At 36.4% G+C, this 144,179-nt stretch overlaps 6 protein-coding genes across 20 annotated transcripts; 3 read left to right on the top strand and 3 right to left on the bottom strand.

Moving 5' to 3' along the window:
- Positions 1 to 346: 346 nt before the first annotated feature.
- LOC105033017 (uncharacterized) lies at positions 347 to 13,379 on the top strand. Of its 9 annotated transcripts, none has more exons than XR_012136211.1 (5): positions 347 to 1,964; positions 2,855 to 2,975; positions 11,833 to 12,537; positions 12,626 to 12,682; positions 12,954 to 13,379. XR_012136211.1 is itself a non-coding variant. In XM_010907643.4 (2 exons), exon 1 carries the CDS (start codon positions 458 to 460, stop codon positions 1,961 to 1,963), a length of 1,506 nt encoding a protein of 501 aa, XP_010905945.1. In that variant the 5' UTR covers positions 348 to 457; the 3' UTR covers position 1,964; positions 2,115 to 2,380. The 9 variants fall into 9 exon arrangements, 1 of the variants encoding a protein (XP_010905945.1); XR_012136208.1 differs by having other exon boundaries at positions 12,818 to 13,379; XR_012136209.1 differs by having other exon boundaries at positions 11,833 to 12,203; positions 12,341 to 13,379.
- Positions 13,380 to 60,870: 47,491 nt separating this feature from the next.
- On the top strand, positions 60,871 to 64,092 carry LOC105033015 (uncharacterized). 2 transcript variants are annotated; one of them, XM_010907642.4, is made up of 3 exons: positions 60,871 to 61,246; positions 61,588 to 61,816; positions 63,446 to 64,092. In XM_010907642.4, the coding sequence occupies exons 2-3, from the start codon at positions 61,703 to 61,705 to the stop codon at positions 63,875 to 63,877; spliced, it is 546 nt and encodes a 181-aa protein (XP_010905944.1). In that variant the 5' UTR covers positions 60,871 to 61,246; positions 61,588 to 61,702; the 3' UTR covers positions 63,878 to 64,092. The 2 variants fall into 2 exon arrangements, with proteins under 2 accessions (XP_010905944.1, XP_010905943.1); XM_010907641.4 differs by having other exon boundaries at positions 60,874 to 61,246; positions 61,662 to 61,816.
- Positions 64,093 to 70,039: 5,947 nt separating this feature from the next.
- Positions 70,040 to 72,655, bottom strand: LOC105033014 (pentatricopeptide repeat-containing protein At4g18520, chloroplastic). The gene has a single exon (XM_010907640.4). It carries the CDS (start codon positions 72,477 to 72,479, stop codon positions 70,629 to 70,631), a length of 1,851 nt encoding a protein of 616 aa, XP_010905942.1. The 5' UTR covers positions 72,480 to 72,655; the 3' UTR covers positions 70,040 to 70,628.
- An 11,247-nt stretch (positions 72,656 to 83,902) lies between these two features.
- Positions 83,903 to 96,680, top strand: LOC105033013 (uncharacterized). 6 transcript variants are annotated; one of them, XM_010907638.2, is made up of 8 exons: positions 83,903 to 84,272; positions 85,596 to 87,078; positions 87,798 to 87,853; positions 88,016 to 88,249; positions 88,792 to 89,083; positions 95,597 to 95,793; positions 95,995 to 96,194; positions 96,297 to 96,680. In XM_010907638.2, exons 2-7 carry the CDS (start codon positions 85,684 to 85,686, stop codon positions 96,146 to 96,148), a joined length of 2,328 nt encoding a protein of 775 aa, XP_010905940.1. In that variant the 5' UTR covers positions 83,903 to 84,272; positions 85,596 to 85,683; the 3' UTR covers positions 96,149 to 96,194; positions 96,297 to 96,680. The 6 variants fall into 6 exon arrangements, 5 of the variants coding, with proteins under 5 accessions (XP_010905940.1, XP_010905939.1, XP_019702063.1 ...); XM_010907637.4 differs by having other exon boundaries at positions 96,277 to 96,680; XR_012136355.1 differs by lacking the exons at positions 95,995 to 96,194; positions 96,297 to 96,680 and adding an exon at positions 91,823 to 91,956 and having other exon boundaries at positions 95,597 to 95,736.
- A 1,441-nt stretch (positions 96,681 to 98,121) lies between these two features.
- On the bottom strand, positions 98,122 to 100,813 carry LOC105033012 (pentatricopeptide repeat-containing protein At2g22070). The gene has a single exon (XM_010907633.4). It carries the CDS (start codon positions 100,670 to 100,672, stop codon positions 98,261 to 98,263), a length of 2,412 nt encoding a protein of 803 aa, XP_010905935.1. The 5' UTR covers positions 100,673 to 100,813; the 3' UTR covers positions 98,122 to 98,260.
- Positions 100,814 to 102,221: 1,408 nt separating this feature from the next.
- LOC105033011 (tRNA (carboxymethyluridine(34)-5-O)-methyltransferase) lies at positions 102,222 to 107,046 on the bottom strand. The gene is made up of 3 exons (XM_010907632.4): positions 106,926 to 107,046; positions 104,956 to 106,151; positions 102,222 to 102,610 (listed from the first exon to the last, which is right to left on the bottom strand). Exons 2-3 carry the CDS (start codon positions 106,119 to 106,121, stop codon positions 102,526 to 102,528), a joined length of 1,251 nt encoding a protein of 416 aa, XP_010905934.1. The 5' UTR covers positions 106,122 to 106,151; positions 106,926 to 107,046; the 3' UTR covers positions 102,222 to 102,525.
- Positions 107,047 to 144,179: the final 37,133 nt, after the last annotated feature.

Genomic DNA, 144,179 nt, shown 5'->3' with positions numbered 1-144,179 from the left:
GGTCCCATTGTATTAAATTGGGTTGGTTTGGATACACATATTTGGATATATATACGCCACTTGAATTGAATTGGATTGAAACGGTTTGAATTAATTTTTTAAAAAAATTAAATTAAAATCGGACTGAATTTTCCTTAGTTTCAAATTTTCTCAAATCAATATCAATTAATTAAAAGAATTGATATACACTGAACCAAAAAAAAAAAAAAAAATCGAGTTCGCGGTTCGGCCGTTCTCTTTTTTTTTTCACACTCCCTATGAATCAAAACAGTTCTTTCAGACCGGGCTTGGGCGTCATCATTGGCCTGGCCGCATGATTGCCGTAAAAAAGACAAACGCATGGTCAAGAGCCTCTCACTCTCATTTTATCAGACGCCCGGTGGCACACATTCTAAAACCCTAAAGCAAACCCTCTCCCGACAAGACGACGCCTCCGAAGCCTCGTCCCTCTCCCTCCATGGCCACCAAGAAGCGCAAGGTCGACCAAGAGGACGACCTCCTCTCCGCTCCCAACCACGACGTCGATCCCCAATCCCTCGATTCCTCCGCTGCCGCCGCCGCTGCCGCCGCCGGCGGTGGGCTGGCGGCACCGCCTCCGGATGCGGTGGAGGACGACGAGGCCGACGAAGAGGAGGAGGACGTCGGAAGGCTCCTGGAGCCCCTCTCGAAGGAGCAGCTGATCTCGCTCCTCCGCTCCGCCGCCGCCATGGACTCTGCCACCCTTGCCGAGATCCACCGACTCGCCGATCTGGACCCTGCCCACCGGAAGCTCTTCGTCCATGGCCTGGGGTGGGACACCACCTCCGACGGCCTCCGCGCCGCTTTCACCCGCTACGGTGAGATCGAGGACTGCCGCGTCGTCGTCGACAAGGCCACCGGCCGCTCTAAGGGCTACGGTTTCCTCCTCTTCCGCCACCGCCGCTCAGCCCGCCGTGCCCTCCTCCAACCCCAGAAGCTCATCGACAACCGCATGACCGCCTGCCAGCTCGCCTCTACCGGCCCCCCCGGCGCCAGCTCCCACCCCCCGCCATCCCATCACCACATCGCCTCCTCCAACCCTAACCCTAACCTTAACCCTAGCGTGGCCCTCCAGGACAACCTCCCGAGGAAGATCTACGTTGGGAACGTCCACTCCAACATCGACGGCGCCCGCCTCCATGCCTTCTTCTCCAAGTACGGGGAGATCGAGGAGGGCCCTATTGGCTTCGATCGCCAGACGGGGAAGCCCAAGGGATTCGCTCTCTTCGTCTATAAAACGGTGGAGGGTGCTCGGAGGGCCCTCGAGGAACCCAACAAGAACTTCGAGGGCCACCTGCTCTACTGCCAGAAGGCCACCGATAGCAAGACTAAGACAGCAGCTGGGGCGGCGGTGGCGGCCCCCCCGTCTAATACCGCCACTGCTCCGAATGTGCCATCGAGCATGAGTGGTTTCAATGCGTCTGGATATGGTGGCACCACGCCGGATATGGGTTTGGCGCAACAAGCTGCGCTTTTGGGGCAAGGGCTTCTGGGTGTCGGTGGGACACAAGCCTTTGGACAAGGGGTACCGCCAAATGCTGCAGCGCTCGCAATGCTTGCAGCAGCAGGGCAGAATCCTGGATCTTTCGCTATCAATCCTGCCGTGCTTGCATCACTGAACCCTGCTTTGGCCGCAGCATTGGGTGCCGGAGGCCAGCAGGCCGTGCCTCCTTCTGCAGCCTCTCAGACAGCACCAGTACAGAGTTTTGGAACGGCGAACATGGGGTACCAGAATGCTGGGTTTCAGGGGCCTCCAGGGTTTCAAGGGCCTCCAGGTTTTCAAGGTCCTCCAGGGTTTCAGGGTCCTCCGGGATTTCAAGCCAATCAGCCGGTGTCTCAACAGGGTGTTGGTGGAACTGGCGGTTCTTATCAGACGGGGCCTGTTGGACAGGGCCCGCTGCAAAGGCCATCAGTCGGGCACATGGGTGGATATGCACCGCATTAAGGCATGCAATCTTTGCAACTGTTTTTATACTGCTGAAAAGCTTTCTATATGTTTCTTTGATTATTTAGAAATGACCGTGATCTTTCCGCATTTGATTTTTTATCTTATGTTCTCAGTTTTTCTTGCTAATTGGAGTTTCCTCTGTTTTTAGTTCGAAATCGAGATCGCGATTATTCATGTGGTTTAAAGATCGGATGGCTTTTGAATCTGTGTTCGCGCTCGGGGTGTTGGAAAAGCCTTGTGATGCAGCAATTATTCAGAAAAGGAACTGCATTTTCGTTTAGTTTTGTCGTCTTTTATTAATGTATGGATTTTGACTTTAACCTATTAGTTGTGTTTTTTCTCCCTTCTCTGTAACTGACTCTGCTGGTTATCTGCAACCGATGATACTGTCTTTGCTAATAACTCTTTCTCTCATTGATGTCGTTTTGGATTTTTTGGTCTTCAGCAGATCGTTTTCATGAGAGCTTAATGGTTCATACCGTTTCTGTGATGTGGTGATGATACAATAATGCAATTGTTTTTGAATGGTGTTACATTTCTGAGTTATCAGTACCAGGATATCCATCTATTGGCTTTGATCATTGTGGTCATGAGAAAACCTTACCCATCTATTGGCTATGATCATTGTGGGCATGAGAAAACCTTGCTTTCTCCTAAAACAGGGCTATCTGAGGACCTCTTATTTGTATGTAAATGTGGTTAAACCCCTGTTTTTTCCACAACATAAATATAAGATGCATTGGGTATGGTTCTTTGGTTGTCCAAGCCATGACGTTATTTTTTCTGAAGAACCTGTTAATCAATCTCTGCTTTAGCCTTTAATTGTGCTCGCCCTATTGTCCACTTGTTTCTCATGTGGTGGTCTTTCACTTTGGCAACAATTAATAGGTTCAACTGTGCAGCATGGCATACATTCCATCGTTTGATCTCTGAACTTGTCCATTGATAGATGAGGTTCCATCAACACTATGTTATGCTGTAGACATACTCTCACTGCATCACTTTTGCTGTAAGTGAAGCCTCCTGGACTTTGTTACTTCTTTATGTATGTTTGCATAGCTGATTTTCATATTATATTTTAAGTGTTCATTTATCATTAGTAATCCTCTTCACATAAACGTGTTCTTAGCATGCCATCATCAGATCATATTTACTACATGTTAAGAAAAATGAGTCAAATAAAGATAATAGAATCATGAATAAGCAAGTCAAGTTTAATAGCACTATTCTCATGCACATGGATACTAATGTCTTAGATCTGCTTTCTTGACCTGCTTATGTTATGTTGATCATGCATAAATTGTCAACGATATTTGATATATTAATTTCCCGGATGATCTTAGGTGATTATATATTATTAGTATTAGTCTAAAGTTTTAGAGGGCTGACCATTTCATTGCAAGTGGATCAGCCAGGTGAAAAGGAAGCCCTCTATCAGTTTCAGAACAAAAGCCCGTAATTGTACAGTTTTGTGTTTTTTTTTAAAAATTAAAATTCAAGGTGTGAAGTGTCAAGAAACCTGTTTGTAACTCAGTATATCACCCCTTATGTTTGCCTTGCTGTTCTAGTGCATTTGAAGATTTTTCTTTACAGAAATCAGGCTGCTCCTTTCACGGAGCTACAAACCTTTTCGGTAATCCTCTTGTTTTGAAAATTGAGCAATTTCTTTTGTCTAGAAGAAAATTTCTCTCCATTCAATTGTCTATAGGTCAGCCATTATTATGTGAAAAATTGTTTTTAATATCTTAAATTCTGCATACATGCCACATCAGCGCTAACAGAGGCACTGTAGAATGACTGTTTTTGTGCGTCTTGTGTGGAAAAAACCATTTCATTGTTCCTATTTCTATGATTTATTGCCACTTCTGTCATGTCATTTTGGTACTCCCTTCTATTTTGCCACATTTTCAAGGCATTGAACTTTATATGATTGTCTCAAACTCCTGCAACTCCACTATCCTAGAATGTGATCTCTTGGGAGTCTCTAATTTTCATGATCCCCCCACTTTGGGGTTGAAGTTGGGGGTTTATATTAGGGGCATCCTATGGGACTAAGCCCAAGGATGAAGATGAACCAAATTGTGTATGTAAGTCCTACAACAGTAACTTCTGGCTGTTGATTGGTGCTCCATCTATTTTTTGCTTGATATTCAGTTTGTGTTTATTCATACAGTTTATTTTGATATTGAGATTGTTTTTATTCATGGGTTATAAAGATTAGATAAATTTAGAATGGTATTGGCACATGGGGTATTGAGAAAATATTCCAATTTGATAACTATTCAGAAATAGGACTTTTTCTTAAGTTTTATTCTCTTTTATAGTTGCATGGATTTTAAGATTTATCTTTAGTTGTTTTCTTCCCTTCTCTCAAACTATCATCACCATTTCCATGTGATGGACAAAGTTGTCTTTGCTTGGATTTTTTGGACTTTTGGTAATGATTTTCAATGAGCTTAAAGAATAGATCACCATTGTGATGCCAGAGCTCCTAGTCCTAGGATGCGTTGTGACATCACATGGATCACGAGTCTCGGCCACATAGATTGTGGGTCCCAGCAGTCACGGGTCCTATACGCATGGTTCTTGGGACACAACTAGTTTTGATGCTTAGTTATTTCTTGTCTCAATTAGGAAAATTCGATGTTAGTTTTGACTTTTGTGAACTTTTGTTTTTATTATGAAAGTTAGTAGTTAGGGTTTTTTGAGTTAGACTAGAACTTGGAATCCTACATCGAAAGGTTACGGGAAAGAGTCCTCTTGCCCACTTATAAATGCCCTCATTGGGGCTCCTTTTATAATCATACTAGAGATTTTTGCAAGTTATTGATTAGTGAGAATTCTCCTATGTGAATCATTTTTTCCTTTTTTCTATTCTCTCTCTCCTCTATTTTGGTGGATTCCTAGGGTTTGCGAGTGAGCATGTTAGAGTTGTATCCTTAGAGTGGCCTGCCAAGGTGGTGTTTTCGATCTTGGTAGAGAGTGGTCCACCTTTGCTCCTCTTCCAACTACCATCCACCCTGATGTCTACGTGCCTTAGTGGGGTTTCTACCTTGCCACATGCCAACATATCCTTCTTTGATTTTTTAGTCCTAGTTCAACACCTCCCTAGCATCAATTGGTATTCGAGTATAGTTCCAATATGTTGCCCCAGCACCACAATGTTGGGGAGTTTGTTTAACGTGAGCAAGATCTGCGAGACATCAAATTAGATGAATTGTGCAGCCAACTTGAACAAATTTGACAAGAAAATCAGCGCCTTCATCAATGGCAAGAGCAACATGAATGCCAACATTGCTAGGGTTCCAATCACTACTCTGATAGAGAGCATTTTGATGATGAAGGTAAGCATTCCAATGAAGAAGTGGAAGATTTTAATCCATTCTACAACAAAAAAGCATCTTCATCGAGTGAAGAAGATACTTAGCACTAACATGAACAAAGATTACATCCAACCATCATGACATTGCTATCAAAATAGACATCCTCGACTTTGAAAGATGCCTTGCAATTTGATTAGTTCGTTGATTGGCTCTACAATGTTGAATAAGTCTTCGAGCTTAATGAAATTTCTAACAATCAATGCGTGAAGTTAGTCGCAACCAATCTTAAGAAGTACACATCAATTTGGTGGGAAAAATTGAAGCAATGATATGAGCATGAAGGCAATATTGGAATGTGGGACAAGATGTGTTGTGATCTCACGCTTAAGTTCCTTCCTGAAGATTATAACCAAAACAAATTCTTTAAACTTCACAATCTTCGGCAATGTGATGTGATTATAGAAGAATACAGAATGGAATTTGAGCAACTCTTTATGTGATATTAAGGAGCCCACAGAGCAAATTATAGCATGATATCTTGGAGAATTGAAATATGAAATGGACCAAGTCATGCAATTTCAACCTTATCAGATGCTGAACGACGTGATACGATTGGCAACAGAGGTCGAGAAGTAGCATCTAAGAATAAGTAAATTCGTGCTTTCCAAAATATAAAGATAGAGTGTCTAGTCGGAGAGTTCCATGTTGAAGACGTGGGCACTCTAGAAACAACTCCTCCCAATTGTCTCAAAAGAAGGACAAGGGCGTCGTCAACAACCCAAGTTGTTCTGACAATGTCACATCCAACCATCATAACTATTTCAAGTGCCAAGGGTTTGCACATATTTGCAGCTGATTGCTTCAATAGAAAGTTTATCTTTTTGATGGAAGAAGAATCGTGCGCAGAAGAAGAGAAAGAAGATCAATCAATTAAATGGAACGAGGAAGGTTTGAGTGAGGAAGAGCTAGTGCATGCCAGTCAACTTGAGCCTTGGTGACCCATTGCAGCCTGAATATGACCAAGGTAGTTAATGAAGAAGATCCGTTGCACCACAACATCTTCCATACTAAGTGCACCTCGCATGGCAAGGTATGCAATGTCATTATAGATGGAGGCAGCTATAAGAACATTGTTGCACCGCTAATGGTCGATTAGCTGAAATTGCCTATCGAGATTGCTCATGTCCTTACAAGTTGCAGTGGCTACGGAAAGGCAATGAAGTAAAGGTTATAAAGCTTTGCTTGGTCCAATGCTCCATTGGAAAATGATATCAAGATGAGGCATGGTGTGGTGTTATTCCTACGGATACCTATCATATATTGTTAGGACATCCATAGCAATCTGATTGTAGAGGCTATTCATGATGGCTTCAAGAATACTTGTACCTTTGAGGAGGATGTTGTGAAGATCATCCTATTACTCTTGAAGATGTATCATCACCCCAAGCCCCCATCGAAGGCCAACATATTCGCCTCCAAGTCTAAACTCCTCAAGGCATGTAAGAAGTCTACTATTGTGTGTGCCTTGATTGTGCTAGAAGAAAATAAGGAGTCCACGAAGTTTCTTAGGGCAATCAAACCACTTCTCGAAGAGTTTGCTGATGTTGTGTTTGATGAGATCTTAGTCGGATTGCCTCCTACACACAACATTGAACACTACATCGACCTTGTACATGGTCCGATCATCCTCAATATGGCTACTTACCATGTGAGTCCCGAGGAACATGAAGAACTTTAGTGTCAATTGAAAGAGCTTATGGATAAAGGGCTAGTCAAGGAAAGCGTTAGTTTGTGTGCTGTGCCAGCATTGCTAGTACCTAAGAAGAATGGGTTATGGCGTATGTGCATCGATGGTCAAGTTGTTAATAAGATCACAATCAAGTGCTTGCTTTCATTCCTTTGACTTGATGATTTGCTCGATCAACTTTAGGGCTTCATTATTTTCTCTAAGATCAATCTTCGAAGTGGCTATCATTAGATTCAACTACGCCTAAGTGATGAGTGAAGACTGGCTTGAAGACCCAAGAGGGCCTGTATAGGTGGATGATCATGCTTCTTGGTCTTTCCAATACTTAGTATTTTTGTACTTCTCATGAATCAAGTCTTAAGGCTGTTCATTGGGACACTTGTCGTCATTTATTTTGATGATATCCTTGTCCATAAGAAGGGGAAGGAAGAGCACTTGATGCATCTTTGACAAGTGTTCCAGGCCTTAAGAGAGCAAAAGTTTTTTGCCAACTTGAAGAAGTGTCAATTCCTCATTGACAAGTTGGTATTCCTTAGATTTGTTGCATCAAACTAAGGTATTGAATTTATCTTAGCAAAGTCAACGCCATCATTAGCTGGCCCATGCTTAAGACATTGCATGAGGTGATAAGTTTTCATGGCATAGCTTATTTTTATTAGTTATTTACCAAGAATTTTAGTTTTATTGTTGTGCCAATGGTTGAGTACAAGAAGGGAGATCAGTTTTGGTGGATTGACAAAGCACAATGGAGCTTCGAAGAATTGAAGAAGAGGATTCCTAAAGCTTTGGTGTTAGCATTTCCAAATTTTGACAGTCTTCGAAGTTGATTATGATGCTTTTAGTGTTGGTATTGGTGCTGTCCTCAGCCAAGAAGGCCGCTCTATTGTTTTCTTCAGTGAGAAGTTGAATGGCGCCAAGTTCAAGCACTCAACTTATGCAAGAAATTGTATGTTACTATACATGATTTGGATCGTTGGAGTCATTATCTACTACACAAGGAGTTTATTCTTTACTGCGACCATGAGGCGTGCAAGCATCTCAATTTCGAACATAAACTTAGACACCACATGCTATTTGGAGCGAGTTCCTTCAACCTTTTCCTTCTCAAGAATAAATTAGATACCACAATCAAGTAGCGGATGCTTTGAGTTGATGATATGCACTTTTTTCCACTATGCAGCTAGGAGTTGTCGGATTTGAAGTTGTTAAAAAATTGTACGAGAAAGATCCAGATTTTGGGAAAGCTTGGAGGCTTAGTGCTGAGGGTCCATATTAGCAATTTCATCATCAAAAGAAATTTTTTTTAAATGGTAGACAGCTGTGCATACCTCAATATTCGTTTCGACAGGCTATTATCTTTGAAGCCCATATGGTGGACTTGCTGGACACTTCGGACGAGATAAGATGGTGACGCTTATCAAGGAAAATTTCTTCCAGCCAAGGATGGAAAGGGATGTAATGCGTCATAATTGAAAGGTGTCGAGTTTGCCACATTGCTAAACAAGGAGAATAGAATGTTGGACTCTACTTGCCACTACAGGTTGTGAGCATGGATTTTGTTATTGGCTTACCTAGGACTCAATATAAAAAGGATTTAGACATGGTTGTTGTTGATTGATGCTCCAAGATGGCTCGCTTTGTGCCTGCGAGAAGATGCATGATGTCTCTCACAGAAGACACATGACGCATGGCTCACTTTGTACGATTCTCTTTCTCCTCCCTTCCTATTTGGAGTAGGTGTTGATCCAAAGGTTGAGATAATATGAAGGTTCATCATTTCTTTCGAGGCATAGAATCTCTCTTAGACTTTTTAGGGCCTATTTGGGAAGTCCCATGCGGGAGAGGGGGGTTGGTGTGGGGGGGAGCGAGAAAGAGAGAGGGTATGGATTATAGGGCCCAAATTCCATCGGATCAAAAAAAGGCCTCTTAAGTGTTTGCTAGGATCAGGCCCATGACCCCAATGATTTCACTCCCCCTTCACCTGCTCTCTTCCTTCCTCCACCCCTTTGCACACTCTCACCTATGTTGCTAGATCTAATAGGATTTTGCCAAGCAAGCTCAAGTGATAGATTTATCATATTTGGTTTTCTTCTAATTTTCTTTCTTTCCCACATACTCAAATCATTGCATCCTTTAGTTTCATTGTTCTACATCCAATCAACATAAGTGCACTTTTGCCTTTGGTTTCTGATTCGATAACAGTTGTTTTCTTTTTCTTTTTTTTTTTTAATGCTTTATTTACGGCTGCATTTCCTTTAGCCTAGGATTCATTTTTATCTTGGTTACACCTTGTCATTTATATTTTCTATCCATAATTATCTGTTGAAATATTATATTTTCATAATTAACAATTTCTATTGCTTAGGTATTGGTTGTTTGATTAATATTTAACCGTAAGCACTTTAATTGTTGAGTTGATCTTACTGTAAGCACTAGAATTGTTTTTTGATTAATATTTAACTGTAAACACTTTAATTGTTGGGTTTATCTTACTGTCAATATGGGACTACATATTGTCAAATATTTAGTTGATGTCCAATTAAATTACAAAAAATGGGTGACTATCTGTGACCTAAATTTGCCATCCTGCTGGAACTCACCTGACATTACTGAGTTGGATTGGTTTGGGGTGACTGTCAGGTTAATTAAAATTTGCCCAAGTGTAATTAGGTTGGTTTGGGTTTACCATGCATACCCTTTGAGCCATTAAGGTTGGGTTGGGGGAATTGACTTACAGAAGACTTGGGGATTTGTTCAGGACACAAAAGTTCAAAATATGAAATGTAAGTCATGAATTAGAATTTAAAACTTCCTCAAACATGGCAGAAGCATGTGCTCTCGGTTGGCCTCCACCCCCCCTCCCTCTTGTTCAGGACACAAAAGTTCAAAATATGAGATGTAAGTCATGACTCATGAATTAGAATTTAAAATGTCATGAAACATGGCAGAAGCATGTGCTCTCGGTTGGCCTTCCCCTGCCGGGTTCAAACTGCAAACACTACCTCCCTTGATTCTCTGTCTTGTTATGCGATTACCCACTCTCCTCCCTCTTTCTGCCTCTCAAACCCTTGTTTATAAAAGCTCTCTCCTCTAGACCTCTCTCGTGTTCTTCCCCTTGGAACCTAGAACCCTCTTCCCACTGGTTTTCCTCTCCCTCTGTCTCATCTCTTCTACTGCTGATTGTGCCACCACCTCAACTAACTTCCCTCCCTATAACCAAATCTCATAGCAGTCTACTTTCAAGCTGCGGCCTTGTGCCTACCTCCCACCCATCAGTAACTCTGCATTGTCCTTTGATGGGGATTGCACCAAGGCAGCAGCTACAGGATCAACTATGGCTATGGTGGTACTGGCTGCGACAGTAGTAATGCTAATGCCATTCTATGATCTCTGACCTTATCCTATTTCATTTAATTTTAATTAATTTATGAGGTGATTGGTAGGGTGCATCTACATATGATATGAATGGGTTTGTTCTGTTCTATTTTTTTCAATTTGCTTGCTATTAGATTTGTGTTTGGGTCATGAGGTTTTTGACCTAAGCCATTTGTACCCTGCTTATAATCCGACTTCTGCAATAATAAATTATTCAAAACAAAAAGTAGGATTCTACTGTTCTAGAAACCTTAGGACGTATCACAACCTCCTCATACATCATATGTATCTGGTGCTAAACCTTGTTTATATGTTTGAACCTCTTAAGATCTAGAAAGTCAATTTAGGAGCTTGATAATGATCAGGTGGTCAGCACATGACTTTATCTGCTTTAACTTTTCTCTGTCGGACCAAAATTTGTTCTCCTTTTGATAATATTAGGAAATAGATAAGTACTTCAAAGATATTCTGACTTTGTTCATCATCCTATTTCTTATCAATCAATATAGTTTTCCCTAAGTTTTGTGTCATGAGATCAAAGCATGAAAGCTTCTTTTCAAGGGTAGGAATCCTCTATTCGGTCCACCAACTTGATATGAACCAGACACAAAATGGCATGCTTGAGTTGGACATAATCAGGTTTGAGGGCAGACAGTGTTGTTGCTGAAGTGCACCCTAGATTTTTTTACTGTCTTACCTGGGGCACTTGTCTTGTATGATATCCACATTGGCTTCTACTATTGAAGTCTTCTTGAATAAGGTTAGTAAAAAGAGCTACTTTTGCCACCAAAGGAATGGTATCTTTTCTTCAATGATCAAGGTTATCTGTGTCTCATTTTTTTGGTACTAGATTTCACATATAGATGCTTCCATATTTGGAACCAGCTTGAATATGGAAGAGGTGCTCCCACAGGGATCCTAAGAAAAATGGATCAGTCTAGCCAAGTTGTATCCACATGGAAGCTAATAAGCATGTGTTAAGTAATTTTCAGTTCTTGAGGGCATTATCTAGAATATCATGGGCACAGAAAAGGTGAGAGATGATGGTTCAAGGACAAGGGGCAGCTATCACCTTGGACCTGCTAGGTGCTCCTTGGAACATCAACATGCTACATTTTGTTCACATTCCCAGGGAGCTATCAATACTGACATTTATTCCAAGCCTTTGATCTGCAACCAAGGCCCATTCTCTATTTTTAAGCTTTTGCCCTGTTGATGTTGTTTGCTCTAATATTATAAGCTCATAAATACTTCCATGAAGTGATTCACATCATCACAGCAGAAACTATAATATGAGGAGTTATATTATAGCTTAAGTAATCAATTCGTTTCCCCCCACTCTTTGTAGAATGTTATCATTGTTGGTTGCTTTGAGCTGTTTTTGTGTATAGTAGTTACATGCTTCATGCTAATTTGTGCAGATATCTTAGTGCGACTATGAGCCCATGTTATTTATTGCAGTCATACCCTTACAAGGATAACAAACTGAGCTTCTGGCTATTAGAATTACCAGTGAAAGGAGGCAGTAGTTATTTGATGAAGGTGAAGTAATGACAGGGATGTTTCTGTTAGAAGTTAACTGTTGGTACGGGAAACTAAAAGGTGATGCCATGCAAAGAGTTAGCAAAATTCTAATCGGAATGTTTTGAGAACAATAGGTACATGGAGAAGGGGAAGACCGAAGAAGATTGGACATACGTAATAGGGTGGGATCGCACTCATGTCTTAAGGAACTTGGCATGAGACTTGCAGCTGCAGCAACCTTCTATTTTATGTTCTGCATCTTTTGCTAGTACTGTTCCCCTTCGCATGCTCATATTTGATCATGCTCTCATTTTTGGATTTCATTCAAGCTTTTTTACGTGCATATTGCTATTCGAAATTAATTCTTGTTGAATTATGACTATTCATCTCTTCTGTTTCAACTAGATTGTATATATGTGGTTGAGGGCCACTTTTATTCCAACGCGGACCGAGTGGAGGTCTCAGATGCGGCCGTTAAATATCGGAAATGAGGCAATCTTGAATTTTTGGAGAGACTGCTTGATGCTTCCAGGCCACAACGAGAAAAGTGGAAAAATAGGCAAAAAAAAAAAAAGCTGGACCATCTGAATGGTGATTCTGAGGTAGTATATATGGATGTTATTATAATTCCTATAATAAAAGAGAAAAAACTATAATAATTCCCAATACATTTTCTACCATGAATTCCAGTCTGTCAGGCGCTATGGGCGGCAACACCTCTGTCACACTTCCCAAAAGAATGACCTGGTAGGTCCTCTATTTCTTACATCACTAACTGATGGGCCTATCTTACATTGCACATCGGATGGTTTGAGTGATAAACATGTCGTTGAATCTGGTATCTTCTTCTTATCCTGTGTTATGGTTCGTATTTTTCAACAGGAAATGTCTTGTCGTACCCGTAGCATTCTCACATAATTTCAGCTGACAGTTCTTTCTTTCCTTACTGCTGTATATTGTAATCTTTGTCTAGCAGCCAATTGTGTTGCCACTGAGAAAGATGTCTGCTGAACTGCAGGCACGTGTATCATGATCCCTGTGCTTAACTACAACAGAATCAACCACTAAATTCCATTTGGCTGATAAATGTGATTCCGCGCTATTTTTTATTGTCTAATAAGAGAACTGAATTCAGCTACTCACTAATCATCAGAAAACATCACTGCGAAGAGAGAAACCAAGAGTATGCCACGTAGCATGTAACCAGGCAGGTTATACGCGCGGTTACAATTCTTGTTTTTGTTTTACAGATGGTGGTGCTCGGGACAACCAGGCAGCTTGTAAGCACCTTAATAAATTGTCTGTTTTCCATGCAATTTTACTTTGCATGGATAATGGTGCATATGGACACGTGGTTCTTGTCATTTATGCCACTGTTCATTCTTTTGTGGGCATGCTGCTATGATTAAATTTATGCTAATATTCATTGGGTTTCATATCATAAGGTCGTTTGTACTTGGTGTGGCTGTCCATTAATATGAGAAATCTAGCTTGGCTTACGTGGAATTTAGTTGAATCAAGTTTGAACCTAAATTATCGGCTTAAAACTTTACACAAATAGAATATTATAAGGTAATTTATTTAATATTTTCTATATTTTGTGTTTGATTAATACATTGTGTTAATTACTTGAATCAGTTACTTGATTTCAACTTCACTTGAGATTATCAACTTGATCAATTAGGATGGAGTTTGGTTTGGTCTAGAAGTAAGTTCAAATTAAGACTTTGATCAAATAATGAACAATTCAAGCTTGATCTTAGAATTTGGCTTGAACGAAATTTTAAGCTGAGCTTGATCAAATCTTGGTTTTGATGTTGGCCTCTATTATATACCTGGTCATTAATCTTTACACTACTAAAAGCACTCCCATTTAAATTTTAATATACCCTATCTACTTCGGCTGTTATTTGAGGGGAAAGATACAAGAAAAGGGCATCTCTCTAGGTTGTGGATACATTTCATTGAATTTTAATAAACTCAGAGTGGAAGATCATAACTATTCATAGTATCTTTCATGTGCCTTCCATGGGTCAAACTATATTTTATAAAATCACATGTGCTTGCATTGTATGAAAGGATGATTTGCTCTTATATAGGGAAAAAATAAGTGGACATTTGTTTCACTTGCATTGTGGTTACTGAAGTCTTGATTTTCGAAGATGCATCATCGAAGAATAAAAACTTGAACATCTAATGGCTAAGCAGTGGGGTGCAACCATGAGGGTAGGTCCAAGTTCACAATTTGCATTCTAGTCTAAAATAAAATGATTCTCTCTCTTCTAGTGTGTACCTCTGAGATAAAAGGCAATAGAAGTTTCATTTCTGTATTGGACCAACCAAATGATGTAATTTCAGCTCAATGCAACTCCATGGACTCAGCCATTACAGTATCCTGTATTACTAGAACAAGAGGACAGAGAACCTAAATATTTTTATTTTAAAATAGAAGTTTTGAAAAATCAGAATTCCTTTTGAGAAAGATGGGAATTAACTACATAAGAAGATTGTTCGCCCTAACATAGCTGTGGGGTGTCTACACTTGATTGGGGTTGGTCAAGTAGAGGTCAAGTACCAGGTTTGTGGGTTGGAGTAGCAGCTCTACTTTCTTAGCACTCCTTTTGTTCCTTGGATCCATTTCATTTTAAATCCTGTCGCCTTCGCAGCCACAACTTTGATTATACTGAAATGACAGCCTTGCCCTTGCTTTTGCTAGATCCTTTTGCCCTGCCATTGCTCCCGTAATATACTTTTCAACATTTACAGCATCGTCATAAATATTTGAGTGGCATTGAGGTGAGGTCTTAGGTTGCAAAGGAATTAAGACCCTAGCATGAAGGGAACTTCCTTGAGAAGTTGTAATCAGATGGTTGGTGATTTCATAAAAAAAAAATTGTCAGTCCAGAAATCTCACTTATCCGCAAAACAACCAAATTCTTTTGAGGAGAAATACGCGTTGCCCCATAGATCCATTTCATGAGTAGATAAATGAATACAAACCAGAAGAATCAAACAATTTAAGAAAAAAAGAGCTTTGAAAGAAGGTTCAGAGTAGGTGCAGTAGAATGTCATTCAATTTGGCAATTAGTAACTTCAGAGATCATATCTTGGGCTCTCTCTCCACACACTCTCTTTCTTCTCCGTGCTTCCCTTCCCCTTTGTGATCCTCTCGAATCCAACATGGGGTTTCCAAACAGGCCTTTATTGAGGTTTTTGTTGCTATGGGAATCTCTTCATATGAATGGATTTAGGGATTAGATGGCAAGAAGCATTGAGAGATAAAAGGTGGTGAAGAAATGACTATTTCTTATCATTTGCCTTGTTGTTGCCCATCCATGTTCTCAGCCGTAACTTGGCTCGAGAATACAACGTGCTATGCCAAGGCTTGATAGGAAGTAGCATTGAGCATATTGCATCGGGCTGTAACTTGCGTTTGAAGGTATGTTTTTTTTTTTTCCCAATCCTGCGGATCCACTAATAACCCTTTCCAGCATCTCTCTTCTTCTCTGGGTTCCCCTTCCCCAGCCGATCCGCTCTAAAACAGGAACTTGGAATTAAGTTAACGGGCTTGAGCCCATGGTGTTCGATTGCTTAGGACTGGACTGGGCTAATAAAATAGGCTATGAGACATCATAGCCTAAGAATCTTATGCCCAAATCTATTTTGGATTAATTTGGCCCCAAGCCTGAGCATAGGTCAGCTATAGCCCATCGACTATCATCTTTTCTTTTTCCTTTTTTTTTTTTTGATAGGGCGGAGCACTCGTACCATTCTGCTATGAGTACAATCAAAAAGATTAGAAAATAATATGGCTCGGAAGGACATCCGTAGAACAACAGCATTAGTCCAAATAGCTCCTCTGACTGTTTAATTAAAACAGAGTATTGTGATGGTTCCATGGATGCTCACACCATGTGATTTTCTGTCCGGTGCTTTGACCATCATCTGTTTATGGAAGTTGGATTGCGGCAATGCCATTCACAGCAACTGTTGCTGTCATCTATGTCGGGTGCCTTCCACAGGCAATTTTGTTGTCATTTATGAGTGTTGGTCGATGCATCACATCCCGCAAGGAAAGGAACTTTTTCATTGGATACATCGAGACAAATAAATCAAGGATTTTTTCTCTCAAATGAAGAGCAATAAAAGCAAATCGATGCATTGACTTTATATTTGATCAAATTGATACTGGATTTAAAATACCGGAGCCCGAAACTCAACTCGAATTTTATCAGGCTTTAATATTCAATCTCGAGCTCGACCTAATTGAAAAAAAAAAAAAAAAAAAGAGCAAATGATCGGTTCGATCCAACTTGAATATAAACACAGCCAGACTCAAGTTTCAATTTGATGATTGGTCATCATAAAAAAAAAATAATTAAAGCAAAATATAATAAAATATTATATTTAAAAAAATTAAATTAATAATATATAATATAAATAAAATATATTATTATATTTTATTAGGCTCGCAAGTCTTTGAGCCAAGTATATCACTATTTGAGCTTAATTTGAAAAGTTATACTTAAGCTCAATATTAACCGAGTCAAACTTAGACCCAGCTCGATTTGAAGTTGAGTTGCTGACCGATGCCTTTTGAAGTCGAATCTTATCTCTTGCCACTTGTGGCAATGGTAATAATCCGAACGAAGGCTTGATGGAAGAACAAGCCTGGATGTTTACTCAAATGGGCCCGCTCGAAATCATGTTCAGTACGCACCTCACCAGCTTTAGAGATGGACAATGTTCTTTTGCAAAATTCTTTGTGCATCATATGCGGTATAAAAAATTCAATGCGAAATATATCATCTTATCCAATTAATTCACGTAATTATTATTTTTTAACATATATTTAATATCTACATATTAATTTTTCATTTAAAATTTTTGTATGACGAAAATATCTGTTCTTTGAAAAAATTATGACATTTTATATCCATATTATGACATCTTGCATCCAAAAAGTTATAATTTTTGTCCACAAAATATAATAATATAATACAGAATATCATAATATGTACAGAATGTCATAATTTTTTTTAAAAAATAAGAATATTTTCGTCATTCAAAATTTTCAAACGAAAAAACTGATCTTCAAATATTAAATATGCATTGAAAAGTGGTTAGACAAAAATATCTTTTTTATATATGATATCTTAGACCATATTATGACATTTTGGACCATATTATGCCATAGGATGTTATAATTTTTTTTTAAAAATAGAGATATTTTCGTTATATAAAATTTTTAAATGAAAAAATCGATATGTAAGTATTAAATATGTATTGAAAAATGATAATTACGTAAATCAATCGGATAAAGTCATAATTTTTGTCTACAGAATATAATAATATAATGCAGAATATCATAATATGCACAGAATGTCATAATTTTTTTTTAAAAATAGAAATATTTTCATCATTCAAAATTTTCAAATGAAAAAACTAATCTACAAGCATTAAATATGCATTGAAAAGTGGTTAGACAAAAATGTCTCTTTTATATATGATATCTTAGACCATATTATGGCATTTTGGGTCATATTATGTCACAGGATGTCATAATTTTTTTTAAAAAATAAAAATATTTTTATTATATAAAATTTTTAAATAAAAAAATCGATCTGTAAGTATTAAATATATATTAAAAAATAATAATTACGTAGATCAATTGAATAAAATGATACGTTTCACGTTAGATTTTCAACACCACAGATGGTGCACAAAAAATTTCTTATGTCCTTTTACAGGAAAACTAGCGTAGTTGTCAAGACACTTCAACCATGGATCGGCGCATTCACTAATCAGATTCTTTAATGCTCGTGACAGTACAGTTTAAGCCTTCTCGCATCTCAAATGTATTTGTTCCACGTAAGCAAAACTACGCGAGAACATTTATAGCATCAAATGCATTGAACTCGTCTAACATGAATTCGCACCTAATTCTGTTTTGGTCATAAAATTTGAACTTGGAGCTGCCACCTAGCTAACTTTACTGCCTGTTGGATTAGTTTTAGGCGGAGTATGACCAGAGGTGTTGTTTCTTAGAGTAGTGTTTTTTTTAAACTCTTCTTCCTGTTTGATGTCCGTCTCAACTTATTTTTAAGAATGAGATCAGTTCAAAAAATATTATTTTAAATAATATTTTTAAAAATAAAAATATTATTTTAAATAATGTTTTTAGTGCCAATTCATCGGATCTGAATCGCCATGTTAGAATTTTTGCTAAAAAAAATATATCCACAAATATCAAATGAAATGCCATTTATAGAAGCACCATTCAGAATGATACTTTTAAAAATGTCAAACTATAAAAGCGCCATTCTTAATGATACTTTTTTCAAATGTCGGTTTTAGAGGGATAAATTCTTGAACCCATTTAGATCTCTCTCTCTCTCTCTCTCTCTCTCTCTCTCCCTCCGTGCGATCTTGAATCTCAATGTCCTTGCCACCGATTGTTGCCTGTCATCACCGTCGGTCATTGCCCCTTGCCCCCAGTCCTTGCCGCCAGTCACCGCAAGATATTTTTTTTTTTCACTTTTTCTCTCACTCTCTCTCGTTCTCTCTCTGCCCTTACTTGGATCAGACATCGAACGTCCCATTGTCGCCAGTCATGGCCCCCTACCCCTGGTCATTACCATCGATCACCACTAAGATTTTTTTTTTTCACTCTTTCTCTCGTTCTCTCTATCTGCTCGACCTTGAATCAGAACATCGAATGTCCCATTATCGTCGATCATTACTGCTTATCATCCCCCCTGCCCTCTGTCGCTATCACCGATCGTTGCTGTCGGTCACTACTAGGATTTTTTTTTCACTCACTCTCTCTATCTTCCCAACCTTGAATCAGAACAATGAACGCCCCATTACCATCGGTCACCCGTAATCAGTGACCAATAAATTAATTTTGAGCCTAATTATACTAATTAAGCTCGATTATTCACAATCAATTCAAGCTTGATCAAGTCTAAAATCAAGCTAAACACATGTCATCTGTGAAGTTTCTGCCCTTATAATATATGAGTAATTCCAAATATATAGTTAGAACTATATCATTCTAGTTAGAGCAAACCAGTTCATTTCAATCCAAAATGAGAAATGTCACTGTTAGCAATATCTTGTTAAAACAGACCAATTCATTTCATTCTCTTCTGTGTTTGCCTCCTTTTGCTTTATATTGATATGTTTTTGTTGATTGTTATTTGTTAAGTTGATGGCTACAACACGCATTCGTGTGCTATTATATTATAACGGTACAATACAGAGTGGTGCCGATGGAGCAGAATATAGTGCGTATCCTACTTCTTCAATCAGATTGAGTTTGACAATAATTTATAATAATTTGTTAGAGAAATTATACAATTTCATGAAAATAGATAGAGGCTAATTTAGTTTAAAATTGAAATGGCACTACCTTGTTATTTTTGGACCGTCGATGGAGATTAGGTATGCTACGACGTTAGTTGAGGATGATGAAGATGTGGAAGAGATACTTTCATTTTCTATTAAAAATTCTGAATACAAGTATTTGGAGTTATATATTGAGAAAGAAGAAGTTATCCACCCCGACATTGCAAATGCTCTGGGTCCAGCTGCCCTAGCACAGTGCCACTGTGCTATGATCCTTGGAGGAATGTTGAGGAGAGGAGTCCTATGATGAGAAGTCCAATTATGACAAGTCTTATGATGAGAAGTCCAATTTTGACAAGTCCTATGATGATAGGTTCTATTATCAATGAATCTATATATATGGGATAAACTGATGAGATTAACACAAGACATGAATGGGCAATCATTATAACCAAGGTATTGAGTTAGATGAAGATCATGGAGATGAGTATTGGCCTGATGATGATATGCATTAGGATAAAGATCAAGATGATATAGTTGTGCCATCTGTTAACTATCAGGAACACCAACCTGAACGACTGCATGAACCACCATAATTTTTTACTAATCTGGATATACCTAGTGGTAGTAAAATGGCTACTAGTCGATGCTTGCAGGATGGCTACTTGTTTTGAAATTCGGAAATGAATAAATTTTCAAAAGGTATGACCTTTCTAAGTAAAGAGGAGCTGAAGAGAGTTGTTGATCTATATCATATAAAGACGCATCGGACATATATTGTAGTTGAGTTCAAACTAAAATCTTGGTCAATCCAGTGTGTATCATATGGCAGTGAAAATGAATGCAAGTAGAGGTTACGTGCTTCATTGTTGAAGAAAGAGGATTTTTGGATTGTCAATAGATATGAGGGTTCTCATACTTGTTTATATGAAGATCTAAGTCGAGACAACAAGCATGTTATTCAAAACTCATTGTTATTGTGGTTCGACATATTATGAAGAAAGACCCCAATGTCAATATTGAAGCTATTATTGCAAGTATTTTAGAGCAATTTCACGACACTATCTCATACAAAAAGGCATGGTATGAAAAATAAAAGGCCTTGGTTGATATCTATAGAGAGTGGGTACCTCTTATATGAAGTTGCCTTATTACATGGCAGCCCTCCAAAATGTAAGCCACGATACCATTGTACACTGAAATTTTTATAATACATGTGCTTCTGACATGAGACATCTTAACTATATCTTTTAGTCTTTTAGGCTATCTGTTGAGGGATTTCAGTATTGTCGTCTTGTTATCAGCATCGATGGCACTCACCTCTATGAAAAGTATAAAGATAAAATACTTATTGCCACGGGTACTATTGGAGAAAATGAAATATTTTCACTCACATATGCCATTGTTGATGAGAAAACAGTTGCCGGCTGGAGTTGGTTTCTCTATAATTTGAGAGTGCATATTGTGGGAGAAGTAGATGGTGATGCAGTTACAGGAGCTGATCCCATACATAGCATTCCAGAATGGCAGGCTATATGCATCCAATTATTAGGGTTTGAGCCCAAGGCCCAGTTGTTCGATCATTTACATCTAAGGATAGAGTGTTTGGATCATCACTATTGATATTTGGATATTGAAGATGATACACCAAAAGAGATGGTGCAACAGTATGTCAGGGGTCAGGTACCGCGGTTGCTAGGGGATACCCTTTTACCTGATACTTTATCTAGCAAGGTGAAGTTGATGTTTTTACCACTATTGGAGGATTTAGACTTCGCTCATAGGCTAGTTAGGTCAGTACAGTCCTAGCTTGTCTTTATAGAGCTATGTGTCGGGGTTCTTACCATAATCAGTTAGAGATTGATGATTATTTTGTATTATTGTAAGTATGTGATATAAAATTCTTAATTTTTTTATAGGATCCTTGGGGCATATTATGTATGATTTATTTGAAATTGACAGATTTAGATATGGGAGAGGATACCAACTATTAGCCTATTATGGAGACAGTTGCTTGAGATGCCATCGGTGTAGCAAGATCCCAATGTTCCATTTAGACTAGATGCACCTTGAGGATATAGGTATAAAACTATTGGTCTATACTTGATAATGTGTGCTTTTAATTCAATTAATTTGAGCACACTATCACTTATTTTTTAAATAGATGGAACGTTGCATTCAACGTTCACCGCGTATCAACGAAGGTGGCATGGGTTTATAGATGCCAGCTGGATACATTGCTTGATATACGTAAATAGATAATTTCGAGTAACATGCAAATATTCTTTTATAGCATTCATAATTTACTAAAAAATATGCTTACTAATCAGACTTTATTTTTAACTCTATCAAGTTTTGTGGGAGCCATACACAGATAAGATATTATCCATACTACCACAGATGTGTATAGAGGGATATGATATATAGCTTACTAGAGTGCCCTTTATTTACTTTGATGTGGTGGAGTGGTACCTTTTAGATCATGTGCTGTGTCAATTTGGCTGGATTTAGGACATACTAGAGTAGTTTGATATCAGCCAGCAACTTCATCATATTGATCGATGAGAAAGAGCCCATATTGATTAGCATATCAAACATATTGAGTATATCACCATTTGGAATATACGACAAGATCATATGTTCATGGTGATCACATATTGGGAGGCCATCCATATATTGAGGATTATATGGCTTGATTTTTTAGCATTATAGTATAGATCATTGGGCAACCTCGGTATGCAGTTTTAGGATATGAGGATGAAAGTTTCACGGTATGCATTTTGATATGATCATAAAAATTATGCCTTATGTCAATGTCATATTAAATTTTAATTCATCAAGTTTGCATATTACTCTCAATTATTAACTATATTGTATGATTTATGCAGATAGAGCATTTGGACTAGATAGCAATTTTCACGCACTATGCCATTGCTGCTAGTGATGAGTCAGAGTGATTGGTCATACTGGATCAATTGAATAACACTATCAAACATACATATCAACATATTGGATAAGTTGACCACATCTTTGTTTATCATACTAGATCACCTATAGCACCACTATATATTCCAATGGCATCACCATATCTTTCAGAGATGCAGCATGAGGGCTCACCACATATCTCTGAGATGCAGCATAATACGAGCAGTTGGGATCGTCCATCATCATCAATGCCATCTTTCACTGAGTAAATAGATAGTGTTTCATTATTGGGCCAGTTTGATCCATCTTTGGCATCTTCAACAATGACATCGAATCACATATTGTCACATATACATGAGCATCATGATGATCCAAAGCTAGATGTTAGTTTTGCTGTAGCAGAGGGTAGGCCTCTTCTGTGTAGAGGTTGGGATCGAGGATGAGGGCGAGGGCGAGAGCGAGGTTTAGTTTACATTGACATTGATGTGATAGATTCTACTGTTGATGTAGGAGAGGGTGTATCGTAAGTGATTCAGAGGGACTCCCAACAGTCTTTGATGACCTCAAAGAAGGTCAAAGCGACCAAAGGGGGAGCACGATCTTATAGTGCATAGATTGTATTGTCATAGTTTACTTTGGTCAGTTGTTTGAGTAGACATATTTATGTAATTAACTAGCTTTATTGTATATATTTGTATTTTTCTATGTCTGCTACCTGGCTGAGATAGCATAATTGTCACTTTGTATATCTTGTGAATGTTGAACATATCTTATTTATAAGAAAAAAAATATGGATGTGCCATGATAGATATTTTGCTATGATTTTGGTTGTCTTATTTACAGGAGAGGTGCTGTTGAAATTTGGCCAAAATTTTATCAAAATCTTTAACATATGGTTATAAGGGGCATAGTGAAATCTCATACTTGGTTTGAATCACCAATTGAAAGCAGAGTTCAGATTCCATTATTCTTATAATTTATTTAATCTAATTTTGCAAAATAAGAAAAGAAAAAATAATTCTTGATGGCCTTTTAAATTTAGTGTTCGATTCCTTTCTCTTTCTTCTCAAAGGATGTGTAATGAAGCTTTTAATTAATTCAAACTGATTTTCTCTTTCTAATCCCTTAATCTTGCTTTGGAGTCGACTTTAATTCCTCTGGGGTCAACTCGAATTCCTCTAGGGTTGACTCCATTTCCTTTGGAGTTGACTCTAATTCTTCAGGGGTCTTAAACAAACAGTTCTTTGTTTGCGCCTGTTGCTCAGTAGGAATCAACCTATGGGTCATCCCCTGGCACAGGAGTCATCCCATGGGGCATCCTCTCTGCGTGCCAGCTCCACTTCAGTATGTTGGGATCGACTCCTTGCTCTTGGAGTCGACTTTTGATCTATTTGAAATTTAAAAACTTGCTCTTTTCAGTTCGATTCAGTATAGGGGTCGACTCCACTAGGTTTGAAAATTGAAAATTCTCCTTTGAAGTCTTTGACCTAATTTCTTCGAGGGATTCTTTTGTGGATATTTGTTTCATTTTAAATACCTGGAAAGCCTTATAATGCATGCCATTCGAGTGATGTGCCGGGTGGTATGCCATAAAAGCGCCATTTGAGATGGTGCTTTTAGAAATACCATTCGAAATGGTACTTTTAAAAGCACCATTCATCATTTTGAATGACGTTTTTAGCTTATATTATTTAAAAAAAAATTTTCATGTGGGTTATCGAGACAGTTGAGTTGGCATTAAAAACATCATGTTGAATGATGTTTTTACTCTTAAAAATATCATTTAAAATGACATTTCTTAAACTGAACCCATTTCTAGAAATAAGTTAAAACGGACATCAAACCAGAAAAAAAGTTTTAAAAAAATACTATTCTAAGAAACAACTCATGGCCAAAGGTTCACATTCAACTCCAAAATCAAATTTTTGCTTAATTAAATATTTGCCAGGATGGAGCTCATAGTCAGCGACTTCATTTATTATAGTTGCAATCTTAGTTCATAATCTACATTTTTTTTTTCTAAGTAATCTAGATAACCACCGATGAAATGAAAAAAGTTTATTTTTGTTGAGTTGTAGACTTTATTTTTAACTATTTTCTGCATTATTTTTCATAAAATATTTACATAGAGTTTGTTGACCAAATGTATATAAAAAGAAAATAAAAATTATAAGGACCCATGTAGAAAGATTTAACATACATAATACCCTTACTGCTTTTAGATAGAATTCTCAAAACCCTAGCATATTTTACCAACCACATCAAGAATCAACATGAACTATATTTATATAACATCATTTATGACATGGTGAATTTGGTAAATTTATTGAAAGGATAATTGGGTTAATTAAGCAACTAAGTGATATATAACAAATTTGAACTCAAAGCCACTTGATGATTACATTTGAAGAATATCATGCTCCTCTTACCCAACTCTTTTTCAGGCATGATATTTGCGTTTTCATGTTTATTACATGTTATCATTGAATACTTTATAAATGTGAGAAAGTTTGTGCACCATGTTATATAAACCTAGTAAATAAAAATATTTTACCTTGAGCAAGTAAATATAATCAATATCATTGTTTGATCATATTTTTTATAAAATCAAAAATCAAATAAGGTACTAGAGTCAATCAATGCTTCAATTTTTAATTTCTTTTGCAGATTATTTTGGTTAAATGCTACTAAAGAATTATATATATATGGATTGCTATAATAGGTATAATAACTTTTTTACCATTCCTCTAATTTTTTTCCTTCGTTTTTCTATCTCAAAAGATAAATATTTAAAATAATTAATTGTTATTATGATGACTCAATGATACACTTCAAATCTCATTTTTATGTTGACAAGCATCATTTATATCACTTCCACATTCTCCTTCCTTGTTTTTGACTCATGTTAGCCATTGCACATAAGCAATATCAAAGACAATCAATCTTGCTTTAAAACTCCTTGTACAAACTAGATCATATATGTTATTCTTTGAATTTTTGGATGAAGAACATTCAAGTTTCAAGTTTTGTGCAAACAATTTGTTTTGAAGTTTTATTTATTTTTTCACAACTCTTAGTATAATATTGGAATCCCTATTTGCTGATGTATTTTGCAGTATTGATGCGATTTCAATTATGCCCCCCCTGGTCATACGCTTAATGGATCTCATTCTCTGCTTTAGTGGAAATCGATTTGGACTGTGTCATAAAGCATCAGGAAATTTTGGGCATGGGATAGCAAAAAAAAGGTAAAACATTATAGGGCTTCAACATCCAAGTTCCCAACTTTACCTAGAATACAAAATATCAAGGCATGAGTCTAGTTCTCAAAGAAGGATTAAAAGTTATGTACCATAGGTTTTCAGGTTGCTAAACTGAAGAATCAAAAATTTTTTTTTTTTCCCCACAACATTGTATTCTTTTGATGATGCTGATTTACTTCTTGTTGGGCTAGTTTTAGGCCAAATATTGCCAAAGGTTTACATTGAGCTCCATAATCAAATTAATTACATATTTTTAAGAGCTTGTCAAGTTAAAACTGTTATATTTTGCTAGAATGGAGTTCATATTCAGCTGCTTCATTTGTTATGGTAGTGGCCTTAGCTAATAATCTATTTTTTTTTTCTAAATAATCTAGATAACCACGGTGAATTGAGAAAGTTTATTTTTGTTGAGTTGTATATTTTATTTTTGATATTTCTCATATACATTATTTTTCATAAAATATTTAACATACATAAAAAAAATAAAAATTATAAAAAAAGAGATAAAAATTATAAAGAAGCATATAAAAAGATTTAACATACACAATAATCTTGCCACTTTTAGATAGAATTGTCAAAACCCTAGCATATTTTACTAACCCAGATCAAGAATCGATATAAACTCTATTGATATTACATTATTTATGATGTGGTGAATTAGATAAATTTATTAAAAAGGACAATCGGATTAATTAACCAACCAAGTGGTTTGTAGCAAATTTGAACTCAAAGCCATTCTGCCAACTCGCCAATGAGAGTACATCTTACGCTTCCCACTTACTTTGCCGTGAAGCTACCTCGTAGGGCCAAATTCCACCATAGAACGTCTTATCTACCATCTACGTCATGTGAGAACTCGCGGCAGACAATTTCTCGCAAATTCCCATGCGGTCGTTCGTACAAGATACTTTCTAGAAGCTGCTGCGACTCACTCTCCCTCACGTGCATGTGGAACGAATTTTTTAAATAAAAAACGCAACCATATCTCACTCTCCCTCACGTGCAGTCAGATATTTATTTTCCGCTTCGAAAGTAATAATATATGCTAGCATAAATTCTGCGCGATGCACAGAACGTAATTTAAACCCAAAGCTCTTATTTAATTAAAAAAATTAAACATAAAAAATATAAAAAAAATAGAGATAAAATATATGATAAATATCTAATATAAAATTTAAGTCAGAAAAACTTATCCCACATTTAAAAAGAGACTCACTGGTTGCGGGCTATTTTTTTCAAACTAAGATGGCAGCAAGCTAGGCCCAACTTGGGCATTAGATCCATCTCTTCTCGAAACTCCATTCTGTTCTCCGCCATGTCCACCAGCCGTCTCTTCGCATACATCTCCCCCTCCCACTCCACCAGCATCCAATCCTCATCCTCCACCATCGTCGCTCTCTCGATTGGTTGCCGCCCACGTGACACCTCCAACACCATCATCCTGAAGTTATTCATAGTTGTGGGTGTTGCCGTCAATACTAGCTCCGATGTTAATCATCCCAACTTGCCCATCACCCTAGTGTTGTTTTGTTTCGCCCCTCGCTCATGCAGCCTAAAATAATAATATTAATATTTATTTTAATATATATAAAAATAATTAAAATAATAAAAAATATATATTATATATATTGTATGGATTACAAGTTATTTTTTTTTTATTTTGAGATTCTCGTACCTTGTTTCTTTTCTCAGACTTCATTTTTTTTAAATAACATATTATATTTTTTATTTTATTTTTAATATTATATAAATAAAAAAATATATAAAAGTATTTTTGATAATATTTTTTATTTTTAATATTTTAATATATTTCTTATTTTATTTTATATTATTTTTATATTTTTATATATTTTTCAAATTTTATCCAGGACTAACTCACATGCCACAACTGGCATAAACTCTCTCAATAATTACTTTATTTTAATATTTTTAAATTATTTTTATTTTTGAACTATAAATAGTCTCTAATTTTTTATATTTTATTTGATTTATTAATATTATATATTATATTAGATTACACCTCTCACACATGACCTATTAGTGCCAGGAACTGAAATGACGTGACACCCTTGCTTGATAAAGGCCTTTTCTCCCTTCCTCCTCTTTTCTTCCGGTCGTCCCCCCTCGCCTTCCTTCCTCCTCCCTGTATGCTTCCTCTCAGACACGAAAGCTGCCAGATCTCGGCATTCCGTCAGCCAGACATCTGCGCCGACATCCCTATCGTAACTGACTTCTGGTGGCGGCCGCTGGAGCCTCTCCTCATCGGTGCCTCGATAGTAAGGTAACACCCATCCATTTCCTCCTCTCTTTCTTTCTATCACATGGATGCCTCCGAGACCTTTGTTATTGGAAATATATAAAATAATATATATATATATATATATATATATATATATATATATATATATATATATATATATATATATATATATATATATAAAATATAACCATAGAAAAAAATTAAAATTATAAAAAAATAAATTAATTAAAAAAAATTTGTAATGAAGAGTAAGTTTAAGATGAAAAAATGGTGAAATAGGCTCACAAAAAAAAATTATTTATAATTTAGATGTCAATAAAAAAAAATATATATTTTAAAATATTTTTTTGTGATGTGTGTGATATAATTAAATATGATGTAATAAAAAATAAAATGAATAGAATCTAACTCAAAAGGCGGATAAACCACTGTCCTAAAAGAGATTCCAGTCCTTTCTCATACAAAGATCTGAGCCGCACACCCTCTTTCAAGGTACAACCCGAAAGCCAAGCACTCTAACGTTCATTGGTGGCACGATCTCGAATGGACGCCGATCAACTTCGTCCTCAGTCCAATCGAAAAGAGAGAATTTTTGAAGATGAGAGAGAATTTTTTGATGATAGGAAGACTCTTGGTATTTTTTTCGTTCGAAAACTGAGAAAAGAGGGGAGCTTTTTATAGACGCAGATGACCGCGGAAGCTCCGTGTGCGAGAACTGCATGCGAAACTGCCGCCCGTACGTGGAGAGTTTGCGAAACGGCCACGGAATGGCCGTACGGATGTTGCCGTGCGATCCTCCCGTGGAATGGCCGAACGGCGGAATGTCCACGCGCACTCAATGCGGACATCCTCGCATGTTCGACATTCCATGCGAGAGAAAGAGTTTTGAAATTTCGAAAAGGTCTCGAAAAATTAATAATCCCCCACAAGTTTCAAAACTCACAAAATAGTTAAATTCAGCAAATATTTAAAAACTTTCATTGGGTTTTTATTATGCTTAGTATAAGTACCTTCTAGATTTGAACTTGTATTTAGTATAAAATACACACAGTATGAAGACGAACTGATCAAATGCGGTTAGCGCTATTTAGGCCATGCGCTTGCTTTGATTTTCATGAGAGTTACTAGGGATTCATCCTAATCCCATAGTCGCGGTTTCACAACTACTCTCATTAAGGTAGATCCTCCAGGAGTACGTGTAACAAAATCATACCTCGCTGAACTTTCTGTAATGGCCCAGCCCATAGGGCTTTTGGGCTTGGCAAAAATTTTGGTGAGCCTAAAGGACCTACGAAAGGAAGGAGGAAGACTCCTAACCAGAGTCTTCTTCCCTTTCGACTCCGATGAAATCGGAGTGATAAAGTCCGGCACGGGTTAAGAAAACTCCTCTATAAAACCCCCTTCCCCTCCCTTTAGGTCTTTATCATGGGATTTTGAGAGATTATTAAGAGTTTAGAGGGATTTTTTCAAGATTTTTCTGCGAGTTCTTTGAACAGGAAGAAAAGATCGCCGGAGTTCTTCTCGGCTGTCGGAGCAAGGTAAGCTCTTTCCCTCCTCTTTCTTCTTTTTGCTTGTCTTTTCTTCATCGGAGAGTGACGGCAAGCCACCAAATTTAAGAAGAACAGGGTCATCCCTGTTCTATTTTTGTTTCCCCTGCATGCCATCGGCAATAGCTGCCGTTGGGGCTGTCGTCAGGGTAGTGTGTTCACCACTGCCGGGAGCTGCCAGGGGAGGCGGGAGTCAGCCTACCTTGGTTGCATGTGGGGGGAGAGGGTATGAGGGGGATCGGGTCCCCTATTTTGGACGAGGAGAAGAGAAGAAGTGGTTTCTTCTCTCTTCTCAAATAATTAAAAAAATCAAACAATTAGTAAATTAAATAATTAATAAATTAAATAATTAATTAATCAATTTATTTTTTTAGATGGTTTAGGAAAGTTTGGGAAGGGAAAAAAAATATATATTGGGGATAAGAGTGAGAATTCCGATAAACTCCAATAGAAGATTTTAGAAAATCAATTTGATTTATTTTACAATATTGATTTAATATATATATATAGGGGAACAGTCCATTGGACAAGAGGACATCGAGAAAGATTCAATCCAGATTATCCTAGTGAGTTTCTTTCTCTATTTTCTCCCTCTACCGACTTCTCTCTCCAGTTTCTCTCTCTAGATTCTCTCTCTATTCTCTCTCTAGATCTTTCTCTCTTTTTGTGGATTTTATCTCTCTAAAATCTTTCTACTCTCTCTCTGATTGCATCACAGACCCTAGGATAAATTTGAAATAAAATATGATGATTTGAGATTGCTCCGAAAATTCATGCGGTAGATCTGATCCCAGTCCGATTCTATTCGAAATTGTAACACTTGATTCATATTAAGTCATCCTGATAGGACCTCTGATGATCTCGACCATGGTTGCCTCATCTGAAGGATACGAAGATTCTCTCTCCACTTTCTCTCTCTACTTTCTCTCTCTTCATAAATTTTCTCTCTCTAAAAGTCTTATGGATCAGTGGAGGATCCTGATACATAGATAAGTCCTAATTTTGATTAATCCTAAGAGAAGTCCTCGATTTGTGTATTAGAATCAATCATCGGTAATTTCTCTATATGTGATTTTTATATTGATCAGGGTTATGAAGAAATGATTGTCTGCATATGATATCAAGTGGAATATTTTATTAAAAAAATTTATAAATCAAAGAAGAACATTGATTTCTGTGCTTGGATTAGTCATCGGTAAAGGTAAGAATCTCTGTACATGATCACCATTATATATATATATGCTATTTTACTGTTGGTCTTGCATTATTGATTTTGCATCATCGGATTTGAGATCGATGAATTTATTATACCTGAGATACTGTTATTTGATTTTGAGCATGAGTATGTTATGTCAATATATATATGTATCAGAGATTGATGGCATGATTATACATATCTGAATTGATCATAATGCAAGTAGATATTGATTTGATGAAATCAACACAAAATGATTAAATGAAAAGAAATATATGGTATGGACTAGCCTTGTCATATGGAACAGGCCGCCAGGAGCTTATGCTTGGGACAGCCCCCACTGGCTTACAGGTGGATCAGCCGGCCAGGAGCTCATGCCTGGGACAGCCCGCCAAGAGCTTATGCCTGGAACAGCCTCTCACGGACTTTCGTACGTGGGACAGCCGGTCAGAAGCTCATCCTGGGACAGTCTTGAAAGATTTTTTAAATGGATTCGATTCGGATGATGACTGAGGTATAGACTTGGATAGTCCAGAGCCAGAAAGAAAATGTTAAAAATCATGTGGTTATGAAAAGAGAAATGAAAGATAAGGCATGAAACAATTATTGAACAAAAGTGTTTCATCTGTTAACATATGATGATGTATCTATTTTAACAAGACAAAATTTATGGATGTTTGCATTATTCTGGACATTGAACATGAGATTTTATATTTTATTGCTTATCCTTACTTTCAGACTATATTACTATATCAGTGTGATATGAAAATTCTTACTGGACTGTAAAGCTCACACCCCTTCATTTTTCTTTTCTTCTCAGAGTTACAAGATGTCCATGATTGGCTATGGTATGGATTTGTGAGTGAGCGGATGCATAGATAGAGTACCGTTGATACCTGATCAGAGGATTGAAGGAATGTTAATTGTAATTATGCAAGTTTTATGAATTATTATTGAAATTAATTATTATGCATGTTAAGGTTGTAATGATTTAATTTGGCCTTGCATATTCTTTAGGACTTACTCTAAGGAGTGTGCGGCCATCACGTATCCGACCCGGGTGTTGGGTTCGGGGCGTGACAGAATGGTATCAGAGCATAGGTTATGATCATTAGGGATTATGATATAAGTGATTAGAATATTACAGAATGGTATCAGAGGATAGGTTATGATCATTAGGGATTATGATATAAGTGATTAGAATATTATAAAGTGATATTAGAGCTTAGGTTATGATCATTGGAGATTACGATATAAATGATTAGGATGAGATAGAATAATATCAGAGGTTGGATTTAAGATCACTAGAGATTATAAAGAGATATTAAAACTTTATGTAAGATCAGTAGGATGTGACAGAGTGGCATCTGAGCTTAGAGGTTAGGTTACGTTTATTTGGAGACAATGATACAAGTGATTAGGATATGACAGAACAGTACTAGAGCCCAAGTTTAAGGTCACTAGGGATTGTCATATAAGTGATATCAAAATTTTGAGATTATAATCAATAGAGTATGATAGATAATATCAGAGTTTAAGGTTATAATTATTCAGAATTATAATTTTAGTGATATTTAAACCTAGGTTATGATCATAAGGAACATGATTGACATAAAAGAAATGAATCAATATTTAGAATTTGAATCAATAAATACTATGATGAAACTTTATGTATAAGTGGCATATGATATCTATAATAGAATTGACGAGTTATATCTTAGATTTCAATTAGTAGGGTGGTCTAAATATAAGAAGAGTTGACCCTGAGAGGAAGTGGGAGGTATTGATATATTATGTTGAGTATACTCGATGATTTTGGAATGCTAAACTTATATGGAAGGAAATCATGATAACTTTTCTGATTTTGATGTTAATTATTTGAGCATTACAAATTTTAAATTTATCAGAAGGAAGTTAGGATATGGTATAAGAAAAAATTTTATCATATGAGAGAGAAATATTTTTGAGCATTGAACCTATAAGAGGATCATATATGAAACTCAATTTTAAATGAAAAATATACTTGAATTTTATTATGAGAATATGAGATACACATCTTGGTGAAATCTTTGGTTACTCAAAATATCATATTCTGAATATGATTCCTTGATCTTTCAAGTTGCATTGAATTTCAAGTCAAAAATTTACTTTTCTAAGTGGATCAAAAGTATTTTGATATTGTTGTTAAATTAAAGAAGAAAATTTATTTTGTCAGAGTATAATATACACGTTATGATGAGATCTTTAATAATTCTTATTACCATCTTTGGATTAGACTCCTTAAATTTTTTTGTGATTATTGAAGATAGTAGACTGTAATTTAAATCAAAGTTTAGATTTTTAAGCTGGTCTAAGGTATTTTATTATTGTTAAATTTTAAATGACTTATATAAGGGACAAAATTTTATATAGATTTATTGATTGATGTTAAGGGTTATGATGAAGAGAGCTTTATCAAAAAAAAATTAATTTTACTTTCAAAGATATTGATTTGAGTTCTTCTAGTTTGTTCGAGTTGGAGTTAATTTTTTTTTTTAAAAAAAATTAGTTTGAGAATTATCTAAATATTTATAAGATAAATCTAAGGTTAACTATAATTAATTCTAGATATGTTAGATTCTCGAGGAGAGGTAAAGCTTATGTAATGAATTCAAATATAAAAAGTGGATGAAGATTTAATTTTGATGTGCTATACCCAAGGGATAGTAAAAATAAAAAAACTTAAAGTTTTATTTAAAGTTTTATATAAAATTTAAAGGTTGGATCTATCTTTGATTGATTTAACATACAAGAATATTTTTATCTTCTGATAAACCTATATAATTCGATAAATTAAGATCAAAGTGTGCAGCAAAAGCGTGCTGATTTAAATAGATTAGAAATATTAATCTTTTAAATCAAAAGATATTATGAAATATATTAATTGCAAATGAAGAAGGATTTTATTGATAATGAAAAGATGCTATAGATTTTGATTTAATCTGATCATAGTCGGATAATTTTTGTCAGTAGGTTTTTTTATTGCAGATAATGCTAAGAAGAATCCTAAACATCTCAAGTTTATTATTAACAGCTTGATAGTTTTTTTGTTAGTTCAAACCTAAAATATTTTGATACAGATCTCATTTTTCAAGATTTATATTATTACTCGAACTGATGTAGAAGGTTGAGGTTTTTCTAAGATGGAAGTCTAATTGTTAAATTTATTAGAAGGTCAAAAGAAGAAAGAAGCCTGTAATTATGAGGAGTGTTTGATGTTTAGGCTATCTTTGGTTTCTATTAAAGGTAATGAGCTAATCAACCAATATAATGGATAAAGAATTAGGTATTTTAATACCTGATCAAAATGTTATTGTTTGTTTTGGAAAAAAAAATTGAGAAACCAACATGAGGAGAATAAGTTTGAGATCTCATGTAATTTTGTTATATCAAAATTTTGTGAAATAAGTACTATATAAGACAGACTATTAAAAGTTTAAAAATGATATAATCGATATTCTTTTAAAGTTATTGATCAAGCAAAGTTAATTTCGAGGACGAAATTATTTTATGGGGAGGAGAATGTAATGGCCCAGCCCATAGGGCTTTTGGGCTTGGCAAAAATTTTGGTGAGCCTAAAGGACCTACGAAAGGAAGGAGGAAGACTCCTAACCAGAGTCTTCTTCCCTTCCGACTCCGATGAAATCGGAGTGATAAAGTCCGGCACGGGTTAAGAAAACTCCTCTATAAAACCCCCTTCCCCTCTCTTTAGATCTTTATCATGGAATTTTGAGAGATTATTAAGAGTTTAGAGGGATTTTTCCAAGATTTTTCTGCGAGTTCTTTGAACAAGAAGAAAGGATCGCCGGAGTTCTTCTCGACTGTCAGAGCAAGGTAAGCTCTTTCCCTCCTCTTTCTTCTTTTTGGTTGTCTTTTCTTCACCGGAGAGTGACGGCAAGCCGTCGAATTTAAGAAGAACAGGGTCATCCCTGTTCTATTTTTGTTTCCCCTGCATGCCATCGGCAATAGCTGCCATTGGGGCTGTCGCCAGGGTAGTGTGTTCACCACTGTCGGGAGCTGCCAGGGGAGGCGGGAGTCAGCCTACCTTGGTTGCATGTGGGGGATCGGGTCCCCTGTTTTGGACGAGGAGAAGAGAAGAAGTGGTTTCTTCTCTCTTCTCAAATAATTAAAAAAAATCAAACAATTAGTAAATTAAATAATTAATAAATTAAATAATTAATTAATCAATTTATTTTTTTAGATGGTTTAGGAAAGTTTGGGAAGAAAAAAAAATATATATATTGGGGATAAGAGTGAGAATTCCGATAAACTTCAATAGAAGATTTTAGAAAATCAATTTGATTTATTTTACAATATTGATTTAATATATATATAGGAAAACAGTCCATTGGACAAGAGGACATCGAGAAAGATTCAATCCAGATTATCCTAGTGAGTTTCTTTCTCTATTTTCTCCCTCTATCGGCTTCTCTCTCCAGTTTCTCTCTCTAGATTCTCTCTCTATTCTCTCTCTAGATCTTTCTCTCTTTTTGTGAATTTTATCTCTCTAGAATCTTTCTACTCTCTCTCTGATTGCATCACAGACCCTAGGATAAATTTGAAATAAAATATGATGATTTGAGATTGCTCCGAAAATTCATGCGGTAGATCTGATCCCAGTCCGATTCTATTCGAAATTGTAACACTTGATTCATATTAAGTCCCCTGATAGGACCCTTGATGATCTCGACCATGGTTGCCTCATCTGAAGGATACGAAGATTCTCTCTCCACTTTCTTTCTCTACTTTCTCTCTCTTCATGGATTTTTTCTCTCTAAAAGTCTTATGGATCAGTGGAGGATCCTGATACATAGACAAGTCCTAATTTTGATTAATCCTAAGAGAAGTCCTCGATTTGTGTATTAGAATCAATCATCGGTAATTTCTCTATATGTGATTTTTATATTGATCAGGGTTATGAAGAAATGATTGTCTGCATATGATATCAAGTGAAATATTTTATTAAAAAAATTCATAAATCAAAGAAGAACATTGATTTCTGTGCTTGTATCAGTCACCGGTAAAGGTAAGAATCTCTGTACATGATCACCATTATATATATATACAATTTTACTGTTGGTCTTGCATTATTGATTTTGCATCATCGGATTTGAGATCGATGAATTTATTATACCTGAGATACTGTTATTTAATTTTGAGCATGAGTATGTTATGTCAATATTTATATGTATCAGAGATTGATGACATGATTATACATATCTGAATTGATCATAATGCAAGTCGATATTGATTTGATGAAATCAACACAAAATGATTAAATGAAAAGAAAGAGATATATGGTATGGACTAGCTTTGTCATATGGAACAGCCCGTCAGGAGCTTATGCTTGGGACAGCCCCCACTGGCTTACAGATGGATCAGCCGGTCAGGAGCTCATATCTGGGACAGCCCGTCAGGAGCTTGTGCCTGGGACAGCCTCTCACGGACTTTCGTACGTGGGACAGTCGGTCAGAAGCTCATCCTGGGACAGTCTTGAAAGATTTTTTAAATGGATTCGATTAGGATGATGATTGAAGTATAGACTTAGATAGTCCAGAGCCAGAAAGAAAATGTTAAAAATCATGTGGTTATGAAAAGAGAAATGAAAGATAATGCATGAAATAATTATTGAACAAAAGTGTTTCATCTGTTAACATATGATGATGCATCTATTTTAACAAGATAGAAAATTTATGGATGTTTGTATTATTCTGGATATTGAACATGAGATTTTATATTTTATTGCTTATCCTTACTTTCAGACTATATTACTATATCAGTGTGATATGGAAATTCTTACTGGGCTGTAAAGCTCACACCCCTTCATTTTTCTTTTCTTCTCAGAGTTACAAGATGTCCATGATTGGCTATGGTATGGATTTGTGAGTGAGCGGATGCATAGATAGAGTACCGTTGATACCTGATCAGAGGATTGAAAGAATGTTAATTGTAATTATGCAAGTTTTATGAATTATTATTGAAATTAATTGTTATGGATGTTAAGGTTGTAATGATTTAATTTGGCCTTGCATATTTTTTAGGACTTGCTCTAAGGAGTGTGCGGCCATCACGTATCCGACCCGGGTGTTGGGTTTGGGGTGTGACACTTTCAGTCTTGGATCTATTAAGAACTACGCTCAGTCTAACTGTTACATATAGAGCACTACACCATAGGGATGGGTTGGTGATAGACTCAAAAAAATGGTGCTCCCAGACGTCACCTCAGAGATCATTTCCCTTTGAACCTTGACCCTGAAATCTCCAATTGTAAAGGTAGGGGTCCACTCTGATGACTAATATACGGGCTTAAGCTCCATCTCCCTCGATGTCTCAGATACCAAAGCCTTTGAAAGACTTTTGGTTAAAAGATCAGATAGATTATTCTTTGATCTGATAAATTGATGTGATATCACATCTTTCATTTTATTTTTCACAGTTTTATATCTAATCAGAATATGATTGTTCATCTTTTTATTTGATGTCTGCTGATTTAACAGATCTATTTGAGCTCTACAATCATAATTTATGGGTACTACAGATATTTTGAATGGAAGAATTTCAATATCATTAATTAAATCCTTTAGCCACTGTGCTTCAGTGCAAGTAGTGTCAAGAGCAGTTAATTTAGATTCTAATGTGCTTATTATTATTATTGTTTGTTTATATGAACCCCAAGATACTGCACCTCCTCCAAACATTAAGAGATAATCTGTGATGGACTTAATATCTAAATTATCTGTCACCCAGTTTGCATCACTATATCCTTCTAGTATTTCTGGATAACCGAAAAACAAAAGAGAGTAATCTAGAGTCCCTTTTAGATATCTAAAGACTCTTTCTAGGACTTTCCAACGTTCTTTATTAGGATTGCTAGTATACCGACTTAGTCTGCCTATTGCATAAGCTATATCAGGACGGATTCTATTTGCTACATATAACAGTGACTCTATCATCTGAGAATACTCTAATTATCTTACACGTTCTCCTAAATTCTTAGTTAAATGAGAACTATGATCATATGGGGTAGAACAGGATTTAGATCAAAATATTCAAACTTTTTAAATATTGTTTCTATTGAATGTGTTAGGTTTATGGCTATTTCATTATTTATTCTTTTAAGTTTCATTCCTAAGATTATATCAGCTTCTCCTAAGTCTTTCATATTAAAATTATTTGACAAATAATCTTTAGTTTCTTGTAGTACTTTTAGTGATGTTCCAAATAATAGAATATCATCTACATACAGGCATAAAATGATAAAATTTGAGTTATTATTTTTATAATACACATATTTATTATGTTCGTGAATCCCAAAGATATTACCTAGGATAATTTCATCAAATTTAATATGCCATTGTCTAGGAGCTTGTTTTAATCCATAAAGTGATTTAATTAATTTACATACTTTATGTTTTTGTCCTTTGACTATAAAATCTTGAGGTTGCTTTATATAGATTTTTTCTTCTAATTCTCTATTTAAGAATGCAGTTTTTACATCCATTTGATGAATTATTAATTTATGAATTGATGCTAATGCTATCAAGGTTCTTAAGGTGGTTATCCTAGCTGCAGGAGCATAGATATCAAAATAATCTATATCTTTCTTTTGGCTGTATCCCTTAGCTACTAACCTAGCTTTATATCTTTCTACTATTCCATCTGATCTTAATTTTTTAACATATGATGATGCATCTATTTTAACAAGACAAAAAATTTATGGATATTTGCATTATTCTGGACATTGAACATGAGATTTTATATTTTATTGCTTATCCTTACTTTCAGACTATATTACTATATCAGTGTGATATGAAAATTCTTACTGGACTGTAAAGCTCACACCCCTTCATTTTTTTTTTTTCTCAGAGTTACAAGATGTCCATGATTGGCTATGGTATGGATTTGTGAGTGAGCAGATGCATAGATAGAGTACCGTTGATACCTGATCAGAGGATTGAAGGAATGTTAATTGTAATTATGCAAGTTTTATGAATTATTATTGAAATTAATTATTATGGATGTTAAGATTGTAATGATTTAATTTGACCTTGCATATTCTTTAGGACTTGCTCTAAGGAGTGTGCGGCCATCACGTATCCGACCCGGGTGTTGGGTTTGGGGTGTGACACTTTCAGTCTTGGATCTATTAAGAACTACGCTCAGTCTAACTGTTACATATAGAGCACTACACCATAGGGATGGGTTGGCGATAGACTCAAAAAAATGATGCTCCCAGACGTCACCTCAGAGATCATTTTCCTTTGAACCTTGACCCTGAAATCTCCAATTGTAAAGGTAGGGGTCCACTCTGGTGACTAATATACGGGCTTAAGCTCCATCTCCCTCGATGTCTCAAATACCAAAGCCTTTGAAAGACTTTTGGTTAAAAGATCAGATAGATTATTCTTTGATCTTATAAATTGATGTGATATCATATCTTTCATTTTATTTTTCACATTTTTATATCTGATCAGAATATGATTGTTCGTCTTTTTATTTGATGTCTGCTGATTTAACAGATCTATTAGAGCTCTACAATCACAATTTATGGGTACTACAGATATTTTGAATGGAAGAATTTCAATATCATTAATTAAATCCTTTAGCCACTGTGCTTCAGTGCAAGTAGTGTCAAGAGCAGTTAATTTAGATTCTAATGTGCTTCTTATTATTATTGTTTATTTATATGAACCCCAAGATACTGCACCTCCTCCAAACATTAAGAGATAATCTGTGATGGACTTAATATCTAAATTATCTGTCACCCAGTTTGCATCACTATATCCTTCTAGTATTTCTGGATAACCAAAAAATAAAAGAGAGTAATCTAGAGTCCCTTTTAGATATCTAAAGACTCTTTCTAGGACTTTCCAACGTTCTTCATTAGGATTGCTAGTATACCGACTTAGCCTGCCTATTGCATAAGCTATATCAGGACGGATTCTATTTGCTACATATAATAGTGACTCTATCATCTGAGAATACTCTAATTATCTTACACGTTCTCCTAAATTCTTAGTTAAATGAGAACTATGATCATATGGGGTAGAACAGGATTTAGATCAAAATATTCAAATTTTTTAAATATTGTTTCTATTGAATGTGTTAGGTTTATGGCTATTTCATTATTTATTCTTTTAAGTTTCATTCCTAAGATTATATCAGCTTCTTCTAAGTCTTTCATATTAAAATTATTTGACAAATAATCTTTAGTTTCTTGTAGTATTTTTAGTGATGTTCCAAATAATAGAATATCATCTACATACAGGCATAAAATGATAAAATCTGAGTTATTATTTTTATAATACACATATTTATTATGTTCGTGAATTCCAAAGTTATTACCTAGGATAATTTCATCAAATTTAATATGCCATTGTCTAGGAGCTTGTTTTAATCTATAAAGTGATTTAATTAATTTACATACTTTATGTTCTTGTCCTTTGACTATAAAATCTTGAGGTTGCTTTATATAGATTTTTTCTTCTAATTCTCTATTTAAGAATGCAGTTTTTACATCTATTTGATGAATTATTAATTTATGAATTGATGCTAATGCTATCAAGATTTTTAAGGTGGTTATCCTAGCTACAGGAGCATAGATATCAAAATAATCTATGTCTTTCTTTTGGCTGTATCCCTTAGCTACTAACATAGCTTTATATCTTTCTACTATTCCATCTGGTCTTAATTTTTTTTTGAAAATCTATTTAGTTTCTATTGCTTTATTTTCAGGAGGTAAATCTGATAAAATCCAAATTTTATTCTCTAGGATTGATTGAATTTTACTATTTATAGCTTCCTTCCAATATGATGAATTTGATGATGACATAGCTTCATCATACGTGCAAGGATCACCCTCTACAAGATATGTAAAGAATTTTTCTTCAAAATTCTTTTCAATTCTGATCCTTTTACTTCTTAATTCAGTTTCAAGTTCTAAGTCCATAGATCTAGAAGAAGATGGTTCACATTCTAGTGATCATGAAATTCTAGTTTTAAAAGAAAATATATCTTCAAAGAAAGAAGCATCTCTAGCTTCTAGGATTGTATTATAACTTATATCACTAATACCTGATTTAATCACTAAGAACCTATAGGCATTACTATTTTGGGCATAGTCAATAAAGATAGCATCTACAGTTTTAGATCCTAGCTTTCTCTTTTTAGATTTAGGAATATTTACTTTAGCCAGATATCTCCACACTTTGAGAAAATTTAAGTTAGGAGCTTTACTTTTCTAAAATTCATAAGGGGTCTTACTACTATCCTTAACAGAAATTCTATTTAGGATGAAGCAAGAAGACAGAAGAGCTTCCCCTCACAAGTTCTCAGGTAGGCCTGAGCTAATCAACATAGCATTCACCATATCTAAAAGGATATGATTTTTATGCTCAGCCACACCATTGGACTGTGGAGAGTAAGGAGCAGTTACTTTATGAATTATTTCATATTCTTGACAGAACAGAAAAAAATCATTTTAAGTATACTCTCCTCCTCTATCTGTCCTAAGAATCTTAATTTTCTTTTCTTGTTGATTTTCTACTTCACTCTTATAAAATTTAAATTTATTAAAAGTTTCATCCTAAGATTTAATTAGGCAATAATAGCAGTATCTCGAAAAATCATCTATAAAGGTTACTATATATCTATTACCACCACGGGTTGCAGTTTGGAAGAGTCACATACATCACCATATATCAATTTCAAGGTTAAAATTTTTTTTTCAACTGAATTGAATGGTTTTCTTGGTTATTTAGATTCAGCATATATTTCACACTTAGATGTATCTAAGATTGATTTGGGAATTAGATTTAAATCTATCATATGTTTGATTTTTCTTAAGTGTACATGACCTAATCTATCATGTCATAAATTTTGATTAGATTTATTCATAAAATAAACTTGATTTTCAACTTTATTAATAAAATAATTTATTATATTTAATTTGAATAAGCCTTCACTTATATATCTTCTTCCTATGAAAGTATTATTCTTAGTTATTACAACTTTATTACAATCAAGGATAATTTTATATCCTTTCTGAACCAGCTGAGACCCACTGATTAGGTTCTTCCTAAGGTATGGGACATACAATACATCCATCAGAGTAGGAACTTTTTCAGAAGTCATCTTCAAATTAATTCGTCCTTGTCCCTAAATCTGGGTGGCTATATTGTTCCCAAGGATTACACCTCCTCTGCTTGAGTCCTGAATAGTAGTGGACCAGGAGCGGTCAAAACAAATGTGAACATTGGCTCCTGAATCCAACCACCAATCAAGGTTAGAGAAAATAAAATTAAGTTCAGGATTAAAGCTTACTGACCTAAAGATGGTATCTTTTGGATCTTCAGCTACATGAGCTTGAGGTCTCGAGGAACCAGAAGGTTTGCGAAAAGGCTCCCTCTTTCGGTGATAACAATCTCTCGCTAGATGATTGATCCTTCCACACACAAAGCAGAACTTATTACTTGGATCTTTGGGCAGACTTGATCGATCTAGTATTATTGGCCTTAAAGTTTTTACCCTTAGTGTTGCTCAGATATGGAGCCCAAGAGGGGGGTGAATTGGGTCTTTTAAAAATTTTTAAGATTAGTGCACTTTGGTAATGTGCTAAAGTGTTGAGTGGAGTAAGTTGATTTACAAATCAAACATAAATAATAGGTAAGCAAGTATAAAGCACAAAGAATAAATAAAGAGATGCAAGCACAACAAACACAAAGAATTTATAGTGGTTCGATGCCAACCTTACACCTACATCCACTCTTCAAGTTCCTACTTAAAAATTCAATCCACTAAATGAATTTTAAAAATATACCACGTCGGATAATCTCGATCCTTGAGTAAGAATACTTATTTTTTGGATACAAACTAACCCTCAACAATCTGATTTCAGGTTCGGATCAATCCAACCGAGTTTTGGAAACCCCCAAAACTTAAAAATCCAAATACAATGTGAAAAAAATAGGGTACAAAAATTTCAGCATAAAATCTCCTTAAATGAACATAATAAATGTAATAAAAATATAATACTTAAGAGGAAGAAGCTTTTGCTGAACATCCTCAATGAATTGTACATTTGATTGCAGCTGGAGAGTGGTTGGTGAGTTGATTGAATATTTTTTTTCTTTCTTTTAGAAATTTTTGAATTTTTCACGGATGTGAGCTTTGAATGCTTACAAACTTATGATTTTCCACTTCAAGAGAATATTTATTATCACCATTTGTACTTGAAAATATTTTAGTATTGGTTTAGAGCCGTTGGAGAGTGTTTAATGTGTATTAAATATATTAAAAATGGACTGAAAATTAGCCGTTACGAAGCTCGTCTAGAATGGATCATCCTATATGGGTCATTCCACTGTGACTGGGAAGTCCCATAAGCCGCCTCATTTGGTCAGTTTGAAAGATTTTCTGTATTGATCTCAGGATCTCAGGGGTCATCCCAAGTGGGTCATTCCACTACTTGCCACAAGCCAAAACAGTGCGTGCCAGCTACTCAATGAAAGGAGATAACCCAGATGGGTCGCCCCATTTAGTGCCAATCTAATTTTTTATACATTTAAGGTCTAAAATTTATCAGAATACTTTCAAATACTCTCAAATGGTTTCAAATCAATTGAAGACTCTCAGAAGATTTTGAAAACTTCTCCAACTTGCAGAAATTTCAACTTTGGCACACTTGATGAAGCTTTTCAGATCCAATCTTTTGGACTACCTAAAATATCATAAAAAAATATTCTCTAAAGATAAGAAATACATTAGTAGGCCTCTCAAATAGTTTGCGATAATCAAAATTAATTTTTGGAGCAACAATCTCTCCTTTTTTGATGATGACAAAATATTTGAGTGTTCATAAAATAAGTCCTTAAAGCTCAAAAAATTTAGATTTGTGAAGTACTTATAGGAATATGCCAAAGATTAATCATAAAAAATTATGAGATACATATTTTCAGTAATTTTAATGTTTCAATTCATTTTGCTGAAACTCATTTGTGAAGATATTAGAGTTTTTCTAAAGATTGTTCTTGATTAGTTAAAATTCTCTCCTTTCTTGTATGAAACAGATAAAAATAATTATTTTGATCATTTTAAAAAAGATCTCCCTCTTTTTATATAAAGAGTGTTCAATTTGTAAAAATTTTTCTTATTGAAGCAGAGATGGTCCATAAAAGAATTTTATTCTTTTATTCTTTATTTTTAGTATTGAGTAATAAATATGAAAAGAATATTTTTTTTTTTTGATATTAAAGTAAGGATGAAATCATTTGAATAAAATTAAAAGAGAAGAAATTAAAGTATTTTGTAAAATCAAAAATGAATGTATCGAGGTATTTTGGTATCAATGTAAAAATAAAATTATCAGAGCACTCGAAAAAAATAGATGTATCAGAGTATTTTTCAAAAAGTATCAAAATGAAGATAAAAACAGATGTATTAAAGTAAAAAAATATGTGTATTAGTGTAAAATATTGTACCAGAGCAAAATAAATTTAAAAGTTTAGATAGATAATATTCAGATAGACAACACATTATTTTTTTCTTCTTTTTGACATCATCAAAAAATGAATTAGAGGAAGTAAGATTTTTCATGATTGCATATCAAGTATTAAAGCAATAGTGCAGTCATCCAAATGTATCAATCATTCATTTATCCAAAAAGAATAGAAGTGAGCCATATAAAATGATAATAATCTCATTCATTAATTACAACAAAAAGAGAGGTTACAAGAGTCATAATATATATCCATGAGCATAAGGCTCTCATATATTCAACTACTAAAACAAAGTACAATAACAAAGTAATCTAATAAGTCTAGTACAAAATGATCAAATGAGTGAGAATGGGCATCGAGCTCAAGATCAAGATAAGTAAAATATAATCAGCCTCGTCCTCGATCGAAGAGTTTGGTCCGAGAGGAAGATATCGGAGGACGGAATGCAATGGGCTAGATAAAGGCTGGCTCATTGGATGCGGAGGATTTGGACTAAAGCTGAGTTCTAATGGCATCAAGCTGGGACAAGACCCCTCTCACTAAAATTTAGAGCCCATCTAGATCAGAAGATACGAAGTCTCTGAAATCCTTGATATCTGCTCGAATCAGCTCAAGAGAAGAACGAAGCTGGTTGTGCAGTCTCTCTATCTCTCGAGATAAAACATCCAACTGAGGTGAAGTGGTGGTGGATGTGCTCGCTTCTGCCGATAGAGAGTCTAAAATCAGTTTGATCTCTCTCTCAATGTCAAAAATTCTACCGCTGAACCTGAGTAGGAAACCCTCCACACTCTCCAATCAAGTACTCAGATTAGATAAGAGCTCTATCAATGAGGATATATGTGGTATGATTGAAAAATCTGAAGAAGGGTCAAAAAAAGAACTCGACGGAGGCTAGCGATACTGTTGCTGCTGCTGCATCTGCTGAAGAATCTGCTTTTCATACTGCTAAAACTGGTGAAGCTACTGAAGAATCTGATCTTGGAACCACTACTGCTGAACAGATAGAATGTCTACCACTGTCTCAGCCAACAGTCCCATGTCATCCTCCCCCAAACTAAAAGATGGCACAATACGGCTCGACGATGGGGGTACACTGACTGAGGATCCTGCCTTAGGCTCTGATATAGGGTGATCAACTGGACTCTGTTTGGGCATAGGTGGTGAAGGTGGACCCTCCCCCTCAGCATGCTCCTCCTCCTCATCATCCTTTTCCTCGGCTGTAGCTGCACAGCCCTTGGCCCAACGGCCATCCACTCTGACAAACTCCATGCGTCGAAGAGAGTGGTCATTGTAGGTATCAGTGTTTGACAATCTACAAATAATCTCTCCCTCAAAGCTCATGCCAGACTCCCTAAATATCACAGTAAGAGCCATACCATAGGGCAAGGGAGCTTTAGATCTGTTCAAGACTTTCCTCATGACATCGATCATAAAAAATGGTAGATTTAGGAGAGACTTGGAGACAATATGGTGCATCAAACAGATGTCTCGATCGGTCATCAAATCATATCTTCCTTCTTTCTTCAGCCTCCAAAGGCCTCACCGACTTCCTTCTCTATGGCAACCTAATTTTGGGTCATTGTCCCAAAGAGAGTAGAAGAACCGGTCAAGAAGATAGAGAGAGATAAAGGATGGATGGAAAAAAAGAAAAGAAGAGGATTTTGGGGTGATTGTCATGAATTTTGCAAACTAGGACTTGAGATTTTGATGGAGAGCAAGGGGGTATGCCGAGAGAGAGAGTATTTGCTCTAGAATTTGAGATGAAAATCCAAGGTTTTGGATAGATTTGAGGTCGGTGGAGAGCTAGGAGAGGAGCCTTAGGTTTGGGATGAGAAGAAGAAGAGGTATAGTGTTTGAGTCACCCCACATAGGTTTTAAAGAGGGAAGAAATGGGTCAGCTCAAAAGAAATTCACATGCTCGTTTAATTGGGACGTCCCATGGGACGCCCCATCCAGGGAAAACATCAGGCAATGAAAAAATAATTTACAATAGAGAAAAAATTCAAGAAAAAATTTGAAAAGGATCATATCGACTTGAGATGATCATGAGGAGTCTAGATAAATTTTAGTATAATTTTTGATGAAATATTTCAACGAAAAAAAAATCTGAGATTGTATCTGAATAGCACTGATGATTTTTTAATTATCTTGAAAAAATCTCAAAAAAAGATAGATGTCTTCCAAAATTAAGATAATGAAGTCAAGAGATTTTAGATAGATTTTGGAAGTGAAATTATGATTGAAGTTCAAGCAGAAGGATCTAAGATGTCCAATTTTCTTTTAATTTCATAAAATTTATTTTTATTTAGTGCTTTGGTGAAAATGTCAGCTAATTATTTTTCTGTATTTATGTATTCAAATATTATATCATTATTTTAAACATATTTTTTTATGAAATGATGTCCAATTTTAATATATTTTGATCTGGAGTGTTGGATTGGATTTTTGGTCAAATTAATAGCATTAGTGTTATCATATCTTATGGGGATGTTTTTAAGTTCAATACCAAAATCTATGAGTTGTTGCTTAATCCATTGGATTTGAGCACAGCAACTTCCGACTGTAATATACTCGACCTCGACCGTAGACAATGCTACCAAATTTTATTTCTTGCTAAATTAAGAGAATAAATTCACTCCTAAAAATTAACAAGTTTCACTAGTACTTTTTCTATCTAGTCTACATCCAGTAAAGTTTGCATTTGAGCAACCTATTAAGTTCATAGAAGATTACTTTGAGAACCAAAGTCCTAGGTTTTATGTTTCTTTTAAGTATTTAAAAATTCTCTTAACAATATTTAAGTGAGATTCCTTAGAATTTGACTGATATCTAGCACACATGCATACACTGAATATTATATCAGGTCTGCTAGCAGTAAGATATAATAAAGAGCCTATCCTGCCTCTATAGAGCTTTGAATCAACATTCTTACTATATTCATCTTTTTTTAATTTACAAGAAAGGGACATAGGTGTACTTACAATTTTTGAGCTCTCCATTCTAAATTTCTTTAATAGTTCTCTTGTATACTTACTTTGGATGATGGAGATCTCTTCCTTCATTTGCTTGATCTGGAGTTCGAAGAAGAAAGTGAGTTCTCCTATCATGCTCATCTTGAACTCTCCCTGCATGAGCTTGGCAAATTCTTGACATAAATCTTTATTAGTAGACCAAAATATAATATCATCAACATATATCTGTATGACTAGAATTTTTTCATCTTTTCTTTTTATAAATAAAATTGTATCAATTTTTTCTCTTGAAAAATTATTTTCTAATAAGAACTTACTTAATCTTTCATACCAAGCCCTAGGAGCTTGTTTTAAACCATATAATGCTTTGTTTAACTTAAATACATGATTTGGAAGTTTATAATTTTCAAAATCTGGAGATTGCTCTATATATACTTCTTCAGCAATGTAACCATTTAGAAAAATATTTTTAATATTTATTTGAAATAATTTAAAGTTCATAAAATAAGCAAAAGCAAGCAGCATTCTTATGGCTTCTAATCTTGCAACAGGAGCCATTATTTTATCAAAATCAATTCTTTTTTGTTGATTGTATCATTTAGCAACTAATCTTACTTTATTTCTTATTATATTTTCATCTTTATTTAATTTATTCCTATATACCCATTTAGTTCCTATTATGGGATGATTTTTAGGTCTAGTAACTAGTGTCTATACATTGTTTCTTTCAAATTGGTTTAGTTCTTCTTACATGGTAATTATTGAGTTATGATTTTTTTCAGCTTCATCTATTATTTTAGGTTCTAGATGTGAAACAAAAGCTACATAATTACAAACATCTTTAAGAGAGGATCTAGTTCTTACTCTTTATGTCGGATCATCAATTATTAATTTTTTGGCGTGATTGTGGACATACCTCTATTTTCTTAAAAGATTATCTGTATCTTGAAGTTGTTTTTGAATGTTCTGATTATTGATACTTTCATCCTCATATTTTTTATCCAATTGATCTTTATTTTATTTATCTGATCAGTCATTGATGGTGAACTCTTTCATTCCATCTTCTATGATACCTGTATCATCAGCATCCTCTTTCTTCCTTGATGGAAGATCATTAGTTTCATCAAAAACTACATGAATTGACTCTTCCACTACTAGTGTTCTTTTATTAAATATTGTAAAGGCTTTACTAGAAGTGAAATAGCTAAGAAATATAGCTTCATCAGATTTAGCATTAAATTTATCTAGGCTATCTTTGTCATTATTTAAAATAAAATACTGACAATCGAAAATATGAAAATAGCCTATATTAGTTTTTCTACCTTTCCATAGTTCATAAGGTGTTTTCTTTAAAATTGATCTTATTAAAGCATGATTTAAAATATAACATGCTGTGTTAATTGTCTCTGTCCAAAAATATTTTGGAAGCTTGCTTTCACATAGTATGGTACGGGCCATTTTATTTGACTTTGCTACCTCCTAAAGTTGGTTTCATCAAAGTTGTCGGGTTTAAGACTAAAGGTTTCATCTCTAAGAGTAGTCATTTGGTCCAAGTAAAGTTTAGAAAGAAAAACTGGCATTTAAAAAAAAATTATTAGTTTTTTTTAACTAGTGAACTTAATAAGTTTTATTAAGATTGAGCATGCAGCAATACAAGTTTTGAGGAGATCTTTAATTAATTTGTATAATATAAAATTATAAAAAATAATACTGATCAATTAAAAATTAAAAAAAATAATATATAAATATATAAAAAATATAAATATAAAAAATTATATTAAATATATGTATACTACATAAGCCCTAAATATATACAAACAATTATATTAAATATGCATGCACTACAAAAATATTTTTTAGAATCTCCTTTAGACTGTTATTGAAAATATATGAAATAATATATATATATAATGTAACCACAGAAAAACTTGAAATTACAGAAAAATAAACTAATTAAAAAAAATTTGTATTGAAGAGTAAACTTAAAATGAAAAAATAGTGAAATAGGCTCACAAAAAAAATATTTATAATTTAGATGTCAATCAAAATATATATATATATTAAAATATTTTTTTTATGATGTGTGTGATACAATTAAATATGATGTGATAAAAAATAAAATAAATAGAACCTAGCTCGGGAGGTGGATAAACCACTGCCCTAAAGGAGATTCCGACCCCTTCTCGTGCGAAGATCTGAGTCGCATACCCTCCTCCAAGGTACAATCCGGAAGCCAAGCACTCCAACACCCGTCAGTGGCATGATCTTGAATGGATGCTGATCAACTTCGTCTTCAGCCCACAAAATGAACGAAAGAGAGAGAGAGCACGAAGAGAGAGAATTTTTGAAGATGGGAGAGAATTTTTTGAAGATAGAAAGATTTTCGATATTTTTCTTATTCAAAAACTGAGAAAAGGAGGTGCCTTTTATAGGCGCAGACGATCGCGGAAGCTCTGTGTGCTAGAATGGCACGTAGAACTGCTGTCTGCATGCGGAGAGTTTGCAAAATGATCACGGAACAGCTGCACGAAATATTGCCGCATAATCCTCTCATAGAATGGCCGAACGGTGGAATATCCATGTGCACTCGATGCAGATGTCCTCGCACGTTCGACATTCTGCGCGAGAGGAGTTTTAAAACTCTGAAAAGGTCCTGAGAAGTCAATAGCCTTTCGGTCCCTTTCTCCTAGATACTTACATTGCTCTTCGCGTGTTGGTGGCCGACGAGAGGTGGGTGAGCGTGCACGGAGCTTGGAGCCCAACGCATGCTAGCAGCCGTGGGAGAAGTGGGCGGTAGAGGCGAAGGGGTGGGAGCGTGGGAGCTCGGAGCCGAGGGCATGTCGGTGGCCATAGGAGAAGTGGGCGGCAGAGGCGAAGGGGGCGGGAGCGTGGCTTTTTTTTTTCCTTTTGCTTTGAGATCCGATTGATCTGATGAAGGGGTGCCGGAGCGGGTGAGCAGCCACTGAGCCGGAGGAGGTGAAGAGCCTCCAGAACCCATGCTCCACCATCGGCTTCAACGGTGCCGTAACATGGAGGTTCTCGAGCCACTCGAAGAAGATGGCGGTGTTGCAGAAATCCTTGGAGACGGCTAGCGGACGATCTCAGAGCGGAGCGCATCCCAGCGGCCGGCGAGAGGTGGGTGAGTGTGGCATGGAGCTCGGAGCGGAGCACGTGCCGATGGCCGGCGAGAGGTGGGTGAGCATGGCATGGAGCTCGGAGCCGAACGCATGCCGGTGGCCATGGGGAAAATGGGCGGCAGAGGCGAAGGGGGAAACAGCGAGAAGATATTCGTTGCAATGATGATACCAGATTAAACTTATAACAACCCAATCATAAATCGAGAATCCGTGGGGTATGATCACGGAAGTCGATGAAGTATATCGATTAAATATAAGTATTCTCGTGGATTTATTATAAATTTGACGTGATAACATCGTTGTAACCAAATTGTTTTCGAGGAATAACTATTCTAATCTAATATATATATATATATATATATATATATGAAAATGAAAAGTAGAAAGTGAGAAAAAATAGAGAGATCAAATAAGCTATCTACATCAACGGTAACTTTTCATTTATGAATGTTACGTGGATCAAAATTAATTTTCTATCTGCTATGTATCAGGACTTTTTTATCTAACTATTCTTCTAGCATTAAATGCAAGTATTATATCATTAAAGGATGGCATTGAAATTTATTTATATCTATTTAATTAGATGATTAAAATATATTATTATTAATTTTTGAAATATAAATGAATATATTTTTATTATTTATTTAAAATATTTGTTAATAAAATTTTTTATCATATGATCAATGACGTAATTTTATAACCAGCGCTCAATGTGCAGGATAACAAACTAGTATTCTAATATAGCTTGGGTCTCGTGTTGAGACGTCGGCTCGCACGCGGCTCGCTTTCTTCTTCCCAAAATTCCAAGGGTCAAACCGAGGCCTCTCCATTGAAAGGCTTCCGTGTGTGTGCATATGTATAAAAGATTACGAAATGAATTCCCCCGACTTAAGATCTTTATAAAATACACCTAAAAATAGAAGGGCCCGTGAGAACTCGAAAAGTGGCATCGACTTGGACTTCTGGGAAATGGCCATCACCGGTGGCTGTAGGTGTGATCTATCACCACATATTGGTTGGTTTCGAGGGCCAAGTCGAAGAGGTGGACCTGACCATTAGAACAAAATTTTTGGGAGTGAGCCTGACCTGGCTAATGGAGCAAGTGTTCGGGTTGGTCAAGTGACTGGTCCAGCATGAACAAACCTTTGATTCTCCCTTGGTCCCAGAATCTGGTATGGTGCTGAACCTCTAATTACGTTGGGTTACTTTTGCAACTAATGCGATCGATTTAAGATGAATTTTCACATAATCAAACATAATATAAAGCATGGCAACTTAAAATTGCTCAAGTTTGGTAGAATGAGTTTACTAAAATCGATCAGGGCCCAATTTCATAGTTAATAAAGCGCTTGGTTTGTGTACTTTGGGGGTTCAAGGTCATAGCTTAATGATCCACTCTTTTGAAACAAATTGGTGTTAATTAGGATAGGTAGGATGGGAAATTTTGTTTTTATTGATGTTTCTTGCTACAATGGTCATGCGAAGCAAGTTTAGTTTTGTGTGTACTTTGTTGATACAATGGTCAAACCAAGCCATAGAAAAAATATAGTGAGGAAAAAGAAAAAGTTGAAAGGAATGACGGTGAAAGACTTGGCAGGGCCCTAGAGACCTGTTTGTATTTGAACACACTGGCACATAATTCTTTGAATTGATCTAACAAGTTAGTGAAATAATCCGGGATACATTGATTTAGTCTTGAACCCTAATTTGGATGAGATCTACTTCTCGTTAAATCTGACTAGGAAACTTGTTGGGTATGAAATACCCGCAGCCGAAATCCTCAGCAGAATGGCTCCGCCCGGACTCCTACGGGAGCCGGGCTCCTCCATCGACAGCAGAACGGCTCCGTCCGGACTCCTACGGGAGCCGGGCTCCGCCATCGACAGCAGAACGGCTCCGCCCGGACTCCTACGGAAGCCGGGCTCCTCCATCGACAGCAGAACGGCTCCGCCCGGACTCCTACAAAGGCCGAACTCCGACCACTGTCGAGCCTCGATCAACAGATCCGCGTCCCTTGGCAGATCACGATAACAACCATGATCCTGTTCCACTTCCTGTAGCGGATTCCGTGCGGCTCCATCACCCCCTGCGGCGGACCCATTACTCTCTGACAGGCTGTGTCAACGGCCACGATGCTGCTCCGCTTCCTGCGGCATGTGCTGCACGATCCCACTACTCGCTGACAACTAGCGGCAACGGACGCCGCTCCACTACCTGCAGCAGGCCCTACGAGGCGGGCTACGACGATGGCCACGGATCTACCCCACTATCTTTCGCAATCAATTCCCCTGACCATGGGCGGCCCACTACCAGGCGGTTACAAACGTCGCCATCAATCCGTTGCCTCCTCCGCCTATAAAAGGGAGGCCCAGATACGTTATTCTTTAAGCTCATTTTCTTTATCTCAAAACTCTGCTAAATTCTCCGTTCGAGCACTCCATTCTTGTTGAGGCAGAGAACTGACTTGAGCGTCGGAGGGTCTTGCCGGAGCAACCCCACCTCCGGTTTAGACTTCCCTTGCAGGTCCCGGCGGCGACCGCGGCTTCCCCGACTCCAGCTTCTCCAGCGCAAGCGGATTTTTGCACCAACAGGATTGGCGTTAGAGGAAGGGCCTGTGTCTTCACAGCACCCTTGTTCTTGAAGGAGCGCTCAACGGACCCGCTTCCGGCCATCTTTTCCGGCATCCAATCCTCTTTTCCCCATCCGATGCCCTCTCGCGAGGTTTCTGCACAACTACCTCCGGCTATGGTCGCCGATAAAGGGTGGCCGGGTGACCAGTCTTTGTCGGATTCCGTCAACGTCATCTCGGGAGAATCCCGGCAGGGGGCAATCAACACATCAGCTGCACCCCTCAAGCGGCAAAAAGTTGAAGAGCCCATAGCCTTCACTGAAGAAGACGCCCAGGGAGTCCAATTCCCTCATAACGACGCGGTTGTAGCAAATTATGACGTCCGTCGCATTCTCGTCGACAACGGAAGTTCGGCCGACATCTTATTCTGCAGTGTCTTTTCGAGAATGGCCACTATTGACGGTCATCTAAGGCCGATTTGCTCCCCCTTGATAGGGTTTACTGGTGACGCCGTTCCGACGGAAGGAATGATAGCTCTAACTGTGACCGCGGGTCAGCATCCAAAGCAGTCCAGAGCCCTGGTGAATTTTCTGATGGTAAAGGCGCCATCTGCCTACAATGCAATTCTTGGCCGACCCGGCCTCAATGCCCTCAGAGCCGTTGTTTCAACCTACCATTTGAAATTGAAGTTCCCCACCGACAAGGGGATCGAAGAAGTCCGGGGAGACCAAGCGCTGGCCAGGCACTGCTACAATATTGCCCTGCAAAGAAGCGATCAAGCGGACCTCTATCCAGTCGACGGGTTGGATGCGCGCGATGAACTCACTGAAGAGAGGGGCGGTCCGATCGAGGACCTAATACCAATTCCTTTGAATGATGGGAATGCGGAGCATGTGGTGTTAATTGGCTCCAACCTGGAGGAGGAGATGCGGATGCATCTCGTAGATTTCCTCCGAAGGAATGCGGACGTTTTCACATGGGTCCCGGCAGATATGCCGGAGATTGACACAGAAGTCATGGAGCATCATCTGACGGTCGACCCTAAACATCGGCCAACAAAAGAAAAAATCCGGAGTCATGCCCCGGAGAGGCAGAAGGCGATAGCTGAAGAGATGGATAAACTTCTCAAGGCCGGATTCATCAAGGAGGTCAATTATCCTGTGTGGATCTCCAATGTTGTCTTGGTCAAGAAAGCAAACGGCAAGTGGAGGATGTGTATCGACTTCAAAAAGCTGAATAAGGCTTGCCCAAAGGACAGCTACCCCCTTCCCAGGATCGACCAATTGGTGGACGCTACCTCGGGCCATGAGCTTCTCACTTTTATGGACGCATTCTCCGACTATAACCAGATTAGAATGGCATCGGAAGATGAAGAAAAGACTGCTTTTATCACTAATCGCGGCCTTTACTGCTACAGGGTCATGCCGTTCAGCCTCAAGAACGCGGGCGCAACCTATCAACGACTGGTGAACAAGATCTTCAAGGAGCAGATCGGCCGAAACATGGAGGTTTATGTGGACGATATGCTCGTAAAAAGCAGGTCTTCCGGAAATCATGTCGCCGACCTCGAGAAAACCTTTGACGCTCTTCGAAAGTATAGAATGAAGCTGAACCCGACCAAATGCGCCTTTGGGGTAACCTCAGGAAAGTTCCTGGGCTTCATGGTATCGGGGCGCGGGATCGAGGCCAATCCGGAGAAAATTCACGCCATCCAAAATATGACTGCCCCAAGGTCGATCAAGGAGGTTCAATGCCTCACGGGAAGAGTTGCGGCTCTTAATCGCTTTGTCGCGAGGTCGGCCGAACGATGTCTGCCCTTCTTTCAAACCCTCAAGCAGCCGAAGAACTTCTGTTGGACCTCTGAATGCCAACATGCATTCGAAGAATTGAAAAGCTACCTTAGCTCGCCCCCACTGCTGACGAAGCCTGAGCCTAAGGAAGAATTATTTTTGTACCTGGCAGTCTCTCCCACCGCCCTTGCAGCTGTCCTTGTTAAAGAGGAAATGAAAGTCCAGCGATCGGTCTACTACATTAGTCGTGTGTTGAGGGACGCCGAGACTAGGTATACTAAATTAGAAAAACTGACCTACGCCTTGTTGATTGCAGCTCGGAGACTCCGGCCTTACTTTCAAGGGCACACGGTGACATTACTCACCGACCAACCGATCAAGGCGGTTTTGCACCGAGCTGATATCTCCGGGAGAATGGTGAAATGGACAATCGAGCTCACAGAATTCGACATCAACTACCAACCTAGACCGGCCATAAAAGCCCAAATATTGGCGGATTTCATAGTAGAATGCACTATCCCCGAGGAGGCCGAACCTGAGCAAAGCAAAATTGACGACCTGAAGACTCAACCGAACTCCCCCGACGAAGAAGCCAGTTCCTCCGATAGCTTTTGGACCCTCCATGTGGACGGATCTTCCAACATGGCAGGCGCGGGTGCAGGCCTGATCTTGACCAGCCCGGAGGGAGTCGTTGCGGAGTACGCTCTGCGTTTCGAATTCTCCGCAACAAACAATGGAGCGGAATATGAAGCTCTGATCGCAGGATTGAGGATCGCCAGGGAGCTTGGAATAGGACAACTCCGGGTGCACAGCGATTCCCAACTTGTGGTGGGGCAAGTCAGCGGGAGCTTTGAAGCGCGGGAGGACAGTATGGCCAAATATCTTGAGAAGGTGAAGGAGTTCACCCCTGCCTTTGGCAATTTCGACATCAGGCAAATTCCAAGGTCGGAGAACACCAGAGCCGATTTTCTCTCCAAACTGGCGACATCGGCTCCGGCCGAATTGCCCAAAGGCGTCCTCTTTGAAGTCTTAAAACATCTGAGTACGGAAGAACCGCGACTCGTAATGGAGATTGACCATGAACCCAGCTGGGTCGACCCGCTGATAACCTATCTTAGAGATGGGATTCTCTCTCAGGACGCGAAAGAGGCCTGGAAACTCCGAAATCAAGCCTCCCGGTACATCCTTTATAAGGGCAAATTGTACAAAAGATCGTACTCCTCGCCTCTCTTGAGATGCCTCCGACCCTCAGAAGCTGACTACGCTTTATGGAAAGTACACGAGGGAGCTTGCGGGAGCCATTCGGGTGCCAGGTCTCTATCCCACAAGCTACTCCGCCAAGGGTATTACTGGCCAACAATGCATCGTGATTCGATCAAATATGTCAAAAAGTGTGATCGATGCCAGAGATACGCCAACGTCCAGAGACAACCTGCTACCGAGCTTACACCCTTGAGTGCCCCATGGCCTTTTGCGCAATGGGAGATGGATATTCTTGGCCCCTTTCCCATGGCGTCAGGTCAAAGGAAATTCCTCCTTGTAGCAATCGACTACTTCACCAAATGGGTCGAGGCCGAGCCACTAGCCAAAATCACAGAAGCGAAAGTGCAGGATTTCATCTGGAAATCGATCGTGTGCAGGTTCGGTTTGCCTAGAACCCTCATCACTGATAATGGACGGCAATTCGCGGGAGCCAGATTTGCTGAATTCTGTGAAGACCTAAACATCTCCCACAACTTCACATCAGTGGCCCATCCTCAGGCGAACGGCAAAGCCGAGGTAACAAACAGAACCCTTTTGCAGGGGATTAAGACCAGGCTTGAAAAAGCAAAAGGAACTTGGGCGGACGAACTCTATCATGTGCTATGGGCCTATCGGACCACCCAGAGGTTGCCTACAGGAGAGACTCCCTTTGCTTTAGCCTTTGGTATGGAAGCCGTCATCCCGATCGAGCTTAAACTCCCGTCGGCACGAGTCGTGGCATTCGACGAACCCCAAAACACGCAAAGTCTCAGAGCCAACCTCGACCTACTGGAAGAAAGGCGGGAGATTGCTTAGGTTCGAATGGCAGCCTACAGACAGAAAGTTGCCCGATATTACAACGCCCGAGTCAAGAACAAGGCATTCAAAGCAGGGGATCTAGTGCTCCGACGAGCTGCTGTCTCACAACCACAGGGCCAGGGGAAGCTTGCCTCAAACTGGGAGGGACCTTATGAGGTCAAAGAAGTAGTCCGACCTGGAACTTATTATCTTAAGGAGCTCGGAGGAGCCGACCTCCCGCGACCTTGGAGCTCAGAAAACTTACGGATGTACTACCAGTAATTTCGTCCTAATCAAAAAATGCGTGCCCATTTGTCTTGGGACAATTCAAGCAGACGGTATCAAAAACGAGAGGGCAACCTTATAAAGGTCGAAGGCCCGGTTCTTTTAGATCGGATGGGGGGAGAGGCCTTGCAACGCCCATATGTGCCCCCACAGCCCTGTTAGGGACAGGAGGAGAACCTCGCCCTAACTTGAGCAAAGTCGAAGGCCCGGTTCTTTTAGACCGGATGGGGGGAGAGGCCTTGCAACGCCCATATGTGCCCCCACAGCCCTGTTAGGGACAGGAGGAGAACCTCGCCCTAACTTGAGCAAAGTCGAAGGCCCGGTTCTTTTAGACCGGATGGGGGGAGAGGCCTTGCAACGCCCATATGTGCCCCCACGGCCCTGTTAGGGACAGGAGGAGAACCTCGCCCTAACTTGAGCAAAGTCGAAGGCCCGGTTCTTTTAGACCGGATGGGGGGAGAGGCCTTGCAACGCCCATATGTGCCCCCACGGCCCTGTTAGGGACAGGAGGAGAACCTCGCCCTAACTTGAGCAAAATCGAAGGCCCGGTTCTTTTAGACCAGACCGGATGAGGGGAGAGGCCTTGCAACGCCCATATGTGCCCCCACAGCCCTGTTAGGGACAGGAGGAGAACCTCGCCCTAACTTGAGCAAAGTCGAAGGCCCGATTCTTTTAGACCGGATGGGGGGAGAGGCCTTACAACGCCCATATGTGCCCCCACGGCCCTGTTAGGGACAGGAGGAGAACCTCGCCCCAACTTGAGCAAAGTCGAAGGCCCGGTTCTTTTAGACCGGATGGGGGGAGAGGCCTTGCAACGCCCATATGTGCCCCCACGGTCCTGTTAGGGACAGGAGGAGAACCTCGCCCTAACTTGAGCAAAGTCGAAGGCCCGGTTCTTTTAGACCAGACCGGATGAGGGGAGAGGCCTTGCAACGCCCTAATGTGCCCCCACAGCCCTGTCAGGAACAGGAGGAGGACCTCGTCCTGACACGAGCAAAGTGGAAGGATCGGACTCCTACGGGAGCCGGGTTCCTACGCCAAGAAGACCTCACCCGGACTCCTACGGGAGCCGGGTCCCGCCGTAAAGAAGACTCCGCCCGGACTCCCACGGGAGCCGGGTTTCTACGCCAGAGAAGACTCCACCCGGACTCCTACGGGAGCCGGGTTCCAACAACAAAAAAGACTTCACCCAGACTTCACCCGGACTCCTACGGGAGCCGGGCTCCACCGCTGACTCTTACGAGAACCGAGCTACTCCAACTTTCGGAGGGCTTCTCCGTTCGGACTATCAAGGGAGCCGAACTTAGCCCCGACTTCAGCGGAGAAAAATCCAAGCAAACCTGACAAGTGGGTATCTCCGAACGGCATAAAAGCCGAAAAGGAGCTCGGCGGATGACGACCCCACATGAACTGAAAAGGTCGCCGACGACCTTGGAACGACGTAACACAGACAAAGAGAAGGAAAGAAAAATGAAGAAGTTCGGCAGACAACTATTCAACACAAGATGCAAACAAGGTATTGAAATCACTTTTTCATTTAACAAAAGTACACGTTACAGGACCCGGTGGGTCAGGAAAAAAGAAGATACACGTCATCGCAAGTCTCGCGAGCACGGTTCGGGCAGGACGAACCGGAGGCCGTTCCGAGCTACGAACTCCGTCTCTATCCTTCTCAGTCGCATTCTCCAGTGCGTGTAACAGCTCTCGCCCCATCTCGCCTCGTTCTGTTCTCGAAGTCCCAACCTTAGTGGGAAAGGGGTGGGATAGATCTCCGGAGGCGGTGAGGGCAACGGCGGCAGTAGCGAAGACCTGTTTCAAGAAGAACCGTAGCCACTTCAGGAGCGGTTGGGACACCGGAGATATGCCTCATCTCCGAACGCACCACGACGGCTGCCACCCGAGACGCTCTGGTAAGGTCAGCATGCGTTACTTCCACCGTCCCCGCAACAAGTTCTACTGCCCCGCCGTCGACGCCGACCACCTCTGGTCTCTCGGCCCCGACGGCGTCAAGGATCCCGTCATGGCTTATGACGACTATTCAGCCCTCTGGACCGGTATCACCCCGCCTTGCTACTCCGAGATTCGCGGACAGAATAACTTCACCGACAGCCCCCGTTATTAAACTCCTGTTGTTGAAGGAATTCTTCCTTGGGCTCCCTTTAGGACGACGAAAATTCTCACCGGCCGCCATTCTCCTCCTCACCTTCCTCCAAACCCTAAAAATTCCCTCAAGAACAGCCTCCCGAGTAGAGAGCATGGTGTGAGGGAAGGAGACAGGGACTGGGGCGAGAGAAGCAGGACTCTCAGATGAAAGAACAGCGCCAGGATGAAACCACGAAGGGACTGAGGGGTTTAAATAGCCGATGGATCCTGGCGCAGTTATGGCGGCGGGTATTCCTGGACCAACTGGTGTGTGCCACGTGGCGCGCTTATCCCCTTCACCGCCATCGAGGGTTGTCCGCTCACAGATTCCCGCAGAGCGACGCTTGGGATCGCGTTTCAACGGGGGTTCCGAAAAGACTTTTCAAGTCGCCTTCACCGAAAAACGGATTCTGACGTGCGCGCATTAAATGGGGGCGGCAGTGCGCAATGTTCGAAGGGGCAATTCTGGCTGCGCACATCTCTCTCTGTGTACTTCCTTCGCTTGAAATTCAAACTCGGAAGTAGGGGGACTGGTGTTGGGTATGAAATACCCGCAGCCGAAATCCTCAGCAGAACGGCTCCGCCCGGACTCCTACGGGAGCCGGGCTCCTCCATCGACAGCAGAACGGCTCCGCTCGGACTCCTACGGGAGCCGGGCTCCTCCATCGACAGCAGAACGGCTCCGCCCGGACTCTTACGGGAGCCGGGCTCCGCCATCGACAGCAGAACGGCTCCGCCCGGACTCCTACGGGAGCCGGACTCCTCCATCGACAGCAGAACGGCTCCGCCCGGACTCCTACAAAGGCCGAACTCCGACCACTGCCGAGCCTCGATCAACAGATCCGCATCCCTTGGCAGATTATGATAACAACCATGATCCTGTTCCACTTCCTGTAGCGGATTCCGTGCGGCTCCATCACCCCCTGCGGCGGACCCATTACTCTCTGACAGGCTGTGTCAACGGCCACGATGCTGCTCCGCTCCCTGCGGCAGGTGCTGCACGATCCCACTACTCGCTGACAACTAGCGGCAACGGACGCCGCTCCACTACCTGCAGCAGGCCCTACGTGGCGGGCTACGACGATGGCCACGGGTCTACCCCACTATCTTTCGCAATCAATTCCCCTGACCATGGGCGGCCCACTACCAGGCGGTTACAAACGTCGCCATCAATCCGTTGCCTCCTCCGCCTATAAAAAGGAGGCCCAGATACGTTATTCTTTAAGCTCATTTTCCTTATCTCAAAACTTTGCTAAATTCTCCGTTCGAGCACTCCATTCTTGTTGAGGCAGAGAACTGACTTGAGCGTCGGAGGGTCTTGCCGGAGCAACCCACCTCCGATTTAGACTTCCCTTGCAGGTCCCGACGGCGACCGCGGCTTCTCCGACTCCAGCTTCTCCGGTGCAAACGGATTTTTGCACCAACAAAACTAATTGCACCGCAGAAGTACTTCACCTAAATAGAAGAAACCAAAAAAAATTTATTCCACTCACTCCAGCCAAGATAGTCTAAATCTGTCCAGCTTTTGCATTCGTTGGACTTGAAGTAATAGCTGCTAGGCCACCACTTTTGGACCCACCATGACCATTTTTTAAGTCAAGTTCCTAGGAGGTAAGCTCAAATGAAAGGTGACTACACCTACTGTCTTGCCGGAACTACAAGCCAGGTGCTCATGTCACTGAATCCTAACTAATCTCCATTCATCTTTTTAAAGTCTTATCCTCACATCTTAACCGTAGTTAACAAAATAGTAAGCCCAACCCTAGCAGCAGAGGAATCCTATTCTCGTCCGCTCCAGTCCCTCTACTCCCCCAGACCAACTCCAAATTTATGGGACCCATCCTAGCTTCCAGAGAACCTTCGATTAGAAGGAATCACTAAGAACCCAAAATCATGAATTATTTATAGCCCTGAACTAATTAATACGCCTTCTAATCCCCACTTGTCCTCCCTCACCTATTTCTACGGGCAGCTGAGAACCACCGTTCAGCGAGCTCGCCGTGCCAGCCTGCCCTGCCCGACCTGCCCGTTCTGCCCGTCTCCCTTCTCCTCTTCCCCGAGTAAAAAAAAAAAAAGAAAAAGAAAAAATCTCTGCGCTCTCTCTGCCTCGAGTGAAGCCCTTCCCTGCTCTCTTCTCTCTCTATCTTTCTCCTCCCCTTCTCTTTTCTTCTCCTTCGTTCTCGGCCCTCCGATCGAGATCCGACGGTTGACGATGAGTGACGCCGTGTTCCTCCCTTCCAGCTCGTTTTAGCGCCGGAAAACTCCAGATCCGCTCATCCTCCGCTCGGATCTCCCTTCCAGGTACCATTTCTACCTCTGGTCTTGCTCTTTTCTTGCTGAAATTCCCATTTTTGGCCCAAAAAATCGATATCCGCTTGTTTTCTAGCGTTTCCCGTTCTAAGCCTGGGGGTTTAGACATTTTCTTTCTCCTTTTCGAGATTTCTGTGGATTTTCGCCAATCTTGTTTTTTTTTTTATATATATATTTTCAAGGTTTTCGTTCGATCTAACGCTTCTCTGCTTAGATTCTCACTGGTTTCCTTGGATTCCCTTTTTGAAGTTCAGAGAAGTTGGTTCCTTTTTTTCCAGAATTTGGTTTTTTATTTATTTTTTTAAAGATTTTTCTTCATTGTTGTTTTATAGATTCGTTGTTTAACGGTTTCCGTTAGATCCGACGACTTTTGTTCCATCTCCCACCTCTTCTTCCCGCCTCCCAGGTTCACCGGGATACGAGATCTCGGCCGTCCAAAAAAGAAAAATGGAGACGGTGATGCCGGCGATGGTCCCTGTCGCCCCGCTAGCGTGCGCCGCCGAAGTCCTCGCCGTGGGCCTCCTTACCACCGCCGTCCCCAAGGCCCACCTCCCTCCACCGGTAATCTTAGTCTCTCCGTTAACCTCCTCAATCTATTTAATTCCCTCTTAAGTATCATTTATGTATCGACTCTTAGCAAGAAATCCTTGTCGTGCAAAGGGCTCGGTTCTATCTTGCGCCAGGTGGGTCCTAGCTCGGACCCGAGGGACAATATATTTCGCTTTTTCGTTATCTTTGGGTTCCGCTGTGGGTCCCGCCGCGGATAAAAGCATCGGTTTGTTTATTTCTGGTGGGTGGTGTCCAGAATATTCGAATTCGGGGAATCGAATATTCGCTTATTTTGTTTTTTTTAAATGTGCACTCTTTTTTTTTTTTTTTGGGTCTAAAAACTATCTACGACTTCGACCGGGTGATGTGGAGGTAATGATAGGTTGGCGAGGGTGAGACGTTCCGCGTTTAGAATGGTGGTGGGAATATCATAGTTCCACGTGCAAGCGTGGCCATTAGCTTAACGGTTAGTTGACCGTCCTTATCCTAAGTTTTGTGGAAAAATTAAGTAAATAATGAGTTTCTAGGTTGTAACGTCATTTATAAATAAACTACTCTGTTATGAATATTTAGATAGAGGGCCCTCGCCAAGTTTGACTTCGAAGTTTTCGAGAAGTTTTTATGACTAGTAATAAAATATTGATGAAGATTCAATTATCTTGATTGAATTGTTTGACTTTGAATGATGTTATGTAAGTCCTTTATGACCACAAGTTATAATAATAGTTTTTTTTTTTCCGAGAAGAAATACAAGTTATTATAAATGTTGCATTTTTAATTATTGATCAACATGAAATCATTCTTGATGGTTGGTAGTGCCGTTTTGTAAGCCAAGGACTAGATGTAAGTTATCAATTCTATGCCCATCTTTTCTATCAGCAAAAAAAAAAAAAAAAAAAAAAAAAAAAAAAAACCATATCTGTCTGAATAAAGGAACACTGAAAGTATATATATCACTTGGCTTTTGATGGCTTCTTGATGGGTGCACCATGATGGTGAATTGGTGATCTTTAATTGATCAGGACCACTGTGTGGATGTATCGACTGCTCATTCCTTGCACTTGTATTTTGGCCAATGGTATCTTCAGATGCCTTCATAGAAATTATTGTGATGGAATCTTGTGGGAGGTCTGCTCTGTGATGTTGTACATGGGCAGAGGGAATGTGTTTCAAGGACAATGTTGGTGGTACATCTAGATGTCACTTCTAGAAATGTTCCATGTGAGAGCATGAAAGATAGCATTATCCCATTGACTCCTTTTAATTGTTATTGGATTGTCAAAGGTTGGTGTAACTTTCTAGTTAATCTAATGGACATAGATCTTTTAGAAGTTAAGACCGTCTCTTGGTGGCGTTGGCTGCCTTCGAGTTAGGCAAAAAGTGGTTCTTCATTTCAATGCGTAATGAATTTTATGTATAAAAGATCATTCTTGTGCTCAGGATAATGGAAATCTTTGATACAAAACTGAAATCTCTTCCAATGTCAATGGTTTTAGTCTTTACTCTTTTGGCTTGGCTGTGGGGTTGTGATTGTTCTTTTAAGCCTCCTTGTTTCATTTCCGGGTTTTTCCTTTGGATTTCTATTTGTTTCAACTTATTAGTAGCTTGCTAACATTTTGAAGTAGTTTTCTTATTGTTCAGGATTCGCTCTATATTATGCCCGATTTTCAAGTGAACAGACGGAACCATGACAAAAATGAGCCTGTTGATGCTGATGATGAAGATGGTGGCGAAGATGGGGATGGGGAAGATGGTGACTTTGGAGAGGGTGAAGAGGAGCTCTCTGAGGAAGATGGGGAGGGATATGAGAATCCCAACAATAACAGTAACAAGAAGGCCCCAGGTGGGGATGCTGGAGGCGAAGACAATGGAGAGGATGAAGAGGAAGAGCCTGAGGAGCAGGACGATGGTGATGATGATGATGATGATGGAGATGATGATGACGAGGATGATGATGATGGTGGGGATGATGAGGAAGAGGTGGTAGAGGAAGAAGAGGATCAGGAAAATGAGGATGAGGAGGAAGATGACGAGGAGGAGGCACTTCAGCCCCCAAAGAAGAGGAAGAAGTGAAAGCCTTTTTTTTCCTTAGTTGAGGAGGAAGAAGTGAACGCCTTTTTTTAGTTTAATTTCATTTTGCTTTTAGAGGATCCATTTTCTTTCTTTTCTGTCCATCTCCTATCTCCTAACTTTGATGTTATCTTATTTAGAGTGATGTTGACACACCTTTCAGCATGGTGGTCTATGTAGGACTACTGTTATCTAATGCATTAGAGAGCTTCATAAAATTCTGAGATACATTAAGCCAAACTAGGCAGTCAATAGATTCAACTTTGGCAATTCTAAAATGATGCTTAAAATTAGAAGGTACTGATAGCTCCATTTCTATGGAAAATTGCATGAATTTGTAGGCCATGGTTGGTCTTGCATGTCAGGGGATGTCTTCATGTGAATCAAGTGGGGTCTGTTTGGTTGCATGTAAATGAATTTATTGGAGTTTTAATTAGTGCAACTAACTCAAATCTGATGTTTTGTTTCTGGTAAATACTGCGATCAGTGAGTGGTTTGGGGGCAAAACCCTAGGCTGCCATGAGTTGAGAGGAATGGAGAAGGTTTGGGGGTCAGGGTAACAGATTTCAGCCGAAATGTTTGGTTAGGTGTGGTATGATGGTCGTGTGTCTGTTGCATCACTAATCAAATCTGGCGTTTGATTTCATATAATTGCAATTATAGACTGCATGGTGGGATACGTTTCTTCACATTTTTCGGAGCAACATTTCAATTAGATACTAAAGATCATGTGCAGCATTTTTGATCTCTTGACCGCAAGAAGCCTGAGATAAGCTACAAGAGGTGGAATAGAAGGCTGATAGTTTGTGGCATAAATTAACAAGAATTTTGCTTTTATATGTTCAACAGTATTTCTGATGCCTGTGGACATTATGAGGAGTAGGAAATTGGTGTGGAAGATATATGCTTACTCATCATCAAAGACATTTTTATACTTCTGTGAACCTAATATTTGGTGGAGATTAAAACTTGAAGGATGCCAGCTAGTTAGGTTGGCCAAATATTTGACGATGATACCGGTAAACTTCATCTTGTATTATGGTTTCCCACAGATTTGGCAGGTTAGGGGTATTTTAGAGAGGACCACCTTTCCAACTTTGAGGTTAGAGGTATTTAGAGGAGCAATCTCCATTGTGTAGCCAATTGCCTTTGGCCTATCATACTTCACAAAGGGATGGAGATTGCTCATATTATGCCAACATAGGCAGATAGATGCATTCAGAATTCAGACTTCTGAGTTTTATAAACAGAATTTTGTTCGCTTCCGAAATAAAGAAATACAAATACTAAACAAACATTAGAATCTGTAACATTCAAGCATTCTACCATATGATTAAATTCGGAAGCATTTGCTTATGTTATAGAACAAGGATTATATTTGTCCACGTACTCGAGGTGCTTGTGTCATGCAACCTTCAGAGTTATCTCCTTGCCTTTATTTCCTGTTATACCCATACCATGTGGAGAAGGGGATCAAAGATGATAGCACTTAAGGTTACACTTGGTGTTTGCTTCAACACCAATGCTCGCACCATAACTCACCGTCCAGCTCTGTCAACACCAATGCTCGCACCATAACTCACCGTCCAGCTCTGTCTCGGATTGCAGGCCGCTACCAAGTGGCCGAGCCTCACCCTCGCTCGAGATTGAGACCACCAGCAAGAGGAATACCAGACCGATGAGCCTCGCCATCACCATGGCCATTTTCTTGCTTTGGTTTGGATGTCTTAGTTGGTGTCTTTGGGTGTCCAAATATATAGGAAGGTGTTCAAGTAGTTTCCTATTGGATTAGTATGTCCGCCAGCACTTGATGTGTGAGAAAAGCTGTTGTGGGTGGCCAAAAGGCGTGCATCTAAAGAGTTGGAAGTTCCTTGGTGTGGTCACTAAGCGAGTGGTAATCTTAAGAAGGATACAATGTTGTTGAAGGGTTTCACGCATTGTGCTCCATATTTTGCTAAATATTATGTATTATATCTTTCCTTATCCTTATTTGCAAATTGATTGAAATAGAATAATATTTGTTTGCATTATGCGCCTTGGATTAAAGTTCCACCGAGAAGTCTTATCACCTTTGGTGGATTTAGGGAGGGGGAGTACTGGAAGCAATAGAGGAGATGGTGGGGGAGAAATTCAAGTGGAGTCGGGTGAACCCGAAACACTAAATGGGCGAATGGGAATCCCTGTTCTGTACCTGAGTGGATCTTAAAATTTTGTGTTCTATTGTTCATGGTTGATCCTGGTTCAGTGTCTTTGGTGATCAACTTAACCATGTCCTATGATTCACATATGAGATGACATGCTAACAAGAGGTTTTTGCAAATAAATGCGTCCTTTTTTTTTTTTTTTTTCATGTTTGATTTGCAAAAAGGAATAAGGTTCAATTCACAATATTAGAAAAAAAATTGGATGCAAAATGCGAAAAAAAACCCAATTACTTGTAGGAAAGGCAATTGAGGCCAATGTCCCATTTTAACTTTCAGCTCTTAAATCAGAATCCCGGTTTATCATGTTAACAAGTCCATCCAGTTTCTTGTCACTCAAATATTCTCATACTTTATATTGGTGCACAGTCAGCATCATTTCATTGAATTAATGAAATGATTCAAAAAAGAGGATTCAAATGCGAGGGAACACAAAACTTCAACTAGATGTATCATCTGCAATGACATGGATAAATTCTCTTTCTCTCTCTTCTTTTTTTTTTACCCTTTGTCTGACTCTTTGTTTCTCGGAAAAGAAAGAAAAATATTGGAATCTGTCAGTACCCTTATGTTAAAAGGAATGGATCATAAAGATGCTGCCTTCCTTGTTGACTTTATTGATTGGGCTTGGGAACACATTTCTTTATGGGTTTCAAGGTTTTTTTTTGAGTTTTGGTTTCCATCTGCTAGTCAATTTCAAATTTGGTTCTTTACCAGAACCATTATTCCAGGAGGTGAGTTCTTGATTTAGTTGCATCACCAGGTGAACACAGTCATGGGACCCAACTATGGTTTTGATTTATGAGAGAATTGATACTCAAATTATGACTGGGGGAAGCATCTTTCTTCCTCCATTTCCATTCAGACAGAGAGAGAGAGAATAGATACGCCATCGGTCATCACCTTTTTCATGGCAGACAACCAAAAGAAAGTGACGTATGGACAAGATAGAAGCATTATGATGTGATTCCATAATTTCCATCCCATATATGATTCTATAAAGCGACTCCCAAACCATTGAACCTAGATCATGCATGGGTTTGGGACATAGAAGCATGTACCAAAACAGAAGCTCGTATATTTTTATTGGAAAACAAGTAATGCTGTGTGCTATGGTACTTCTTATAGTTAGGAAGATGCGAGGTAATGCAAGTATTTCCGGCAAACAATACATATGTCTCAAGTCACTGAAAAATTACACAGAAAGCAAAATTGAGATGAGATGATTAGGGTCGGTATGCATTAGATTTTGAGGTCACTGGCAAAAATATAGATGGAGAATGTTGGGTTAATTTTTTGCTAAAAGAAGGTAGACATGGACTGTGGGCAAAAGGAACGTAAACTCCAGTAGCATGCAGGCAAACCCAGTTGATACACGATGTTAAAAATAATTATCTTGTTTACTTAAAAAAAAAAGAAAAAAATTTCTGGTTTTCCAGAGGCATTTGTCAAAAAAAAATAAAATAAATAAAAATATGGTTCCAGCTCAAGCAACTATGTAGTTAAGTAGTACAAAAGGCAATATATGAAGACGGTATCTGATTCGTAATCGAAATGGGAATAGATTGGATTCGGAATTGAAGTGGTCAAATCTTTTAAAATATTTGGTTAGTGATCGAAATCGAAATCAGAATTGGAATGAAAATTAAAATCCAGATTCAGCTCAAGTAGATTGGGCCATTTACATTTTGCCTCAGAATTGGAATGGGATTTTTTCCAATCAAATAAATAGTTGGAATGAAAGTTATCTATTTTTAATCTGATTCTAGACTCCAACTCTCTTCAACCAAATATTTCTAAAGTTCACAAAGAATGCAGGTCATTACCCTCCATGCAAAAATAAAAGCTTCTTACCAATTAGGTGAAAAACTTCGAGTGGCCGGCAAAGATTGAAAGGTCTTTTGATCTTTCATAATTTTCATTTCAAGTAAGTTCATATGGCGAATAAGAATGAGTTCGGAGGTTAACACTTCTGAAAAATAACTATAGGATTTACAAAATTTACCGCTGTTTTATAATTTCGAATATAAGCAAGCATTTGAACACCAAAATTGTTAAATATCCGTATCATCTAAAAGTTGACCATGAAATGTAAGGCATGATCTGGTATGCCTCTTTTTCTGTTTTCTCATTTTTCATTATTTCTTAATAGCAAAACAGTGGATTACCGACCCTCATTTCATTGAGAAATGAAACAAGACATCAGGGGTGCCAATTGGATCATGATAAGCTAATTTTCTCCACTCTTGTGGTGTTCAACTAGAAAATGCCTCATCATACTGCTTGTGTATAGAATTTTTCTTTTTCCAGGTAATAAAGAATTAAAAGCTAAATTAATGGTCATCTTTCAACTTATACAGGCTATCAATTTCATCATAGCAAACTTTACAGAGATCCAAAAGAGCATGCAGTGTAAACCAATCCACGAGACCATGCACTTCTTGCAAGCATGGTTCACATTAGCTAAATACAATCAACATTGCCAACAAAATACCCAACCTTCACAATAATCTCATTCTAAAAGCAGGTTCCAATATGTACTCTTAAGAATAGACTTGTTAAAAAATATAGCCTTCAAACATATTAAAGCCAAATAACTGAAAACAATTTCTCCACTTCAGCCAAGGGGGGTGGGGTGTTAAAGAACAATCTTGGGTCCTAATAACATCATTATTTATTAGATCTCGAAGCGTTGTATTGTTGCTCAATTTGTTCATATTAAGGACAACAATAGAATTGATATCAAGTGTGACAGAGTTTTGTTTCTTATTGTCTGCGTTGTGGGCCGACACAGTCCTAAGCTTTCACATTATGTAAATAGAGGATACGTTGGCAAGTAGGAGAACCACTTAGGCCCGTGGCACTCCTATGCTTGATGCAGGAGGCTCAGCTTGGCCACCACCAGAGCCACATTCACTGACAGCATGGTCACAGCCTCCATGACACAGTAGGCTGGCTTGTTCACAAGTTTGGTGACACTGGATGTACATGTCACCCGTGTCGATCCAAGTGCACAGCTTGACAATGCACAGGCTCAGTCCGCGGTAGCACCGGCTGTGGCAAGTCTCTGGTGAAGCAACCGGCACGTTGTCACTGTCGGTGCAGGCCATAGTCGAGACGGCGAGCATAAGGATCAGCACTGCCACCCATTTCAGCTTCTCCATTGCCATTCTTTGTTTGCAGTGAAAAAGCTGTTGGTTGCTGAATGTATATATAGAGGAAAGACTCAGGTCTTGCTCCAGCACTTCTTGTGTGACCACATACATGTGGCCGTGATGTGTGGGATGTGGTAATTCCATGGATGCAAGGCATCTTAGATTTAACTTAAAAACTCAGCTACGGAGTTTAAGAAGTGGTAACAAGCTCCCACTCATAATTCTAGTTCTAATTAGCATAAGAGTCTGAAGAACTATAGCCGTTAACGCATAAGGGTCTGATGAACTTAAGCCGTTAACCTTGGTAACAATCTCCCACTCATCCTGGAAGATCTACAAAGGGACTCGTCCTGAGTTTTGGAAACAATCTCAAGATCATCTTCAAATCTTCCAAGTGTCAATAGCCATGAGCAGCAGCAATGATTTACACTTTATAATGACAAGCCTCAGCTGTTGCCAATGTTTAGAACACCAGTATCACTCAAATTAGCAAAAGCTAGAAAGAAATTATGCCTTCATGCTCTTTGCGACCCTGAACCAGCTGAGAACAGAGTTCTTCATAGAGAAAGATATAAAACACTGGCTAGGACGAAGGTGCTTCGTTTTGAAGAAATTGGAAGTCACTGCTATTTTGAAAGAACAAAAATGAACAAATAATAGAGCAACACAAGTAAGAAATCTAATGCAAATTTCTCTTAAAAAAAATATTGCAAACGAGGAACAGAAATTCAGCATGAGTTTGTCAAGCAACAATTGATTGGCTGGGGGATAAATTTCATATTGCAAGTAAAGTCTTCAAGAAATCTTCATAGGAAACTGTGCATGGATAAGAACAGTCATGTACAGCAATATGAATGCATCTACATCATTTTAGGTATTATCCCATCCTCAAATGGTTCTATCTAAACAACCAAGGACAGGCATTGAAATAGCTTTATCATGCCCCTCAAAAGAAGCAAGAACTTTATCATGATGTCAATAAAACCATGAAAAAACTGACAATTTCCATTCTCTATCCTTAATTTTGGGCATGTTCAGACTTAAAATTCAATTGCTTGTGGCAACAATAACTTTTGTGATGAAACCCAGCTTGCAGGGTTAGTTACATTCTCTCCCATGATACAAGGTATTTTAATCTCTTCTTTGCCCCCGCTTGCACAACCAACGAGCCAGCAGACCCCTTCCCCTTCAGAAGATGTTGAATGCATTCTTTGCTGAAAATCTGTCCCCATGCTGCTTTGTTGCTGATAAACTGTGTCTGCATCCTGAGTTGTTCTATAATCCTGCAAATGAACGGTCATACTACAGAACATAAGTAAGAGTGCCTCACTGACTTGGAGAATAAGTCCACCATTGCATTCACTGTTGCCCTACATCCAACAACACTCTTGACTGCAATCAGTTTGACAGAGAACAACAAGGGGCAGAACACTCTGATTCCCACTGGATATCTCCGCATGCACTGAGAACAGTTGCATGAACAAAGTCATCGACATATAATCCTTCTTCCTGCATTCGATACATGAGCCTCAAAGCCTCTCTGCAGAGCCCATTTTTTGCATATCCTATGATCATTGACTTCCAGGAAACCAAATTGCGTTCTGGCATGGTATCAAAAACTCTTAGTGCATCTGCAGTGCAGCCACACCTCATGTACATATCAATGAGTGCACTGCCAACAAAAACATTTGAAAGAGCTCTAGTCTTATTAACAGAAGCATGAATCAATTGTCCATGCCTCATAGCTTCCATCTTAGCGCAAGCTTTCAGAGCTGAAGAATAAGTGAATGGATTTGGCTCCAAACCTTCCCATAACATATCATTCAAGAATCCAAGTGCCTCTGAACCATGTCCCAGGCTACTATAGCCTGAAATTATAGCAGTCCATGAGATAACATCTCTTGCAGGCATAGTTTCTAGAACTCTTGCAGCATAAGCATACTCTCCACATTTACAGTAGAACCAAATGAGCGTGCTTCCAATATGAACATTTTCCTGCATATAACTCTTTATTATCTGTCCATGAACTTCTTTTCCAAGGTACAAAGATCCAATAGAACCACAAGCACTGAGAACACTAACAATGGTGAAATTATTAGCAAATACATGGCGCTCCTTCATTATTTGGAACAACAAAATGGCCTCCTTACCGAGACCACTTTGTGAGTAACCTGAAATCATGGAGGTCCATGTAATTGTGTTTCTCTTGGGCATCAAATCAAAGATTATCTGAGCATCATCAACCTCACCGCATCTGACATACATAGTCACTAGGGAACTTCCCACATATACATCTTCTTTGAACATGCCTTTGACTACAGCACCATGCAACTGCTTCCCAAATCTCAAAGCTTTCACTTCGCCGCAAGCCTTCAGAACACTACAAACAGTGAATTCATTTGGGTGAAACCCATAGTACTGCATCTGCGAGAACATTGAAAAGGCCCCTTCTGCATGCCCATGCTGAGAATAAGCTGTGATCATCAAAGTCCAGCTAACGACATCCCAACTAGGCATCCTATCGAACATTCTAGATGCACCAAGAAGGTCGCCACATTGGGCATAGAAGTACACGAGAGCACTATCCACTATCAAATTGCTCCAATTCCCTTTTACAACACTAGCATGAATTTGTGTCCCAAGCTCATAATCCGTTCTATTACCACACGACTTCAATAGACATACAAACGTCCAACTGTTAGCCTCGACATGGTTCTCAACCATCTCCTTGAACAGTCTCAGAACTTCATCATCTAGACCTGCTTTGAGATACCCATTAAGCATTGCGGTCCATGAAACAACATTTCGTTCAGGCATTCTATCAAACAACTTCCTCGCATGAATCAACTCGTGGAACCTCACGTAGGCACTGATCAGATTGTTGATAACAAAAGTTACAGAGCTATCAAACCACCTGACCGCAACCGCGTGCAGACATCTAACTTCTGTCAAATGAGAACAAGACGTAAGGAGCGAAGACAGCGTTTTGGGATCCAATTTTGAAACCGGGAAGCATTCGGATGAATTAGGACTTGGGTCTTTAACCGAGCATTCACGACTACAGATTGCTTCAATTTGTAAGGGAATGGAGGCATTTTTGGATGCGGTTTTGAGGAAATTTTTGTGGGAACTCTTCCGAACAGCTCTTCTATCTGTTCCTTTGGGTGGGAATGATGGAAGAAGCACCAAGGGAAGAAAACAGTGATGGATTTGGGCATGAAGATTTGGGACGGCGAGAGATGCCAGCATCGGCGGGAGATTTTGTTGGAGATATCGGCGGGAGAAAGGCAACGGTAAAATTATCTAATACTTGAAAAGAAGAAAACTTTGAGGAATAAAATTCGGCCACCGGTCTTGGCTCTGTACTCTGTAAACTTCTTCCACATCTTCTTTGGTTTCTATACGTGGGTTGCACGTAATAGACTTGCGTGGATAAGTGGGGGAGCATAATTATTAATAGGACTATTGATTGATAAAGAGTAGGGCTGGCAACCTAACAAGTAGGCTTAAAATTTGCATCAAAGTGAGCCACAAAGATTGATGTCACGACTGATAGCATAAATTTCAAATGTGGAAGATTCTAATCTTAAACGTTTGACAAGTAATCTCATCTTGATTCCCATATTTATGTTATTTTTGATTCACTTGATAAGTCTAAGTGAACCTTGCATGAAGGCTACAAGGTTCATTAATCTCAATATGACAAGTGATCTATGGGTGCTGGCATGCTTTACTGTAATAAAATAGCAACAAAGTAGATGACAATGTCCACTTGCAAATATATAAAAGGACTACAATAACTCTAGGGCATATTTGAACAAGTTCATATCCTCTCTACCTCATATGTGGAGAGGGCCAATTGTCCAATCATAGCCATCCATGATCTATGTGACGGTTGTGATTGGATGGGAGCCACACTATACATGCAGTGGGTTAGTGGGGAGCGGTCTTTTCACTGGTGGTCTCACTGTTTTAGTGCAAGTTGATTCCATTTGCCTGATAATTTGGTTTTAGAAAATATAATTTTCTATGAGCAATTCGTCGCCAAACAATTTGATTCCTCTTGGTTGGACTCTACTGTGGTTGAATCGGGTCGAGTTGCAGTGCCTAACCTAGGTTGGACCCAATGGAAGGCCTCGTAAGTTTGAATTTGAATTCAAATGGTTGTCAGATGGTTAATATTGTAGGATCTAAAGATAGGGATTCTTTGATGATTTTCAACATCTTCTCTTGGTATTCTCGTCACCTATTATAGTAGTATTTTCATCGAACTTTCTGATTTCTTAAGGACTCGTTTGGTTCTTGAAAAGAATTATTTTTTTCAAAAAGTTACTTCCTAAAAATATTACGTTTGAAGTATAGTTTGGATATGTTTAGTTCATCATAAAAAAATTATTTATTTTAGAGCGATTTATATTTGATTGGACATCTATTTTTTAAAAAAAATTAAAATATTTATTATATTCTTAATAAATATAAGATCATATAATTCATATCTTTTTACTCCCAAACTCGATATAAATATTAATAAAAATATAACGTTGATATAATATAATATAATATAATATTTTAATATAATAAATTTATTAATATAGATATTAATATAATATTAAAATATTAATATAAATTTTATGTTAATATTAATAAAAATATTATTAGTATAAATACTAAAATAATATTATAATATTATAATATTAATATTAATATAAATCTTATACTATATTAATTTAAATCTTATACTATGTTAATATAAATATTGATATAATACTATATTAATATTATATTAATATTTATAAGAATAATATTAAAAGGATATTTTCAGAAAAAAAGACCATCAATTTTTATCTCATGGGAAGTTTCAAGATCTACTAATTTTATGAGTTTACACTTTTCATGAAACGTAGGAAGTATTTTTCTATAGAATTTTTTTTTAATTTTTTCTCCTCTTAAAACTCTAATCAAATAAGGAGACTCTCATTTATTTTTCAAAAATTATTTTTTTTCTCATTTCTTACAAATTAAGCAAGTTTTAAAAAAATTCTAGCAAGTTACTCCCCTCTCTCCTACTTCGATGGCATCTTCTAGGGGATCTCCTATTCGTTTGAGTTCGGATGGAGGTATGTCTCAAATGGACTTGGTGTTGGCTCCACCAGAAGCATTCTCATCTCAACTGGTCTTGATTTGTTCTTCTGGCTTAAAAGCTCTTGATTTGAATCCGACTTCATATCAACTGATAGACTCGTCTTCTAATATTGCCCCACTTATGCAAATCTTCTCGTCCCAATCTGGTGACATGCCACTTCCTTCAACTGACCTTCCTTCTACGGATAAAGATCCAAGCAATGTCATGCATCAAGTGAAGGACCACATCATTGTGCATAACTCACTGATCTTGAGCCATGTCTTGCATCATGTGGACAATCATGCTACATTGGAGAACATAGAGACCATGTTGACCATGGATAAAAAACTAGCCTTGTTCTTGGATATATCAGCTTTGTTGAATGTCTCTACTGACTAGGCCACTGTCATATTGAAGAGACATCTGAGATTGAAGACCATAGGTTCCATCAAGGTGGTCGTAATAAAACTTTTGCCGGCATCACGGAGGAAGAAGGAGGCCCCTTCACCCTCAGACCCTTCTACACATCTTAATGTCATGCCTTATCAATCGTTTATCAATTGGGGCGAAGCTTGTGGTTTCATCATCCCCAAAGTTCAAGCAAAAGAAGTGATTGAGTCCATCCTAGCTCTGGAAAGATTGAAGGAAGCAGCCTTAGTGGCCCAAGATGACTCACATTGTGGCTTGTCTATGATACTATAGATGCTTGAGGTATTCTCCTCTCTTTGCTCTCTCCTTCTCAGCTTCTTTGTGTTTGGACTCTTTGTATACCATTATACGTTCCAGTTTGATTCATTATAGATTCGTAGTCTTGGCTTTCTTATTCAGTGCCTCTTGATCAGTTGGTTATTGGATAATGGGAATGATATTTTCTTTTGAATGCAATGAAACAGATGTATGGTATGACTATTTATAGTGTTGGCACTCAACTACAGTGGCCATTGGTATGAAAATGGGAATGATTGGGTCTTATGTTGTAGATGGATTGAATGTTTGGATCAATAACTCTTGGAAACCTATGAAGACTTTGGTGTTACTAAAATGTGCTTGCCATTGTTTACTATCTGATTGTGAGGTCTCTTTCTTATGCAATCAATGGAGTATAGTTGATGGTTGCTTGATTTGCTTATAGCTTTGGATACTTATGGTAGTGGATTATAGTTTACTTGCATTATGGAATGGTCTGATTATAGGAATGATTCTCTTTTGTACAACACTTAGATTGAAGATTGAATATTTTTGGTACTTAATTGCTGTGATAGATAGATTGTTTTCTCTTGCGATACCGATCTAAATATCTTTTTCTCTCCATGGTTGTTATGGATGTCCCTACTCTAAATTATGTTGCTGTGATAGCCTTCAGAGAATTCTTTTATATAATGGATATTCATATAATATGATTGTTATAACTTGGAACATAAGGGGCTCTAGTTCATCCGAGAAGATGAGAGCTATTAGGGAGCTCATTTTCTCTTCTTCTTGTTATGTGATCCCATTTTCTCTTCTTCTTGTGATGTGATCCTCTTACAAGAATCAAAGATATTGACCCCTTTATAGAGATTTCTCTATTTGTTGGATGGAGCAAGAATTGATACTGGGAAGCTTTGGATGCAGTTGGCCCACAGGATAGAATTTTGATTGTTTGGAACTCTAACCTCTTCTTACTCAAGAGTGCCAAGTGCATTATTTTCTCTCTCTCACTACAGTAATCTATGGGCATAATGAAAAACTATTAAGAGTTCTATGTTTTGAAGAATTGGCTGCTATATATAAGAAAAGAGTTTGTTGGACCTTGGTTAATTGGAGGTGGTTTCAACATTATCAAATCAAACTCTGAAAGAAAAGGAAAAGAATAGAGCATTAAGGATAGTTTTTCTTTCTTTGAATTCCTTGCCTCCTCATTTCCAATTAGTCTAGAATTGAAGGGAAGAAATTTTACATGGAGTAATGGAAGAGATCACCTATCTTTTGTTAGGCTAGATTGATTTTTGCTCTCTTAAAAATAAAAAGATATTTTTCCTATCTCTTTTCAAAAAGTACTCTCTAGCATACTTTATTCTCTCTATATTATTAGAACACCAACCCAATAAAGAACAGTCTAAACTATCAGAATCGTCGGTTCCCCATGAGCTTCCAAATTTCTAGCATTCACCTTTCTATAGCGAGACCACATTCTTATAGCTTTAGACTGTAATATTATTTTTTACTCTCCTAAAATTTTTAAATTTTAAACTTGATAGACCAAAGAGTCAGATCTTGATGATGTTATTCATTCGAATTGGCAAAGGACAAGGGCATCCAAAGCAAAGCAAAGCAAAGAAATGGGTTGAAAACTTGAGAAATTGAGAGTATAGCCATATACTCCTCTTCTAAAGGAAACATAAATAGAAAGCTTAAGACCAAATTGTTGCATGACATAGATATGTTGAATTTGAAGAAAAAATGATGGAACTTATCCCTTCTTAGTTGGAATCTCAAAAAATCTTAAAAGCTTCTTTAGATGAGTTGTTTGTCAAGGAGTAAATCTATTAACACGAGCTCAAAGGTGACTTAGCTTAAGGAATGCGATTGAAATACTTTTTATTTCCATAAGATCATCTGAGAAAGAAAGAGAAGAAATTATATTACTTCACTTGTGGATGAGGGCATAGAGCTAACTTATCAAATGTATATTTTCAACAAACTGCATGACTTCTTAAAGGACCTCTTTGGCTTCTCTTCTTCTCCTTTTATTACGGTGAATTGGGGTGAATTATAAGATAGCAACTCATGTGATTTTAACATGCTGGTAGATGACTTTAGTGTAGAGGAGATAAAAAGAGCGATTTTCTCATGGGCTTCTCCAAGGCACCCGGGTCGGATGGATTTGCCTTCTCCTTCTTTCAAAAATACTAAAATCTCTTTTATGATGATCTGCTATTCTTTTTGAAGGAGTTCTATTAAAGGGATCTAGATATGGAGAGACTCAACTATGCCTTCATCACCCTTATTTCAAAGGAGGACTCACTCACATCTAGAGATTTGAGACTGATAAGCCTTCTTAATAGCCTCTACAAAATTATTTTGAAAGACAAACATACTAAATGATTTTCTTTCACACTTAATGGATGAAGCCCTATTGACTTTCATTAAAGGTTGTTCTATTATAGAGAATTTTCTTATCTGCTCATGAAATGTTAGCTTATTGTAAGAGATGGGGGCACAGAGACATTCTTTGTAAGCTTGATTTTGAAAAGGCATTTGATAAAGTCAACTGAGAGTTTCTTTTTGAATACTAAAAGCAAGATACTTTCTAGCTAGAGGAATTTCTTGTATTTTCTCTCTTTTTTTCTTTGTCTCGATAGCTATTTTGGTGAATGGGCATGTGGGAAAGTGGATCAAATGCAAACAAGGGCTACTATAAGGTGACCCACTTTTTCCATCTCCTTTCATTCTAGGAGCTAATATGTTGTATAGAATTTTAAGCATGTAGGCTCCTTAGGCCTTATTGAAGGTATTGGAAGTAATCCTATCTTCAATAGTATTATGAGTCTTTACTTTGTCAATGATATATTGCTCTTTTGTGCAATAAAGTGTGATAACATATTAGCAACAAAAGTGATTCTTTTTGCTTTGGAAAAGCATCAGGGCTTAAAATTAATTTTCATAAAGTACGAATACTTTGCATCAACCTGACAGATAATGAAATATTTTTCTTTACCACCACATTGAATTATAAGTTAAGCTATCTACCATTTACTTATCTTGGCCTATCACTTCATAATAGAAAATTGCCAAAGCATTGTTAGTTACCATTGCTTGAAAAGATGAGTTCTAGACTTGTTGCTCGAAAAGAGAAGCTCTTGTTATGAAGAGATAAAGTTACTCTTATTAATGTTGTCCTCACAGCCCTACCATCTTATCTCATATCCATCTACAAGTTATTCAAATGGGTTGGCATTAATAGAATTGACCAGATAAGGAGATCATTTCTTTGAAAAGGAAAGAAAAGTGTGAATGACTTCAACTACTTTGTAAGTTGGGATATAATTTGTAGGTCTAAATAAGAAGGGAGACTTGGCATAAAAACATCAAAAGTATGAACCTATCTTTGTTAGCTAAATAGGCATAAAAATTATTAGCGGGCATAAAAACTACTTGGATTAACCAGATTAGTAGCTCTCATCATTCTAGAAGAAACTTTGGCATGAGCATCGATAAAAATCTTATTAAACTCTTCCTTATTTGGAAGGATATCTACAAGGACCTCTCTGTCTTTTGAAATTGCACGTCCTTCAGGTTGGGAGATGGTAGCCATATTAGATTTTGGAAGGATCTTTAAGTCTGTACCACTTCTCTTGTCCATCTTTTTGATGATCTATATTCTTGTGCAGTGAAAGAGAATGTGTCAGTTACATCATAAACGAGTTGGACATGCTTTGATAGAAAATCTTTCTTTATTGCCTATTATCCCAAATTCAAATGTCTCAATTGCAAATTATGTTAGATCTTCTTTCAACAATCTGACCATTAAGAATTGTGGATGGTCTTATTTAGAAGCTCACTCAGCATGGCTCTTTCACAGTTGACTTTTACTATAGATTGCTCAACAACAATAGACTTGTTTGCCCTCATTATGAAGTCATTTGGAAAGCAACAGTGTGGAAGAAGTTCAAGGTATTTCTTTGGCTAGCTTTGAAGAATAAATTTCATACAGACGAGGTTTTTGCCAAGAAGGGATAGGTTGTGAGTACAGGCTGACCTCTTTGTGGTTGTAATATGGAATATATCTTTCATCTTCTCATTAGATGCCCATTTATCAGAAAAATCTGAACTACTTAAAAATCTTGTTTAAATATTAGAGGATGGGCACCTAATTTTCACTCTTTATGGATGTCTTCGAGGAAAAGACATTAAACCAACCTTAAGAAGAGCATCGGACCAATTATTGATATCTATATTTTGGCATATTCGGCTTGAAAGGAATAAGAGAATCTTCCTTCATCGACAAGCATCCATTTTTGCAGTTCTACAAAAGATTGTCCACTCTTTTCATCTATAAAACATCTAGTGCCAAAGAAAATAATTGAAAGATATCATTAAATTTGGACTTGTGTATCCTCTTTAGCTTTACCTTAATTTTTTGTTTTCTTGTTATGTATCTCTTTAGATTTTTTTTCCTTTTGTACATATACTTATTTTAAATTAATTAATTTGAGTGAGAAAAATATCTTACTTCCTTTTCCTCCACATTACATCAAAAAAAAAAAAAAAAAAGAGAAGTCCGGTTGTAAATAGGTTGGATCATCCGGAGATCATAGATCATTGTGATTTAAAACCAACTTATACCATAAATTTGATCAATATCTAGACCCTATTTACGTGGGTTTAGAGAGCCAACCTAATACTAAATACAATATAGACAAAAAATATTAGCTAGCTCCCTGACAATCACCTAATACATAGAAGAATATGGACAAACAAAAAAATATACATATTATATATTGTATTTATATATATCTATGTATATGTATATGCATATATATTTGTAAATTTGCATCAATGAGTAGTATTCAGCTACAACGTCTATAATGTATAATGATCTAATGAACCTACATTTATTTTTTTTGGTGCCTACAGTGCAATTGTATAAAATTTGACTAGATTTTGCAAATGCTCAGTAGATCCTTTATCATAAAGAAGACCTCAATCTTGATACAACATTTATCAACTAAAAGAATATCAGTTAGACCTGGGTCTTAATCGGCCCAACCCAATGTATTTTCTCCAATAAATGGTATAAACAGAATTATTGTTTCAGTCTAACTCACCGTGCTTTTGAATGAATAGGACTGGAGTTACATATGAGATCCAAACCCAATTGGTGCTGGATTTGGATCAAGTAAATTGCTGATCCAACTTAATCCACTTGCCAACTTTCCTACAACCATATGAGAGGAGTACAGTTAAATTTAGGAAGGGAAGACAGTTTCAACTAATATACAGACTTGGGATTCATCTGAAGATCAAATAAATTTAGCATGGTACGCGGTGCCAGAATAGTTTTTAGGCACTTTCTTGATATGTGACTTATTGATTATCCACTTGATTTAGAACTTAGAGGATTGTGATGGTGTTATAGTCAATGTCTCTCTACCGAGCTTCAAGTGGGTTTGAAAGGTTTAAAATTTGAACCTAGGTTTCATTGCATATTTATTCTCAATAAAAAATATTTTTTGCATATACATCCCTCTCACTAGAATTTGACCAAAGATAATAATAAGTTATTATTTTAAATATTAATGACATTATTATCTTTTTATAGTCATACTCTTGATGAAATCATATATGATATAGTTCTTTCTGATTAGATATGGCAACAGATCAGATATAGGTCAGGTTGACCAATACCCATAGCTGTCCGACAATTAAAAACCCCACTCTCATATTCACCTTGGGTCAAGTAGAGATATCGGTCCAGTTGGATTGTAGATAAGAGTTGTTGGATTGGATCAAATATATGTAAACATTATAAAATAATCATAATTTTGAAAAAAAAATATATTAAGATTTTATCGGATCGGGTTTGGATAGAATATACCACTATCTACTTCAAATTTAAATCGGTTCGGATAAAATTCATCTCATTGAGATCGGATCGGATCAGATCGCATACTCAGCAGACCAGCTAAAATTGTTATCTGTATTTTTGATGCAAAAGCAATGTTAATTTCATAGGGGTATTAATGCAAGATGATAATAGTGTCAAATAAAAATTAAAATGGTTAAGTTTTAATGTTGTCAGCAAAAATAATGGTAGGGGCATCCATACAAAAACAGGATGAATTGAGGGACATATGCAAATAGTATTTTTTGGAGGGTAAATATATAATAAGCTATATTATAAGGGTATATATGTAAAAGAATATTTTATAAATGCCCATTTATGATGAGACTTGCACATGAAGATTGAATCTATGTGTCAACTAGTGACGTTATATTATAAATGTTGAGAGTTAAATGACACCAAGTCAATTAGGCATGATTTTCATTAAGATCTCATTGAAGAGTCTTGACATACATGCTCTTGATAAATAAGCCAGTTCTATAAAATCATCTAGCTGATATGAAATCGAATACCTACGCCCATTTTCATATCTTTTTATGGGTTTCCTGATCTACTATATATACAATGATAACTCCTTGTGTTAAGGTGAAGCTGGACTTATTTTTCCATTGATACAGTGAGACCTGCCTGCATAAACGATACATGCTTTAAGATCCGCACCCAGAGAAAGAGAGAGAGAGGGGAGAACCCAGATTCTCCCTCCTCTTTTCTTTGCATGCGGAACAATAAAATAACGGAGCGGTATAATGTTCTCTGTCTACCAAGAAGCATATGGTAATTAAATAATAGGAAGAATCTTAAAATAATGATGCGCAGCTAAGTATTATAAATTACCTATAAAAAATAATGATGCACCAATCAAGATTTATGAAGTAATTTATATATTGACACTCAAAGCAACCAAAATTGATCACTTGTCACTTATACAGCAAACCACATGCTAGTTGTTTGTTACAGATTAACTTCCTAGAGGAAGTCATTTTGGTAGCAACAGGTTATTTTTTTAGGAATGACAATGGATAGAGTTTGGATCGGATATTGTACTATCCATCTTTAAATCCGAACTTAATATCCTATATCCAAATCCTATCCGATATCCGATCGAATAAGAAAAGAGATATTCATTTCCATATTCATACCCAATAGGTTCGGAGATATCCACAGATAACTCATTTCTCCATATCCAATTCATATCCGTCCCATGCCTATCCCATATCCAAAAAAAATAAACAACCAAAATAATTTTATGCATATTATCAATCAAAATAGAATTACTAATTCAATATAGAACATAATTTAAAAGTCTAGATGTTTAGAAATCAAACATAGAAATAAAATTACAATTCAACATAAAACATATAAATAACCAAAATAATTTTATGCATATTATCAACTAAAGCACAATTACCAAAACAGAATTATAAACATATATATTCGGATATGGGTTCAGATATTACCTATATTTATAGGTTTAGATCGGGTTCGGATTCGGGTTTGGATAGAAAACAACACTACCCATATCCGTACTACAGTTTTCGGATTTTATTCAAATCCGAATCCAAATCCGATCAAACCCTATTTTTTGGATTTGATCGGATTTGGGTACGGTGCATATCCATCGGATCGGATCGATTTTGCTATCCTTATATTTTTTCAAAGAATCACCAATAATCACTAACAAAAAGTTATCGAGTATCTCCCCAAAAAAATATTTTCAAAAGAAATAACTATCAATCTCGATCACAAGAAGGGAAAGAAGGTATCATTCAAGCTTTTTTACATTCTCGACGGATATGTGTCTAGCGCAGAGGATTGATCTACTTGAGAGTTATCTCTAAGTGCTCTCAATCACTTTATCTTGGTATCTTTCTATATTACTTGATTCGTTTGCAATGGATTAATCTTATCATGTATCATTTTATTATTATACTAATGATGATGCTTTCTATGAGAATGATTGTTATTGTGCACATTAGATGAAGAGAGATCATAACATGCTTGAAAAGAAAGGAAGCAACCGACGTGCGCATTTCTTGGTGATCTACAATAAAGCATCTGCAGTATATGTGGTAATTCAATATCTAGATCTCATGACATATATTAGGTCCTCATTGTGTTCTCAATGCTGACCAGCATAAAAACTTTCCAAATAAAATCAGTAGCTTAATCTCATTCCTACAATATCAGTTGACTTCTCATTTGCTTCCACATGTTTCTAGTTGATACATGAAGGTATTCATTCTTTAATTATCAACAGATGTCTGAATACAGAATTAAATGTCCACTGAGACGGTCCAGATGTTAGACTTTTTTTTTTTGGTAAAAATAAATATTTAGAAATTAGAAACAAATATAACACAACAAACTCTGGCTCAACTTGATGTGGCATATAAATGACTGCATGCATCAATTTGGATCTTAATTGCAATCTAAAGCAAATCTGGGATCTTTACCATGTCAGGCCAACAACCTGCATCCTACCTTCCCATTAGATAAAAATAATGCGTCCTGCAAGCCCTTGTTTCCTCTTGGTTCCTTTGTCCACCTTTCTGAAAATATTTATCCCTTATCAAAAAAAAAAAAAAAAATCCTCGTCTAAAGTGCATCAACATCAATAAATAAATCACTACCTTTTATCCATCATCTTGAACTCTCAAGAGAGACTTGACGCCAGCGCCATGCATCTCCTCCTCGTCCAGAGCATCTCCGGACGTTTCCAAATGGCCGGATTCCTTTCACGATCCAGAGGAAGCTGCTTTCCAGAACACGCCAAATAGCTTCCACGATGTTCTTTAATGCTCGTGAGAGTAAACATGAATCTCAACTTCTTGCGTGTATCGTGTGTAAGCCCACATAAGACATAAACTTGCCGCTCCGATGTGGACTTAATCCGCTAATAGGACTACATAAAGGGTTCGGGTCCGTGAGTCCCATGCGTTTCTCGCCCGCCGTTCCCGCTTTGGGATCCAGTCTTCGAAGCTCCTTATTCTCTTCGATTCTGAGCACTCTTTCTCCACCACATCCGTCTTCCGATCTCTCTCCTCTTGTAGTCATTCTCCATTTGATATCCTCTCGCCCTTCTCTTCTTTGGATCCACGGACATTTGGATTCCACTGCTCGACCTCTCCAATTTTTCCCTTTTTATCGATTTTTTCTCCCTTTTTTGGGGTGAGATCCTGGTCCGAATGCCCTCAAGGACGCGTTTATTTTTATTTTTATTTTTGTCGATCCATTTGCTGCAATATTGGCGCTGATTTGGTGGCCAGGTTCATTTCTTGATCTCCGCTTCTGGGTGGCGAAACGGTGGATATTTGTGTGTTCCTATTCTGATATGTTTTGCTTCATTTGGTTAGGGTTTTAGACTTGATGTTGTTGTTTCGGCCTATGAGACGTTGGACAAGCTAATGCATGCAAGATTTAGATGTTTGTTTCTTTTTACGTTCAAGCTGGAATCTTTTGATATATAAAAAAAAAAAAAATGCGGCATCGGTAGTTTAGGGCTCTAAGAGATCTGTTTGTCTTTTTTTTTAGTATCTTTTATTGGGATTCACTATTTTGATGATTTTAATTCCTCAATTGGACTAGGTGAAGATAAAATTTATGGTTTTGAACATGTTTCAAGCTGTATGAATTCGTGTATTTGTCGAAAAATATCCATTATAAGTTTCTTTGGATTTTCCTTGTTGACGAATGATGAATTTAGGCATGTAAATGCTTTGATGCCACTTTGAAAATTTGAATCAGAAGGGTTCCTATGTCTATGTTATAATTTTTTGTCCTTCCACTCAAAAAATATGATTGTTTGCCCATTATTTTCTTTTAATGTATATTAGGTTTAGTCATTTGGTTGAGTATTACTAGCTCACCTGACAGCATCAAGAAAACTGTTGTGAGGAACTTAAATTCCGTGATGTGTATGTGAGAAGCTAATAAGACCATGTCTGGTGAGACTTATCAAACATCTTTTGGAGTCGGTCACGTCTTCTGTAGTTCGTTGCTGAGAATTTTGATTCTTGGGACTGTGTTGTACAGAGTGTATTATTTTAGATGATTTCTGTTCTTTATCTTTCCTGTCTTTTTGCATGATAAATAAATAGGGGGTGAAAGTAGACCAGATAATATTCGTCTGGATCTATTTTCATATCCGGATCTGTCCAGATATGGGCAGAAATTTGAGCATCTAACTAATATCTGTATCCATATCCATATCCATATCCATCAAAGAAAAATAGATATAGGTATGGATAGACAACTATTCAATCTGTATCTGAGTATACAATTTTACTTATAATCCTATTTAATTTTATATAGCACTTATTAACTTTTAAAGAAAATATATAACCATATTAACATGCTATTAACTTGATTGATCATCCACTTAGTAATATTTTTAATTATGTGATCATAAAGTTTAATTATCCGATTTATATCCGTATTCATATCCATATTCTAGTATCCAATTTGTATCCATATTCATTTAAAAAATATGGATATGGATTTTTTTCATCCAACTAATATCCATATCTATATTTGTATTCATCAAACAAAACAAAATATGGATATGGATATACTAATATCCGATCCATATTTGATCCAGATTTAGCCCAATAAATAAGCATTTAAACTTGTGTTACAGGCTTGTCATTGGAAGACCAATAAGCATCAAACTTTGCAAGGCCATTATTTGGAACATTGTTTACACTTGCATATACTTTGCTGATACAATGGAAAGTGGAAACAAAGATGAGAAAAATTCAGTCAGTGTATCAGTTTCAGATAATTCAACAGTACACACCCTTGATGCTCAAGGTAAAGGTGAAGGAGGATTGTCAAGTGAACTGAAATCTTTAAATGTCAATGAGGAATCTCCAAAGGTCCACCATGAAAAGGAAAGTGATGGCTCCGAACAGCCAGTGCATGAAAGTCAAAATCAAGGTGAATTTTTGAGACTGCAGGTGCATGAAAGTGAAAAACAAGATGAAGATTTGAAAGAGGAGGTGCTTGAAAGTGAAAATCAAGGTGAAGTCTTGAAACATCAGGTGCTTGAAAGTGAAAGTCAAGGTCAATTCTTAAAGCAGGAGGTGCATCAATGTGAAAGTCAAGCTGAAGGCTTGAAATCTCAGGTGCATGAAAGTAGAGATTTAGATTCTCAGGATTCAAAAGAAGCATACCAGAGTACAGAGGAGGTTCTTGCTGAAGAAAAGGAAGCAGATCCTGTTTTTGATGGAACAGAGGCTCCTGAACTGGAAGCAACCAGGAGTCCATCGGGTCAATATTTGGAACTTGATCCAGAAGCACAGGGATATGCCTGGCCTGAAAAAGCTGTTGCACTGAAAAACTTTGTTAAGGAGAAAGGAATAGTTGCAATTGCAACTGTTCTTCGCCGTCTTTCTGGCAGAAAGGAGGAAGATGGGCTTCCTGATGGTGATGAGAAGAATGATAATTTTACAATTGGCTATAATGAGGAAGAGGATTCTAGCTCAGGTTCCAAACTAAAAGAGGTCTCAGAGAAGGGTTGGGAACGATCTACATGGAATCCTCTAAACTATATCAAAATTGGACGTGAATCAGATGTTCAAAGCAAACCTGAGCAGGTAGAGCATGTCCAAGTTGAAAGCTCAGTTGATGAACCGGTTATGAAGGGAAGAATTATAGTATACACAAGGTTGGGATGTCAGGATTGCAAAATGGTTAGGGTATTCATGCATCTAAAAAGGCTCAAATATGTTGAAATCAATATTGATATCTTCCCTGGTAGGAAGATGGAGTTAGAGAAAAACACTGGATCTTCAGCTGTTCCTCGGGTGTACTTTAATGATCTCCTTGTTGGAGGACTTAGTGAACTGAGGGCCATGGATGAGTCTGGGGAGCTTGATAAGAAGATAAATAATCTTTTCGATGAGGAACCCTCACCTGCTGCTCCTTTGCCACCATTGTCTGGTGAAGATGATGAGTCTGGTAGCGGGAAGGTTGATGAGTTGGCCCCTGTAGCTAGAAGGATGAGAGAATCAATTATTCCTAGGGATAGATTCTATAAGATGCGAAGATTTAGCAATTGCTTTCTTGGGTCCGAGGCTGTCGATTTCTTGGCCGAGGATCAGTACTTGGAGCGCGAAGAGGTTAGTTGTGTAATATTAATTCTGTTGTTTCTTTCTTCTGAATGTCTTTCAGAAGGTCTGGCCCTAAATGGAGCAGAATGGAGGAAAACGGATTCATGTTGCCTATCCCAACTAGTTTGGGATCAAGGCTTAGTTGAGTTGAGTTGAGTTTAGTTCTTTCTACTAAATAAAGAGGCATGATAGAATCTTGTTAATTGGTCTTTTAGGAACTAGTTGTTCATCCATTTTTCATTGCATTCTCTTTAATTAATTTTTCTTTGAAAACTGAAGTGGTCTTTGCTGCTCATGAAATTATGGTAGGTAACCATACACCACACGCTAGTCTTGAAAGAATATCTTACTAATTCAGTTATGACATACATGGATATACATTCCACATTAGTTGTGACATCAAGTGGTGCACACTTTCTGGAATAAAATGTACTGTGTCATCCTTTTCTGGTGAACAAATAGCAGCAATGCCAAAAATCTCTTTCCTAGTATACGCCATGAACTAACCTTTTCTTTTTTCCTGAGGCCTTAACAGCTTAGCCTATTTTTAAAAGGTCATATAGCATTCTTGAAATTTTGTGAATCTTCTAGTTCTTCTGCAGCCAGATTTGTTATGAAGAATCATCACCCATTATCATTATCTTTAAGAAAATTGGTGCATGCTAGTATGATACTTTCATATTAGTAAATTTATCATCTTTTTTGTTACTTTTTCCATTTAAATGCAGGCAGTGGAATTTGCAAGAAAGCTTGTCAGGCAAAACTTCTTCCAGCATGTTATGGAGTAAGTATTCTGAAATCATATTGCATAATAATGTCATCCTCTTCCATATAGTTGATAAGTTGATGGGATCATTGTTTAATCTTTATATTAATGAGAGTAACTTATATATGTTTATTGTTTCCTCAAAAAATGGTTCATCTGCTACATACCTCTTCATTGCAGTGAGAATATATTTGAAGATGGAAACCACCTGTATCGGTTCTTGGATCATGATCCTGTTGTCATGACTCAATGCTACAACATCCCTAGGGGTACAATTGATGTAAGACCTAAGCCTCTTACGGAAATAGCATCGAGGTTAAGATTTCTTTCCTATGCAATTTTTGAAGCATATATATCTGAAGATGGTCGACATGTTGATTATGGAAGCATTTATGGTTGCGAGGAGTTCAAAAGGTTAGTTGCATTCATAAACAAGAACCTTGGTGCTCTCAGAGATTGTGGTCCTTGAAAATGTTGGATAAATAGATTTTCCTCCTATTATCTAATTGCATCTGCTATCTGATGTGCTTTATATATACTGTGAGAACATTGGGTATTTCATATCATGGCGAAATTATTCCTGTTACTCGTGGATAATGAAAGTCTTGTATGTCTATTGTTTTAGCCAGTTTGCATCTTTGTATTTTAGATAGTGTTCAGACAAGCATCCTTGAAAGGTGATGCATACACATTAATTTATTTTTTACATTATACAGATGATGTGCATGCAAGTGCTGTATGTTTTATTGCATTTTATGCAAAAAAAGAAAACTCAATTTCCTCTTTTTGTTTTCAGTATTTCTTTCTTTTTTTGGGCTTCTCTTGGCATCTGTCAATAAATAGAAAATATTTCATAAGTTCTATTATATCAATGAGTTCATGGCTTTGTTATGATTAGGTAGGACTTGACATAACCGATAGTGCATTCATGATTCATTTTGCTGCATATTCTGTAGGTACTTGAGAATAATAGAGGAGCTTCAAAGAGTTGAGTTGGATGACTTGTCACGGGAAGAAAAGCTTGCTTTCTTCATAAACCTTTATAACATGATGGCTATTCATGCAATATTAACATGGGGTTATCCTACTCGAGCTTTGGACAGGAGAAAGTTTCTTAGTGATTTTAAGTATGTTATTGGTGGGTGCACTTATTCGCTGTCAGCTATCCACAATGGTATCTTACGGGGAAATCAACGGCCACCATACAATATCACCAAGCCATTTGGTCCAAGAGACAAACGCTTCAAGGTGAACAACAATCATTCTCTTTCTCCCCCTCCCTCCCTCTTTCTCTCTTTCTGTTTTTTTTCGAACCAAAAGTATATGTGATTACTCTTAACATCCTAAAAACCTAGTTCTTTTCTTTCCTTCTGTTCAATTTAAACCTTTGAGATCTGAAAAAATTATATGGACCTTCTAGTCCAAGTTTATACTGACATGTACAGATACAAAGAGAGTAAACATTATGTTGAAAATATCACCTTGTTCAATGGAGAAAATAAAAAATTACTGCGATATATATAGTAAAAATAATTGCCAAATAATTGTACCTTAATCAAAATTCTTATCCCATCATTTGTGGGCTTGGCTTTATAAAATAAGTATGACCTCCATAGGCAGTCAGATGACCAAATTCAGCCTCTTTAAAACATGATATGCCAGGTTCAAAAGTTTAAAAGAATAGTGAATACAGCAGTCAAATTGATGCGAAGTATTCTATCTCATCTTAGCACCTTGCCATAGTTGTGTCTTTCATTAGTTTGTGTCATGCATAAGAATTGTAGTTTTACAATATTACAGGTCATATTTTACTACTTTTGCACATTGGTAGTTGTTTGAACCAAAATATCTAAAGATATCAAATGTTAATCAAAATTCTATTGGAATCCTTGATGGTAGTTCATACCAGTTAATTAGTACAAGGTCTAGTTTCTTTTATATACTTTTTTTTGACGAGATCGGAGGAACAAGAAGAAAGTTTAGTAAATTTTTTTGTCTTAAATATAGGATATAATAGTATGGACCTTGTTAAGCATCTCTTTGTAATGTGTAAAAGTTGCCAAATGCTCAGGAAAAATGATAAACTTTTGAGCTTCGCAATGTCACACCTTACATGTTGCTATGGTAAAACTTACCCCAAAAAGTTACAATTTACAAAGACAGGACTCCATTAATGGGTTATTGCCTACATTAATAGGTTATTTCTCATATTATTTATACCAAAAATTAATGTCATCGATCATCTATAAGTGATAATTGGAGGGATAATGATTAGCCCTTCGTCACTCATACAAGGGGGTCACTTATGGGTAGTTTATTGTTGGAGTTAACTACCTAAGGAAATTTAGACAAGGAGTTATTTAAGGAGAGAATTATGTCTAAACACCATCCAAGGGGAATTATTTCTGGAAATTATTTACTCTTTCATGATAAAAGGGAAAAAAAAAGGCTTCATTTGGAGACTCAATTTCACAAACAACTATAATGCTTTCTAAATTGATGGGCTCTCTTAGCCTTTCATCATAGAATTAGATTTCGTCTCTAAAGTGCAGATTTGACTTACTCTAGAATCTATTGGTTTTCTTAATAATATGTATTAAATATATCAGGGTTGTATGATCAGTTTGAATGGAGGTTGATTTGTTCTTCTTTTAATGTACTTCTCTTTGGTTCTTCTTTTACTTCCATTTTAATCACTCAGCAAATTGAGGTCCTCACATCAGAGGCAAGATAAAGAACCCCTCTCTCTCATTGGCCTCTCCATCGACCGTGATGGATGACAGTGGATAAAGTGTCCAAACATATAGACATAAATAATATAAAGAATATTTGAAGGTTATTTCATATTTGTTATATTAATTAGTGTTTAATGTTTTTTTCTTTTAAGAAACCCCTCAAGTGCTATGTATAAGGCCTTGAGGAATTTTATTCTTGAAGAATATGCAGATGATGCTATTTCCTGGATTTTGCTAGAGTACTTCTAAAGTTCCATACACTTCTTTTTCAAAATAATACTAGCCATCCATTGTGGAAGGGATGACTAAGATTGACCAGATTTGATCAGTGATAACCAATTTCAAATCAGGTGTAGATGGCAAGTGCAATAATTTGAAGAGGATGGGTGCTTTTATTTGGTAGATGATAGCAAAAGTAGTCCTTCCTCTTGAGTCTATCTCAGGTCAATGGCTTATTGGTAATTTACAAGAAATCAGGTGGTAAAAAGAAAACAACATTTTTTCCTTCGTCTCCATGTCCTCGTTTTCTACCATCCATCAAACTGCTCTCCCGTGCCCTGTCCTCCACCTCCCATTGCATTCATTCTCTCTCCTCTAACTGTGCTCGTCTCTTGTCACCATGCACCCCCTGTTGTCACGTCCGAACATTGGCGTCCGCTACCATCCCCACCCTCCTCCTACATGCCTCCACCTTCTTAGTTCCTATCGCACCACTAGATAACCAAACAAAAGAGCTCATGAGGGAAAGGGGCAGGATGTCGGATATCAAAAGACATGGGTGGAATGATGGAAGCGTAATTAGGAGAAGCATCTAAATAAGATGCAGATGAGAAAGCGAGGATGGAAGTGATGAGGGTTGCATCATCCAAGTCATTGAAGGGGTGGAGGTGGGCGAGTAAATGAAGTAATTGAAAGGTCAACTAACCTTATTTTTCAAATTCAAAAAGAAAGCAACTGGTTACTTATCCACTTATATTTATGCGATTAATTTTCCTGCGGCTCAGATATCTCTTCTCATCCAAATAATGTATATTCAAAATGTACCATAAAAAGTCTCATTTTTCCCATATGAATGGCTTGACAGACTGTTATGAACATTAGTATATGAAGCACTGCAACCATAAGGCTAAGCATGTCATAGACTGAATAAAATGGGTAGCATACGATCATTATGGTGTCCTCTTGAACACTAGACCAAATTGACAACAATCTCATAAAAATAAGCTAAATCTAGTTATAATTCATGTGCAAGATACGCAAAGTGCGGATTAAAGAATTGCAGGAAGCAAGGTGGTGCTAGCACAAATTATGGGACACTGCAGGAGCTGTCATTGTATGTAGTGGTTATAGTGGTGGATTGTGCTAGCATGGAGAGCAACATAAGAGGTAGGAGCAATTGTTTTTTCCCTGTTATTATTACATAATTTTTAAGAAAAATATAAGCTACGATTTACAGTCTAAGATTATGAGATCAGGCTGATGGTGGTTGTCCATCGAACACTGAAAAAACACTAAAACAACACTTTCATTATAAATAAGATGTTATTAAGTGCTAGTTTGAGCGTCTTTGATAGTTGTTAACATAAAAGGGTTCTGATAGTCATCCTGTAGTTTAATTAACATTGTTTTATTTTTATCTACTTTGTGCTTGGCTGTAGAAATTTATTTGTGAATCCATGAGCATAAACCTTCAAAGGTTGTCTGAGCTTTAAGAATCCTTATTAGCCAATTTCTTATTAACTCTTGCAGTATAGCAAGCTTTTATAAATTCTTTCCAGCATTAATTCATGCCAGCTTATATCTTCTTGTTCATAATCTAGTGACTGGTTTTGAGTACCCATCCTTTGCACAACCTCCTTAGAATTTAGATCTTCATGATATGCATTCATATCATCTTACTCAGTGGCGGATCCAGGAATTTTGCTTTGTGGGGTCAATATGATAAAAGATGTAGAGGAGCCACGGAGGGTAAAAGAAGAAAGAAATAATAATATATTATTTTAAAAAATAAAATTAAAAAAATGATAATATGTAATATTTTAAATATCTTTTATAATAAAATATTATAAAGGAGTATTGCACACACTGTCCATTGCACGATGGATGGCTACACACGGCCACGTGCAGTGTGATCACATAGCATGCGGTCCCGTGAGGCCCCGCACAGCCATGCATGGCCGTCCATCGTGCGATGGATGGTGCGTGCTGTGTACCGCATTGGGCGGTGCATAGCAGAGGATCCGTGCTTTTAAATATAAGAAATGGATGGATGGAATTGGGCTGGGATATTAAAAGATAAATAAAAAAGTAATTAATAAAAAAGATGAAGAAGAAAGAGAGAGGGAGAGAAGTCAAAGTAGTGTAAGAGAGGGAGAGAGAGGTAGGACATGTGACTCATTAAAGAAAGAGAATGCATGTCATAATTACTCTTTTGATGTGGCCTTTTTTATGCTTCTTCAAAATTTTACATGAAATATGGAGTCAATTCATAAAATTAGTGGAGTCAATTTTAACTTTTTTCACTAGTATAAATATACACACCTAATACTTTTTCATTTTTTTGTGGGGTCAATTGACCCCACATTCAACCACTTGCATCCACCAATGATCTTACTCAATACACCATTGCATGCATGTATTTGTTGATTTATCATCATCATCATCATCATCATCATCATCATTGTTATTATTGTTATTATTTTCTGCAGATCATTTTAATTTTTTGTAATAAAGCTAAAGAACGACATGGGCTTGATTTAAATATTGAATATTTTCGATAAAATCATCTTCAATTTTTTTATACAGATCTGGGTTTAGGATAAAGTGATGGAGTCTCAAGATTGATTTTTTGATTTGGTTTGTGGGGGGGGGGGGGTTTGTTTTCATATGCAATGGTCTATAAAGTTTTATATTGTTTGTAATTAAATCAAACTAATTTCCAAGTTGCAGATTGAGCTTGTCAATCATGTTCTCAATTTACATTAAGAGTTTCCTAAATTGTATATAGATTAGCTTCTTTAGATAGACTGACACAGGAGAAGAGATGACCACTTTACATGTTGATTATCAGCTTTATAATATTCATCTAATGAAATCATCAAACCAAGTTCCATGTTACACATCTAGCTCTTCAAACGTGGGTTCAGTTTCATATAAATTGTCACAGCCCCCAAACTGTATGTGGATGAGTGTGTATAGTTTAGCCCCATGCAGAAGGGCTGCAATGTGCAGAAGGGCTGGTCATTGCATGTTTCCTCTCAAGTAGCCAATTGTAAAAGCTTTATATTATTCATCAAATGAAATCATTGGATTAATTTCAAGCTGTAGATTCACCTTTCAATCATGTGTTGAGTTTATTGTATTAAGAAGCTCCCATATCTAGATGAATGTGAGATTAAGGATTTCCCGCAGAGGAAGGGCTGGCTACTATAGGGTTTCCCACAACTAGCAACTTATATGAGATAAACACTCCTTTAACTTGGATTCTTTTTTTAATTTTCTGGCTTTAAGGATCAAGAAACTTCTTTTGAAATTCTAAGAATGGTCAATCACAGGTTTTGTTGAGGACAAGAATTTCTCTTTTTGTATATTGGAAAAAATAATTGAGATTTTTATGCATAAAAAATCCCTAATACAAAAAGAGACATTTTTTTGTGTGTTTTTTGGTTGGGGGGTGTGTAGATTCAGATGAGTGAAAACCCTGTTCTCTGGATTGATTTTGTTGACCTTTTTATTATCACCAAAATTTAGCGCATTACTTGCCAATAAAAGTATGGCATTTCTTATCAGCTATGTCTGGCAGTGGAAATAAAGAGGACACTATGGTGATTCATTTCAATATGAGTGAAACCTCCTATGGTATGTCTCTAGCTCTGTATTTGGTTGGAGTTATGAGAGAAGGATAGATGAAGTTGGGAGGATGGATGGCCTCCATCCACCATTTGCCTTAACAAGTTTTGGGAGAGATGGATGAAAAGAAGGGATTGCCCATCCACCCTGGCCCACCAAAATTGGGAGGATGCAAGAAAAAATAGATGGAGCATGTGAGGGGTGAATTTTTTCATTGACAAAATTACTCATTATTATTTTTTTGACAAAACTATAACATTTTTTCACTTTTTCATTCATATTATTTACATATATTTTTTATTACTAATTATTTTAATTTTATTAGATAATTTCAATAATAATAATTAAATAATTAGAATTATCTTCTATTTTTTTATTTATATTTATTATTTTAATTAACTATTTGTATAAACTTAATTAACTATTAATTAAATTTTAAATTAATTAGTTATTTATAGTTATGTATGAATAAATTAGTTCATTAATAATTAATGTATAAAATTATTTAAATTAAATTAAATTAAATATTTATATTATTTTTAATGTAATTATAAATTATAAAGACTATATTGCTTCTTTAGTATAGATAAGTGTTATAAATCGATAATAATAATATTTTTTATGAAAGAGTGGTTTAGTAAAATTGTCATACAAATATCATCCATCTGTCCTTTCGTTCCTTTTATATCAAACAGAGAAGAAAATTATTCCCATCCATCTTTCAATGTTTCACCAAGCGTATGAGAGGATGGATGGAAGATACATCCGTCCTCTCCCCCATCTATCCTTCCTGCTCTACCCATCTTTTCTTCAATCCATTCTTTGTACCAAATAGAGGGTAAAGATTTTGCTAAAAAATGAAGACGTTGGCCATTAACAACTTGAAGAGCTGGTGTGGAAGGGAATGTGCCATTATCTTACTTGGGGCAGAGAGAAGTCATATGCATATACACGTGCCAAAGTCTTGTGATGTAAAAACATTCCCTTGCCACCACTATATCAACTTCTAATTCTGTTATATTCAACAAAACATTTTTAAATGTAACTTCAGAGAAAACCTGACCTTTTTTAAAAAATTCCAATATTACTATTCAATGGGGATTTTATATTATTATCAGTCGATTACCATTTTTTTGGCTTTCTTTTGGCTTTATAACTCAGTTTTTTTATGAATCAGGTGGCTCTGCCATATCCAGAACCACTGGTTCACTTTGCCCTGGTATGTGGCACTATATCTGGACCTGCACTTAGGTGTTATTCACCAGGAAATATTGATAAAGAACTGATGGAGGCTGCACGTGATTTTCTGAGGAATGGAGGGTTAATTATTGATGCTGAAGGAAAGATTGCTTCCCTAAGCAAGATCCTGCAGTGGTAAGGTTTCCTTTAGATTCAGAAAAATCTAAGAGGATAACAAAGTCGTACAGACTCAATATCAAACTCTATGTAATGAGTTTTCGTGTGATTATCATATTTGCTATTTAAACCAACAATGATGATAAAATCTTCCCCTAGTAACTGTCTTGTTTCTTGAAAATTAATGAAACATGTTGAATTTATCTTATAATTTTTCAGGTATAAAGGGGATTTTGGGAAGAATGAGGTAGAGGTATTGAAGCATGCAGCAAACTACCTGGAGCCAGCAAAGTCAGAGGAGCTGTTAGAGTTGCTTGCAACCACTCAGTTGAAGGTGACATATCATCCTTATGACTGGGGTCTAAACTGTTAGGCATACACTAAAGTTTTGTAGTTATATACACGAGATGTTGTTGAAGGTACACATCTTTTCGAGCAGATCACCATTTTCTTACTGGCAATAATGTTGAAAGATTGTAATCTCTTTCTTCTTACATCAAGGAATCATATGGCATCTTCAGGGTTCGGTGGTTAAGATTTTACCAATATACTTGACTCTTAATGACGGCACTTGATCAGAGTCCAAGATTTTGGGCATTGGACGGTACAGATGAATTTATGCTGTTCATTTTGCTTCTTCCATCCCTCAGATTCTTAATGATGCTTTTCAGCTATCAAAAATTCTGAAGCAAGGAAGATAAAGCTGTCAAAATTCTTTCAAGAATAGTGTTATAAAAAGAGTTCTGATGCATCCTTGATCGATTTTTTTTTCCCTTGTTTTTCTGAATTTGCACTGACAAATTGAAGCAATTAATACCTCAATATTGAAGTGAATGTCTCATCGATGCACCATGGTGCTGGATTGCTTATGACTTTAATTATCCAGTACATTGGATTCTGGCTTATTCCCAAAGCATATACTTGGTTTAAAAATGTGTACAAGGGAGAAAATTTCTAGTAATATGATGTGACCAAAAAGAACAAAGAGAAGATGCTGTTGGCCGTGACTTGCAACTATATGGGGGTCCTCCAACCACCCCTAATGGCAGGTTTTGATGAGGATGTCTAAAATATACTGCTAAGATTTGAAGATCGATATGTCTGGTTTTCTGGTGAACCATTGAACAATCTATCCCTTGTTCACTGCTCACTATCTATTTTTGATGGGCTTGAGCAGGCCATTCACAACTTTACATTCTCAGGGGATGTACAATGTACACGTTCATTGCTCATGGGAGAGATGCTCGGACTGAAGGTGGGTTGCCAATAATATGGCGGTTGTCCCTAGGCCCATTGATTGGAATGTTTACTAATCTGGTAGAGGTGGATTGTCAACCATCACCTAGCTTAAAAATTACAGAGTTTTAATAGAAGTCAGTGCAAGAAAAGGTAAATGATTAACCATATAATATGCCAGTGCAGAGAGACAGTATTGTGGTATGGTCATATTCTCAGAATGATGGGTGGACGCCCGTTGGCTGATACAGGGTTAAAATCACAGCAGCAGTTGCTGGAGAAAGAAATGGTGGTCAAGCATACGTCCGGATTCAGAAGGCTCATACAAAGGTCGAATAGATTACATCCTACTCGCATATATAAACCATAATTTTCTGTAAGAATAGGCTTTATGAAAAGCAGGACGTGACCTCTTTTTTTTTTTTAAAAAAAAAACAACTCATATTTCAGGTCTCATGACTTGTTAATTTTGGCAAAACATTTTTTTATGAAAACGACAAAACAACCGTGCTTGTAAAACTCTTTTATTTTGAATTTTTAGACGGCTGTTTTAATAAAACTTCTCAACCAATAGCTCCTTAGTGTATGAAGGGTTAAGGGTGGTTGCATTGACCCAACGTAACTTCTCATTTGATGAAAATATACTTGGAGTGCTTATAAATACAATCAAAATTGAATCACACACATAGTTAGCTGCAAGGCAACTTTTGTAATCTATTTTCATTGGCATGTATAAATGCACATATTCCCCAAGGGCTTCTCATTTTACAATGATAGTCATTTAAAAAAAAATGATTAAAATTTTATTGGATGTACAATATAGTGCAACCAAGTTAGCACTTGTGATTTAAGACTTGTAGCATGGAGACAACAGACAATTGAGCTCTCTCTCACACACATACAAAAGGACAAAATTTATGACATTTGAGACTGAAAGAGATGAAATATATGATCACAATATGTTAGCTTCAAAGATGATCGATACTTCTCTAATCCCTTCTTAACATCATTTCTTTCTGAATATGAATCTCAGTGACCAATAAATATAGATGAAACTCTGCAACACCAAAAATTTATAATTCCTTGTATTTTCTCCTTTTGGTAGCATATGAAATATTTACAGTTTCTAAATTCATCTGGCTGAGGGTGACTCTGAGAACTGTACTATGTTCAAATGAGCAACAATTCCAATGGTTTGGTATCTGTCTCTTGGGAAGGGGATAAATTGATCCCACTGAATGTAAGGTTCCTACCAATAATCTTTGCATGAGCAAAAGCCATCCCTGAAATGATGAAACCGAGTAGCATCTCTTACTATGATCTCCCTTCCAACAACCTTGGACATAAACTTTATTGCAGAATGACAGTCATTGCAAACTCTTAGGTTCTTCATGATCCTTAGAGTTGTCTTTTCTGGTGTACTGATCAACCCAAAAGCAATAGCAAGCTTCTCACTGTGACGGCTAAGTAGTTGCTCCTTCAGCTCCTCATCAATGTCATGCAGCACTGAATCAGTATCAGGAACAAAACCTGCTTTCTTGATCTCCTTCCAAATTTGTGCAGCCATCTCATATATTGCATCTCTCTGTGGATGCAACGAATCCTCAACCCCGAAGACATGAACCTTATCTTTTATCTGAACCCAGCTGAACCCCTTCTCTTTCTTCACACCTCTGTCTTTCATTTGCTTCCAAATCTTGGCAGCCTCATCCCATCTCCCACATGCAGAATAAACATTAGCCAGGGCAGAATAAGCACCACTATTTTCAGGATCAATGGCCAGGAGTTTTTCTGCAGCAATCTTTGCCACATCAGCATTTTTGTGAACCTTGCAAGCAGCTAGGAGTGATCCCCATGCTATAGCATCAGGTTCTACTGGCATCTCCTTTATGAACTCTTGGGCTTCATAAAGTAAACCAGCACGTGCGAGAAGATCAATCATGCAAGCATAATGGCTCATTGTGGGTACTATCAAGTGCTTGCTCTGCATTAGTTCAAAATAGCGTTTACCTTCTTCCACCAGCCCTGCATGTGTACATGCTGAAATCACACCAACATAAGTTATATGATCAGGTTTCACACCAATATGAACCATCTCCTCAAATAAGCTCATAGCTTCTTCCCCTAATCCATGTTGAGCTAAACCTAAGATCATGGAAGTCCACGAAATTGTTTCTTTGTTCTGATGTATCTGATCAAACACTTTCCTTGCCCCTGTGATGCTTCCAGACTTTGCATACACTGTTATAAGAGCATTGCTTACTGAGACAGATAGCCCTTCTCTTGATCTGATGGCTTTACAGTGAAGCTCCTTGCCATGATTTAAGGATCCCAAGCTCGAGCAGACACTCAATACTGCAGCAAGAGTATAATTATTTGGCTTAGGACCCTTGCCAACCATCAACCTGAAGAGTTCCATCGCTTCACTGTTCAAACCATTTTGTACATACCCTACTATCATAGCTGTCCAAGCTACTACATCACGGTATCTCATGGAGTCAAAGATTTTTCTAGCTGGTTCTAAGTCTCCGAGCTTGACATAACCCTCAAGCAGAGCGGTAAATGATATGACATTGAGATCAGAGGTCATTGTTTGTTCAACAATCCTTTGAGCAATTTCAACCCCGCCAGACTTGGAGTACATTGAGATCAAGGCATTTCCAACTTGTCCATTGCATGGCATTTCGGTTCTTATAATGCGTGCATGGATTTGCTTCCCCACGCTCAACATTCCAAGATTAGCACAAGCAGATAGAATGCTTGTCAGTGTGAAATTGTCGGGTGTCGTGGAAGGCTCTTTCATCATCCATAAGAAGAACTCCAATGCCTCTAGATCTAAGCTGTTCTGGTTGTATCCTGCAATGATTGCATTCCAAGAAACCATGTTACGTTCAGTCATCTCCTCAAATAGAGCATGGGCAAGATCCATCCTTCCCAACTGAGCATACAAAGAGATCATAGCATTCCAACTTGATACACTCCTCACTCTCATCCTATCAAACACAACCTTTGCTGTGTCTGCATCTCCACATTTCCCATACATGTTGAGAAGGGAGTTAGCAACAGGAACACAACTACCAAGCCCCAGCTTTACCACAAAAGAATGTACCTTCCGACCGATATCCAAAGCTTCCAGAGCTGCACAAGAGGAAAAAATATTTGTAAATGTGAACTGAGTCGGCACAGTTCGAACTGATACCATATTCAAGAATGTTCTGACTGCCATTTCAAACTGGTCCATCTGATTGAAACCAACAATCATCGAGGTCCATGAAACCGAGTCCCTTTCGGGCATTTTCTCAAATAATTCACATGCCCTGTTGATGCAACCACCCTTTGCATACATAGAGAGAATGGAATTCCATGAGAACATGTTCTTCAGAGGCATCCCATCGAAAAGACGGTGTGCGTCGGTGAAAAGCCCAGCTTTGGCATAGACGTTGATGAGATTGTTCGTGAGGTAAACGCTGATGTGGAGGAGCCCAGCTTTGACGACACGGGCATGGATGGATTTGCCGGCGAATGGGTTGTCGGCCCTCAGGCATGTCTGAAGGAGGGAAGCAAAATAGTCGGCCGGTGAGGAAGGCGGTGGAGGGATCAGCGGCCGATTGAGAGGCATTAAGTTAAGAGGAAGAGGGAGAGCAATGGCGGGGGAACCCATTACATTAGGCTGTGACTGAGCTTTGTCAGCCTCTCAGTGTTGATGGGTTTCAAAAGGTTTTATCAGAATTTTAAAAGAAGAGAGGGAGAGCCGGAGAGGGATTTGGAACCGGCCTGGGTTTCTAACGGTCGAATTGGGTCTGCCGGGGCGGTGGTGACTTTTCTAGGTTGGAGCGAGGAAAAATGGACTTTGGAGATTATACCCTGCACCGAGCGCACCACCTCATTGTTGGTCATTGCCGTGCACCATCGGAATAAACCGAGACAAGTATGCGGGATATTAGGTGGATCAGATATATTATGGATCTAGAATGAAATCATCTTAGATAGTGTTATTATTACACAGAAAAGAAGAAAGAAGAAAAAAATGGAGTGATTTTATCCTAGATTCATGGTGGATTTGATCCACCTAATAATTTCTCCCATGAAAGTTGATACACATGATTGATGTGATGCATGGTATGATTTGTCCTTGGTTGGGGTCTATTTATGCCTATTATAATTGAAATTTTTTCAGATCTTTTTCATTCTTTTTTATTCTTGTATCAATGCGAAAAGGGTTAAGCAAACTGCACAAACTCCTCTTCTTATTGAAACAGCAAAGTCTACCTGGAGATAATTTTGAAATGCTCATCACCATAGCACTTATGTAACAATGATAATGAATGAGACATGAAAATTACAGCAATCACCATTATATTTTGTTATCATAATCGTCCCTCAATTTATATCCTTGTAGATGGATAAACTAACGTACCAATGCGAAGATGTTTCACAATGATAAGGATACAACAAGAAAAGAAATTCGCTTAACTCGCTAGGCCTTCAAAACAAAGGCTATTCTTTTCATGCTGAAAACGATCTTGCTCATCACCAATTTCTCATGCATATTTTGCTAATTATGCGAGGTGAAAAGTATGGTCAATTAAGATACTTCCTTTTGTTCTGGCTGCAAAAATCCATGTGTTCTATAAAAACAGGAATGTGAAGCTGAACTAGTGAATCTGCTCTTCCTTGTCCTCCCAAAGAAGTTAAATGTTCACCACGATCCAAGGTTTGTGCAATGTGATGTACAAAGCCTTAAAGTTCATCAAGGAAAGCTTTATCACAATTTATGAGCTAAACAAATTCCAGTATGGAGCGACAAGTGAAAACATCTCATCATTAGTAAAAAACTATAAAGATACTCGTCATGCAAAAGGAAAATTTTATGCTAGCCTGTGGATTTGTCAATGTTTAATATTAGAGAACAAAATTGCCAATCAGGGCAAATCTAATAAATGAAAACACAAAACATCAGCACCTAAACCAAGCGCAGAATGACCTGCATTTTTTTTTCAGAAAAAAAAAAAAAAAAACAACCACCAGCAACAAAGGAGCAATTTTTCTTTTGGACTTGCAAGACACATGCTTTATTGTAGATAAGATGCCTATAACCCTCAAATGAAGCACCCTAGGCATAGGCAGCCAGTCACCCACCATGCAAGAGAATTTTGGGACCTCCAGCAGCCCCAGCTGCGGAACATGTAACACAAACTCGGTGATGCGAAGGCAATAAACAATACATCAATACTTCTGAATCGAGCAAGGAAGTTATATGATATCAGAGCATCTGACTTGACACAGTAACAAGCACCATGCTTATATAGGAAGCCAACTTATGGAGCCAAGATTGGGAAGCACTTTGGCACACTTCCAGATATGGATACCAATTTAAACCATTCCCTTAATCCACTTGGGTGGCCTACTTCTAAAAGTTTTGCTTCAAGGACTATTTGACGATCTGAACCCAACTGCAGGAGCCATCTTCAGTGAATCTTAGAGGCACGGATTTTTATTTTTCGCGATGATGGTTCAAATCTTCTCAAGAACAATACACCAGTTGGATTTGTCATAAAACTGGTCCATGATAATTGCATTATCTATACCAGAAACTAAACTGCAAAAGAGAACAGCAGAGGAGAGCTACATTATTTGATGAAGATAATTGCAGGTACAGCCAAAAGGGTAAAACTAAGGGAATATGATAGTCAAAAGAAGTAAAAAAGAAACAAGATTTTGAGGCAAAAATGAATCTGCAAAACAAACATAAAGTATGACCCCCCCCCCCCACCCAACCCCCCTCCCCTAGAAAAACAACCAAAAAAAAAGATGAAAATTTTTAGTTTCAGCATTTCTCCAAACAAATATTTATAAATAATCATTTATTTGGGCTATCAGATGGGAACTTTGGTCTTAAAATATGACTGTTACTAGAGAGGCTCTATGGGTCTGTTTTATTGAATGTTACCATGATAAACAAGAGAACTAAGATGAGCATAAATCCAAAAATGAACGTGCCTGGATATCTTGTAGGAAAATACCAATTACATCCCAATAAGAAAAAGCGATATCATTATAACCACAATACTTATGACCAGGCATGAAGCCATGTTAGCACCAGGGGGGGACCACTAGAATAGATTGTATTCAATTTTGTGAAAGATTCAAAGTTCATAATTATGCCACACCAAGTCTCTTTGTTTTTAACCAATATTTAGTAATTATTCTCTGACCAGCTATATGTATTGTTTGCCTACAAATCACTTACTGCATTTAATTTCTCCAGAATTTCAGAATTCTGTCAAAATTCAGCACCCAGTCTATGATCTTTTTAGATGTAAATCCAAATAGAGTTCCAACCATGCTCCATTCTAAGGTCACATGCTTCTGTTCTGTATGGTATTGTGGTGTGCAATGTTTAACCTTTTAGCCTTTCAGATCAAGCTATTAAATAATTAAATTACATGGATAAGCAAATGGAAGGACAGAGAAGGTTACGTTTGCAAGGAACCTTCCCACGATCAGATGTTCCTTAGACCTATGACATGGCCTAAATATCATGCCATTCGACGCTTAATAAGATTTGGCTACTTTCCATGCTGTCCACCACACAAAAGTCACTCAGTATAGAATTATCTTGTGGTTTATTTTGCACAAATACAAATTTAAGATCCATAAATTTTTAGTGGTCAATATGCTGAGGCAACTGATGATGATCAATCTAGATTTCCTAAGAATCCTAAGAATAAATTCCATATGAAGGGATGCCCCTACTCTTTAGATTGTGTTCTTCACTATAGTTTGTCACACTCAAAAAAGTTATCACTAACAAGAATTGCTTCATCAGTCAAAATTCATCGCGATTCAACATATCAACAAACATCCAACATTCATAACCCATACCATCCCCGTAATCTTCGATATCGTCATTGGGATCTTGGAAAATTTCATCTTCAACCACAAACTTGATTTCCATTGTAATCTACCCCTTTTTTTAATCTTCTTTTTGATTTTTGGGCCCCGGGGGGGGTGCGGCGGGGGGTGGGGCCTGGCTTTCTTTCTTTCTTGTTGTAACAATTTATTGATTATCCAACACAAAATTCAACAAGATCTGCAGCTATAAAAGAATAATGGGAAACAAAAATGTAAATAAATACAAACACCGAAATCCATCACATTGACCTGTCCTTTTCCAAGTATGCTTTCTTTCTTGTTGTAACAATTTATTGAAGAGTTAGCATGCCTCTGTTAGAGTAGTTATCTGTTAGCTTCCCTAAATCAATCTTTTTGTCTAATATAATGCAACTAATGCATCAAACAGCAGTTGGAGGTGTTGTCTTCGTGTCCTGATCAGTTAGTAAACTTCACCGTACTCAAAGTAAAAAGTTTAATAAACATGCTGCACAAACACCTTGCACAAAAGAATGACTCTGTTGAAAGTTCAACTACAAAACTGCTATAAAAACTTTCAAAATTCCACTATGTTCCTCATAGTCAACACAATATAGCTTTCCACACTTATTATAACCATAATCATCAAAACTGAATCTGAATAAAACCTTCTTTGCCATCATCCCTAAAACAGGGCTGATCCTGTTTCTCTGCAAACTAGAAGTACCTAATTACTATGTCATCAGTTTCTATTATATTGGCAATCCTTCCCAACGCTTTGACTTGCATGTTTTAACATTCAGTATGATAAAATGATTGCCAAGCAACAAGTGAAGTTTTTTTGAACTCATGTATGAAAGGAAATGCTTTTAATTTAAATTGAAATCAATGCCATTCTTCAAGTCAGAAAAGAAAATGCTTACATTTACATAACTGGAAGTATAAGGGTGAATGCATGAACAAGAGTACTCAAATAGCATATAGTGAGAGTGAGCAGGTGTGTGTTGAGATAGAGATCACTATAGAGTTATGATTGTTGTGCACAAATTCCAGTAACTCAGAAAAAAATACCTCTGAAGCTCTCCTTCAACAAACACATGATAATAACGATTGTATACCATAGCCCCTTTCTTATCATCTTTCTTCACCAGCCCACTTGCAAGTGCTGAGGCTGATGTGCCACTAATTTCAGCACGATGATATGGTAAGTGCCAAGGAACAAAATATTCTTGCTGAGCTTCAATTTGATCAATACAGGCAGAAAGACAGTCTTTACTAATGCCAGGAGAAACAGAAGCAGCCACCATGCCATCCTTTGATTCTTGTTCATCATCTATTGTTTGACTATGTACATGATTTGATTGTTTCGCACTCTGATTGCAATTTTCATTTGCCTCTGGTATGCTTTCTAGCTTCATTGTTGAAGGATTTCGCGAAGGAGGACTGCTTGGACTTATCCATTCTTCATCATACTTGTGAAAAAGAGGGGTCCATTTTGTGAGCAATGATTTGTCCTCTTGTTCTCTAGCCCACACTGTAATTAAAACAAGACCACCTTTTCGAACAACCCGAACTAGCTCTTCAATGGCTTTCCTCCTCCTCATTTCAGTACTCAAATGATGCAACACGGCAATAGAAATAGCCGCATCACCAAAGTTACATCTGTAAGGAAGGTTAACAGCATCAGCAACCGTCACTTCATGTCCTCTTCTTGCACATATATCAATCAAAGGAGGGCTTATATCACAGCCTATGTAAAAACAATTAGGGTTAAAGCCCAGGTACTTTCCATTCCCACAACCTGCGTCCAGAATGATGGACCCTGGCCTCAAGGAATTCAAAAATTCAGCAACTTTCGGCCACTTTGCAAACCGTGTAGCACTGAAATGGGGAGCAATAGCATCATAAACATGATGCACATACTTCTTTTCAATGTCTGGCGTGGACTGAACACTTGGAGAGCATGTAAGGTCCTCACAAGTAGACATGGAATCCTTACTTTCAGGTTTTCCATTAAAATTTATAGAAGACAAGCTGGTGTCAGAATGAAATCCTTGAACACAACCGAGTGATTGCGAAGTAGACATGCTGGTCATAAATAGGGGTATCAAGAAACCAATACTTGGCTCACTTGCAAGACTGCTTTTGAGATGAACTTTTTTTGCATCAAGTGGATGGATGCTGACTTCAAGGACTTGATGGAAGTATCTTGCTACCCTTAAAACACTAGCGACCATCAAACTGGAGCCTTAATTCTAATGATGATCCTGAAGTTAACACAAACACAGAAATAAATATTTCCACCTGAATAAACATTTCTATTTTAACATGATAAACTTAAGAATACCAAGAAAAACTCCTGAAGTAGAAAACCATGCACCTGCGCACACATTATAGTTCAACGAAATGTACAAGATTTGCATATTGACTTTCAAATTTGTTTCAAATTCAACTCCAGACTCAGCCATTAAAAAAAAAAAATTGGTTGGAGATATTCCGGATAGAATGCCGCTTATAGCATCATAAGAAAGTTTAAGCTTATGAATCATGAGGCCAGTTATCAAAGCTAACAAAGGACTAAAATTCAAATATTCAGATATTACCCCCAAAGACAAAGAAAATGTTAAAAGAAGCATGAAAAGTAGTATACAAAATCATTGAGCACAAAAAACAATGAACTTATACAACAAAACATGATATTGTTTATTGAAGACATCATGTAACAAAAAATAGCAAAAAAAAAAAAAAAAACGAAAGAAAAAGGCCAAAGCTTCGAACTTTAGATAACCCTAAATTGAGTATGGGTCCTTTAATTACTCCGGCACATAATAGAGATAAACCTAAACCGAGCTCGAGAAACGAGGAAATAAAATTCATCAAATCGGCTACAGCGCCCAAACGGAAAAGTAATTACAAAATATAATCATCAACGATCCAGGGATTGAAGGTAAAATCCACATAAAATTGGAAAATTTCTAATCAAAAGTGCATAAAGATCCAAACTTTATCGCGTAAACTTCATTAAGATTCCCCGTACTCACCGACGTAATCCAATGGGAATCCGTTGAGAGAGAGCGCAGAAGAGAGCTGAGGCAGATCTTAATGGGAGAGAGAATTAGGGCTCGTCGGCAAAGCTTCGACGTAGGGTTTTGCACTAATTCTATTTGTCGGACCGGGCCGGGGTCTTTTCTCTTTGTCCAAGCAGGCCAGGCCCTCAATCGTAATGGACCAGCTCAGGCCAGGCTCAGCTTGGCAATGGGCCAGTGGGCCATTCAATTTTGACCATTTTATTTTCTGATTTCCGTGGATGTACCCATACTCAAATGGTTTAAGTTATACTATAAAAAAAAAGCGGTTTGATTCAGGCATCAACAGTATATGCATTAACCTATAATGAGTGAGAAGAGGAAAGCCATCATCAGCAAATTGTATAGTGATGGTGATTGGATTAAAACCTTTAATCACTACACCATATGGAGAGTCTTGGCTCGAAATGTATTGGATCAGCAAGGTCTTTTCAGAGTCCTCCTGTAGGATTGCTAGAAACAAATACACATGGACATGAAAAATACCTAAACATAGTGTGAGCCATACCACCTTCTTAATATGAACACCACATCCAATTCATAATGGTTTCATATACTATTTCGGGTAAGGATGTAAGTAATACCTGAAAATCCAAAGACTCGATGTGATTATTTTATAATAATTGATATAGTTTCAAATTATGTTTTTGATAGTCTTATCCACTCAAAGTTGGATTCTATATATAAGATCATATTTCTTATTAAATCAAACTCAGATGTAGCTATATTCAAACCCAAAAACTATATACATACACTATATATATAGTATATATAAATATAAGAATACAAAAAGATTTGGCTAAGTGATTTGTGTTAATCCCTTTTCTTCATATCTGGATTTCTATCTTTTCTCATGTATGCTTTTCTTAACTCTCATCCACTATTATTGCCATCGCAAAATCCTGATCAATGCTCAAAATTTTGTTAATGTTTCAATCAAATTGAATATAAATAAAAATTTAAAGCTATTTTGAAAGTGATTGGATTTTTTTTCATAAAACCAATTATTCACTTTCCATACTATTCTTTTGCCACCGCAATTTTCACATATTTACTATACATAGAGGGCTATTGTGATGAAAGTCCTCTCAATTTTAGAAATTCTGAACCCTTGAATAGTTAGCCCACTAAGTACTAAATTGAACCTAAAAACTCCAATTGATTATTAGTCTAGTTTGGGAATGAGTTCAAGGCTTGCTCATTTTGATGGATCTAAGCCAGAATTCCAAACTAGACTTTTTTTATGGGACAAATATACAATATGGATTCTGCATGAATTTGATCTGGGGAACATATGCTTTAGAACTTCAAAGCCTTGTGCAAGTAGTTTTCAAATATATGGTTTTGAGGGCCAAAACTCATCAAAATTAAGGTCTATATTACCAACAATTTTATCTAAGTTGAATTGGCACCTTTGACATCTCATTTACTGGCTTGCCCGAATTCTACTCGCACATCAATCTTAGTAAAATCCCGGATCATATCCAAAAGTCATAATACTACTTATTTTGTTTCAATTCCAAAATTTTATGTCCGAAAAGATTTGTTATCAAGATCTCAGGCAGATCAAATTAAGCTAAATTAATTAAATCTAGCTGGCTTTAGGTCCCATCTTGGGCTAGACTTGTTCCCCAGCCATCTGACCCTATGTTGACTCCTTAAATTCTCCATATTTGAAGTGCTAGAAAATGCTACCTGCATAAATAATTTAGGCTGACAACTTGGTCCATGCTGAGAATTTTATAGCATATTGATCTAAGCATATTTTTTTGAGCATTCCAAGATCAAATTTTCTTGTAGCCATTGCAGATTCTAAAGTTTCAGTTTTTATGGATAGTCCTCTTCATGGACTACCACAGTCTCACCAAGTGTTAGGAAAGAGAGAAGAAAAAAAAGGAGGAAAAATACTCTTTGAAAGCTCATATTCTTGCTAGTAATGACTTCCATGGGTGTAGGGAGCTAGCTAAGTGACTTTTTCTAGAGAGAGAAAGTTAGTCTGAGAAAGTCTTGTAGGGTTTTAGGATTTTCCTCCATTTGTCTTAGGATTTTTCGTTTTTCTTATTATCTCTCGATCCTCTTATTATCTCTTTAGATTTTTTGGGGCATTTTGGTGTAGATTCGATGCTTATAGACCTCGATCCTTTGGGTCTTGGTTCATCGCAGCCATTGCTTTACTTGCTTTTATTGGCTATAATGGGATCGCATACCACTTCTTCATATTCACTGCCCCCCATGTCGAGATCTCCTTAAGCTTCTCATCATCTGGATTCTCAGGAGAAGGAAAAGAGAGTAGTTGCTGAGAGCATGGCTGGCAAAGGAGTAAATGCATCTGCAACAAGGTTTGGTGCAGACTCTTCCTCTTCTTTAGGGAAAACTTCAAAGGAAAATTAGTGATCTTTGCTGAAGTCGATGATAGACACCTTGTCTGATTTATCTTCTTACCTAGGGATACAAAAAAAAGGGCCTTTGGCATCATCTTCACCTTGGGTTTCTTCACCGACTGGAGGTGGTTTGCACAAGGCCACCAGATCATGGTCTCAGGTTGTTCAGGCTTTATGAAAGTTTTGTTGGGAGACAACTAGAGCTACGGATGCTGAAGTGAAGTTGCTATAACAATAATTCTCTAAGATAGTTTCTTTCAATGATGATGAATTTAAAGCCTTTGCTGATCATCTATATCTGATCTTGATTGGTAAGTTTTTAGGTAAGGGACTTTTACTTGATTTTATTGAAAAAAAGATGTATCTGAGATGGAATGTCCAAGACAATTTTTATGTTTCAGCTCATTTTATTGAAAAAGAGATGTATCTGAGATGAAATGTTTAAGACAATTTTTATATTTTAGCTCTTTCGGAGGGCTTATTGTTGTTTCAGTACCCTAAGGAAGATGCTAAAGATCGGATTTTAGACAAAGGCTCTTGGCCCTTGGCTAGCCAATTGTTGGCCCTTCAACCTTGGCAACCCATGTTTTCTCTTGGTAGAGACACTATCATTGAGGTTAGGGACTGGCTTAGGTTGCTAGATCTTTCTTTAGAGTTGTGAGAACCTAAAAAAATATGGTGAATTGCAGCTTAGTCTAGCACTTCTTTGTTTCTTAATGATTGGACACTCCAATTTACCCATATGGGTGTTGTTAGGGTCTGTGTCCTTATGCATTTGTCTAAATTTATTTGTTCAAGAACTAAAGCGCAGTTTCAGAATGAAGTTCTTGTTGAAAATTATGTCTTAAAATCAATCGTGTGACGATTAAGTTCATCTTTGTATATGAATTATTGATAAATGAATAAAAATTATTCTGATATTTTTTCATTACAAAGTTACATCTTCCTTGTAGAACTCTTGTGTTGTGATAAAGTCCTTAAAACTATATTAGTGAATGATAAAGAGAGGATTTATCGTATACTTCTTAAACATATTCGCGACTAAATGATACATCATTACAGGATGATGACGTTTATCGAGTAGAGATCGTTGTGTGCCATATGGATTGATTGTCCTCTTAACCAAGGAGTGTGGTGATACTGGTATGGCATATAGGTGAGATATAGGAGTATATCGTCATTGAACAAATAACTCACCTATTGAGCATTCTACTGTCAAAAACTGCTCACGAAACATATGGAGATAAGTGTCCTTCAGATCTGAAATCACCATAATGACTTGCAAGCAACTCACTGTATTTTGATGTCGGACTATCTGAATTTCTAATGCAGTGACAGAAGGCTACTAGGTACAGTCAAGTACTTGCGAAGTCTGTGTGTTGATCAAGATGGGATTGACCCCTCCAGATTATTGGAGTTGATGTATCGCTGTATTTTAATTTAGTAAAATCTTGACTAGGATAATTCATGAGATGAATTTGAAAGCTTAAAATATAATTTGGATGGAACACTCTTGGTTGACAGTTAACCTGAGATCATCCTAGAGCATTCATGGTCAAAAGAATGAATTATGTAGTAACTATGTGCATAGATTCTGAAATATTTTTTTATGATAATTCGATCTATCTAGACGTCGAAAATTATTGTTAGATGGTATCTCGATTAGTGCAAAAATTGGTTCCTGTGATACCGGCTTAGTGTTTGAACCTATGGAGTCATGCACACAAGTCAAACACCATAGGAAAGAATTGGTCTATGTTTATATGTCCAATTTGAAAGTACTTGACTTGATTGAATATATAAGCTAACTTGATTAAGAATTAAGTTATAGGTTAAATGAGATTGAAGAGTTAACTATGTCTAGCTAGCACTACACATAAGATTCAGATTCGATCCCGAAGATGAACAGTTTTTGATCTATGATCTATGGAGCATATGAGAGATTCGATTTAAGTGCTAATTAATTTTAAATTAGATCTAAATTAATTAGACTTAATTAGATTCAAAAATTCAAGTTAGACTTAGTGTAAAAATTTTAAAAAATTTAGAATTGACAGTCTTTCAAAATTATTTCGAACCAGCTTTCAATTGGATTCGAATCAGATCCATTTTAGATGAGATATTAGGAATCCTACTTGCATTGGGATTCTCCTCTCCTTTGGACTGATCAGCACCTAGAATGGTGCTGATTGTGGGAGTCCCATGTGGGTGTGGGAATGGGTGCAATGTGGTTATCCTATGTGATGATAATTGTATCTCATATAGGAGTCCTTCTTTTATGAGTATTGGACTGATTCAAAATATATTTGAGTTATGAGTCTTATACTTATTAGATCATTAGAATCATCTATAAATAGAGAAGATCTTTACCTATGGATGCATAGAAAAAATAAGAAACAAATCAGATTGAGAGAAGAGAAAGAGAGAGAGAGGCACAAGAAGAGAGAAGCCCTTGGCATCTCCCTTGTGGCTGCCCCTTTCTCCTTATCGTGGGACCCATCTCGGGCATCCTCCTTGCTAGTGTGAGGTATCACACCAGTATATCTTCTCCCTCGTTTGATTGGATTACAAAGGTGATTTGATTGGAGTTCATCCCACTTTTCTGTAATGTCTGACGTGCATGCGAAGTAGAAGATCTGTACTTTCAGACCTCTGCGAAGATTGATTCTAGATTTTTGAAGATTTAATTTTTGATTCTACTACTTTTAAGATAAGAATTTGATCTTTAATCATGTAGATTAATAAAAAAATTTTAGATGCAACATAGACTATTTGAAGAGAAATAGTCTTTCTTCCCTAATTGGTATCAGAGCATGATCGAAATACATGCATGTATATCTGAATTTTTTTGAATTAATTATATATTATATATAATTAAAATTTTATGTTAGATATTAAATCTAATTTAAATCTATTTATATAAAATTATTGATCTAATTTTGATTGGATTAGATGATCCTAATCAATAGTTGATTGAGGTTGTTATAAGATTGTTATAACAGAATTTTGCTGTTACTGAATTTTTGATAGAATAATAACATGAATTAAAATTTATTTTAAATTTATTTTAATAAAATTTTAATATTATTATTTTTATTAAGAAGTGAAGCTTATTTCAGATTTAAATTGAATATATTTTGATGGATATTTAGATCTGAATTTTATCGAAATTCAGCACTATACAAAAATATATTTTATCAGAAATTTAATCCTTATGCATTCATGTTTGCATCTAATTAATTTTTTATATAATATCAAATCTAAAATTGATATTTTATAATTAGCATAAGATATGTTTCAGATATAATATGATATATATGATGCATCAAACCTAATTAGATTAGATGAAAAATATAATTGATAAGATCAAGGATATGTTCATGACATAAAATTATTTTATTAATAATTGTATGTTGATGCGATTACATATGAAATTAGATTTCAGATCTTAGTAGCCTAGTATTTGGATTGATGAGATCACTAGACCATCCGATCATAAGAGATTAAAGAGATTAATCTTTCTTTTATCTATTTGATGGATTCTCTTATGACGTATAGGGTGTCATTGTGATCCGATTTTATGAAGAAAAAAAATAAATTGATTTTTATCAATTATTTTGATCATAAATATATTTAGACTAGATCTAAAATAATTTATAATTTATTATAATAAGATAAAATTTAAATATAAAATTATTTTAGATCTGAATAGCATGTTACATAAGATGTAATCGGTATTGATCTAAAGGTTGTCATGATGCATGAGATGTATGTATGAAATTTAGATTATATTTATGCATGTTTAATTATTAAACATATTATAAAAATTTATTTTCATGAATTGAAACATATGGTATGCTTCATCTGAAATTCTGGTAGAATAGTTCTACATACTGAAATATATGTTTCACATACTTAATTTTAAATTAAGTTTGAATGATCTAGATTTGAGAATTAAAGATTATTAAGACATCACATAAATCGATGGGCAAAGGGTTAGTATGAATCAGGTCCTTCTAATAGGTTAGACCAAGGATTAGAAATACATTTGGATCAAGTAGAAAAATTGATTAAATCTAATCAAGTGTTGAATTAGATTAGGTCAAAATTTTTCTAAATCAATCTCAATAGTTGAAGTTTGATCAAGTCCATGTGTTTGACTCTAATAAATGGATCATGATCATGGCTCCGTGATTGAATCCGAATCTTCTGGTGGATCAAATCGAAACTAATTAACCAGTTGGTGTCTAAAGTAAGTTTGACAGATTCGATCAAATAGTTTTTAATTGATAGCTACTCACCTAGATCGTCTACGATGAGTTAACGACACATCCCTCCCATTGATCTCACTTACCTGACTGACATGGTAGATTATATTTTGATTAGGTCACTAGTCGATTCGTACAGATCCATGCCATTGAGATTAATCAATGTGACTGATTTAGGTGTCTTTAAACCAGCTTGTATCTAATCCCCTACATAACTTGGTGAAGTCAGTGGAAAGATTTGCAGCTTACAGGCCATCTTCTTTTCTTATTCTTAGATCAATAAAATCAAATCTTCTAAATTATTAGGTTCATGAAATAATAAAATTATGAGATAACTTAGTTATAGCCTCCCATTAAGGTGCATGATAATGAGTTTAATATTTCAAATAGATATTGGAGGCGCCACACGCTTAGTGTTTATTATATATTAGAATTATCATTCATCATATGATCATCATAATGTACCTTCAAGTCAATGCTCAAGTTGGTTGAGCCACACTCGGGTCTGGACATTTGTTTGTTGGATGCACTTGGTATTGTCATATTAATGGTTGGATCTAACTAAGATTTTCAGTGGAGGTGTCACACGCCTGCTGAAGGGATGCTTGGGGCAAAATCTAATTGCTAGAAGTTATTTGAAGAAATAATTGATTATAAACCTATCCATGGTTACACTAGGATTGGTCGAGCCACTGTTAGATGTGTGCCCTAGATGCCTGATTGGCTGACACATTCCTGTACAAATCTAAGGGTAAATTTATAATTTTGACTATAAATCAATAAATGGGTTATTCTTCTATCACATTATGTACATTGTGTCTGTGATACATCTTTTGAGTTAGTAGAAATGTCAATTCATATTTTCAAGAGTTAAAAATTTAAGGCATGAATTTACATAACTAACTCATAAACAGCTCCTGATCATAGGATCATCACGAGGATGGTGATCGATCCGGAAGGTTGGTGTACGATCACTTCCTTAGGATAGATGTGTCTTGAGTCTACGGTGTGAAGACACCAAAGTGAGAGTACAAGTATTCGTTGAGAACGAGAGTACTGAGCGTGACCATATCGAGCAGTCATAAGGAAGTCTACCTTCTCGTCGATGACTAGCTCAATGCTGCAGTTGTGTGTCTAGTTCTTTGATCTGAGGTGCATTGACAGTTCACCTTGAGTGTGTTATAGTTTGACTACACCAAAACTCGATCTCCTAGCCATTCGAAACTCTAAGGTGTATGTTGGCTATAGCATATTCATTGTAGGAACCAGATGGCATCAAGATGGGATCTATCAACCTCAGAAGATGAGAGGAGTAGTCCTATGATGATCGAAAGATCGAGTCCTTAAGTCCATGGCCATGGCAGAGTGAAATAATGGAAAAGAATTTTTCATTGGAGTTTCACATCGGACTCGGATCAATCGATTAATTCATATGACTGATGTTGGGTTTGACGAGTTCACCTTAACCCTAATTTAGTCGGAACTCATGATAGAGGAACTCAATCACACAGGTAGCTGCATCGAGAGGTTCGTCTTCAGTTCTGATGGGTTGCTACCATATACTGCTAGGTGTCACTGATAGATTTTGAGAGTAATTAGAATGATCTTGATGATTGATCATTCTAATTGTCTGAATCAGAAGAGTTTTGGTCCATCGAAAGGAGTTTCGATGATGTCGATGATGAGATCACGACATATCTCATTACCATACAGAATTGAACCTAACTGGATCACACTAACAAGGGTTAGGATCTGGATGTCATTAATTGGGCTAGCCCAATTGATTTGGATTAGATCCAATTAGGTTCAAGAAAATCATGCTAGCACACGATTGAGCCTAACTTTCTTCTTGTGTAATCTTTTTCATCTCGACTGAGCCAAATATGATTTGACTCACCCAGAAAACCTTGAGAAGGTTTTTCTCAGTCTGACTGGAGCCAGTCCAGCTCAGAAAAGGCTTGTCTTAATTCATGAGATGAATTAAAGACAACACCTGCTAATTTCTGACACCTGTCATTTTCATTTTAGGATATCTGTCAAATGTTGACATATGGATCTTAAACTGAAGGCCACTTGGCAAGAGATTATTGGAGGTTTTTTGTGGAGTGTTCACCTACCAAAAATAAGCACCAAAGTGGACACCACAATTGGACAAGGCTTGTGCCCCAAGTGGATAAAGATCAAGAGGAGTCTTGATCAACATAAACTCTTGGGCGCCATCTCCCTTGTGCTTATCCAATGTTGGCGCCAACATAGGAGAAAGGGTGGAGGTTCTTATCTGATGTGATCAGATGACATCACTCCATCAATCAAATTTTTTTTGGATTAAATGAAATTTTTTGATTGGTCGAATGATGTGGCACTGCGCAGCGCAGTAGGGTCTATATAAACCCTATCTGCGCCTAGGGTTTATGTGATTCTGCTCCCTACCCAGCCAAAGCCAGCCACTCCTCCTCTTCTCCATGTCCTCCCTGGTGCTCCCTCTCTCCTCTTCATGCCCAAGAGGTTGGGCGTCCATCTGGTGAAGGATCAAGGCATGGTGACGCATTGAACAAAGGGCTGCAGGAGTTTTTCGACAAGCTGCTGCTCCAACTTCAGGAAGGCTTTTGAAGATCTTCCTAATCAGATTGAGTTCTGATTTTTGGACCAAAGAGTCATGAGAAGAAGATGATCCAGATCCTACCTGAGTGGATACTGGTAGAGGCTAGGCGATTGCGTGGCTAAATCAGAACCTCAGGCTTGCTGCGATCATCTACAGGGTAATCAGATTACCCTTGAGGTATTTCATATTTCCTCATGCTTTTAGATTTATTTTAAAATTAATATCAAATAATAAAATTAGATCTAGAGATTTAGATCCAAAATAAATATAGGATAATTTTTTTTAAAAAATTATTCCATCCCAGATTTGATGAAATCTGAAAGATCCTACAAGGAAAAAGGTAATTTTTTCTTCAGCCACACTCAGGCCCGAATGCAGTCTGTGTGGATTCTAGTATCTGCTAAGAAATTAGTGTAATTCCTCGAGTTGGAGGTAAAAGCTACCAATTCATAAAAATAGTAGAAGAACCTTTAAATTAAAGTTCATATCTTTGGGATTAAAAATAATTCATATACTAATAGGCTTTTTTTTTTCTTTCAATTATGGCCAACACACATCCCTCCGTATGCTGTTGGACAGCGATAAGCTCATCGGATCTAATTTTGATAGCTGATATCGAAAGTTGAAGATCATCTTGGAGTACGAGAGGATTCTGTATATCCTTACGGATGAGGCACCTGAAGAACCTGCTGCCAATGCTCCTCGTACCGCAAGAGATACTTACATGAAGTGGCTCAATAACCGAACGACTGTGCGTTGTGTGATGAGAGCAGCTATGAATGATGAACTTAACCGTAAGTTTGAGGATGCGCAGCCCAAAGAGATCATTTAAATATTGAATATCCTTCGGTACTCCTGAGGATGCAGAGAGACATAAAATCTATTGTGTAGTGTTCAATGCCCGTATGTGAGAAATGGCTTCAGTCATCGATCATGCACTGTACATGATTGAGCAGATTGATCATCTTAGCAAACTTGACTTTCCATTGTATGAACAGTTAGGCAAGAATGCTATCCTCACTTCGCTACCAAAATCCTACCTATTCTTTTTCAATCATTACAGAATGACGAAGCCTGCAGTGAACTATCATGGTTTGCTAGGATTACTGTAGACTTTTGGGAATGATCACCAGCTCTAGAAAGAGCCGATGAATTTAGTGAGAGATTCATCTGTAGGTCATTGATCTTCTAGGAGAGGAAAGAAGAAAAAAATACAGAAATCCTGTGCCGCCGATCCTAAGCAGAGCAAATCATCAAAAGTTATAAGAGTCAGACAGAGTGCTTCTTTTGTAAGAAGCTAGATCATTGGAAGAAGAATTATCCCGCTTACATAGCTAATCTTGATCCAAACAGACCTAAGAATAAGAGAAAGAAGCAAACGATTGCTTCACAACGTACTTATATGATAACTCCTTATAATTTCTCTATTTGTGATACTACTACCTGGGTATTGGATATCGAAAGTTTGATTAATATATATAATTCATTACAGGGACTACAGGTAAGTAAGAAGTTTAGAGAGGACAAGCGGTTCCTTAACGTTGGAGATGGAAGCCTTATTCCAGTTCTGATCTTGAAAACTTTGCAGCTTATCTTTGAGTCTAGTAGTGTCATGTTAGATGATTGTCATTATTATTTTTTCTTTTTGATGAATGTCATCTCTGTAGGTCTTTTGGCCAAACTTGATTTCATATTTATAATAAAGGATAATTTTATGATATCATTATGAATGATACTATAATCATACATGGATAATTAAAACATGGCATATACATAATATTATGACCTATTGGTGTAATGTACACTGCAAGTAAATGCCCTAAATCAGATAATATCAGTGAATCCTATCTTTGGCATTGTAGGCTTGGTCAATGTAAACAAGAATAGGATTGATAGGTTGATTAAGGAACGTGTCCTTGAGATAGATGATTGTGAATCATTACCAACCTATGAGTTCTGTCTACTTGATAAGATGACTAAGTCACCTTTTAAGAAAAAAAGTGAAAGAGCTAACGATGTCCTTGGTCTAATATATACTGATATATACGGATCTATGAACATAAATGCCAGAAGAGGATACTACTACATTACATTTACAGATGATCTATCGAGGTATGGATATGTCTATCTTATGAAGCATAAATCAAAATCATTTGAAATGGTCAAATGATTCCATACTGAAGTAGAGAAACAGACTAGAAAGAGTATTAAAATCCTTCAGTCAGATTGAGAAGGTGAATACCTCACCTATGACTTCCTGACATATCTAGAAGAGAATGGGATTCTATCACAGTGGATCCCTCCTGGAACATCACAACATAATGGGATGTCCAAGAGGAGAAATCGAACCTTGTTGGATATGATCTGATCCATGATGGATTTTGTGAGTCTATCAATCTTCTTTTGGGGATATATTTTAAAAACTGTCTGCTATATTTTAAATAAGGTACCAAGCAAGTCTGTCGATAAAAATCTATATGAGATATGGACTGGATGTAAGGCAGTGCTCTCACACCTTAGGATCTGGGGGTATCCAGCTTACGTAAAGTATTTCAAGATAGATAAGCTTAGACTGAAGTCCGACAGAAGCTTGTTTGTAGGGTATCCAAAAGAAACTAAAGGATACTACTTCTACCTTGCTGCAGAGCAAAAGGTATTTGTCAGCAGCTAGGCAGTCTTTTTGGAAAAGGAGTTCCTTAGTGAATGAGCTAATACCTGTAAAATTGAACTTGATGAAGTTCAAGAAGTGGAAGGACCGACACACACAGAATTAGATTTGATTAGAGAATCGAATCCGAAGTCAGTAGAAGCGCCATTAAGGAGATCCGATAGAGAATCGCATCAGCCGGACAGATATTATAGTTTCTTGATCCAGGATGGTGACCCCATCAAACTTGATGAGAACGATGAGGATCCAATCACCCATATAGAGGCCATGCAAAGGCCCGACTCTCAGAAATGGCTTGAGGCCATGAAATTCGAGATGGAGTCCATAGAGATCAATGATGTATGAATACTAGTTGATCCACCCGAAGGAATAAAATTCATAGAGTGTAAATAGATTTTCAAAAGGAAAGAAAGAGTGGATGGAAAAGTAGAGACATATAAAGCCCGTCTTGTTGCCAAGGATTTTCGAAAAGTAGAGACACACGAGACATTCTCTCCTATGGCTATGCTCAAGTCCATCCGGATTATGCTTGCTATCGTTGCACACTTAGATTATAAGATCTGATAAATGGATGTCAAAATCACTTTCCTTAACGGGGAGCTGGAAGAAGAGATGTATATAATACAACTTGAAGAGTTCACATCCACAAATGAGTCGAATGTGTGCAAGCTGAAAAGGTCTATTTATGGGCTTAAGCAGGTATCTAAAAGTTGGAACATGCATTTTGATAAGGTGATCAAAATGTATGGCTTCGTTAGGAACGAAGAAGAGTCTTACGTCTACAAGTGAGCTACCAATTCTATAATCATCTTTCTTGTACTGTATGTGGATGACATACTGTTACTAGAAAATGACGTCCCAATTTTGTAGAGTGTGAAGCTGTGGTTATCACCATAGTTCTCTATAAAGGACTTGGAAGAAGCTTCCTATATCCTAGGGTTGAAGATCTATAGGGATAGTCTAAAAGATTGCTTGGATTGTCTCAATCCACATACATTGATATCATATTAAACCAGTTCAACATGAATAATTCTAAGAAAAGTTATCTTCTGATAAGCCATGAAATTACTCTCTCCAAGAAGGATTGTCCGACAACTCCTAAGGAGAGAGAGTGTATGAGTAGAATACCATATGCTCCGACAATAGGATCTATCATGTATGCTATGATATATACGAGGTCGGATGTGACTTATTCATTAGGGATAGTGAGTAGGTACTAGTCTGATCTGGATGAGAAGCATTGGAAGATTGTGAAAGCAATTCTTAAGTATTTGAGAAATACTAAAGATCAATGACTTATCTATGGAGACACTGAACTGAAAGAAGAAGCATGTCAGGTTACGTATTTATTTTGAATGGAGGAACTGTTTGCTAGAAAAGTTTCAAGCAATATACTGTGGCTAATTCTGTATGCGAAACAGAATACAATGCTGCATCAGATGCTGCAAAGGAGGTGGTGTGCTTGCGAAAGTTCATCATCGAGCTGGGAGTTACACCTTCTATTGATGGCCCTATCCTGCTGTACTGTGACAACTCCAGTGCCATAGCTCAGACGAAAGAACCAAAGTCACACCATCGCTTCAAGTATGTTCTACACCGCTATCACCTGGTATAAGAGATCGTGAATCGAAGTGACGTCGATCTTCAGAAGATCGATGGAAAGGAGAACCTAGTTGACTCCTTCACTAAAGCTCTCGAGATCAAAGAGTTCGATGACTTCAAATGGAAGATGGGTATAAGATACTACCCTGAATGACTTTAGTCTAAGTGGGAGTTGTTGAAAATTGTGTCCTAAAATCAATTGTATGACGATTGAGTTCATCTTTGTATATGAATTATTGATAAATAAAAAAAAATTATTCTGATATTTTTTCATCATAAAGTTACATCTTCCTTGTAGAACTCTTGTGTTGTGATGAAGTCCTTAGAACTATGTTAGTGAATGATAAAGAGAGGATTTATCATATAGTTCTTAATATATTTGCGATCAAATGATACGTCATTACAGGACGATGACATTTATCGAGTAGAGATCATTGTGTGCCATATGGATTGGTTGTCTTCTTAACTAAGGAGTGTGATGATACTGGTATGGCATACAGATAAGATGTAAGAATACATCATCACTGAACAAGTGACTCACCTACTGAGCATTCTATTGTCAAGAACTGCTCACGAAGCATATAGGTATAAGTGTCTTTCAGATCTGAAATCACCATAGTGACTTGCAAGCAAATCACTTGCTTTAGTGACAGACTATCTGGATTTCTAATACAGTGATAAAAGGCTACTAGGTACAGTCAAGTACTTACAAAGTCTGTATGTGAATCAAGATGGAATTGACCCCTCCGAATTATTGGAGTTGATGTATCACTGTATTTCAATTTAGTAAAGCCTTGGCCAGGATAATCTATGAGATAGATTTGAAAAGATGAAATATAATATGGATGGAACACTCTCGGTTGACAGTTAATCTGAGATCATCCTAGAGCATTCAGGATCAAAAAGATGAATTATGCGGTAACCATGTGTATTGATTCTGAAATATTTTTTTATGATAATTCGATCTATCTGGACATCAGAAATCATTGCTAAATAGTATCTCAATTAGTACAGAAATTGATTCCTGTGCTACTGGCTTAGTGTTTGAACCTATGGAGTCACGCACATAAGTCAGACACCGTAGGAAAGAATTGGCCTATGTTTATATGTCTAATTTAGAAGTACTTAACTTGATTGAATATATAAGCTAACTTGATTGAGAGTTAAGTTATGAGTCAAACGAGATTGAAGAGTTGACTATATCTAGCTAGCACTACACATGAGGTTCAGGTTCGATCTCGGAGATAAATAGTTTCTGATCTATGATCTATGGAGCATATTTGAGATTGAATTTAAGTGTTAATTAATTTTAGATTAGATCTAAATTAATTAGACTTAATTGGGTCCAAAAATTTTAGTTAGACTTAGTGTAAAAGTCTTAAAGAGTTTGGGATTGACAGCCTTTTGAAATTATTTCGAACCAGCTTCGAATTGAATTCGAATCGGATCCATTTTAGATGAGATATTAAGAATCTTACTTGCGCTGAGATTCTTCTCTCCTTTGGACCGACCAGCACCTACAATGGTGCTGGTTGTGGGTGTCCCATATGGGTGTGGGAATGGGTGTAATGTGGTTGTCATATGTGATGGCAATTGTATCTCATGTAGGAGTCCTTGTTTCATGAGTATTGGACTGATTCAAAATATATTTGAGTTAAGAGTCTTATACTTTTTAGATCATAAAAATTATTTATAAATAGAGAGATCTCTACCTATGGATGCATAAAAAAAATAAGAAACAAATCAGATTGAGAGAAGAAAGAAAGAGAGAGAGGCGTGAGAAGAGAGAAGCCCTTGGCGTCTCCCTTATGGCCGCCCCTTTCTCCTTGCCGTGGGACCTATCTTGGGCATCCTCTTTTTTGGTGTGAGGCATTACACCAGCACCTCTCATCCCTCATTTGATTGGGTTGCAAAGGTGATTTGATAGGAGTTTATCCCACTTTCCTGCAGCGTCTGGCGTGCATGCGAAGTAAAGGGTCTGTACTTTCAGACCTCTGCGAAGGTTGATTTCAGATTTTTGGAGATTTGATCTCTGGTTCCGCTGCTTTTAAGGTAAGAATTTGATCTTTAATCATATAGATTAATAAAAAATTTTTAGATGCAATCTGGACTATCTGAAGAGAAACAGTTTCCTTTTCTTCAGTTCTTTGGCAACAATTTGTTTATGAGAAACTCTCTGAAATTTGCTATGGTTGTGGGTGTATTGGATTTGAATTAGAGACCTATGATTGTTCCAGAATCCAAGGATCAAAGAAGCCCTCTTTGATCCTTAGATTTGAATAGCCCAGATTTTAATTACCCAATTACCAGACCCTTATATGCTAAAGGTGATTTACAATCAATCTTGATGGGACAACAGTCACCCTTTGCTTGGACACAGCCGAAGAACCCTATTAAAATGTCATCGCATTCTGCTTCTGTGGTCTCTTCAGCTGTGTCCAAATCTGAATCCATACTTGCGCCTTTAATGCTTATGGTTGAATATGTTTCACTTATGTATAATACTGATGATACTGATGTTATGATTTTTAGTGCACATGGTAATCAAAATTGGAGGCCAAAGACTAAACGTAAGACATCACCATCAAAAAAATCAAATAGCCTGGGCTCTGCATCTCCTCCACATTCCAAGATGATGGTTAGCCATAAGTCTATAATTGTTGTTATGGATCAGAATACCAAGGCTTCACTATCAGCTGAATACCAAGGCTTCACTATCAGCTATATGATCAAGCGATACGTTTGAAAATCAGTGTTGGATGGTGCACAACCTTCGAAAAGTGGCCTTGAAGGTTCCACAGCTTCGAACCAAGTACCAACTGAGGATCATGATGTGATTTGCACGCAGCTTCAAAGAATTATTGCTGCAAAAGATTCTGAGACTTCTTTGGTTAATGTACCGGTGATGCAAGGTGAGTTATTGGGTACTTCTGTTGCTCAGGAGGCTACGTTAGACACACGATTTTCATCGCCTTTGCATCCATCATGAAATTTTTAGTATGAAATTGTCGAGGTGCTACAAAACCCTCATTTGCTAGCTATATTAAGACTTTAATGCATCAGTATAATGTAGATCTCATGTGTTTTTTGGAGACTAGAATTGATGCAAGTGTTTTAAATCATATTTATAACTTTTTTGGTCCTTCATGGGATGTCTATATGTTTATGCGGTTGATTTATCAAGTGGCATTGTTATTATCTGAAAGAAAGTATTGGGGTATTTGCATTTTGTTTATATTAATTGCCAATTGGTTTTTTGGGTTATTTCTTTAATGTTACACCAACTTCGTTTTTGGATGTTATTTATACTAGTACCTCCATTTTTCAATGGCATTTTGTTTGGTCGCAAGTGCAAGATATTTTAACTCTTGGGGTTCCTTTACTTTTAATTAGAGATTTTAATTATATTTTGACTGCTCAGGATAAGAAAGGGGATAAATTTTTTATTATAAATTGAGATATTTGTGAATTTTATTTTTTTTCTTTGAAATTCCAGTCTTATTGATCTTGATTTCCAGGGACCTAGTATCACTTGGTGTAATAATTGTTTATGGTTTAGCTTGTGTTTGGGAACATCTTGATAGGACTTTAGCATCTGATGCTTGACTATCGATTTGTCCAGATTCCACTGTTATCTATCTCATCAGATTCGTCTCTGATCATTATCTGCTGCTTCTTAATATTCTTCATACAGTTTTTAGTGGCCCTAGACCCTTTCGATTTGAAAAATTAGTTGACTTATATGAGGTTTATGAGCATTGTCCGAAGGGCTTGGGTTGGTTTTTCTAATCATTCCTCTATAACCTGAAAGTTGTTACTACTCTATAAAGTTCATCATGCTTTTCGGCAAATGGAATTGTTGAATTAAGAACCTACATAGTAGTGAGCATACTTTGTATAACTAGATTTATGATTTGCAGATTCAGGAAGCACAACTATATGGGTTATCTACTTCTCAAGATTCCTGGTTGCTGGCTCTTCTTCATGATTATCAGGTAACTTTAAGCAAAATTCAGGTAACGCAGCGATAGAAGTCTCGTATTCTTTAGTTGAATGAGGGGGATGCTAACACTAAGTTCTTTCATCATTCGACCATGCATGCTGCATTAGGATTAGAGTCGAATTCATAATATTTATACTGAGCAAGGTAATGTTGTTATTGATCCTACTCTTATTCAAGATGCTTGGATCGTCCATTTTCAACAACGATGGATGGACATAGATGCCTCTAAGCAACTAGACTATCTTTGATGCTTAATGTTCTAATTAATGCTAATTGTGATCTCTTAATGCAACATATTATAGAGGATGAGATTTGCCATGCTAGTATATCTCTACAACCTAATAAAGCTCCGAGATTGGATGGATTTCTGGCCTTTTTCTTCTATTATTGTTGGCATATTATTAAATATGAAATTATACAAGCTATGCTTTATACTTTTCATGTTGCTATGATTTTGGAGGATTGGACTAAAACTTATATTATATTAATTCCTAAGGAGGCTAATCCACAAACGCCACTGATTATAGACCCATCAGTTTGTGCAACATAGTATATAAAATTATTGCTAAAATTCTTGTTAATCTACTAAAAATCATGGTTGCTTATTCTCATTTCTTCTGAGTAAGGTGCATGTGTGTCAGAAAGGCATATTACTGATAATATTTTACTTACACAGGAAGTCATGCATTCTATTCATCATGCGATCTGATTAGTGAAATTTTGAAGTGGATTGAAAGTTGTGTGGATGTAATTCAATAGATGACATTGCAAAAAAAGATCAATCATTCTCTCGCATGAAAGACACAACCCAAATCCTTGAATGCTATCTTGTTTTCAAGACTTTTCCAAAGAGTCAGAAATGTATTACTAAGTAATTTGGTTTTTAAACTCCATATCTGGAAAATTACTCCACAACTTGTTCCAACTTCAACTCTCATATCTCTATGACACACCTAAGGCTTGTTGTCTTTCCTTAGAAAACCACATCTAAAAGACAAACTGAAAACCAACAATATATACATCATCATCTCATTGACGCACCAAGCACGCCTTATTGTATTGTATATTGGACAGTAATTATATCTTTTGTGTGAAAGTATGATGCAATTCCTTCACACGAATCCACTGATCGATTGTGCAAATGCCACTTCAAAACCTATGTGATCTAATGAGTGGAAGTTTGGCATGCTTTGAAAGTTATGTGGACGTAATTCCATAGACAACACCATAAAAAAAAGATCAATCATTTTTTCACACGAAAGATACAACCCGAATCTTTGAATGCTATCTTGTTTTCAAGGCCCTTCAAAGGAGTCAAAAATGTAACTACCTAATTTGATTTTTAAACTCCACATATGAAAAATTATTTCAGGAAAGCAAGGTTATTAACGTATTAAAGGATGAAAATGAATCCTTCAAGTAACGGATGATTGTCGATAGAGCCATGGATGAATTCTTATCTCCTTTTAATGATCATAGAATAAAGAAAATAAAAATAGGGGACTGAAAATATTGATCCCCTCATTAATAATTCTTAAGAAGACCAAAATCAAGAGGTAAGTAAATGAATCCACTATACTTGATTAGGATAATTATGATCAAACTACTTCTTCTAAGGAATCTAGAATTTGAGGAACTGGAGACAGAAATATGAGGAAAGCAATAAAGGTAAAGAAAAATGGGGGTGAAGAAGATTCCAACTCGGACGAGTTAAGAGAACCGCAAAAACAGTATCTTAACTCAGTTTTGGCAGCGGAGCTCTCGGATGCATTATATGATGAATCGATCCCACATTGGTTGTGGAGATAACATACTGTTCATGGAAGTGAATGGCCATTATGTGCCGCCTGCTATTCTATCCGTCTTCTTTACCAGGTTTCATACAGTTTTTATCAATAGCTTCAATAGAGAACAGACATAAAGCACTCCTGGCATATATCATCTAGCTACTTTGGAATACTAGAAATAGTAGAATCTTTAATCAGGTAGTTCCTAATCCATTCCATTTTATTTAGAAGGCTTCATTGTTTATCACAAATTCTAGATTTTGTGAGATATGGATAAATCAAACTCCATGCCGATACTAGAGTAATCCTACTCACACTACAAGAAAAGAGTATTTTTATGATGAAATTATTTACGATGAAAATTATTTTCATCGACAATAACAGTATTTATGATAAAAATAATTTCATTATCAATAATAAAATATTTATGATAAAAATTATTTTTCATCATAAATACTTCCCTATCAACGATGCAAAAAAAATCCATGGTAAATACGTATTATTTACGATAAATATTTTTATCATAAATAATACATCATTTATTTTAATTTTAAAATTTTAAATATTCATGATAAATAATTTAAATATTTACGATCAAAAATATTTTTTCATCGGCAATAAACTTATTCCCAACGAAAATATTTCATCACCAATATTTGAAAAAAAATAAAAAAATTTAAAAATTATAGATTATGTATGATAAAAATTTTACATCGTAAATAATTTATATTTATGATAAAAAGTTATTTTTATCATAAATACTCTATTATTTACGATGAAAGTTTTCATCATCAATATTTAAAAAAAAATAAAAAATTTAAAAATTTAAAAATTATGAATTATTTACGATAAAAATATTACGTCGTAAATAATTGAGTATTTGTGATGAAAAGTGATTTTCATCATAAATACTCGATTATTTATGACGAAACTATTTTTATCACCAATATATCAAAAAATAAAAAATTTAAAAAATTTAAAAATTATAGATTATTTATGATGAAAATATTTTATCATAAATAATCAAATATTTATAATACAAAATTTTTTTATCGTAAATACTTGATTATTTACGATGAAATTATTTTCATCATCAATATTTTAAAAAAATTAAAAAATTAAAAAATTATAGATTATTCATGATAAAAATATTTTATCATAAATAATGAATTATTTATGATAAAAATTAATTTTCATTGTAATAGTTAAAAAAATTAAAAATTTAAAAAAAAATAAAAATTGCTTACTATTTACGATAAAATTTTTCATCGTAAATAACTATTATTTATGATAAAATTTTTATTTTCATCATAAATATTCGATTATTTACAACAAATATATATTCATCGCTAATAATTAAAAAAAATAAAAGTTGATAATTATTTATGATGAAAATTTTTTATTGTAAATAATAATTTTTATGATGAAAATATAATTTTTATCATAAATAATAATTATTTTTGATAAAAAATTTTTATTATCAATAGTTAAAAAATTAAAAAAATTAAAAATTAATTATTGTTTATGAATTAGAATGAATAGATTCTTTTGAATGAAATGAGCTATACGTTTATTTACGACGTAAAATTCATCTGTTCATTACTGTCACTGTTAATAGTGATATTAATAAATCTTTCTGATGGAGTATCCGCCTTAAGCTGTATGAAAGGAACCTCCTTTAATGCAGAAACTATATATAGTTAAGCAGTGTATTCTAGCATGACTTTTATAATCTCGAAAGATACAGTATTTTTCACATCGATCGACGCTCAAATGTATCTCTGTAGGAGTTTCAATCATGATAAGACATACAATATGAGCACTCATCTTCCTAGCAATGCAAAGTATAAATATGAGCTTGTGCTTTATAACACAACTTGCACTAGATCTTTGATGCTCACATAATTCTGCGATATTCTCGTACTCCAACTTTTGGAATGAGAACTCTAAGAAGAAGACGAGCTCCTTGAAGATCGAAGATTTCAAATCTATCAATCTCTCATAGTGTCAATTCCATTACGAAAGTCGAAGAATTGTTCTTATAACAATTATTAGCGACGTAAATCGAACTTTTCATCAAAATTATATTTTTTATATACATAAATTTTTTGGAGGAAAAAGCTTTTTTTGAAAAAAAATCACAAATTAACTATTTATATAATTTTTTAATTACTAAAAAATTAATTTTTTTGATGAAATTATTTTGAAATTTTTTTGTAAATTTTTTTAGAAGAAAAATTTTTTTAGTGAGAAATTTTTTTTGGTGAGAATTATTGGCAATAAAAATAAAATTTTTGTTGCTAATAAATTTATTAACGATAATTTTTTTTTCATCGTTAATAATTTTTTTTGAGAAAAATTTTTTTAGAAAAAAAAATTCTTTTAGTAAAAAAATTTTTTTTGAGCAAAAATTATTGGCGACGAATATCAAATTTCTTTTGTTAATAAACTTATTAACGATGAAATTTTTTTTCATCGTCAATAAATTTTTTTGGGTGAAATTTTTTTAGAGAAAAAATTTTTTTAGTAAGAAATTTTTATTTTGACAGAAATTATTGATGACAAAAATCAAATTTTTGTTGCTAATAAGCTTATTAACAATATTTTTTTTTTCATTGTCAATAGTTTTTTTCGGATGAAATTTTTTTAGAGAAAAAAATTTTTTAACAGAAAAATTTTTTTGACAAAAATTATTGACGATGAAAATTATTTTCCATCATCAATAATGGTATTAGCGATGAAAATTTTTGTCGCTAATAATTCTGCATTCAATGCACGTCAACTCGACGTTCCTTCGTGCGAAACTCTCTTCCCCCTTCCCCTCTTCTCTCTCCTCTCTCTCCTTTCCTTTCTCTCTAAGCTCTCCTCTCTTTCCTCTCCCTCTCCGTGCTCTCCCCCCCTCTCTTTCCACCGGTGAGCCCATCTCCACCGTCACACCGCTGTTCGTCATCCGCACCGTAGTTGCCATTGCCGTCTGCTGGAGATAAGTCCCCCTCTCTTCCAACCCTTTTTTTTTTTGGGTTGATTGGGCCATTGGGGGGCGAAGGAGGTTGTGGGGGGGGGTCGTGGGCGGCCGGTGGTGCTATGGGGTCGGGGAGAAGGTCGGCTGGCTAAGGGGGTTGTAGGGTGGGGGTGGGCGGTCGAGGGTGACACGAGATGGGGATGGGGTCGAGGGTGACATGGCGGTGCCGTGGGGTCGAGAAGGGGGTCGGTCGGTGGAAGGGGTTGGCCGAGGAAGGGGTCGGTCGGGGAGGGGGTTGCAAGGTGGGGGTGGGCAGCTGGGGTCGATATGGGGCAAGGATGGGGTCGGGGGTGACACAGCGGTGTCACGACGGTGCCACAGGGCCGGGAGGGGGTCGACCGACGAAGGGGGTCGGCCATGGAGGGGTGGGTGACGACGGGGAGGGGGTCGGTCGGGGAGGAGTGGGTGATTGCGGGGAGGGGGTTGGGTGTGACGGTTGGAAGGGAGGAAGGGAAGAGAAATGAGGGGAAAAAAATAAAAATATTAATAAAATATTTTATTATTTGATTAATAAAAATAAAATTTGGATCACGATTCAAATTTGATCGAGGATGAGATCTGGATCGAGATCCTGATTCAGATTTAGATCCATATCAAGATTTGATCAGGATCCGAGTGGGATCAGGGTCGTAGGGGGTTGGAGAGCACGACGGTGCCGTGGGGGGTGGGTCGCGAGGGGTGGGTGACGGTGGCGGTGCTGTGGGAGCAAGGGTCATGGGGGGTCGAGTCTGGAGCTCGTTTAAGAAAAAAAATATTTAGAAAAAAAATATTTTTAGATAAAAAATATTTAAAAAAAATAAAAAATTATTTATTATTTTTTGGTAAAAAATATTTTAAAAAAAATAAAAAATTATCGGGCCCTCGGGATTAGATTTCGTGTTATTATTTTGTATTAATATTATTTTGCATGCTCAACAACTTATAGTTTATTTTGTATTTATTACATAAATTTTTTAGTGTTACTGTTAAAATCTATAATTTTTTTTTGTTTCACTAGCACAATGCATATTGCTTTTGGTTATTACAATTTAATTATTTTATGTACTATTTTGTATGCTTTTACTTATTACAATTAAATATAAAAAATATTTTTATTTTAAAGAAAACTTTGCTGAAATTTTTGATGAAAAAATTTTAATGCAGAGTTATTCTTTTTTGATGATTTACAAATCCATCTTTGAATGTAAGTTCAGAGATGGTAGTTAAATTGCATTGAGCTGTAGATTTTCGTTCAAGAGTCGATCTTGATCGAGATCGACTCTTGGATATTTCGTATTTAGACTTTTTAAAAAAGTAATAATCTTATTATTATTAATAGTTGATATTTTATTTAATTATGTGGTACTAAGTAGTTATCAGTCCACTGTTCTTTGGGCATATGATGGTAGGGTGCGCAGGCACCATATTCATGTCGTATACTTAGAGAACCATAGGAAGATGCTGTCAAAATTTTTATAACAATGAAACAAAATATCGACTAATAACAATAATAATATTATTACTTTTCTGAAAGGGATAGGGCCACACTTGTTAATAATAATTTGAAATGGATAGGATCATGTATTTTTACTTCATTAAATTGATGGAAGAAGATTTTTTGTATTACTGTTCAGTCTGTGTTCTTTAATGCGTGCTGTTTTGTATAAAATGATTCATGTCCGGATCCGGATCAGGATTTAATCTAAAATTTGGGTCGGGATTCAATCTGAAATTCAGATTGAAATTCGGTTCGGATTAATACCACTGAAATTTTTTTTGTTGTTAATAGTTTTCATGTTTGTTGTTAGATGGATATCAACAAAAGTTTGATAAATGCTAGAGATATTTTTTTGCCTGAATATCGAAAAGATGTTTAAGATTTTATTGACTTTGTATGGCATAAGGCTGATAGTGCTAATCGAATAAAGTGTCAATATGGTATATCGTCATATAATACTTGTTGAGGAGCATCTGCTACGTTATGGTATGGACAAGAAGTATACTTACTGGATATGGTATGGAGAGGGTGATTCGAATGAAGTTGTGCGCGATGATGACGATACTGAAGATGATAGTGATGCTACTGAATCTGTCGAACATGATGGTATAGAAAAACTATAGAATGATTTATATCAGGATATCTGTTCAAATGTACGTATAAGTACTAGTACATCTGAAGGCAATTCTGATCATGAACACAATATCTGACTTAAGGTAGAAGGGACTTCTGAACAGTTTGCAAAGCTTGTAAGGGATGCACGAGAGCCACTCTATCCAAATTGTGCAAAGTTCTCTAAGTTAGAATTTTTGATAAAATTACTTCATATTAAAATCGTAAACCGATGGAGTTAGAAGTCATTTGATGAAAATTTGACATTGATTAAAGCAACTCTTTCTGATGGAGAGAGACTTTCAAAATCGTATTCTGAAGTAAAAATATATATGCGGGAATTAAAACTTAGCTATATTCCTACACATGCCTGCAAAAATGATTGTATATTATTTTATAAGGATAACAAACAGAAAATTGAATGTCTGAAATGCAGTAAGCTTAGGTATAAAATCTATAACAGAAAAGAAAAGAAGATACCTCAAAAGGTTTTGAGATATTTTTCATTAATTTCAAGACTTCAAAGGCTGTATATGACCATAGAGACAGCAGAAGAAATGAGATGGCATCATGAGCAGTGAATTCCGGAGGAGAACATACTTAGCCACCTAACCGACTCTGTAGTGTGGAAAGATTTCGATGCAAAGCATCCGTAATTTGAGAGTGACCCGCACAATATCCGACTTGGTATAGCGACAGATGAATTTAATCCCTTTGGCAATTTGAATACTTCTTACAGCATGTGACCTGTGATGCTAATTATATATAATGTGTCACCTTAGAACTACATGAAAGAATCATTTATTTTTATGTCACTATTGATTCCGGATCTGAAAGCACCAGGTAATGAAATTGATGTATATCTACGACCGTTAATCGATGATCTAAAAGAGCTATGAGAAAATAGAGTACAGACATATGATTCTATGAATCGAAAAAATTTTACGTTGCATGCTTCGATTTTATGGACCATAAATAATTTTTTTACATGTGAAAACTTATCTGGGTGGAGCACCAAAAGATATCTGGCATGTCCAGTATGCAACAAAGATGCATCCTCCGTACATTTAAAGCATTGACAGAAAATATGCTTCATAGGTCATCAACAGTTTTAATCTGATAATCATTCTTGGAGGATCCGTTATAACCAATACTTTGATGGTAAGTCCGACCGACATCCGCCACCTAAGGAGTTAAGTGGAGTAGAAGTTTTAGAACAACTTGAAGACATTGAAAACGTCCAATTTGAAAAAATATCGGGTACTCGCAAGCAGAAGCGTACTGAAGCTAAGCTGAATTGGATGAAGTGAAGTATTTTTTTTTGAACTACTGTATTAGAAATAGCTACTACTTCATCATAATCTGGATGTAATGCACATTAAGAAGAATATTTGTGATAATATCATCAGTAATGTATTGAACATCTCAGAAAAAATAAAAAATAGTATAAAAACTCATCTTGATTTACAAAAAATAAAAATATGATCGGAGTTGTATTTAGTTTGTCGAGATGATAGATTTTTTATGCCGCCTGCATGTTATTTATTATTTGGCGAGGAAAAGAAGAGTTTCTATGGATGGTTCAAAATCATAAAATTTTCTGACGCATACGCTTCAAACGTATCGTGGTGTGTTGGGAACAATGACGGCAATATCTCGAACATGAAAGGTCATAACTCTCATGTGATGATGCAACACTTACTTTCTATGGTCATGTATGGCTATTTGGGTAGTGATGTTCAAACTATATTGATTGAGTTGGGAGTGTTCTTTCGAGAATTATGTTGCCAAAAATTTAAAATTAACTTACTTGAAAAGTTTGAAAAGGATATTGTACTCATTCTTTATAAGTTAGAAAAAAATTTTTCACCATCATTTTTTGATATTATGGTGTATTTGGCTATTCATCTTCCAAAGAAAGCTCTTTTGGTCAGACTGGTACATTATCAGTGGATGTATCCTATTGAAAGGTAGAAAAATTATACGCACTTTGTCATATCGATTATAAAATATAAATGTATTTCTAAAATTAAAATTTATTTTTATTTACAGATTTTTATGTATCCTAAAAAATTATATGTACAATAAATCACGGTCTGAAGGGTCAATAGTGGAAGCATACGTAGCTACAAAGTGTGTCACGTTTTGCTCGATGTATCTTGACAATATCAAAATAAGATTCAATCGTACAAATCATAATACAGACCGTGAATGGGATGACAATGAACCGACGCTGTCTATATTTAAATAAATGGTTCGACCCATTGGAAGAAAGATATATGAATTTATAGATGTGAATGAGCTATCCAAGATATATTTCTATGTTCTATATAATTATGAAGAAATTGAAGATTTCATTGAGTAAGTACCATCTTAGCATACTGTTTACTGTTCTAAGTAATTTTTTCATATCGATGTAAAATTAAAAATCATGATTTATTGTAGTGAGCACAAGAGTATACTATGCAGAGAGAATAATACGGATGCTGATGATCGATATAGAAGAAAATTTATAAAATAATTTGGTAATCTTGTAAGTTACACTAGTAATATATTATTTTTAATAATTATAGAAATAATTATTTGAACCAATATAATTTTTTATGTTATGATGTAGATGAAATATAAATATTTCAATAAAGAAGAGGATGCAATCGATGAGTTGTACAATTTAGCATGTAGTCCCGATCGAAGGGGTAACCACTATGCATCCTGTATTATTGAAGGAATGAGATTTTACATAAGGGAGCTTAAGATGCAATAACAGATCTAGAATAGTGAAATTGCTACGATAGAATATGAAGGAAAAGAAGAGATTGAATATTATGGTGTACTAATAGATATCATAGAACTGAAGTATGGATCCGGTAATTCTGTATTCTTGTTTCAGTGTGAATGATGAGATATTAACAATAAAAAGATTGATATTTATATCGATCTATACTTTATCAGTATAAATTTTGCACGAATCTGATACAAGAATGAGCCATATATATTAGCAACTCAAGCGAAACAAGTAATATATTTGAAGGATCTAAAGTATCGAGGTAATTGGCATGTCGTACAAAAAATAACATCTAGAGGCATATATGACATACCAACTCAATTTGAGATGGATAAAAATTCAGATTTATATGAAGAGTAAGCTTTTCAAAAGGAAGAACAAACATTAACCGAGCTTCTTGTTGATAAAAAACTTGTAACAATTCTTTTGAATAGGGTTGATCTGTCATCCAATGAAGTTGAAGCTGATTTTGTATTTAATCTTGATGAGTCAGAGGGCGATGATCAGCTCATAAATGATGATAAGATAGAAAATGATACATATATCGATTATTATGATTTGGAGGATGATCTACATATCGAGAAAGATACGAATATTGATGAGTAGATCTATATTCTTTGTTCAATCTTCTCTTACAATAATGATATACGATATAATTCTATTCATTAGAATATAATTTATTTATTATTATTATTATTTAATATTATTTTTATTTATATGTCAAGAATTGTAGATATGGCACCAGAAGACAGACGATGACATTCACATTCACAGTCTACCCCGGAGGCTAAGATGCTTTCATTGATTTTCATTGCCGCACCAGCTCCGTCGCTAGAGGGACTTGCACTGGCAGATCTCAGTTAGGTGGGTCTGAGTGAGGCGGGTCTGAGTGGTATTATTATATTTTTTATATAATAAAATTTAATTTTTTTTATTTGGATAGCTATCATACTAATGATTTATTTATTGTTGTTTCAGACTGATCTCCACCAGTAGTGAGGTGAGGATGAGGTCCATCGAAGAACCTCGCTCTAGAGCATTGGAGACGTGAGCACCCAGGATAGCGTCTCTTTATTAAGATACCATCCGGTTACACCAGGCCTATTAGAGGATGGTGTGAGCCGTGGCAGATCGAGTTGGGCATTATATACCACAGCTATGCCCCCGTGACACTTTTCGATTGGCGTCACGTTGTACCGGCTCAGAGAGAGATTTTCTACATCCAGTTACAGGTAAAATAAATTATACTGTGAATATTAAATTAGCATGGTATTCTTCTAATATTTATTATTGGTAGGATATATTTGATATTATTAATTTTGAGGAGGATCACGTGCGGTAAGCTATAGTCGCTCATTTATCTTTGTATTTTAAGGAGTATCGCCACCGCATCCATCAACATTGGTACCATATGATGTAGGATAATGGGGTGGAGGCAATGCGACAGTGGCCCTATGACAGCATCACTATGGATGATTGGACTGTCATATGCCGGCATTACGAATATCTGACATATCAGGTTACACATCCAAACTTCTTTTTTTAGAGTTTAATGATTGAATCATTTATTCTTAAATTTAGTTTATTACCTACTAATTTGACTGCTAACTGTACAAAGAAGATGTGTCCAGAATATCATGAATTGGACGAGACAGATCATACCGTATTGTGGGGGTTCGAGGTCGTTTGCTCGTCACATGGAGCATATAGTAAGTAATTTTTAATTAGTATATTTTAACTCTCTAACTATTTAAAAAAATTTTAATTAATTATTCTTAAATTATAGAGAGATGCTGAGAGTAACGAGCTTTCTGGTAGGATTGATATCTACCAACGGACCCACCAGCGATGGTTAGGAGAGTGGACGTTGGGGAGCTAGGAGCTATTTGTAAGTTTTTTCAATTATTTTTTCATTCACAGTTTGATTTTCAGTATGAAATTAAAATAGCTATAACTTTAATTTTTAGAATTGTATGATAGACATCAGATCCCAGCCTACACCTGAGGACTCGACCGCACCCACAGATGATAAGATCTGTGATTAGGTGCTTAGTACGAGATACTATTATATTAGGGGTTTAGGACATGGGATCACTGCTCCCTCATCCTCATGCTCGTCCACAGCTGACATCCATGCTGCCTGCAATGTTCGACTGACGAAGGTGCTGAGACAGGCTGAGCAGCGAGCTGATGAGTTGACTCCATGCATCGACGAGTATCAGCAACTCCAGATCCAGATGATGGAATGAATAGTATAGATGGAGCAGATGATGCAGTTGATAAGGTAGCAGCAGGCCGATTCGAGCTCATCCAAGGGCACCCCTTCTCCAGCCCATTCCCCTTCTGCAAATACCGACACTTGACGGCCTATATGTGTAGCCTTTTATTTTTATTTTAGATCTCTTATAATTTTAATTTAATATAATAAAATGATAAAAATTTATTTATAGATTTATTGTGTAAATTTTTTATTTTTATTTTTTATTTTTAATTTATAAAAAATATTATAAATATAAATTAAATATATATATTTATAAATTATTTTTAAAAAAAATATGTGTAAATTATTAGTGATAAAATTATTTTTGATAAAATATTGACCGCCAAAAAACATATTAGTGATAAAAAATTTATCGTAAATAAATTTTTTAATAAATTTAAAAATATTAAAATTTTATATTAAATTAATCATGATGTAACTCTTTTCATTGTAAATAATTAAAAATTTATTATCGATAAAAATTTTCATAAAAAATTGTAATATTTACGATGAAAAATTTACATCGCTACATCGCTAATATTTTTTTAAATTTGATTTTTACAAAAATTTTTAATTAAATTAATAGAGATAAAAATATTTTTATCGTAAATAATTTATTTATGATGAAAATTTTATGTCACTAATATTTTTTTTTAAATTTAGTTTTCATAAAAATTTTTAATTAAATTAATAGTAATAAAAATATTTTTATCACTATTAGTTTATTATTTATTAATGACAAAAATTTACATCAAAAATTATCATATTTGTGATGAAAAATTTACGTCGCTAATATTTTTTTAAATTTATTTTTTATAAAAATTTTTAATTAAATTAATAGTGACAAAAAAATTCATCATAAATAATTATTTTTTATTAACGATATAAAATTTTGTTGCAAATTATCTTTTTTTATGACTAAAATTTTTTATCGTAAATATATTTAGAAAAAATAATTTTTTTAATGATAAAATTTTTTTATTGATAATATTGATTATTTGTAATGAAAAAAAAATATCATAAAAAATTATCAACGATGTCATTATTTGCAACTAAATATTAGCGAAGATAATTTCATCGCTAGTAACTATTAGCCACAAAAATTCATTGTTAGCGACTAATTTTTTTCATCGCTAATATATTATTTTGTTGTAATGTCAGCACAATTGGTGCTGTCATCAATCTCAATGAGTTTCTTGGTTAGCTTCTTTCATTGGAGTATTAAAAATTTACTTTGATGCATCTGTGATGGGGGACAAGGCTGCTGCTATATATGTTATGCAGGATTCACAAGACGTCATGATCCAAGCTGGTTGTAGAATGTTATAGTGTCTTTCTGTGCCAATGGCTGAGCTAATTGTCGCTTCGCTTGGTGCTTGGACAGCTATTCAAGATCTACATGCTTCTCATCTATAGCTTGAAAAAGATTCCATCATTGTTGTATCTTGGATATCTCATCCTTCTAGCCACTCATATGCTCACCTTCCTTTTTTGAAAGATTTGTGTTTATGGAGGAGAGTAAGTGGTTTCATTTCATGTATCATGTACTTTGCGTGAAGCATATTAAGTAGCTGAATATATGAAAAATAGGACTTTGCAGGATGACTTTGTTTGGACAAATTAGACAACTTTAGATTCTGTTTGTGCTTCACTTATTCATACTAATGGATATGGTATTCAGTTTACTAGATAGCACTCTCAAAAGTAGTTTTATGCTTACTTGGATTCAATCTTCTAAAGGTGGGTGTCCTTTGTTGGATCCTTGTTCAATGTCGATACACTAGTCATCTCTAAACTTCACTTATATCCACTTTGGGGTCATTATCATTGTTATGGATCATCTTGTTTGCTTAGTTGGTTTACCTGAAGCATCTTTCTTTTATCAGTGTATTTGTATTATTTATGTGCTCACTTTGGTGATGTATACAAGTCAATTGAATGAAAGTAAAATGCCTAGACAAAAAAAATGTGTGAAAAAGAAAAAAATGATGACAAAAAAAGTTTGGAAAATATGGAGGAAAAAAGAAATAGAAGAGAGAAGGCAAATAAGGAAAAACATAATGAAAATAGAGAGAGAAAAATGAAAAAAAAAAAGGAAAAGAAAAAATAATTATGGAAAAAGGGAAGTTTTTTATTAATTTGTTATGTTCTTTGATGCAGGTTACATGTTTGCCATCCTATGTGGCTTTCATTATGTATGCAAATTATGATTGTTCTATTTGCAAATATACATTATACAGCTCTATGCTTTCTATTTTTAGTAGCATATAAATATCAGGATAGTCACATATGGAAGTCTTATATTCAAGAACTTTAGAGTAAGCAGCTGATTTTCAATTATTTGGTCAGCTATATTTACTATTTCGAATACATATTAGCTCCTTTGATGCCTCCAATATTTCTGTTTGTTCTTCATACTTCAATCTGCAGCACGAAATTAATTTAGTATTGTTACTCTCAGTGTCAGTGTTGACTGTAGGATGCTGGTTCTTTATTTATTGTTAATAGGTCCTTTCTGTTAACATAGTGCTCGGGCTTTGTGTCGGTTCACTTACGCAGTAGTTTGCAACAATACAGTGCAAGACCTATATTTTTTATATCAACACATATGCTTCTCTTCTCAAACTTAGAATCAGTTATTTCCTTCAACATCCACTTATGGCCGTAATCATTTGGTCAAGCATAATTACTTGCTGTTCCCGGTAGAATGAAAATAGACTGAGAGGAAGGAGAAAAAGAAAAAAAAAAAAGGAAAAAGAAAAGGATATTACGGAAATAGGAAAGTTTTTTACTAACCTTTTCTGTTAGTAAAGGTTTACTATTTTATGTCTTTCATTGCGATTGCAAGTTGTGAGTGTTCTACCTATCTAAATGCACAATACATAGATCTGTGTTGTCCGTGTGCAACTGCACATGATTCCTATGCAGATGGATATCAAGACGGTCATATATGTGTATCTTATATGCAAAAACTTCAGAGAGAATGGTTGGTCTTCTATTTTAGTTCTAACTATGTCTGCTATTTTCTGTATATATTATCTTTATTATTGCCTTCAAGCTCTCTGCATGTTCTTTATTTGCCAACTTATAGTAGGGAATTAGTTCAATGGTGTTACCCGCTTCATCAATATTGGCTGCAGAAAGTTATTTTCTTTTTCATCTTTCATTAGGAATGTACTGCTGGGTACACTATAACAAAACAGAATATTAGCGACGAAAAAATTCATCACTAATAACTGATTTTCGTCGCTAATAGTTATTAACGATAAAATTTTCGTTGCTAATATTTAGTTACAAATAATCACATCATTGATAATTTTTTATGATGAAAAAAATTTCATCGTAAATAATAGATATTATCGATGAAAAATTTTCATCATTAAAAAAATTATTTTTTTGAAAACTATTTATGATAAAAAAATTTAGTCATAAAAAAGATAATTTACGATGAAATATTATGTCATCAATAAAAAAATAATTATTTATGATAAATTTTATTCATCACTATTAATTTAATTAAAAACTTTTATAAAAATTAAATTTAAAAAAAATTAGCGATGTAAATTTTTTATCGTAAATATCATAATTTTTGACATAAATTTTTATCGCTAATAAATATTAAATTAATAACGATGAAAATATTTTTATCGTTATTAATTTAATTAAAAATTTTTATAAAAATTAAATTTAAAAAAATTTTAGCGACATAAATTTTTCATCGTAAATATGTTTATTTGTGATGAAAATATTTTTATCTCTATTAATTTAATTAAAATATTTTATGAAAATTAAATTTAAAAAAATATTAGCGACATAAATTTTTGGTCACAAATATAATTATTTATGATGAAAATATTTTTATCGCTATTAATTTAATTAAAAATTTTATATAAAAATTAAATTTAAAAAAATATTAGTGACGTAAATTTTATGTTGCAAATATTATAATTTTTGACTTAAATTTTTATTGATAATAAATTTTTAATTATTTACAATGAAAATAGGTTCATTGCTATTAATTTAATATAAAATTTTGATATTTTTAAATTTATTAAAAAATTATTTATAATCAATTTTTCATCTCTAATATGCTTTTTGGTGATCAATACTTCATCGAAAATAATTCCATCGCTAATAATTTACACATATTTTTTTAAAAAATAATTTATGAACATATATATTAAATTTATATTTATAATATTTTTATAAAATAAAAATAAAAAATTTACACAATAAACTCATAAAAAAATTTATCATTTTATTATATTAAATTAAAATTATAAGAGGTCTAAAATAAAAATAAAAAACTACACAAATTGACCATCAAATGTCGACATCTACAGAAAGAGAATAGGCTGGGGAAGGAGAGCGCTCGGACCAGCCTGCTGCTGTCTCATCAACTGCATCATCTGCTTCATCTGCACCATCCACTCCATCATCTGGATCTGAAGCTGTTGGTACTCGTTGATGCATGCAGTCAACTCATCAGCTCGCTGCTCAGCCTGCCTCTATACCTCCGTCAGCTGAGCATCACAGGCAGCATGGATGTTAGCTTTGGATGAGCATGAAGATGAGGGAGCAGTAATCCTATGCCCTAGACCCCTAATATAACATGGTCTCATATCAAGCACCTGATCACAGATCTCGTCATCAGTGGGTGCAGTTGAGCCCTCAGAGATAGACTGAGATCTAATGTCTATCATACGGTCCTGAAAATTAAAGTTATAACTATTTTAATTTCATATTGAAAATTAAACTGTAAATAAAAAAATAATTAAAAAAACTTACAAAAAGCTCCTGACTCTCCGTCATCCACTCTCCTGACCGTCATTAGTGGATCCGCTGGTAGTATCGATCCTACTAAGAAGCTCGCCACTCTCAGTATCTCTCTGTAATTTAAGAATAATTAATTAAATTTTTTTTAAATAATTAGAAAGTTAAAATATACTAATTAGAAATTACTTACCATCTACTCCATGTAATGAGCGAATGATCTCGAACCTCCACAATGCGGTACAATCCGTCTCACCCGATTCGCGGCATTCTGAGCATATCTTCTTTGTACAATTAGTAGTCAAATTAGTAGGTAATAAACTGAATTTAAGAATAAATAATTTAATCATTAAATTCTATAAAAAAAAAAGTTTGGATGTCTAACCTGATATGCTAGATCCTCGTAGTGCCGGCATATGATAGTCCAATCATCCATAGTGATGCTGTTATAGGACCGCTGTCGCGCTGCCTCCACCCCATGATTCTGCATCACATGGTACCAATGTTGATGGATGCAATGGCGATACTCCTTGAAATGCAAAGATAAATGGGCGTCCACAACTTGCCGCACGTAATCCTTCTCAAAATCATTGATATCAAATACACCCTGCTAATAACAAATATTAAAAGAATACCGTGCTAATTAAATATTCATAGTATAATTTATTTTACCTGTAACTGAATTTAAAAAATCTCTTTCTGAGCCAATACAACGTTACGCCAATTGAAAAGCATCACGGGGGTATAGTTGTAGTATATGATATTCAGCTCGGTCTGCCACGGCTCGCACCATCCCCTAATGGGTCTGGTATAGCGGGATGGTATCTCGATACGGAGATGCTATCCCAGGTGCTCACATTTTCAATGCTCTAAAGCGAGGTTCTTCGATAGACTTCACCCTCGCCTCACTACTGATGGAGACTGATCTGAAACAATAATAAATAAATCATTAGTATGATAGCTATCTAAATAAAAAAAATTAAATTTTATTATATAAAAATATAATAATACCACTCGAATCCACCTCACTCAGACCTATCTCATTGGGACCCACCTCACTGGGACCTGCCAGTGTAAGACCCTCTGGCAACTGAGCTAGTGCAGCAGTAGAAATTGGTGAAGGTGCTTTAGCCTCTACGATAGACTGAATGCGAATGTCATCGTTTGTCTCCTGGTGTCATATCTATAATTCTTGACATATAAATAAATATAATATTAAATAATAATAATAAAAAATAAATTATATTCGAATGAATAGAATTATATTATATATCATTATTGCAAGAGAAGATTGAACAAAGAATATAGATCTACTCATCAATATTCGTATCTTCCTCAATGTGTAGATCCTCCTTCGAATTATAATAATCGACATATATGTTGTCTTCTATTTCATCATCATTTATGAACAGATCGTCATCCTCTGACTCATCAAAATTAAATACAAAATTAGTTTCAACTTCGTTGGATGGCAGATCAACCCTATTCAAAGAAGCCGTTACAAGTCTTCATCAACAAAAAGCTTGACTAATGTTTGTTCTTTCTGCTGAAAAGTTTTTTCTTCATGTAAATCTGAATTTTCATGTATCTCTAATCGAGTTGGTACGTCATATACGTCTCTAAGTATTATTTATTGTACGACATGCCAATTACTTCGATACTTTAGATCTTTCAAATATATTACTTATTTCGCTTAAATTGCTAATATATACGGCTCATTCTGGTATCATATTTGTACAAAATTTATACTGATAAAGTATGGATTGATATGAATACTGATCTTTTTATTGCTAATATCCCACTATTCACACTGAAATAAGAATACAATATTACTGGACCCATATTTCAATTCTATGATATCTATCAGTACGTCATAATATTCGATCTCTTCTTCTCCTTCATATCCTATCGTAGCAATCTCATTATTCTGGATCCGTCGTTGCATTTCAAGCTCCCTTGTGTGAAATCTCATTCCTCCAATGATACAGGATGCGTAGTAGTTAACTCTTCGATCGGGATCATATGCTAAATCATAGAACTCATCAGTTGCATCCTTTTCTTTATTGAAATACTTATATTTCATCTACACCATTACATAAAAAATTATGTTAGTTCAAATAATTATTTTTATAATTATTAAAAATAATATATTACTAGTACAACTTACAAGATCATCAAATTATTTTTTAAATTTTTTTCTATATCGATTATTAGTATCCATATTATTCTCTCTGCATAGTATACTCTTATGCTCACTGCAACAAGTCATGATTTTTATTTTTACATCGACATAAAAAAATTGCTTAGAATATTAAACAGTATACTAAGATAGTACTTACTCAATAAAATTTTTAATTTTTTTATAATTATTTAGAATATAGAAGTGTATCTTGGATAGCTCGTTCACGTCCATAAATTCATATCTCCTTCCACCAATAGGTTGAAACGTTTGTTTAAATATAGGCAGTGTCGGTTCATTATCACTTCATTCATGGTCTGCATTATGATCTGTACGATTGAATCTCATTTTGATATCATCAAAATATATCAAGCAGAACGTGACACACTCTGTAGCTACGTATGCTTCCACTATAGACCCTTCAGATCATACTTTATTATGTACATACTTTTTTAGGATACACAAAAATCTATAAATAAAAATAAATTTAAATTTTAAAAATATATTTATATCTTATAACTGATATGACAAAGTGCGTATAATTTTTTTACCTTTCAATAGGATATATCCACCGATAATGTACCGGTCCGACCAAAAGAGCTTTCTTTAGAAGATGAATAGCCAGATGCACCATAACATCAAAAAATAATGGTAAAAATTTTTTTTCTAACTTACAAAGAATGAGTACGATATATTTTTTAAATTTTTCAAGTAAGTTAATCTTTAATTTTTGATAATACAGTTCTCAAAAGAATACTTCCAACTCAATCAATGCAGTTTGAATATCACC

Source organism: Elaeis guineensis, chromosome 13, assembly GCF_000442705.2.
Source record: "Elaeis guineensis isolate ETL-2024a chromosome 13, EG11, whole genome shotgun sequence".
In the NCBI taxonomy this organism is placed as follows: Eukaryota; Viridiplantae; Streptophyta; class Magnoliopsida; order Arecales; family Arecaceae; genus Elaeis; species Elaeis guineensis.
This window is presented reverse-complemented; position numbering and strand designations above follow the sequence as displayed.

Excerpts from the sequence above, each read along its gene's own strand:
- LOC105033012 (XM_010907633.4), bottom strand. The coding sequence starts at position 100,672 with ATGGGTTCCCCCGCCATTGCTCTCCCTCTTCCTCTTAACTTAATGCCT.
- LOC105033011 (XM_010907632.4), bottom strand. The coding sequence starts at position 106,121 with ATGGTCGCTAGTGTTTTAAGGGTAGCAAGATACTTCCATCAAGTCCTT. Across the intron at positions 102,611-104,955 it reads GTTGAAGGAGAGCTTCAGAG|TTTAGTTTCTGGTATAGATA; the intron begins GTATTTTTTTCT and ends TCTCTTTTGCAG.
- LOC105033017 (XM_010907643.4), top strand. The coding sequence starts at position 458 with ATGGCCACCAAGAAGCGCAAGGTCGACCAAGAGGACGACCTCCTCTCC.
- LOC105033013 (XM_010907638.2), top strand. The coding sequence starts at position 85,684 with ATGGAAAGTGGAAACAAAGATGAGAAAAATTCAGTCAGTGTATCAGTT. Across the intron at positions 87,854-88,015 it reads TTCTTCCAGCATGTTATGGA|TGAGAATATATTTGAAGATG; the intron begins GTAAGTATTCTG and ends TCTTCATTGCAG. Across the intron at positions 89,084-95,596 it reads CAAGAGACAAACGCTTCAAG|GTGGCTCTGCCATATCCAGA; the intron begins GTGAACAACAAT and ends TTTATGAATCAG.
- LOC105033015 (XM_010907642.4), top strand. The coding sequence starts at position 61,703 with ATGGAGACGGTGATGCCGGCGATGGTCCCTGTCGCCCCGCTAGCGTGC. Across the intron at positions 61,817-63,445 it reads AGGCCCACCTCCCTCCACCG|GATTCGCTCTATATTATGCC; the intron begins GTAATCTTAGTC and ends CTTATTGTTCAG.
- LOC105033014 (XM_010907640.4), bottom strand. The coding sequence starts at position 72,479 with ATGCTGGCATCTCTCGCCGTCCCAAATCTTCATGCCCAAATCCATCAC.